Genomic DNA, 144,179 nt, shown 5'->3' with positions numbered 1-144,179 from the left:
CTAAATTGCCAGCCTATTTAGAGATTTTATGTTTTTAAAAACAAAAAATCTTTATGTTTTTCTCCATTGAAAAATATGAAAGATTTGGAAAATACTTAAAAATATGTAAGTTTTCCACTTACTAGCACTTCTAGCCAAATCACCAGTGCTTCCTTGAGTATTTGTTTCTTGTGGTGTACAAACTGTATGGAATGCTGGACATAGCAACATTTCACAAGAACACTTCATCTGAGTCATGCCTTCCTGTCATTCAGAGTGCTTGAGCTTGAACTCTGCTGAGTTCAGAAGGCAGATTGTTCTGAGTCTCAGCAATAGTGTCTGGCAGGAACTAGTCCACTACTTCTGCTCTGCCTAGGGGATACCTTGCCTAAAATGTGCTCTATAAATGCTCACTATTATGGCTATTTGAATCTCTCAGGAAATAGTTAGCAATTAGGAAGTTTTCTGTTGAGACCTTGACCAAATGCTGGAGCAAACATTTGGATATGGACTGTATGATGCTCCCTTTGGTTTAACATTCAAATAGCAACAAGCCTGCATGGAAAAGTCAAGGTAGCTGAGGTTTGGGGAAAAAAAAAAAAAAAAAAAAAAAAAAAAGGTTGTTTGTTGGGCTCTGGATCCTATTTTTTGTTTTTTAAATTCACATGACAGTTCACAGCCAAACTGATTTCAGAACTTCTCTGAGAGAACCCTGCGGAGCATCCAGCCTCTGGGATGGGAAACAATTTGTTGCACACATACCCTTATGCCCACAGCACTCTGGGTACATAGCTACTGCTTTCAGAAACAAGCAGCCAGTGCCTTCAGTTTCTGAACCAGAAAGGGTAAATTGTGTCCCACTCCTTGAATTATTGATATACAGCATGTCTGCAGGACCCGCTCCAGCCTTGTGCAGGAAATTATGAAGTGGGTCATAGGTGTGCACTAGTTTGGATGCCTCTGCAAGTTTCAGTGTCAATGAAACCATTTGCATTTCCTCTGCTTTTTCCAGGATCTGCATGAGTACTGGTGAATTTTAGGGATTAGCTAATCATTCAGTAGGGACTAGCTAGTTTAGCAAGATAAACTAATAAAACTAGAAGTGCAATATTTGATTACAGGATGTAATGAAGGCATCAATTATAAGGACTGGTGAGATACATTTTTTATGTCTTCAAGATAGGCTTAATACTAGAAAACATTATTTTTTTTCAAAATAAATTTGTTAATCTACTGTTAGTGTTCATCAGGCTACATGAAAGCCAATGAAGATGATCGCATTCTGCAGTCTGACTTTCAAAATCTATGAATTTCTGAACTGACTTTTGTAGCAAGTGCTTCTCTCACTCTATTAAACTAGTTCTAATTATTTATATGTGTTGGTGAACAGTAGTTGGTTATGCGTGAGCCCATGCATCTATCTCCTGTTGTGTCCCACCTGATGCTGAAATCTCTCTTTCCAGAACTTTCAGAGTTGATATTGAGGACAGACAGAAGGAAAATCATGGGTTGCTTTTACTACAGCTGCCTAGCTTGGATTTCTGTGCCAAAAGTCCTGTAGGACAGAAGCTCTTTTTACTGAAGGAAAGCACGTGGTATTAATGAGATGTGCAGTAATGCATTTTTGATTCCAAAGCTATCCCAGAGGGAGGTGCTTCAAGGATTAATGGAAAGCAAAACACTAGTTATCTTGTTAAAATTTCATTTACTGTCCATCTTATCAGGGCTTACAAAAATGAAAGTTATTTATGTTTTCAGGATGTGTAATATTTCATTCTCTGGAGTGGCTGTTCCTTCAAAAATTGCCTGATGATTTAAAACACAAAGACTAAATACAAGAAGGAAAAATCTTAATTTTATGGTAGTGACTTCTTCCTCAAGGCTTGGGTAGTGCTGAGAAAAGGCAAGAGGAATTTTTCCTTTAGTTGAAAGGAAAGTACTAGTTAGTTAATTTTGTTCAACCCTGCATTTCCTGAGCACTCCAGGATTGTTCTCAAAGTTAGACAGGTTAGCCTGGAGAATAAAAGAAGTACACAACTGTCTTGCCTCTCGTTTCCCCCGTTGTTTTCATGAGCAATCTCATACCCCCTGTGATATCAGCTAAAAGAACATCTCAAAGCATGTCCTATAGCCTTAACAGGTCAGCAGAGAACTGTTTTCCACTGAAATTTACTTTTGGCCTTAGGTTTTGGTTTAGCGGAAAAATGGATATAAGATGACTTATTTTGGTAATCAAAGTTTTGGTACAAAACTTTTCATCTTGATTCCTTTGGAAGTGTACTACTGCTAGCTGAGCAATGCAGGATGCTCTAAATATTCACTAGTTTTCTTTAAACTATTTCCAAAGGAGAGATCTGTCAAAAATCAACATTTTCATGCAGATGGAAACAGGATTTTTTCTTATGAGAAGATACAAAAGCCCAAGGGCATTCTTCGTAACAGGAAAATTATTTGCAGTTGGTCAGACAAGCTGTCTGACTCAGGTAATCTACAGTTCATCAGGTCATGTGGTTGAAACTGAAGTCCAAGACGAGACACTCTGTTCAGTTAAAATAAATTATAATGTTGTTGTTTTTGGGGTTTTTTTGTGCATGTGCATGGGCCAGCATGTGTGTTTTTCCATGAGAGAATCTGGGATTATTTGCTCTATGTGTGCTAAGGTGTCTGCAAAACCTTTGGACAGCAGCAAACCAAACTGAAGAACAAAGCAGACATTTCATTCATCAATTTACTTTAAGGGGGGAAAAGAAAGGACAAACTATTTCAGGAAAGAAGACACAGATGTTCTACATTAAAAACCAGGAGAACTGGGAGAAATACTCCTATAGCAGATGACTAGTATCAAAATACATGAGATAGTGGTGTCCAAATAACTGCTGGTGAACAAAGTCACCAAATACCTCTCCTGAAGGAGGATGAGAGATGTGTTTAGCATTCTCACTGGCAATCACCAGTGACTGTCCAAGTGTTTTCCCGTCAGCAGGGCTGGGAAAGGAAAGACTTGCCTTGTCATTGCTTGAGTCTGGAGGTAATAGGAGAAATTTTCAGCAATTGTTTATACTGTAGGTGTAAACCCCATATCCCCAGTGGAAACCCAAGCCATGCAGTGTTAAGCTGTGTGTCAGCACACGGTGCTAGATGATCCCTGTCCTGAGATTTTATTTCTAAATGAGATCTAAAAACAAAGGCAGGGAAAGATGTTTGTCCCAGTTGCTGCCCTGTGACTAAGCCTCTTGGTCTCTCACAAATTAATCAGTGCCCTCACCTACTTTTGCAGGTGTTGAGACAAAGGAAAGTGTAAACCCAGTCTAATTTGGGTAGGAAACTATTCTGTAAGACTGTTGTGAAGCAATCGGCAGAGCTGACTTCACCAAAAACAAGTGACATGGCATTCCTTCAGCAGTACCCCACATCAAGCCACAGGCTGGGCCACTGGGTTTTGCTGCTGCCCTGGTAGCAAACTGCCCCGCAGTGCAGTGGAGGAGGGCAGGAAAAGGACCAGTCCTTAAGCTTCATTGGCGCTGGTCTTTTTCTCATCTTTCTCCCCAGCCAGGCAATTTCTCTGAACAAAAAGGGATGTTGCTGCTTACAAAAAGGTCCAGCAAATCTCTAGTTAATGCCTACATGTGCTTCTGATTATCTCTTCCTCCTCCTCCCCCCTCCACTGAAAACTGTGGTTTGTATGCAGCTCAGAGAAAGCAGTCAGAGGAAGTACAGGGCTGTTTTAGGGAGCTGCTGATTTTCTGCAGTTGGTCCTGACTGTAGCAAAGAAACAATTCTTGTACATATACAGCTTGTATATAACTTTACTGGGCATTTCTTCCTGGACAGGAAACTGGAAGCACAAGAAGAAAAAAAAAATATGGTCACAGCAAAAATGGCATATCTTTAATAATCTCCTCTCACTGCTTGGTCCCAGAGCCATGAGAGTTTAAACCCTCCCTGCAGACCACTGCCACGGGCACCACTAGGGAGCTCAGCCCTGAGTTTGATCACTCACCCTCTTCTCACTCACTTGAAGAACAGGAATTTTGCTTCACCACAGCATCAGGACACACTGCTTTCATCATATGTTCAAAAATTCTTTGATAACTCCAGAAATTTCTTTTATTTTCCCATGTGAAAGGCTTGTGAAGTGTGCACCAGACTTTAGTGGAATAATCAGCAGAGCCAAGTTCTTCACCAAACACAAGTGACCTGGCCTGCTCTCCACTATATGTTTGTAGGAGTCACTGCTAGCAGGGAAGAACCACAAGACACCAAAGTCCTGACTTACAAAAAGCTACGTTTGAAGATCTGGCAGGTACTCATGCATAGGTTTTATCCTTGCTCATTAGGAAAAGGTTTCTTCTCCCCAGGAAAGGAAAAATTACCTTTATGAAGGAGACAAGATTTGCCAAGAAAGCAAGATTGACAGGGAATTATCCTATGCTTAAAACAAGCATCTTGAGAGCTAGAACAGAAGTCAGAAGATTGGTGGTGGTGTGTTTGTGTGCCCTGCATAATAAATTGCAAAACTGACAAAAACTGGGCTTAAGGTCACGAATGTCAAAACATAATTTCCAGTCCTCCCTTCCTACTTCATTTCCCTGTCTTCAGGAAAATAAGTAGCTGATTGTTATGTTACAAGACAAGAGTCCAGCAAACATCCCTCACAGGCAGTTGTATCTCATCAAATGGAATTGCTTGGATATAGTCTCCAACTGTTGCAGCACATGTCCTTCCAGTTGGATGGAAGCTTCCCCTGTTATTTGCATTATAATAACATTTTATAATATATTTTTGAAATATTTGGCATAAACAGCTGACATAAGGTCCTTACTATATCATTTGCATGGCTGGGGAGAGAAAATCCTGTGGTGTTTAAAGCCTGCATATAAACAATTCAAAATACATTCCTCAGAGATCCACATACTCTTCTGATATGAATGCTGATAGCAATGGCTTCACCTGGTCTTTTGGGTGAAATTATATGGAATTATATCAGTAAGAATTTTTAATCCACCCTATTTCTTCTGTGAATAGTACCATCCACAACACCACAATCTGACTTGAAACTTCTGATGGATTTTCCTGAGAGAAAACATCTGTTGACTGAAGTTTAATTCTTCCTGCTTTTGTTTCAAAAAAAAAAACCAAAACAACAAAACAAACCAAACCAAACTCATCTAAAGTTTTTGTTGTAAAATTTAAATACTCAAATCAAAAATTGTATTGGTTTACACTGAAAATAAGGTTTGTCAGGGCCTTCATTCTGCTCTTTCTTATGAGAGCAGGGGAGAAAATAATTTTATGGTTTCTTCAAAAGTAACAACTTTTTAAAAACTCTGTTCAGAACTGTACATTAACTTGTCTCTGATACTCTCAGAAAATACCCATCTGCAAGTAATATGTTCCCTGGTGGAACTTTTGGCCTGTCTAGAGGGAGGGAGGGAGGGAGGGAGGAAGGGGATGGTGGGAAGGGGAGCAAAAGGAGAGCAGACATACCCTCCTCCAGTGCTTGCTCCTGTTCGCAGTCCCAGTGCTCAGTGCCCAGGCCTGCCTTGCTCCAGACAGCCCCATAAAGGGCTGCCACAGCACGTCCCCATCTGCTGCCCATTACCACGCAAAACACGCCAGCCTTGTGTCGGCAGGGGCCAGCACCCTGGAGCTTCTCCTGCTCAGCAAAAATACTGAGCAATCTCCAGAACTGGATGGCATCCAGCCCCCAGGAGGGCTTGGAGGAGTATCCTCTTACAAGATTCTATAGGTCCGATGATGTATCCTTGAGAACAGCACTGTAAAACTTGGTGGTTTCTAATAGGGGGTCATTGCCCACTGGAAGCCTTATGGCACTATCAAATAAACAAACATTATCAAAATGGCATTATTAATCAATATTAGAGGAATGAAGATAAAGGTGAGCTTGTCCACACACCTGAAGTCTACCTGCACCATGGCAACGCATTTTAAGGACCCCATGTGCACCATGTGTCAGTCATTTACTGTGGGATGGAATCCAATCCCACTTGGCAGCAGGAAAAGGAGAAGGAGAAGGAGAAGGAGAAGGAGAAGGAGAAGGAGAAGGAGAAGGAGAAGGAGAAGGAGAAGGAGAAGGAGAAGGAGAAGGAGAAGGAGAAGGAGAAGGAGAAGGAGAAGGAGAAGGAGAAGGAGAAGGAGAAGGAGAAGGAGAAGGAGAAGGAGAAGGAGAAGGAGAAGGAGAAGGAGAAGGAGAAGGAGAAGGAGAAAGAAAAAAGGGAATGGAAACTGAAAAGGAAAAAAGGGAAAGGAAGAGGGAAATGGAAATGGAAACGGAAACAGAAGCAGAAAGGAGAAAAGGAAAAGGAGAAACGGAAAGGGAAAAGGAAAAGGAAAAGCAGTATTTCTGGCTTTGGAAAATTTATCTATTTTTACCTATTTTGAACCAAGTTATCAGGGATATGAAATATTAATATGGGTTAAAAAGTCTTAGAGTCTTGCTTAAACTGCTATATTTACTTGATGGGGTCTGGCAGAATGAGAAAATACATAGTGACAGCTGATTCTGTTATCAGGTGAGAAACTGGAGCATGACTGTCAATAGTCTCAACCCTTTTAACTTACAACACAGTCTCTCTTGTACACTGACCCACCTGTGCTTCTAAGTTCTGGTTTTGTAGCTGATGAATTGTAAGCAATGGCTGGCTTTCTGTGAAGTATCTGGAGATTGCACTGAGCCAGATACAGGCACATTACACCCAAACTTCACTCCTTGAATTCCTGATTCCCCATGGTGACTGCAGTAGCATTTGTCAGTAGAATGATTCTGATGCTCCATAAAGCCAGAAGAAAATTAATACTAGGGAGGCAGGGTTACAAAAACAAATTAACTTTCAAATTCCGATAAATGGAAGAAACCAGATAATTAGGAAAGACAGACTGATGTATTTAGTCTGACAACAACATAAGTAGCCAGAGCATCCTCTCAACCATTAAATGCTGCCTTCATTTCCATTTCTGCTACAATTCTCTTTTTTCATCAATTAGTGCTCTAGTTTTGATAGCATTAACTGTTGGTAGAGATCTGTCAAATATAAATACAAATGCCACTTATCATCCTAATTATTATATTTACAATACAACGGTTTATATGCCATAAAGCAAGATGGGAACACCTCAAATGTAAATTTCCAATAGCTTTTTAGCCCATAGAAAAATTAGAAGAATTTGACACGATTAACTATATTCTATAGCTAACTATATGAGCTATATAACAGCAGAGAAATTCCAAATAAGATTCAAAACCTTGAGAGCTATAAAGGAATGCCCAGTTGACACAGAACCACATTTTGTCTGGCATGATCTCCAGCAAGTCATGTTGACCTGATTTAAATATTGGTACTTCTGGTCACGTCCAACTTGTCTCAAGTTTTAACCTTCTGCTGTTATCAGGTGCAGAATCTCAGTTTGAGGCAATGTGAAATAAGTAGCTCATAAACACTGGGACTAATTGCCAGTTCCCTCCCTTTCAGGTGATTTCCACTTTGCACATTTTGACTTTATGCCTAAATACTATCAGAAATACTGTGCAGCTCATTCTGAATGGAATACTAACATCCACATGAAAGACAAGTAGTGTGCATAACCTGTCTTCAGGGAAGCCTAAATTTAAGCATAAGCCTTATGACTACTCCAGGTAGGAAAGAATCTTTGAAAAATAAAACATGGCCTCTGCTTAGTTTTTGCACAAGCATGGATACTCCAAACCACCATTCACTGATGATTCCCCTCCATCTGAGGGGCCAGTATGAGAGGGCAAACTGAGTTGTTCCTTTTGCCTTCAAGAAGGAACGAGTGTAGCTCTTTTGCTTCCACAGGCTGCCTCTTTCCACCAAACCAGCTGAAATGGAGGGCTACCTTCTGTTAAATTCTGATGAGAATGGATGTCAGGCTTTAAAGCTGCTGGGGGACATCTAAGTTATCTAACTGTTCCCATCATGCCCAGAGAGAATGTGATCATGTGCATGGAAACAAGCAAACAAATAAGATAAGCATTTCTGATGCCTTTCAATTGTGCCAGGGTTGAAATGTTATACTGAACTGACTTTACCTCTGCCCATGAGACCTGTACAGTATGGAAACAGTATTGTTGCTTCCCCTTTTTGCACAAAAAATAAGTACACACAGAGGAACATTTCTTATTATACTTAAGAGTACAACACTTGGCTCTTGTTCCCCCTTATTCATGCTTAACATTGTAGTTTTAGGCAGCAATATGAGAAGACAATTTAACAAAGGTTCCTCAAGCATTCAGATTTTAAAACAAATTCTCTTGACTTTCTCCAGCTCCCTATTGTATTAGTAAATATTTTAAGTTCAGATTTGGCACAGGACTTGGGGACAAGCCTGAGACAAAGAGTATATTTACTTCCTAGTATCTCCAATGCTTTTAAAACTAAACATGTTCACCATTAAGTACAGGCATGAATCTTCCACAAGTGAGTGGTGTAAAACTTGTTCCAAATCCTTGTGGAGTCTACAAAAAGGGTTACATTAATATTCTTGGTTTCAAAACAGACCTGTAAAGAGAGAGCCTTGCTGCTTCAGTGTGGAAATTTAACAGAAAGAAACTTCAAACTGCATAGAAAAAAAACCAAAAAAAACAGAATCTCTGAGGTTCTCTGAAAACCTGGGTTTGTAGTGAGGATAGGACTGTCTTAAAGCACTTTTCTACTTGACTGTGCTTCTACTTAGCTTCTTAAAGCACTTTTCTACTTGACTTCACAGTCCTCAAGACGTAAAGCCAGAACAAGGTCCATAATTTCTGGAAATTCAGTCTTTATAGTCCACAAGTCAAGAAATGGATTGCACTTTCCTATAGAGATAATCCACTAGAGTGCAGGCTTTATCCACAACTAAAAGAAAATAAATAGTCAGGTTCTATTCATGCTCCTGTGTTGCATGTAAAACAGCCAGTGATTACCAAATGACTCCACAGCAGAGAGAAGAGCATGGAGGTGCAGTGCACTTCTATTTCCAGGAAGATGCTGCTGCTGGCAGGTCCTTTGGCTGCATGCCAAACCACAGATCAGCATCCCTCTCCCACAGTGTCCTCTCTGATTTTAGGGTATTGTTGCAAGTTTTGCGAGGGGTCCTCCTCTGAGTCCAGCTCATTCCTAATTCCTCTATTTTTGTCTCTGTGGCTACAGGTCATGTTAGATATGGGTGTTGGAAGATTGTGTTTCTAGTAAAGTTTATAAATACTTTATGTCCATAAGGATTTTTGAGAAATGCAGCTTTACCAGAACTCTTTGTTTTATGAAAGTACTTCAAATTCAGGAAAGCATTCCTTTTTCCCATTTTAGAAAAGACATTGTAACCTTTCATTTCTCTTTTTTTTTTTTTTTTTTTTTTTAAGAAAAACCTGCTTTTCATCTTTGTTCTACTTTTTGCTTTTTCTCAGAAAGTGAGAAAAAAGCATTGAAAACCTAAAAGGAAAGGGATAGGAGTAAACAAAGAAAACAGGAAGGGAGTCCTCTCTCACTTTCCTCTCCCCTATGTTTTTTTTTGTGACCTGTGTTCTCTCATGGAAAAAGACGCACAGCCTCCAACATTTTTATAATTTAAGTCAGCTTCAAAGAAGAGAAAGCAGGGCCCTTCACATCTCCCTGCTCAGATGCGCAGAAGTGGGCTGCAAAATTGTGTAGCCCCCTGCCAGCCTACTCCAAATCTCCTGGAGCAGTGGCCTGGGAGTGTCAACACCCCCTGTGTCTCATTTACCTCCCAGGCTTGCCAGGATGTCAGTTCCCCAAACTGGTCATAGTTTCCTCAGCCACAGCTCTCTTGCTGCCCCATATCCTTCCTCACCCAGGCAGAATAAGGCCCCTGAACTAAACCCACCAGGTTTTATGTAATGCCATCAGACTCATATGTAGGGTAGTTTGCTGCCCTTGAGAAAAGTATGAGCAGCTTCAGATTGTGTGCCCACAAGCAGAATTTAATTTACAGCTCTTCTGGACACTCTTGTCTGGCAATTAGTAGCCATAGAAAGAAGACAATATTCTGTGAAGCAAAATACCATGTTTCACCTACAAGAGCTTCCTGCCATGGTAAATTTCAAGGTGATCAGAGAATCTGGTTTAATAGAAGTTCCCAAGCTCAAGGCAACGAAATTTCATTTTTCAAATAACAGTGAAAAAAGTACAGCCAACAGTGGGTGAAGTATTTGAACAGGTCACCATGACATGGCAAAGCTACCTCTATGCTTATGAAAGCAGTGGAAAATGAACTTTCATCACTGCCGGTTTATGAGGCTGTCATTAAAAGGTAATTGCAAAGTAATTTCATCTGGTTGTGTACATGTTTAACCCTAGCAGGCAACCAAGTACCACACAGTCACTTGCTCACTAGGGCCAGCTACCACTGAGGGGATGGGGAGCAGAATCAGAAAAAGGTCAAAACCTGTGGATTGAGATAAGAACAGTTTAATTATTGAAATAAAATAAAATAAAAGTAAAAATTTTAATGAAAAGGGCCACTCTGGTGAAGAAAAGGTTAACTTTCAAGAGAGAAACGTGGCTGCAGATACAGGGCTAATAAAATACTTGCAGTTAGCTTTTCCTATCATTAACTTCTCAACTTTTTTTTTTTTCTGCAGCCCTTTTAGTGGGTGCAGCTGGTACCACTCACACACCATCCCGCTGATTCCTGTGATTTTGAAGCTCAGTGGATGGTAGCATTTAGATGTGGAGCTGGCCCGATTTGTGGGTGTGGAGCTGGCAGCAAGCTGTGAAGTGCTACCATTTGGCAGTCATCTTGTGGAAACCCCGTTATTAACAAGCATGAGTGCACATCTATTGTGTTAGGAACATTCCTCAGAGCCTTTTGCTAATTTCACACCTTGATTCTTTGTTATAAGGAAGGTGCTTTCATATTTTGTAAAGTGTAGACTCTGGTGGTGCCACTGCTCATTTCAGTCCTGGTAGATAGATTTGGGAAAGGGTCATTACTTTCAGTTGGGACAAAGTTAATTCCCACCATTAATAGTCATCAACCACATCTGCTGATTTTATTTCTCAGTTTTTTTCTAGATTTCCATCATCTGGTTTTCAAGTTCATAACGTGTTTACGAACAGTTATGTTTGACTGTCAGTTATTCTTTTTTGTTTATATTTTGTTTTATTCTTTCACACAATTACTGGACTGCCACAATTTGGGCTTCATTCAAGTCTTCTTGTTTTGCAACTTCACAGAAGACGGAGACAAAAGGTTCTTCTGCTGACTAGAAGAAAATGCAATGAAAATGAATTTTGCCAAAATTTCACTATTTTTCTTGTTGTCTCTGAATTTTAAATTTCTTTGTACAAACAGTGGGACTTTGAGATGTCTTAGGGCTGCTCCAAATAACCATGCAACAGGTTTGGACCTCAGGTACCCATAGTGATAGGAAAAGACTATACTGAAAATTGTCTTTGAACAAGTCTAACTGCATTTAGTTAGACTGGCATAGCAAACCTGCAAAAGCAAAGTATCTTAAAATCTACCTCAGTCTCAAAGCCCAATGAGACTGAGGTTTTTGCCTGCTGTTTCTAGAGAAGTTCCCATTGTTACAATATGCATAAAGATATTTATTTGTATATCTTTATTCTACATTAGGTCATTGGGGAAAATATTTTAAAAGAATGGGCTATGAAGACTGTACATTACTGGTTATTGGTTTGGGGTTTTCTTTTTAATGGAATCTGCATTTCTGCTAAAGTCAATCTGGCTAACAGCCATTTAAAACAGGTATTTTTACTGCATCCTGTAATAAGAATTCCATATAATATCCAGTATAGAGTTTTAAAATTTGGACTCCTGGAGCTATTTTCTGTACTTCTGTTATGCAGCTTTTTACTGGGGTTTCAGAAAAGCCAGCAGCTTCATGTTTACTGCAAACACAAAGTGGATTGATGGCTCCCCAGTCTATCCTAGCTGAGTGTAGGCGAAGGAGCAGAGGAAGCACTGCTATGAGGGAGGCAACCAAGAGACTCGTCCTGGGCTGTGCATGCAGATGCGATTGCAACACGAGTCTGGGCTGGAACACAGAGCCTGCATGTTCTTCCTCACTGCCTGCCCCACCACATGTGCTGAGGGGTCTGATGGTGACAAGTACCAGCCCAGTCCAGCAGCCCAGGTTAGAGCCCCCTGCAAATGCAAACCTGCTGCAGATGCATTTACCCTCTGCAAATGCACACCTGTGCTGGGCTGGGCTACAACAGCAGGAACTGACCTCCAGAGAAAAGAACAAAATTGCATGTTGTCAGGAGGCTGATGGAGAGAGCTGGAGAAAGAGGGAGAGAGCAGAACAGGAAAACAGCTGGCTGCCTTTTTTTATTTTACTTTTTTTTTTTCAAATGGGCGACATTCTATGCTTCTTCCAGCAATGTAAGAGGTGGTGCTGAGGTGCTGAAAGGGAAGAGGGAAGCAAAAATAGGAAGGTGAAATGGACACTCGATAAAGGAAATTCGGACCAAGGAGAGGAAACCTGGAGCTGTTACAAAGCAAACCTTCCCTTAACTATGGGGATCTGGCCTGTGGGTCTAAACAGGCCATGTAATTTTCTGTAGCTCATACCCTCTAATTTAGCCACTAGGTGTATTTGTACAGAAATGCAGAACTAAAAGCAATTCAGAGCATGTCAGGAAGTGGAGTGTGTGTTTCTTGGGACTCTGTCTGGTTGAAGTCCACTTAAATACCTATTTGGGAATATAGGTTTGGCAAACAGTGTAGCCAGAAAAAGGAAAAAAAAAATATTTTTACTTCAGAACTCGTCAGTCATTAGTGAGCTGTGCTGGAAGCATTAATGAACTGCCGTTTCAGAAGTTTGTTTGGAAGCTGTCACCACAATATAGCAACAGCACTATTTGAAAACCAGGGAAAAGGGAAAAAGCCACTTTTCAACTTAAGAATAGTCAGAGGACTATTGAAAAATACCTGGAGGTACAAAATATTTGTTGCAGGATTTGCATTCATCTGTCAGGATTTTTTTTCTTACAGGGAGTTACTTTTTCCTTCTATCCTTCTATTAATGGGAGGGTTTTTTTCCTTCTATCAAGCAATAATTGATAGACGTCCTCATCAGTCCTATTATTTATGGTGAGACAGCACATAGAGACCAGTGATGCTAACAGTATGATTATCCTTCACTTCCTTTTGCAATCAGGAAAGAAACCACTGCAGCATGTATTGCAGTGAGAGCCTGACACTGATTCTGTGGGGCCTGGCAGCAGTTTGAAGCAGCAAGTTGCTGCTGCAGGTAGGGATTATACGTGTAAAGCCAGTGCCCTTGAGTGTGCTAGATCCTGCAACCTCGAGCGTGCAATGCTGAGTGAAGTACACAGTAAAAATCATGTTTAAGAGACAAAAATGGAAGTAAGAAATAAGATACCACAAATGGGAACCAACAGGAAAAGACTGCAAAACAGCAAGATCACATCAGTTAGGATAAAATGCTATGCTTTTGGCACCAATGACCTCACTCTCTTTAGGTCCTCCTGTACTACCTCTCTCAGTGCCATTTCCTGAAAAGGTCAAACTTCTTTACCTAAGTCACTTTATTCTCACAATATTTCACCCACAGATGTTGCTGGTGCTGTCTACATGGAAATGAGCGCCCTGAGCCTTAAACTAAGGTCACCCACACTCACCATCACAAGTGTGAAATATCAAGCACTGTCAAAGTGCTAAATGCATTTGATTGGAGCCCACATCTGGTTTAAGGAGATTGCACCTGGATCAGCTACAAGCTTTGAATTGGCTTATTACTGGGGGTACCGTTTGTGCAGGACTGCTGGAGAGGTTTTTTTCATGTATCTATACACACAGGCATGGGATTTTAAATTTATAATAGATGCAGGGGTTTGGTTTGTTGTGGTTAGAACTATTCGGTAGTAATTTTTAATTTTTCTGGTGCAAACTGGATAATCATAAATGCTGTGGCTTGTAATGCTTTTTATAGAATTTAAATACAAAACTCATTGAGGGGGATATATGTTGAGCATATCTGATTAGGCAGAAATGGATATATAATAGATATTTTCTAATATAGTTCATATATTGGTCCAAAGTTAACTGTTACCAATTTGTCAATGGTTTATAGGGTGTAGTTTTTAACACACACAAAGTAATACATTAGTCTGTAGTTAATAAATAACTGATATAGTTACAGTATCTGTTATTGACACAAGAATATTTGCAAATATTAAAACAACGTATATATGCCTGCAAAAGCTTTCATTTCCTTAATGTCTGGACTAAATGTAATCATGAGTTACCTAATGGCCTGGAATGGTGTCCTTTATACACCCAAACACATAAGCTTATGAATAGGATAGGTGAAGGGAAAAGTGGTGTGGTTTACTGAGGAATCCATTTCTGGCTGTTGTGTTTACTTGTAAAAAATTCCCAACATGCTGAAAGGCAATTATCTGTCATTGGGTATGTGCTGAAAATCTGTGGCATGGCAACAAAGACCATAATTCATATTTAAGAGGATGAGGTCACGGCTGTGGTCACTTCCCTGGGCTTTTGATCAGGTCTGTGGATGGAGTGGAAATTGCTGCAATGTGATGGATGATCCTGGGCTCTCACAGTAGGGACAAACCTGGAAAACATTACCATCAGGGAGGTTGGGGGTCTGAGTATGGTCATTAAAATGTAAAATTTTAAGTACTTTCATGCCATCAGTAAGAGCCTAATAGCAAAAAATTTGACATGGTTAGCTTTGCTTCTGCCTCTGTGGATGTGGAGACACAAATAGTTTATGCCCTACTGAAGGCATAATCAACAAGAATGCATTCAAGCAAACAGAAGCAGCAAATTACTCCTTTGGTTTTCATCTCCATTCTTATCTACAAGCCACCAGAAGAGCTGTTTGCTGAAGAGGTTCTAATGACAGGATGATACTGTCATGATAACAAGCACATACCCCAGCTTAAACACGTGCACTTGGGAAAAGAGTGCCGCTGTATTTCCCACACATGGAATACAGTGTAGGAGAAACAAACGGTCTTCCTTCAAATTGCCTGCACATCAGATTATCTGGGTAGGTATGGCTACCCTGCAAGACTTTCTGGTTGTCATATTGGTCTGAGACAGAATTCTCAAGGACAACTGATCCCACTGTCTTGTTTGCTTTCCTGAGATTAGGGGATTTCATTTTCTGTTATGAAACCAAGGTCCCTAAAACACCATGAGTTTTCTAAATTCAGGTGCCATCCTTGGTACTGGGAACGTTCAGGTTTCTCTCCATTCTGGATGAATTTCCCCTCTGTGTAATCATTTCAGGATGACATGAAATATTCACCGAGAATTTAGTCCATGCCAACATGCAGCTAAGGTGTTTAACCCATCTTTCAATATGTTTAATGTTCACCTACACCTCTATCCAAAATCTGGAGCTCTGTTCCCATGCACTGGCTTCCCTGAAACTTGTGTCACTCAGCTGGCCCCTTTTCCTTCCATGTTTCACATCCCATGGGAGACTTCACAGTCAGCATGCAGAACAGCTGCTTATTGCAATTGTTCAAGGCAAACATGTTCCTTCTCTATGAACAATTCTTCAGTGAAACACCTGCAGCATGGACAAGAGCATCCTGGTACTCAGTTCAGCCCTCACAGTGCTCTGTTTGTTAAAGGCCATTTAAAATAACAAGGCTACAGCTAAGGCTTGCCTGAGGGTAGCTGCAAAGGCCAGTACTCTACACATCCTGCTCTAGAATCTGCTCTTCCTAACAAGCCCACAAAGAACTTCGAACTGTTGGCACCTTCCCCATGTCTCCTGGGGTTGAAAGAGGACTTGATTTACATTGAGTTTCAAACTAAGCAGATTGACATCAAAGCAACGGAAATCAGGCCCCAGTAAGTGGTTTATAAATGCAGCCTAAGTGTTTTGAATCAAAACAGTTCTTTCAGTGAATTTGGAGGGGTACGTCTGTTGTCCTTATCATTGTTAGTTTCTGTCTTGAAAATACTGAAAGGTCACTCACATGAAATCCACTCGGGGGATCATTAGAAAAAAAATTTCCATCCCTGAATAAAACCCTTACTGTAGGTTTTTCCTGTTCTTTTTTCACATGGTATTGCTTGGAGAGGATAGTAATCTAAACAAGAAAGGTATGTATGGATTGTCTCAGAGAAATCTCCTGTGGATTGTATTGTACAAAATTAAGGAACAGAACCTCAGCTCCTGCGTGCTTTTCTCATCCCAGATGAAGAAGACAAGGCTTTGCTCTGCAGTCTTTGCAAACAGCCTTGAGACTGCTTCATACCCCTGAACAAAGAGCTTATGCAGAGGCACCCAGTGAGGACCAGATGTCTGACTCATAAAGTACTTGACTGAAATGACAGCAATATATAAGTTTGCTGGATGTTTGTTTTAGGAAATGTGCTATCTCTATGTGTATATCTCTAAGCTGTCAATGACAACATTTCCTTTCAAAGCTGAAAGAACAGTATGTTTTTGTAGCGCTGGTACAACTATTGGCTGCACCAAATGGCATAAAACAAATAAAATGTTGTAAGGAGGAGGAAGGAAAATCCAACAGCTTTTGACATAAACCTTTTGCGTAACTGGGCATCTTGAGCTTCATGGAGTACGTGTGTATAAACACAGCACAGAAGAAGATAAACAAGGCTTCAATAAATATTTTGTATTACAATTGACCCAAACAACAGAATTATTTAAAACCCAGTCTTCATCCAGATTTGCCTTTTACAAATGGATTTGGGATATCTGATAAGCTGAACTAGAAACAGCAGAGTTGTTACCTGGGAGCTGATGCACTGAGGTATCCAAAAGAATATGTGTGCCTCAGAGCAACCTTGCCTTCTGTCTCCATCTGCCTGAAATGGCTGAGTAGGCACAGTGATGTCACTCTGCTGATGTGCCCAGCAGGGGAAGGAAAAAAATCCCAAAGGAAGAGCTTAGACTTTGATAAACTGAGTTAAAGAATGAAGTCCAAAAACACAGAGGTGCTTCTGTCTCTTTCTGCCATTGAAATCCTTCAGAGATGGATACCAAGACTGGCCTGATGGATATGAGAGTAAATGCAAAAGTCTGTGCTTGCACCAGAGCCACTGCCTGATGAACATGTGCCATGGGGTGCTTTCTGCAGGAAGACTGAATCTCCAGATGCCTGAATCTCCATTTCACAGAAACATGTGGAATAGCAATATTCCTTATTAACAGTCTTCCCCAGAATGAAGGCAGGTTTTCCCACATGCTATGGCAGTATGGGAAGACTTACACTGATGGCCACTATTTTCATCACAAGCAGAAGGACAAGATCTGCTCATCCCCACATTAAAGAATGAAACAGGAGAGATTTTTTTCACTTTACCAAACAAGCCTACGTAGAGGTTCACAGCAGGAAATCATTCTGATACAGAATGAAATTTCCTATGTATCTCTTCTCAAAACATTTTAGATTTGGTAAATTATTCTTTCAGTTTCAGCTTATCTTTTCAAAATGTAAAATTCAGTCACCTGAACTTGGTTTAGAAGAGAACCTCCAAACAATAATAATAATTAAAAAAATCAGTCATGACTGAAACTCTTCTTTGACCAATGTTGGCATTAAAATGTTACATTTTTTAACAGCCATAAAGCAATGTCATATACCCTTTTTGCTGTGGCTAAGAACAGTCAGTGAACTGTAGCTCACTGATGAAGTAAATGAAACTGTATAAATATCGGGTAAATTACTCTTCACAATGAGCCATCTGTCTAAGCAAAAACTTGTGTTATAGTCCAGACAATACTGAGAACTTTCTAGCATTGACCTTAGAGAAGACATACTGCATAGCCCAAATCCAAACATGACCAAGCTAAGTGCAAGCAAACCAGGGGTGCTTTCCTTTCATTAGAATTTCTCCCTGACCTCTGGATGACAAGGGCATAGGAAAAGGAAGCAATTTTTCTTCTGTCCTTGGGGAAAGAACATTCGAAAGAGATTTCCTGCGACTGGTCTACATCATCCCTCTGGTGCCTGATGTGAAACTCTGGAAGATCACCTTTTTTTAGCATCCATTACAAGCATTTATTCACATTTTCTCCATGAAGGCCCCTGTGTGAAATTCACAAAAGCTTGAGGTGGGTACTGCAGATATCTGGATGGGATCAATGAAAATATTTTAGCACTTTAGAAAAAAGAAGTGTCTTAGTGGAACAATTGTTCCAAAGTCAATCCTTCTGATCTCCTTACATTTTAAGCCATTCCGCATTTTTTCTCGCCAAAGGCTGTAAAAGTCAATTAATAAAGTTCAATGTTATATCCTTCTTTAAGTGTTTTGTTGAAAGTTTGAGAAGGCCCTTTTTAATCTTATGAAAAGTTAAAAAATATATTTAGCACCTCAATTTTTGTCATTTTAAGTTACCACATGCATTATAGAAGTAAAGTAACACTTCTTGTGTACTTTTGAGTTGTGGCCTGTTTAATCACGGTAAGGCTATATCCCAAACTCTTTGTTCTTGGAGTCACAGGTTCCCAGGGAGCCCTTGACTATGACCAACAAGACAGAAATCAGTGCTGGACCTCTCCAGATTTCCCTCTCTGGTGATATCCACCTAAGGGTAATTTATGATTCTGCATTTCCTGCCAGAAGGCCTTCCTGATGTGCAGCTTATTGCACATTAGAGTTTTCCTTTTGTTCCACGTGGATGAAAGGATGCCTCAGCATACTCTATGCTCTTTCCTGTTGTGCAAGTTCCTGCACTGTAAGGAAGCACCCACCAAGAGTATCATGGTTTACCTAAGTGTTTTACATGCTAACATAAGCAATATTATCTTGCACAGAGCTCCAGCTGCATGAAAAGCGAGGTACTGAGTGAGAGAAATGAAGGTGCAAGAATGGGAAAGCAATGGATTCCTAGACTAATTGACCAAAAATACACTGCTAAGCTCTTTCAGATATAGGCCTCTAAGATGTTACAATATTATGAGACCAACCTTGCAGTCATATTTCTCAGAGAAACAGACATGTATTACATTTAGGGTGATGTCAGGTGTTATCAGGGTAGACCAGATCAACATTAGGGTTTCAAGGAGGCAAAGAACCAGCAGGTAATGTTCACAGGCATCATCATTTTTTTTTTCCTTTGTGCAAAGTGGGAATGGTAAGATCATAGTTTCAGAGGCTTCAGAGATACAATATTAAGAATAAAACTAGTTGTAGCTCAGGTGAGGGATCTGGACTGGAAATCCCAACCCTGGTTGGGATACAGGGGAAGGAAGGACCTGGAAGCAGACTGGAATAAATTAACATTTTGAACTTCATATTGTAACAAGTTTCTGGAGCTACTTTTAGGAGTCAGAGAGAAGAGGAAAAACTAGAGGTATAGTTAAATTGGGGAATTCAGGATGGATTAACTGTGCTGTGCTGAGACCTGCCATCAGCCTGAGTCCATACTTTCTGGGTCAAAAAATTGGTGGTGTTATAGTACAATGACCAAGCATCTTAATGTGATTTAGGCAGATAGAACCAAGTGGTCACCTCTGATGAACACGTTCTGGACAAGTTTCCAAAGGGACCTGCAAAGAAATAGACATCAGTTACAGGGATGCTTTTAGGTCTTCCATTTTTAGTGTCGGTAATCTATGTCTGGGGGATTGTAATTAGAATTTAGACTGCATAAAATGGATTTACTGGGGAGAGAGATGTGTTTAGAACAATCAACAATTTTTTTTTCTTTCATGTTTATAATGGGATTGGTGTCAAAGAGACATTAAAAAGTTGAAGCAAGTGGGCATTTAAAATTGCCAGATAACCTTATTTAGAGCTACTGGTAACCACTTGGCCCCAAAATTATTTTTAATTCTGGATTTCATGTGTATGACTTGGACAAGTGTCAGGTGTCAGGGGTTGGCTTAGGTAGATAATTGGAAGAAATTTAAAGTAGGTCACTAGATATGTGGGAAGTTAGTATCATCATTATACCCAAGATATTTTGCTCTGAGGTTCATACATATCTCTGACATAAGGTTCACATTTAGAGTATTCCTAGTGTTAGCAATTAGCAATGTTGTGGTATTTAAAGGAAGAAGCCATCGAGGAAGTGTTGAGTTCTGCTTTAATGTCACTGAACTAGAATTTCACTCGCTAAAAGCCCTCAACACAGGATGATGCTGAGGTTTGGGTTTCACAGAGATCACCAGACCAAATGTAAAACTGTTGCTAAAACAAGAGCTGTGATTAAGGTTGAAGTTCAGGGTGGGAGAAAGAACATGGAAAGAAAAGAAAAGTCTAAGAATAGTACAGTAGCCTAAGTTACAACTAAGTTCTGTGGCTTGCTGCATATTTTTATCTCTTGGGTTTGTGGTGTGGGTGAGGCTTTGTCCTAGATTATTGGTGATACCCTGTTAGGAAACACAAGACAGTGAAAGACTACAAAAAAAATGAAATCAGAAAACACAAAGAGTCAAGATCAAGCAGCTCATGGACAGTGTTTGAACCTTGGCCAATATTTTCTTCTTGCTGCATTCTCCTACTCCGAAACCTAACCCTGGGCACCCACCACCCTCCCATTAGTCCCATGGCTCTTCCCAGTTCTTTCTTGGCGTTAGTGGCCCAGGCAGGGAGGATCCTACCTCTGCTAAGGAGCACACCTAAGGCAGATTGGAAGGGGAATATATTTAATATTTTAATATTCCTCAAATATTTATGGATTTAAAGTAGTAAGGGGACAAGCTCTTGCATTGTTCCTCAGTTCTGCCAAATTACGTGTTCTCTGCTTCTGACTGCAGTTTAACACTTTACTTTGATTTTTAATCCTAGCTGTAAATTAACTAGCCCATCATTAATTCAATATGCAAAAACACTGGAAGACAAGTGCTGAAGAAGCTTTTATGTTAATTAAATAGCCTTCAGGTGTGATGCTGATGACATGTGGGACTTCTGTTTATCACAGTCTTAAACCAAAACATAACTCTCACAATACACCTAGATACAGCTTTACTCTCAAGATAGCTGAGAATCAGAAGCCTAAAATATGACGAAGATCCTTTCGGACATCAATCCTCAAATTCTCATTGCAGACCATTTACCATCCTTTCATTACCAGAGACTTTGAATAAGCAGTCCAACATTCCAAAAATCAGAGTTAAATTAACATAAACAAAAGATGTCACATATGCCATATGTAAAAAGGATTTAAAACAAATGCTGGGGGAAAATAACCCAATGTGCACCCCATTTTTTGCTTATCAGAAATGTACTTGAAAGTGAATTCTGGTTAGACAACCATGCTTTGCCAATGAATGACAAGTTTAAAACTGAGATCCATGTTGTGATCAAGCATAGATTTTCTTCTTTAACATCTTCATGCCTTATAGAAATATTAGCCCTTATCTGGGTCTCAAAGCAAAGGAAGACAGGAAATTTAAACTATTGCATGCTCTCTTGTTGGAAAAAGCCCCCAGGATATATTAATATATCTTTTGCATTATAATGACTTCAGAAAGACAAAACACCAGTCTACGTTTTTTGTAATTTTTTCCACAGTCTAACAACATCTAGAAAATCTAAGTTTAAAAATTAATACATTGCTATTATTTCATGATGAAATAGTGTTAAATATTTGTGTGTTTGCAGCTATCATGCAAACAATGTTTTCCTTAGAAGGCAGGTGGTGTACTGTACAGGTAAAAATATTTGAGGATTTCTAGCAGGTAGGATGTATTTCCCAGCCTACATTCAGACATGAACCTGGGGGCTTGGAAAAATTAAACACATACCAAAGTCCATGTATGTGCAAGATCTCAAATTCATCTGTTTTATCCTGCACTAACTAGAACTCCAATTTCTCATGGACTGAGCCCTAACTCTAACATGAAGGTTAGCATCCATAGCACTGAGACAACCCCTAAGCTTCAGGGTGGATACGTAAGAAACAGGATGGGTGAAATGCCATTACTGTTTCTGTAAACTTTGAAAAAGCCTTCTAACTCCTCAAGGGGGGAAAAAGCAATTGAAATCCTCCAGGGGGAAAAAAACAACTCAAAAAGCCAAGCCTGTAAGATGCATGTCAAGAAGATGTGCAGGAGATGAGAGGAAAGTTGTGTTCCTTGTGTTCCTTGCTCTCATATCTGTCCAACAAAACCAGTGAGTCCTCCGCTGGGCCTCATGTGACAAGAAGCTTTCATCCTCCCTCGGCGGGGGAGTCCCTCACTGTTGGCTGCCAGCATGAGTGATGCATGCTGTGAGCAGGCATTCTCTGCATCCCCGTAACAAAGCGCATTCCCGGCTGGATTACTCATACTCCACTGGCTTCTGTTTTTCTTCATGTGCACTCATTTGCAAGCCATTAAACAAGAGACACAAAGCTGTCTGTAAAATTGGTCACGTGCCACGTTGCCCTGTCAAGCCACTGGGTTTGCCAAAACCAGGATTTTCCAGCCATCACAATGGGTTTTTTAAAGCTCCATCCATGACAAAATCAACAACAAAAATAACAACAACAATAACAACAACAACAACAAAAATGGAGGGAAAGGGAGGTAATGAAAAAAAATCCAACCCATCCCCCCATTCCAAAAACCTGTGGTGCTAAGAAGTAAAGATGAAGTTATTATCCTGTGACACTTTCTCGATATACTGAAGTACTGTTTTTCATGGTGTTTTTCACCATGACATTTAATTTCCAACACAAGCTGATGTTTCTTCCTATGTTTAATTCTTTTCTAGCTAAAATGCATTTGGAAAGACAATTCTATCCTTTACAGAATATTGGTTTTGTGCAGCAAAAACATCTTCTGGGCTGAATGTGAAGTGAGCCCTGGGATTAGAGGGTAGATAACCATTTACCCAAACCATATGTTAAACTGGCCACCACTGACATTCACCCAGGACTTTGGACTCTGGACATAGAGCACCTCTTCCTTTCCATGAACTGCACATCCTTTCTGAGCTCAGGGATCTGTCTGGCTTTTGGAAAAATCATGTCAGGTTCAGTGGGATAAGAAGGGCTCTGGAATGATGAATTCCCTGAGGCAGGAGAACCTTAAAGGGAAGTGAGGGAATGAAAGCTTGCAAAGATGACATTGTTGGAATATTTTTGTTAAAAAGCAAAATATTTTTGCCCCTGATAACAGGAGATTTAGCCTGATAAGTGGGAAAATCCAGGCAATCTAGCTGTGAACATTGCTGGCAAAGTAGAAAGTGCCTCATATAGGGCAAAAGGGGAGAATGAGACAAGTCAGAGGTTTGTCTGAGCTGCACCTGGGAGATTTTACTTTGGGGTGGAGGAACACCCTCAAAAGGGAAACAGCACTGCCATCCCTATGTACAGATTTAGATGTCACTAGAATTTGTGGGGTAACAAATATGTGTAACCCAATAAAAAAGCTTGAAAAAACAAAACTTTTGCTGTCACCTTAGAGTTGCTGTCATCTTGTGACAAGAGACTGTGAGACTAGTAATATGGTGGGAGCATTGGGTCTGGGCAACAGGACCAGTGCTGTTTTTCTCACCCAAGGTAAGGTAAGAGCAGTCAGTAGAAGTCTCAGCCTGCTTTGCTCTACAGCCTTTTCCCTTTTCTGCCCATCTGTTGTCTCTGCTGCAGCACAAATGAAACAGGAATACCAGACAGAAACCAGGGAGGTCACAAGTGATTTATCCTTCCTTTCTGTGGTGCTGCACTCTAGCTGCTGGGACCATTGTGGGAGCCTGCTGACAAGGTCTCCATTGTGAGCACGGCCTGGAGAGCCAGAGCTGGCTGCTTCATATGAACCGGGCCAGATCACAACCACAGGCAGAATTCATCTGAAATTTGAGATGTTTTGATAATTTTGATGACAGATTCAGTTGTAGGAAAAATTCAGGTCTTGCTTGGTTCCCAAGCCTGCATATGAAACCCTATATGGGCATTATCCAGTAAAGGGACAAAACAGAACTATCAATTTAGTTTTGCTCCTCCCAGAGAAGCATGGGTCAGTGTTCCTCCCAGTGAGGTGAAGCTGCCCCTGAGCAGGCATCTTGGCCTGAGCAGCAGAGGAATAGTAGTCTGTTGTGAGTGCCATTTCAATGGTTTTGGCCTTCCTCTACCTGTGAGATACATTTTTTTCTCTTATAACTAAGGGCATGAGTTCCAACTGAGAGATTTATGTAGCAGGACACAGTGTACACATTATTAACTCTGCATTTTGGACATAATAAGTTAGTTTCAGCTACTGCAGTTCTGCCTCTGTTGCTTGTTGTAAAGTTACACTGGTATCAACTTCAGTCAGTGTTCTTAGCAGTATCTCTAACATTCCTGTATTATGTGATGGGTGGGGCTGGATGCATAATACAAGATATTTCATTTTCTCACAGACTATTACTTCATAGCTTTACTTTGCTAGGCAGAAGTGTAAGTGGAAAAGTCAGACAGAGCTGAGTCTACCCCCACTTCTAGCTCTCCCTGGACTGAAAGCAGCCCTGAAGAGAAGGAGTTGGGATTACCTAATGAAAAATTCAACATGATTCAACAATATGAGAGCCAAATGTGTCCTGGGCTGCATCCAAAGCAGCGTGGGCAGCAGGGGAGGGAGGGGATTCTGCCCCTCTGCTCTGCTCTGGTGAGACCCCACCTGGAACCCTGCATCCAGCTCTGGGGTCCCAGAACAGGAAAGTGATGGACCTGCTGGACTGAGTTCAGAGGAGAGCTGTAAAGATGATGGCTGGAGCACCTCTCCTATGAAGACAGATGGGAGCATGGGAGCTGTTCAGCCTGGAGATGTGAAAGCTTCAAATCATAGAGCACCTTCCAGTATATAAGTGGAGCCTACAAGAGAGCTAGAGAGGGACTTTTGACAAGGACATGTAGTCATAGGGTAAGGGGTAATGGCTTTAAACTGAAAGGTGGGTTTAGATTAGATATCAAGAATAAGTTCTGTACTGTGAGGGGCTTGAGGCACTGGCACAGGTTGTTCAGAGAATTTGTAGATCCCCTGAAGTGTTCAAGAACAGGTTGGATTGTGCTTTTTTCTGATCCATGTTGAGGCAAGTTGGAGCTGGATGATCTTTAATGTCCCTTCTAACCCAAACCCTTCTATAATTCTACAGTTTTGGAGGGATAAGCAAGCAGCTAGGCAGCACCACAACATACCTACAACACCTCTGCTGTAGTGCTGATTGGTCAGGCTCCTCTGGCTCTGCCAAAGACATGTGCAACCATGGGAGCATCACACACTCCTTGCTGTTGCTACTTAATTCCTGTTTTGCAATACTAAGCTTTGGATAGCCTTGGCATACACTACTGAACATGTTTAAAGACTCCTCTGGTTGGATGGACCATTCCACAGCTTTTCAAGAGAATGTTTTCATTATTTCCAGTATCTATGATACAGGTCATCTTCCCGTGCCATCAAGTAATAGACAATAACTTGTTTTCTGATGGCAGAGGAGCCTGGAAAAAATCTTTATGTATTTCTTAGAAATCTGATAACAGAATTATCTTCTAAGCATGAAAGTACATGTGACCTTAAATGCCATTGTGGAATATCTCGCAGATATTAAGCACAACTGCTAGCCCCAGTGTGCAAGTATTCAAAGGGTTCCATATGGGAAATAACCTTTCTTGAGAGTTATTGTGTAGATTACCCTGTCGTTTCTTGTGTTGTGGTACTGAAAGTCTAGATATGTAACTAAAATACAGCAACAGATTTTTGGTGAAAGAAACCTTATATGAGACTAAAACATCTCATGAACATAGCTAAAATACCTTAACAAGGCAGAAGACCTGTGTCTAAATGTCTTACTGTCATATATGTCTTTTCTTTGTTGTTGCTCAGAACAAAACCCTGACCACATGCATGTAGTCACACATATGAACACACAAATGTTTAACACTATTTCACCATGAAATAATAGCTAACATGGTATGCTTGTCCATAGGAAGATAGTCAAACCTGCTCCCAAGAAATGCTTTATATGTAGAAAATGTAAGATGTACTTTGGAGAAAATCCTGTATGTCCGGCTGTGTCTGAAATATGCACATTTCCAGGCAGATTTTGCTTTCACTGCAAACAGTAGTAAAAATTCTGCTAATAGGAACAGGAACAGTACCAGACAGTGATGTCTTAGTATTTTGAGATTTACAGTGTACAGGGTCTGAAAGAAAATAATCCTTCATTACTGCAGTGAATTTGGATATCATGGAGGCAACAAAGGCTGGAAACTACCTCTTGTACCACTTTTTGTGTTGAAACACTGATCAGATAGTCACTCGAGACAAAATTCAGTCCTTTTAGGATAAGATTAGAGAAAATGTTTTTGTCTAAAGTTTATCCTCTGGTCCCCAGAGGATTGTTCTGGGAATGGTCATGAGCTTGAGAGTCTCCCAAAACTGTTCCAGAGAAAGGTTGGTCATCACTTGGTTGGATCTGATTGCATTTGTTTGACATTGCATAAATTCTTGCGCGGCTGATAAAATGCCATGGCTCAAAATAGAAATCTGGCTGTCCAATGAGATAGCCTGTTCCTCTTAAGTTGTTTTACAGGGTAGTTCATGGTAACCACTGACAAACCCTCTGAAACCACCTCTCTGAACTGTGTACCTCTGCTCGAGACAGTGTACATTTATGAGTCTGGACCATATTTAGATTACAATTTTCTTGGTAGGATGGTTACAAAAACAGAAAAACTGTCTTTGGAGAGATTCAGCATGACTTTCCAAGCCAGGTTTTCTGAAACTGCAGAATGATGTGATGATGATGATGATGATGATGATGATGGTGATGATGATGATGATGATGATGATAATGATGATGATAATGATGTATAAAATATGCCTGTCCATTACTAAGTTTGGTGTGACCTGTGATATCCTCATAAAGGAGAGCTGGATGTGGATGTGTTAGCAGAGATCAAACACCTGAGCAGTACTGATCCATGCTCTGGGAAGGCTGTCAGGAGCCTCCCAAGGCATCTGGATCTTCCAGAGGGAAAATAATCAACATTTTGTAAAAGATTTCTCTGTTGCTCTTTAGCTGATTTACAATCTTTTGGCTTATTTACCATCTGCAAAAACAGAAACCTTTCTTTTTCCTAATTATCTTGTATTACAAATTCTCCTGCTATTTTTTTTCTCCTGTGTCACTGTCAGTTTTTATGCCTGCAGGCAATTAAAATTTGTTTATACACTTCTGGAAATGAGAAATACAGGAAAAATGAACATGTAGATGTAAAATAGCCATTACATTTTTCCATTTTTCAAATAATCTCCATGGGACTTTTTTAACTAATCCAGTTTTGAAAAAACTCTTTTCCTCTTCTGAGCCTCCCTCTCCAATTACAAATTCAAACCAGCCATTCATAACGTAGCTTACATCTGAAAGATCTTCATTTTCACATGTAAGACAAAAGAAAACTAACACTCTTCCTTCTGGCTGTTCAGTACATTCCCACATATATTAAACATGTGTGGCATGTCCCACTAGCCAGCTGTCTTTCACATAATTGTGTGTGTGCTTGGAGCCACTGCTGCTCAGTATGTGTTACCTCAGTGTGACTTCACTGATGGTTGACAGTGCAAGGTTTACAGGGAGGGATGGCACCTCTTACTAGACAAACACATCCACTACTGACCAAAAAACAGATCAGGTGACAGGCACACAAGCTTTCTCTGTAGGTCTGAAACCAAAACAGCAGATTAGAAGCTAAATGTATGGAAATCAATGTTTCCTTCCCATAACTAAAGACATTTTGTGTCTGTGGCACAGGGTAATGCCAACAAGATTATAGAACTCCTATACTCTTATTATAGAATGCCTGGGAAGGGACACAGTAAGAGAAAGGATGCATTTTTGCCTCTAGCCAATCATTTCTGAAGTGGGGAAGACTCTGTTTCCTTTTATTATTTTATTACAGTTTTGGGAAATCTATAGTAGTGTAGCATGCATTCTACCTGAGTCAGTCCAGTGGTTTCTGTGCTCTGAAACGTATTTTTTTTAGAAGAGAAGCTGAAACAACAGGAGCCAATCAGATAACGTCTCTGGATAGATCGTGTACGTAGGAAATGGGTCATTAGTCATCATTATTCAGTGATCTTTGTAGGACACTCCTTTCCCTTCTTCATTAAGGCTGCAGGTTTCGTATGGCACACTCACTGCTGCACCATCCCCAGGTCGGCATTCCTGTAGGGTAATTGGAACCAGCTGTTTACTTACAAAAACGACAGAAGAGAGAGGTCACGAAAGCTCAATTTTTGTAGCCAGAGACATCCCTTTGGAGATAAGGATGGCTTTGACAGTGATGTTTACCTTCTATTTGTCATTAAAACTACTGCATCATTTTCTTCTCCTGGACACCTACAAGGTCTAGTGGCCCTCTTTCTGTGAAGAGTGAGTGCATTTAAATTCTTTTTGGCGAACAGCAATGACTTTTTTCCCCTCCATAAAAGAAAACCAGTGTAACTGCACTGTCAGTGCAGTTAATTGATTATACATGCAAGCATTTTCAGGAGAGGTTGAAGAAGGTGTTAATAGTGAAAGAAGACACTTCAAACTAAACAGATTCAGCTGTGGGACAAATCCCTCAAATTACTTGAAGCTCAGGAAGCTGTGTCAGGAATGTGAATTTGCGTCCTCATTTTCTGCAAGATAGAGACAAACAAAAGACACAAGAAAGATTGAAAATATTACCTGGCTTCTTCTGCAGACAACTAAGAGTGCAAAGGTGCAATTGCACATAAACCTTCAAACAGGCTACAAACATCGGGTTTTTTGTGTATGTGTTAAGGAAATGGGAAGAAATAATTTTCATTTTCATCCAAAAACATGAGACATGAACCCTGCCTAGGAGATGGAACAGGGGACCTAGCAAAGCTGATGGAGTGGCTTTGAGAGGCAGTAGGAAGGAAATTGTGGTTTTATTGCTTTGCAATTCCACTGCAGTATTTTCCCTCAGTGGCTCCTTGGAACTTACAGGGGGTGTCACAAAGGATGTTTAGAATGAGTGAAGGTGCAATGGTTGGGCTGAAACGCCATATCTCAAAAAGCTGGGGAGAGACCCAGGATCTGGGACAGTGGGGAAGAAATACCTGAGAGTGGATGCAATCTGAGCTGCAGCAGCAAAACAGGAGAGGAGAGAGCTGTAGCCAACATTGTCTTGCCTGTATAGAGGAGAGCAAAATGAGCCTCAAGCAGTTCTCAAACTCTAGGTTGGATCACTGTAGGTCAAGACTAGAACCTGTAGACAGTCTCAGAGCTGGGAGTGGTGCTTGTCTACCTCTGAGGCAACAAAGTTTTGGTTAGCATCATGAAATGCATGCAGATGTCCACAGCATAAATCAGGAGGTTTCCAGAGTTGGGGTGTTGCTGGGTTCCATCCTGTCAGACACTCGGTGAAAGTGACTGGTCTCTTCAATCACTATGGTGGCCTTCTTTTTATTTTAGCAGCTTACCTTTTGTCCCTACAAGGGGACAAATCATTCCATGTTTTAATGACGAAGCACCACTAGTGTGCAGATTTCTTTAAAATTATATTATATTATATTATCAGAGTCCTTAATGTTATGATATTTGTTCAGAAATCTTAGGAAACTTCTAGACAGAGCTCATTCATGTGGAATTATAAAGTAACTGAATGCTGTTAGCAACTTCAAGAATCTCTGTCCTTGGCATTTTCAGCAAATTACAATCAGCAATTACTTCAGCCTTATGATCCTTACTCAGCTGGGATTTCTGAGATTCACCACAAATTCAGCTTTAGACAAGCAAAAAATTCCATGGGAAAGTCAAGGAACCACCAAGCTTACCTAATTGTTTTTACATCATGACAATGCAAGCAAAAATGCTTTGAAAAGAGCATGAGCTGTGTCTCCAGCGACAGGCCTGTGTTTGATCCACTTCAGGTGCTACTTCTGAACTTCGGTATTCATCCATTTTTGGTTTTGTGGCAGCTCAAATGCAGGGTATTTTTGTATCTTCTCTTCCTTTTTCCTTAAGCATTTCTTACTTAGCCAAAATTCAAAGATTGGTATCACTCTGTAAATGAATTCAGCAATGCTTTAGAACCTACTGCCTTTGTGTGTTTTGCATGTAGAGACGACAACTACACATGCCTTGGACAAAATAGTTCATACCTATGGAAAAGGCAGAAGATGATTCCAGTACAGAAGGGCAGAGGCCTGCAAATATAATCTGCCATTCAAGCAAGAAGTGAATCAGACCAAATACAACAGTTTCTAGATGGCCCAAATATCTTTGCAGTATCACCGAGGTCTGCCCATAGCTGGCCTGCAAGAGATGATGAAACCATAGGCAATGACATCGAACTGGAATAGAGGGTTTGCAAAGCACTTACCTGCCAGGAATAATTCGAAACAGTGGTCAATGTGCTGAGGGATGCTGACATGGAACTTACATGTTATTACTGAGTTAGTGGTATTTCCCAGAAAGGGAAGAGTGGGCATGAGTAGTGCCCACTGAAATCACTTAGAATATCTGTCAGGCTGAGGGATGCAGGCTGTATCAGCATATTTTCTGTGGTGCCTTATAGCATGTCTCTTTGAAGAAAACTATGGGGATAGTCTGTTGACCTAAATGGTCTATGTCAGCAGCATTTTGATATTGTGTGTGTATGTTAACGAGAGGAAAAGTCTTCAGCCTGGTCTCAGCTCTGACACATCCCACCACAGGAGATCCCTTGAGCACTTGCAAGTGCTCAACTCAGCACAAGGACAGAACAAGCATGGTAACACACACTCCTCTCTTGAGAAATACCAAGACATTTTATCTACAGCAACCTCTAACTTAAAAGCCTGTCTGATAGCACTTGAGGAAGGAAACAATGAAAGAAATAGTGTAAAATATTCAAAGGGGAAAGCACTAGACAGGAACTTCAGAAGTGGTTCAAAGCATGTTCAAAGGAAATTTCAGAAGGAAGTGAATGAAAATAACTACTCTAGCATTCTTTAGATAGTCTGCATTATTTCAGAAAAAAAACACATTGAAACTGTTTCTTTTAATTAAAAATAACAAGATCTAGGGAAAGAAAATCAAAACCAGCAACATCAGCAAAGGAAAAAAAACAAACAAAAACCAAAAACAAACAAACAAACAAAACCCAAAACAAAACAGGGAGAAGAGGTAAACCTCTGAAGCTGAAGTTAAATAAACAGCATAACCTAGGCTTTTTTTGCAATCCTGGAAGACTGAATATAAGATAATGTATTGTGTGTAATAACTGTTTAAGAGTTTCATAAAATAATGGGTTTGGAGTGAAATAAACCCATGAAGGTACTTAGCTCTGCACTTGAACTGCTGAATGCAATGAATACTTTTTCAAATTTGTGATTGTAATGGATAACTCAAAGTGTTATTGTACTTCATGTGTCTCTGAGCTACGTCATATATCAAAAATTGTTACTGACTCTTTAAGATCTGCTGGCTGGAAAGGGAACTGTGGAAGTCGGGAAATACCAGGACCTTTTTTAAGGTCAGGGTTGCTCAGGCAGAAGCTCTGTTGCCTTTATCTTTCATTGTTGTGGGTTAGCTGGGATGGTGCAAGGCACAAGCCTGTTTCTTCTCCTCCTGGGCTCCCGAGCAGGTTATTCCAGGCAGGTCTCTGAGCAGCAACCCAAGAGGCCGAGCTTCACAATCCTGAACTGTTCCCAGCAGATTCCACAGTCCCTGTCCACAGCCTGGATGGAGCTGGGGCCGCTCAGGGCCAGGCTGCTGTTCTTCAGTGCTTGGTGGGACCATTTCCCTCCATTTCCTTCCCCTGCAGCACACCAGCAGCTCAGGAACCGTGGTGTCAGCAGTGGTGGATTGAGCTGGCCAAGAGAGAGGCAGAGAGGTTGGCACTGCACATTCCATGAGTTCTTCTGCTCCTGTCTTCCAGAGGCCAGAGTCTGTCAGCAGCTTTTGTCAATGAAGAGGTTGGCAGACAACAGCCACCACTGGGGAGACTGAGGGGGCATTTCCCTGGTTTTGGACTCCAGGTTTTCTTTTTGTTTGGTCCCGGTTGTTTGTTGTTTGGGGGAAGTGGAGGTTTTTGTCATGGGAGCAGTTCAGCTGCTGTGTTGTTCATGCTCTCTCTGATCTGTCACTTCACAGAAGGCTGGCTGTGCCATATTGGGGCAGGGGCTTCTCTGCCACCTTGTTTTCTTTGTTCCTGAGCAGCCCGCAAAAACTCACCACTTTGTGCCCAGTGAGTGTTTACTGTTATTTTGTTTGTTTTTTGTTTCAGAATTTTAGTAAACTTGCTAATTTTTTTACTTATATCTTCTTGCATTCTCTCTCTCCTTATTGGTAAAAAGGGGAGTGGCTACAAATAAAAGGGATGGAGTGTCTGCCTTTTAAATTGTATTAAACCCAGACAGGCATCCACTATACCCTAAGAGCCTAGAAATATTTAACATATTTTTCATATTATTACCCACTTGAATCCCTACTATGCTTTGTGTTGTGTATGTCAGATGTTTAGACCATTGCTGCTTCCTTGTGATCAGCAGAGAGGTCACTTCCAGATCAACAGGTGAGATAGCTCCCACTTGTCCTGCTCATGTCCTTTTGGATGCAACATTTCATAAATGGATAATAGGGTCGTGGTTGTCGTCAGGGCTGGATCATGAGCCTTACAAAGCTGACAGATGCTACACCACCTACCTGGGTATGAGAGATGTGATTTTGGGCTGTGTCTTGAAGTTAGAACATCTGACAGTGTTTTTTTACAAGGGTATTGGTAAATCCAGTGTAAAGGAGAGAGGCTTTCTGCACTACCTCACATACAAAGAAGCCTTTGTAACCTGGGGTTACTTTAACTTTTCTGGTGAGCAGGGGTACCAGCTGTGGGATCAGACTCCCCTGTGCTCAGTGGTAATTTCCCACTCAAAAAAAGGCATTTTTGGCACTATGACCAAGGGAAAGTCCCAGCCTGGAAATACACGCAAGCCAAGGTGGAAATGGAACAAGTCCTTGGCAAACTATATTGCCCATCATGACAAAGACTGGGAATGAAAAAAAAACAAACCAAAAAAACAAAACCCCCCAAGAATTCAAGAGTTGCAGCAGTTTCCAAGAAGGTGTGCCTCATTACTGCAGACCAGTGCTGGATGATGAGGTTGTCAATTGCTTACCTTTTATTGAAAAGGTCACTGCCATCAGGGCATGTTACCTGTCGTGGTGTCAGCACGTCAGTCCAACACCACCGACACCACCACCATGGCCCCAAGGTTCTTTTTCCTTAATCAGTGCTAATGGTTACCCCAGTATTACCCAATTACTAATTAAATTGTGCAACAGGTCAGGAGCACACACCTCACATCCCTTAGCAGGAGCCCATGTGGATGGGTGCCCTTCCAGACATTTCTGCACTGGAAGGGAATCAGTGGCCTCAGGCAAAGGACCCTCTTAACTGAGTGGCTGCAGTCAGGAACACTAGAAATCAAGTAAAGTAGATGCCAGTTGATCTGTTCTTTTGGTCTCCCCAGATTTTTCAAGTGTCCATCCAACCTGCTGCAGCAGACATCATTCCAAGACACAAAATCCTGGACAAAAGCCTCAAGACAGCTAGATTAGAAGAAAACATCCTCAACAACTTTTAGTACTATGTAGTGACTTCCCTTCTCTTTATTTTACAGTTGCTAACGCTGCAGGAATTGCTTTACTCACATTTTTAAGTTTTTTTCACCACCGTGAGCAGTAGAAACCTTGTAAAAATGCATTTCCTGCGGCTTCATTCATGTTCATTCATTCAGTGTAGCCTCAAGCAAACAGCTTCATGAGACAGAGGACGAACTAGAGAAATACAACTATTTGCTAGAAAAAAACACAGGGAAAAAAATCTAACAATAACGTCATTATTTTTCTTTCCATTTTAAATTTGAATTTTGGAGTACATTTATTAACCACTTTTTCCCACTGCTGAATATGATTATGAAGGCTACAATGGCAGCAGCAATGCACAGCCTTGTACTACAGCTGCCTGTGAACTTCAACAATTTCATGAGCGGAGATGGGCTCAGGGCCATGTACAGTACTCTGGAAAACATGGAAAACTTACTGTTTGTGACACCAGGTAATCAGCTCAGGATCACAGCACCTCAGAGTTCTTCTGGCAAAATTGCATCAGTCTAAGTAAATCCATTTCTTACTGTGTCAAAAAAGATACAACAGCTTTGTGAGATACTTAACTTTTCCTGAGAGTTGTTCAGGTGGATTTGGACCTAAAACAAACCCTGTAAGAGATGTAGTCCCAGTGGGGATTCTTTTTTGTGATGTGATCTAGGAATTGATGAATTCTCTGAAAATATTTCTTACCAATTCTGTAGAGTTTTGACCAAAAAGCTTCGGGACTGAGATGAGACTGATGTCTTCTGATTTTTTGGTGTCCCTATTAGTTTGCATTCAGTCTGAGATAGTCAGGACGTGAATCAATGTGAAAATAAAGGACACTTTTTGAAATGTTGAATTTGGTGGTAAACTTCTCTAAAAGCTTTGGCTTACACAAAGACTGTCATGATTGTTTTATTACTCAATGCCAGGTTTGCTATTCCCATTTGCCATTTGGTCCTAATGAGAACCAGATTGCAAAAACGCCATGCAGTCTGTAGGGAGTACATACAACCTTGCATGTTTATTTAATGTTAGTTATTTCAAGACCACTTAGGATGAGGAGAAAGAAGAAGGCTTGGTTCATGCATGTGCAAATGTAAAGACATATACAAGCTGTGTTATGAGATTAAGGGCATACTTGGAATTAATTAGTTTTTGCATTGCTGTGAGAATATTATAGGCTGGTCTTGAGAAGTGCTGCTGATGTCATCTGCCATGAAAGCACAGCTGGAGCACAGCGTGAAGGCAGCAAATCCCTAAGACAGAATCACACTTTTGGTATTTCAGCCATGGCCGCATGTGGTTTTCTGGCAACTGGGCTGTCTTACAGAAAGGAAGTTTGCTTGGAAGCAGAGACATAGATCTGCCCCCACAGGTAGGAGGGATTCCTGCCCAAAGGCAGGGTGGCCCTCAGAGCCAGCGTGGCACAGCCATGCACTAGCTCCCACTACGCAGTCAAGCCTTGGCCATTAGGGTCTGTCTGCACCTGCACACTGACCTCAGCATAAAAAACGATGAGCATTTCTTGCACCTGTGTTACAGAGATGTCTGAGCAGGACAGAGGTACCAACAAAGCACATGGAACATCAGTCTGAGAGCAGCAAAAAGGTGAGGAATGATGATCCCACTTTAGTGACAGAAAGGACAGTTTCATTTTGGCTGAAATGATATCACTTCAAGTCCTGGATATTGCCTTCAACCACAGGCTAGGAATCTGAGCTCTGGTAAAATCCCCACTTGGCATGTAAATCCTAAGCCAAGAACCCTCTGTGCTAGGGTAGATCCTAACAAAGGAGTAGAGAGAACTATCTGGTTGAAATGAAGGCTAACTGTACTCTGAATTTTCATGGTTTAAAACTTGGAAAAACAAAAAAATGGCATCAGTTTTAGGTCAGGCAGAGCTCAGTATAAATCAGAATAAATTAGGCTCTACATTCATTCAGGGCAAAATTACAGCTGTAAGTGCACAGCAGTTTTCTGAAGTGTTGCCTCACATCTTGTTGATGAGCAGCATACACCTTTCCCCTAGCTCCCTTTTCTTATTACACTGCTGTATCCTGAGTCACTGTCTGAGACCCATCTTCTTAAGACTGGACTTCCTCTAACCCCAGTGCAATAAAGAAGCTTTTGCCCAGGAGTCTATTAATAATGTAGTGATCTTTTCAGAAGTAGAGGCAATTTCCTCCTGCTTCAGTCCTTTCATCTTCCAGATTTGGGCTAAGCATTCTCACTATTGTAATGTGAAATGCTGTTAAATTCATGATATTGCTGATATCTTTACTCATATTGATGGAGTTATGCTTTCTCTTTCCCTATTCGTTCATAAAAGAGCATCATCTGTATTTACAACTCAGTAAAGGTAATGCCATCTTTCAATTGAAATTTGGCTGCATTGTATATTGTTTTGCTCTTTTTCCTCTTTCTTTTCCTGCACAGCTGGAAATGAATTCCTCTCCAGTCCTTTTTGGGATGAGGTGAAGAGTGGAGAGAGAAAAAAAAAAAAACAAACTGGCAAAGACAGTGCTTGTTCTAGATAAAGTGAAATCAGCTGGAGTTAACGAGGCAGCTTTGCCTCTTCAGGGTTAAGCTGACAGTCGTGTCAATACCGGGCTCCTGGAGCACCAGCTGAAGTGCAGGGAGCATAAACTAGAAATGTTCTGCAGTTTGGTGAGAAGGGGGCTGGCTGCTGACCCAAGGTTTGGGCACAGGGTTGTGAAATGTGCGCACGCCCTCCTTGGCCTAAAATGGGGGACAGAAACCCTGGTGTTTCACACAAATTGTGGCTGATCCCTCATTTGCGTTCACTAGAGGTGGTGAAGCTGTGTCTGGATGTAGTAATGCAGTCACCTCCCTCCCTCCCTCCCTGGGAACAGGGTAAAAATTACAGCTCGCACAAAGCATTTGACACAACTGCAAATGATGAGAACATACACTTGAAGTGAAGCTGAGATGCACAAGGCTCCTCCTGAAACACAGCTTGATGCTGCAGAGAAGCTCAGAGCGTGACTCAGACCCAGCTCCTCCCCATCACCACCATGAGGGCTGCAGGACAGCTCGACAGGCAGCAGCACACTGAGTCACCAGCTCCCCTGCTTTCATGAAGCTTGCAGGGGAAGAAATTAAATGAGACCATGACTCCAATGAGGTTTTATTGGGGTTTTGCTTTTGGAAAGTATGCTGTGGGTTTCTGTTGGGCCTGAAGTTTTTCCACAAGCCATCTCAGCAGCTTCCCTGCCTAATTCTCCAGCTCTCTCATTGCACATATAGATAGCTTGAATGTGTATTCTGCTACCACCTCAGAAAATATAAAGCTTCCAATTAAGATTTTAAACTTACACGCAGCAGAAGCAAAACCAGAAAAACAGAAGTACTGGCTTAATTACCCTGAAACTATTTAGAGTAATGTTAAGTGACACCAGTTGTGAAGATTCCCGGAGGTTAACCACACACCTCCTAATTGCTTTGAAATTCTCCGCTGTTCCTGCAAGAGAGTTCACATCTGCAAGAACTGATAGAAAGAAATCTGAGGAGTCACAAAAAATGACAGGCAGGCCAACAAAATGGGGAAAACGTGTAGCTTGTTCAAGGCAGGACATGGTAATTAACAGGAAATCCCTAAGGTTCCATAAAGCCTGAAAGACACCAACTCGAACTTTCAAATGCAAAACTGCTATTTTCTTCTATTTGCCAGCACACTACATGCTTATTAGGACACAAATCCTCTTATATGTAAATAATCATAATGTTGATTAGAAGCTAAATAGGAAAATGCATTACAGCTTTTTGTTCTTTCAGCAGCTCCTTACATTGGGAAAATTTCCTTGCAGTGAATACTTGTTCTTGAGCCCCACAGTAAAAAGAAACGAAAAGCAAGATTCAAACACAGAGGCTTGGTTTTGCCCCATTTCTCCTGTTTGGGCTATTCCAAGCAGTGAAAGGAGAACTAGAAAGTCTAGAAGACTGTCCATCCTTCTTATTTAGGCATTTACAGAGGGTTCTACATTGATTTAATTGATTAGATATTGATAACAGTTATATTGAGGGGGGGGGGAAATGAGAAGGGGGAGTGGAATTGGATTACATGCAGACAAAACATACAGAAAAGAGGAAGAAAGAACCTGGAGTTACAGATACTAGACTTTAATTAGATTCACTGCAATGCAAAACCCTTTGATGGTCAAAGAGAAGTGGGGTCATCAGTAAAATCTTGAAAGAGACCGAGATTCTCACGTGAGTTGCATGTACTATGAGAACATATTGCACCATACAATACAAAATGCTTTCTTGTCCTTTGATGCAAGTTTTTTCTCCTTGTAATAGCTCCATTCATTCATATTTAAGTTTACAATGTCATTCATAATTTCATCTATATTCTGATAGTTATTTATTCCTGAACATATTTACTTGCCTTTTTTCCCAGAGCTCTCCAACAAACCACTGTCTTCCATTTTCAAGCAGAACAACATACGAACAAACCAAAAGAACCGTAACTCAGAAGAAATCTGGCAATCCCTGGTAAGCCTGTGATAGCTGTCCTCTGAATGCCAGTCTAGCAGCAAAGGATTGGTACTTGCTTCTGTGGCCCTTTAGTCCCCAGAGAAACAGATACTGCATTACTGAGTGTGAAAATGGCACAATGTGATATTTTGGGGTTGTTTTTATTCTTCAAAAGTGTTCTAGATCTATGATTCCACAACTATTTCACTTCCTGTGTCATCATCTAAATTAGCAGTTTAACACTGAAACTGTTCAGCTGTCACAAATGCATAAATAAATGGCATCACCCCTGTGTGTGTGCAAGAAGGTATTTTTTTATCACCAGCTGCACTTCCAGTTTGCTGTTACTCTGTGAGTGCCTCTGGATTCACTTCCAGTAGAGGGCAGAAACCAACATGAGGTTCACCAAGCATTAATTTTATATCCTCAGGTTTTTCCAGAAATGCTCAGCAGAAATGTGCCCAGCCCAAGATTTTGCATCCAAAGGAGATTTGAGAGAGTTCGGTGGTGTGTATGGTGCTAAATTCAGTATTCAGTGCAGCAGCAATGCTCTAATGAGAAGTTCTTCATCCAAACATCACCAGCCTTTGTATATATTGCAGTTTGAACTTGATTCCTGTCATCCAGATCGCTCTCAGCTGTACAGTTCCTTGTTTCCAGAGAAGTGAAAAGCCTTATTTACTTTTTAAGCATGTATTACAGTTAATGTATTTTCAAGTTCTTGGACATAATGCCATTATATGGTTTGTGTAGCATACTTTTCAATGCCACCTTTCAGGAGTATGGTGCTTGTAGCACCTAGATCCTAACAAGTCTGGAAACAAAGAAGGATTTACATTTCAGAAAACAAAGAAGAAGCTACATTTCAGAAAATAGTGTCTGTGCAAAGCAAGTGCTACAGGGGCACAAGCATTTTTCATGCAAACTATATTTCCAGAAAGCAAAGTTAAAATACATGTGTGAGAAATCCCATGAGACCCCTTCCCCATATATCTTTGCTTTCATCTCCTGCCTACTGATGATGACCCTGTCACCCTTGCACCAGAAAAATTAAAAAGCCCCACAGAAGGTGTTATTTCTACCTCCAAGGACTACTGATGATCTCAGAGAGGCCCAAGATCCTCACAAGGGAGAAAATTCTCTCACCCTGCTCGGTGAAAAACATTTCTTCTATAATCTGGTTAAAAAATAGGTACAAAGGGTAACACATAACTTGTATCACCTCAAAAAAAACTGAGTCTGTAAGTAAAATATATTTCTAAAAATGAACATAGTTTTCTAAATGTTTGGTTGTTATCCTTAACATTGTATATAATCTAGAGTCCCTGTGGCTCTCGGTTTTACCTTCTCTGTGATCTCAGTCTTGCAGGCTTCCTTTCACAAAAGCACTCTCTTGTTTAGGCTTGGCAAAATATGGGATGAAAAAAGAACCAATGCATTTTCTTTCCAATTTTAATTTGGTGAAATTCTTAGCTGCATCTGTTTACCTGTGGTAATGGTGGCTCATGAAAAAAATCAATAGCTGAATACTTTCAGCAGCTGAGGTAAAAAAAGGCCTTTAAACAGGAAGGAAAATTAAAAAAAAAAACAACACAACCTAAAATGTGTCTTAAATAAGAATTGAAATAACATTTTTTCTGTTCTAGAAAATAAACTGGATTTGTCAGTTAGAATGAAGAGGAAGCATCACACCCTTCAATAAAAGTTCTTATTTCTTTATATTTTACAATAGTTTTTTCTTACTTGCATGCAGCTAGTCACTGCACATCAGACCAGCAGTCATTACCCTCTCCTGTAAACAGAGAACTATGGTTCGACAATACATTTTGGAAGGAAAACTGGAAGAGAAGTTCTTCAGTTCTGTTTCTATGACTAAAAGCTTATTTCTGACAAGCTTGCTTGGCAGTGGTGTTCAAGCTGAGGACTGCCTCTTTTGAAATACTTTGCAGCTGTGGGGGCAGCTGCTGTTTGGAAAGTGAGGCAGGGAAGGCACTGCTCCCACACCACACACCCTCCATCCTTATCAATGGTTTATAGATCTCGGTGACTGCATCCCCCAATTTTGCCAGAAAAACGATAGTCAGAGGTGAATGTGCAAGAACACTTTGCCCACATCAACTCACTTGGTTTAGTCTACCTGTCTGCACAGTTGAGAGTAAGGGTTCAAGGCTGCAGCTGAAAACATCTCTGCTGATATTAAAGGCCACAGAAACCACACTGGCAGAGGAACTGATATCTAATGTGACATGAGCTGTTGATGTCTCAGATACACAAGACTTCCTTTTGTGGTGCAAAGACTCATGCTGCAGTGCAGCTCTGTGTGTGGGAAGTTGCCATGTAATAACCATAAGCAATTGCTTGGTCATACATCATTTTGCAGATGAAAGCCATTTTTGTTCTCCGGTAGTTGCAAGCAAATGAAATGGCAGGTGATCTACCAGATGATGCTAACACATTTGGAAACTTGAAATGTCTCATAGAGTCTGAGAAAACTTACCAATTTCATGCAATGGGGCAGAAGAAGGGAGTTGTATGACATTATGCGTCTCTATCTCCTCCTGTCTCAAGGTCTTCCCCTCCCTCCCTCCCTCCCTCCCTCCCTCCCTCCCTCCCTCCCTCCCTCCCTCCCTCCCTCCCTCCCTCCCGCCACTTCCTTCCTTCCTTCCTTCCTTCCTTCCTTCCTTCCTTCCTTCCTTCCTTCCTTCCTTCCTTCCTTCCTTCCTTCCTTCCTTCCTTCCTTCCTTCCTTCCTTCCTTCCTTCCTTCCTTCCTTCCTTCCTTCCTTCCTTCCTTCCTTCCTTCCTTCCTTCCTTCCTTCCTTCCTTCCTTCCTTCCTTCCTTCCTTCCCCACCTTCCTGCCTTCTTGTCTGCCTGCCTGCCTGCCTTCTCTTGTGATGACTGTTAATATATGAGGTTATATGTACCTAATACCCTGGACATAGTTTACTTCCCTGGTTCACACCATGTGCCAAGCTGGTCTGCCCAAACCCACACGAGTTCTGCCTGCTCCTCTTGCTTCTCTGCCCCTTCTGATGTATTTCACCCTTTAGGCTTTCTTCTGAGCACAGGACTGGACCCATGGCAGCCTCCCCTGAAGCAGGACTGCCTGCCTGGCTCTAGGAGCCCTCCAGCAGAGGTTATTTGCAGGAGAGCAGCCTTTGTTCCGCTGTGTAGGAGCAAGAGAGCGCCTGCCTCCTCATGCAATTAGCATGGCAGTAATGACAATTGTAAGGGTGAGCTTTTTACAGGGCTACAGTGATCCTTAGTAGGGACAGGCCTGATGATAGCAACCTCAAGATGTCTGAAATACCACAGGGATCCTCTAACGGGATACAGGAATGCCTTTATCTTCATTGACTGGCTACAACTGGAAAGACATATGATTTTAATTTTAGCTAGCTCTGCACCATTTCAGAGAGATATTTACAAGAGTATAAATAGACAGAACAGCTCTGCAGACCAGCTCATTGAAGTACCCCAGAACATAACTCCCCTGCCCCCAATGCCACAATACAGGACCTACAATTACAACAGATGGAATAGACAAAAACAAACACAAAAAGGTTTCATTCTTAACACATGTGATTTCATGTACTTTTTCCTGTCTGAGTGCATTTCTGCCTCTCCATTGAACAGCCAGTGGAATAAAAATGCTGAGCTAGGCACCCTCAAGTGTTTTTTTTAAAAAACCACATAGGCTGCCTTCACCTCTAATAATTTTGTTGAATCCTATAATGGATAATTTGTTTGTTTGTATAATTATCTTTTTTATTTTTTTTTAAGCAAGTGTTCTTGTAGGGTTAGAATGGAATTGGAACACCATGATTATACTGAAGGAGACAGCGAAAATAACATTCACGTTTCATGTGGCCAAAGAACTGACAGGCTGTCTTGAGGAAGGTGGCCCTTCTCATGCAGACCTGAAGGTTTCTGAGTACAATAATGACAGAAGCAGAAAGTAAGTCAGTAGCATTAAGAGGATTACAATTTGGAACAAATTAGACTTATTGCATTATCAGAACAACTACAGAAATGTGTCTGGAGGTCTAGAAGACTCTCCAGGGATAGTCTGTCATTGGTGTACCTCCTGGTGTCCAGAGCAGAAAGGATGCCATATGCTTTGTGAATTAGTCCTGTTAGCCAGAAAAGAGGCACAGAAGGGAAAGCATCTAAGTCTTGTGAGACATTTTTCAGTTTTTTTTTTTTATTATTTTATTTTTTTAACTGGCTGTGTTTTGTCTATGTAGCCAAAATCTACAAAAACAATAAATAGCGGTTTTAAATAACATGTTGAAAGCACTGGTCAGCTCCCCCACTGTAGGACTTTCCAGTTTTTCAGTCATGGCTGATACATCTGACTGTGTAAATATGAAATGGCTTTCTTGTTAGGAACTAAACACTCTTTAAAAAAAAACAAACAACATTTTTTAAAAAAAAATCTGACACTGGAGAAACCCAGAACTTCAGGGAGAAGACAGGGCTCAGACTGAAAGCTCACACTGGAGCTGGACACTAGGGAACTTTGCCTTTGGCTGCTGTCTTGTTGTTTGGAAAGACATTAAATTTTATTTATATTTTATATATATATATATATATTATTTTTTAAAAAATATATATATATAAATAAATCCTTAAATTTTATTATAAGGAATATCTTAAAACTCTGAGGGGCAAGAGGCCACTTGCTGGGGCAAGAGGACATTTGGTTCATACATCCTCTCAGTAGTCCAGTGTTTTGCAAAAAAACGCAAGTAAGCAAGGGATAAGAGGATGCTATTGGTCTTGAAGTGCAAAGATCTCCTTTTATATCTCCTAAACTGGAGTTGCCAGCACACTGTTCTGTCTTTCCTTATCCTTCTTTTATTCTTTGTCCCTGTGTAAAAAGAAAGAAGGGTAAAAGAACTATCTATCAACCCTTTCATGCTTTTTCAGCCAAGTGCCACCCTACTCCCAAGCTTGGCCCCTGCAGCAAAACTTAACCCGATGGTGCTGGTTGCTGCTTTCTGCTGTAGAGGTCCTGAGTCTCCATGCAGTACCTAGAGAGGACGGCATTAAGATTGTACAGGAGCATGACACTCGCCTACTTTGTGGACTTGTCTGGCAGGGCTCTTACCACTGGAGGGGCAGTTGTGCTGCTCCTGTTCATGTGGGATTGTGAGTGGAGTGACACTGCAGGCATAAAAGCACTCCAGCCCTACAGTGAGAGGTCACAGTGCTTCAGACAGGACATTTAAGTTTAAAATCTTAGGGGAAATCTAACCTTGCAGAGACTGACAGTGGTAAATAAAGAATGCCTGCAACTTGCCTAGATATGGGAAGTGTCATATCTGTCCATACAAAGCAGGGAGCAAAGCAGCAGCATACACTTTGACATGTGATATCACGTCTTAATTCTGAGTTGTAACTCAGTGGGAAGATCAATGTGGGAAGTTTGGTTATGCTTTTGTTTTGTTTGAAGGTGGAGATTGTGAATGTGCTGTCTTGTGCACACATATGTGTACATATGTGTGCATTCAGAAATGCACTTGTGTTCTCAGGAATGCTGTGACTTGTCCTGCAGAGCTGGGGAGTCCCAGGCCACTGCCAGTAAATCCGTTCAGCAGGCAGCAAGTAAGTATACATGTGATACTAGAGAATTTGCTTCCTGGAAGCACTGAGTTACTTTCACTTCACAATTAGTCAAATTTACCTTCCTGAAGTCGTACTAGAAAAGTCAACAGAGTGTCAGGGGTTTGTTAGCTTGTGTTCTCCCAAAGGATTATTTGGCAAAGCATAGCATCGAGCAGGCAGCTGCCTCCCTGAGCCCATCAGTACTAAATACCAAACAGGAAAAGATAACTGAAGTTGATTCAACAGTGTTCTATTTGACATATTGGTACTGCTTCAGTGAAGACAATGTTCTGTCTCAACAGCTAAATTGCTTTATTATCTGAACACCAGCCACTGCTAAAAAGCAAAAAAGCAAAAGACAAAGGCAGTTTAGGCTTTCACCATGCAAAACTGTCAGCTTTAGCCCTAGCACTCCCATACAGAGGAGACTCTGAAATAAAGGCACAATCATCAAGATATCCAGAGAATATCTCTGCAAGACTCAGGTAAAGGTTCCCTGGGTGCAGGGAACTGACTGCAGAACAGGGTTCCTGCAGTATTTAATGGTGGATTGACAGAGGAAAGCACTGGGTAAAGAAAAACAAAATTATGAGGAGAAGTTGCTATTGGAGGATCCTTCCTCAGTGCCTGATCACAAAGCTACAGGGCCACCAGAGTCCCTTCTGAGGGCCATCCCTGAAAGCCATTCAAAGGAATTTAATTGTCCAAGAAAGGAAGCACACAGATCTAGAAGACAGAAACAATTACTTGCACTGGCAAAAATCTCCATTGTAAGCACTGAAAGGTAACTCAGGAGTCAACACAGCAGTTGATTTCATAAGAAATTTTCACAGCAGGATTTCATAAGAGTGCAGGAGAATAAACTCACCAGATATTCAGGTGCTGAAGCAGTGGAAGCACAGAGAAGAGACCAGGAACAGCCATCACCCATGAGAACAATGCCACCAAAGTATGGCAGGTCTGGGTCAAAGCAAAGGGCCAGCAGTAAATCCCAGTGTAGTTTTGAACAAAGTACTTCCTGAAGCTATTAGGAAGGAAAATCTGCCTTAGGTCAAGCAATATGAATAAAAACATGAATAAAAAATATATTGCAGTGAAGCAGAAGCTACATAGTGAGAACTGAACTTCAGTTACATAAGAGACCTTGGATGTATTGAGCAATGTACCCATGAGGTTTCTTAGGGAGAAAATGGGAATTATTTTTCCACAGGATATGTAAATAGCAACCAACAGGCTGAGGCTTGGTGACAGAGCAACAAGAAGAGCTGCCCAACTACTCAACTGACCACAGAACAAAACTGTATTGGTGAGCATTAGCAGAATCCAAAAATTGGGGTAGACACAGACAGATTCTTCCTGGGAAAGACAAAAAAAAAGGAGGAACTTATTAAATACCGCTGCTTATGATAACACAGATCATAATTATGATCTACTAATGATTAGACAGTGGAAAACCTCCTCTCATCTGGAAAAATGTTCTTCTGATCTCAAGTTCACTGCATGCTGAGCTTCTCACCAGCAGGTACACTGAGAGCCCTGCTTCCTTTCAGAAAAAGATGCAATGGTAAATAGAATAGTCATCTTTCTTCATATTTTAAAGTTTCTAGAAATTTAATTACTAAGTTTCAATTCCTTTTGTATATAAAATTATATTTTCTGGCTATTTTTTCATTAAATGTTAGCATTCAATAACTGTAATCATTCTGTTGTGTTCCCCAATTATCTTTTCCTGTAAAGATGTTTCAAAGTAAATTCTTTAGAAATTAATCATAGAGTATTTCTGGGACAACCAAAATTAGATTTATCAGTGAAATAAGGAAGGTGTCACTGCCTAAATTATGGCTGGAATTAAGATTAATTTGCAATTTGTGAAGGTCATTTGTAGAGCAAAATTAAGTGTGCCACTGCAAAGCAGATCCACATGAAATTTACAAGAGCAGACATTAGATTTTGCAATGAAAAATTAAAGATTTTGTACCTCTGTCTCTAGAGCAAGCATGAATTTACGAAGATACCTCAGGAAGAAGTAATCATCATGCCAGTCAATAGACTTCACAGAACAAGGCCTTAGCAAACAAAAATAGGAACTCCATTTGGAAGATCTAGCATTAAGTTTCTAGAAGAAGAGAGCATGCCAAATAAATGTAGTACAAAGCTGCACCATTTTAAGAGAGAAATTGCAGAAAATGAATAAAGCTATAAAGCAAATAAAAATATTTAAGGCAGAAAAGACAAGAAGATTCAAGAAAAAGAAAGGCAAGAAAAGAAATGAAGGGAAAGGGAAAGGAAAAGGGAAAGGGAAAGGGCAGAAAAAAAAGGGGGGAAAGGGGAGGAAAGAAGCCCACAATCAGCCAGGAAGGTTTCAGAAATGTATGGAGTTAGAAGCCAAAGTGAACTCTGTACCACTGCTCCAAAAGAAAACAAAGGAAAATAAACCCTTCGTCGTTCACAGTCTGTAAGAGTTAAAAAGCTTCCAAAAAGAAAACATAACATTTAAGAAATGGAAGGTTTATCAAATGAAAACAGGAGTGTTGAAAATGGATTGCGGAAAATTTACAAATGACAAGTCTGTCAATTGTCTCTATAGTGCAGAGAGATGTGCTCTGGAACATCCCTGACAAAGCAGCTATGTTCCCACACCCTTCCTCAAAAAAATTTAGGACAGTAGATTTCTAGAGTTTCTGAGAAACTTCTCAGTCTTCTCTTCAGCAATCAGGCAAGGTTATATTCAGTGAAGCTGAAGCAAGCAGATACATTCACTGTGTTCTGCCCTAACACTCTCTACACTTGTAAAAGCCCCTCTCCCTGTGTTTTATAACCCCCTTTAAGTACTGTTAGAAGGTGCTATAAGGACTTCCTGGAGCCCTCTCATCTCCAGGCTGAACAACACTGATCCTCTGAGCCTCTCCTCATAGCAGAGACCTTCCATCTCTCCACTCACCTTGGTGTCCTCCTCTGAACTCACTGCAGCAGGTCTGTGTCCTTCCTGTGCTGGGCCCCCAGAGCTGGATGCAGGGTTCCAGGTGGGGTCTTGACACTGCTCCTGGCCGCACCAGAGCTCCAGGCTAGCTCTACAGTGCCACTCCGGCACGGGCAGTCGCCAGGAGTGGGGAACTGCAGGGGAAAAGCGATCCCACCGCAGAACCTTCAGAGCACCGCATCTTGCCGGGCTCTGCCAAATCAGGTGTCATGGGTGATGGCAAAAGGAAGGAGGAGACTCACTCGGCTCTACTTCCCAGGAACAGCTTTATTCAGGAGAGGGGATGAGCACAAGGGTTTGGTGTAGGACAAATCAGGACCGAAGAAAGCCCAAAGCACCTCTGTGCACTGGGTTTTATCTCAGGGGCGGGCACAGTCCAGGGTCCAATGGGAGCTCGCAGAGGGAGGGGTAAGGGGAGGAGGTTACAATGTCAGGGGCCAATGGGGATACAAAGAAGGTGGGAACATAACGTAACAACCAATAATGTGTCAAGGAAGGGATGATATACATGGAAGGAGCTGGAAGGAGAGGTGGGGTTTACGATGATGGATGGGGGGAGATGGGGCAGGGTAAAGGTGATTGACGGGGAACATTCAGGAAAACTGGGAGGGGCTTACATAACAGACAAATGGAACCAACCAAAGCAGTAAATGGGGGAGAACAAGGAACATACCAAACAGACGAAATACTAACAATTTTAACAGAACTGAATAAACATACTACAACAGGGTCTCACCAGAGCAGAGCAGAGGGGCAGAATCCCCTCCCTCTCCTGCTGCCCACGCTGCTTTGGATGCAACCCAGGACACATTTGGCTTTCTGGGCTGGGAGTGCTCATGCCTGGATCATGTCCAGCCTCTCACCCAGCACCCCCAGTCCTGCTCACAGGGCTGCTCTCAATGAATTCTTGTGCCAGTCTGTACTCATGTCTGGGATTACCCTGAAGACAATCCTTCAAGTAGAAGAGGTAGAAACCTCATTCTACAGGATACCATTTCAATTCGTGCAATACTTAGCTTAGAATTTATTTTTTAATTTACAACAGTGATATTTAAAGAACAATGGCAGCAATAAGGAGCAAGCAGTAAATCCACAACAGTAGACTTCTGCTTCCAACAGACAGAAATACAAATTTCATTAGGCATCACAGTGTTACATCTGCATCTGTGTATAGTGTTTGTCCAGGTACATTAAACAATCAGAATAACAATATTAAGGACATCACAGGAAGGCAGAACCTTACATTAAAATTTTGGGCTGAGAAATTTAAGTGATCTCTAGAGAAGACTACACCAAACTCCTTTTGTTGACTAGTCCTCAAAGCACATTCAAAGTAAACTTTTTCTTAGTATGATATGTTTAAATTTGTGTTTCCATTTGAGCTATATAACATGAAGAAGTTCTAAGAAAGACACAAAAGTTAAGCTGTGGCCATTTCCAGGATAGTGAATTTATCTGTGAGAATGTTTGCCGTAAGAAATCCAGGAAAGTAAAAACTCACAAAGTGGCAAAGTTCTCTTTTTAAAAACATATTTAGGACACATGGATTATTCCCATGGGTTTCTGTGGAGCACCAAATGGGCACACTATGTACCCCCCATAAAGAACTCCCTACACCATGTCTCTAGACCTTAAAGCAGTACTGCAGTCAGGTTGATGGCAATGTCTACCTCGACAAGGACAAAACCCGCTATTGTTGAAGTGTATCCTCAGTAGCAGAAAAAGCTACACAGCTTCATAATAAAAAAAATAAATAAATAAATAAAAAAAAGGCAAAATTCCTGAAAGTACTGGATCTACTGTTTTCTTCATGTTTCCTGAAGCTGTCTTCCAACTCCAAAGCAAACATGATTAAGATGGTTATGATGTGTCTGCATGCAATTTGCAGAGCAAACTGCTCTTAGTTGCCTCTCTGCCAGTCTGTGACTTCAATAGGTTACCTTACATTTATATTTAGCTAAGACATGGAAGCTCTGTTGCACCAGGATTTACATATTCTCAATAACTCTGCAAGCAATTATGTTCTTTGCCATGTGACACAGCAGGTTAAAAGCACAGGTTTTTCTTATTCCTGAAGCCCATTTTTTTCTCTCATAGCAAAAGCAAATATTTTAACTCTTTATCAGCTGAAACCGGACCTTATTATATAACTAATGCCTTTACTTAACAAAATACATTTTTTTGGTTAGTATTCCACTCTTGACATGGGAACTGTGGGTCACATCTTCAGATTAATTTTTTTCTGATACTGAGAGAAAACTTCCACCTAGGGATTAGAATGGAAGGACTGTATATCCAATTTAATGCAAAGCTCCCCTTACAGTTTGCATCTAGTATCCACTTGAGTCCAGACAAGTCCAAAGGGGGTTTGTTGCTGTAGAAGCTATTTATGTTGAAAATATTTGTGCCATACACACAGGGAAGAGAATTTGGACGGAACAGATTTTTATTTTCCAAAAACCACCACCCTTTTTTTTTGCAAAAGCATTTCATGTGACTGGAACTCTGGCTATGAGCTTTTAGGGCTAAATGGGAAGCACAGAGATAGAATATAGAATATATTAGTCATGAAGCTGCTCATTTGTGGATTGTGAGTATTTGTGAGTTTGTTCTTTTCATACCAACAGTTTTCTAAGCACTCTTTTTCTAAAAGAGTTTTCTTTTCTTAGCTAAAGGCTGCAATTCTAGGGTACCTCAGACTGGGCAAGATTTTAATACTGGATGAAGAAGACACAGGGAACTACAGGGATTTGGACTTCTAACAGAAGTAAGAAACTAAATTTACTTCATTTTACTAATTTTCAGAAACTTCCCATGCTGAAATTCTGGAATTCTCCTGCAGTTTTCTTAGTCTTTTGAGTAATTTCAAGACACAGATATGAAGATAGAGAATGGAATAATTTCCATTAGACAGGAGCAATTTGTGCCTCCAGACAAATTAGTCTTATAGAAAAGCCCAATAAAGAAGGATTTGTTTGCATCACTCCTATCCCAACTGCACAGACTAAGAGATTCTATTAGGCATCTGTATATTTAACTGCTTTTCCAAGCACAACTCAAATGTATTGAGGCTGCACATTACTCCAGACCATATACAAATCCCTGCTGAAGTCAGATGGAAACTTGCTGCATTCACATGTTTGCAATTGTTCCATATCCTCATGGAACTATGCAGCAGCAGGACATTAAATGGCATGAAAAGCATTTGTGGAACTGTGATTTGTTACACTTGTTACCTCTGACCTGTCCATAATTCATGCTGAAGGCATAGAGCTCACTCTTACTCATGACTCTTTCCTGTGGGAAGAGTCTTTGTCCTGTATTTCACTTGCATGCATGTCTCACTTTTCCAGTACATCAAATATATTTTTAACCAGATGCAAAATATTGGAATATCACAGTTCCTGAATAGCATCACATCCTTTACTGATGAATCTTTGTCTGGAGATTATCCCTTCCTTTCTTTGCTTGGAATGTGACTTTACTCTGGAACATGAAAGAAAGTCATCTCCATTCCTCCCTTCTGTGTTCTTGTTCTGGACTTAGACTCATGTCAGGATGCTTTAGTGATAAAATTATTATTTTTCATTGGCTTTTATTCTATCCAGCACCTATGAGCCACCCAAGGTAACTGAGAAGGAGCCATCTTCAATTATTTTTTCTACTTTGCTGTGCTGTAGGTGGTCTCAGGAATATGCTGTGACTCTTGGGGGTGTTGCTGTGCAGGGCTAAGAGTTGAACCTGATGATCCTTGTGGGTCCTTTCCAACTCAGCATATTCTGTGATGTTGTGATTTTGTTACTCTGTTCATTAAATTAATCAAATTAATACCACAGTGGCTGTATAACTGAGACAAAAAATATCCAGAGAGACAGACTTCTAACTTCTTTGTGCATGAAAAAGTTTGGGCTTGTTTTCATCTTCTCGGCTTTGAGAATACTGATAAAATTTTGGCTGATGCATGTGCTCCTAAGATTCTACCCATCTTAGCTGATGAAGAAGAAATGATGGCTTCTTTGCTGGAGCAAATTGACATATGTCATAAAGGACATCCAGCACTGCACTGAGTGAAAAACTTCTTGCGCTAACAACTGGCAGCTACATCCTAACCTTGCCAGTTTTTGATGAACTAAAGAAAGTATTGCTAAGGCACATGAGCAGTTTTCACATTTTCCTAGTGTCTTGGAATCCTCATTCAATTCATTGATGGTACAAAGTTTCCTTGCAAATCTGTTGTGCAGAAGCTGCTGAGGTCATGCCAGTACATCAGAAATAGCTCTGCATGCATACAATAGGCAGAGCTTTGCTCTTTGGGCTGAAGATTGAGGCAGAAAGGAACGAATGTCCTGCTTCTTCATGGGATGAGTCAGAGACATAAAGTTACCCTGTGTACACATGGTGTTCACTGCAGGGTCATAAGTGACAAAGGAGAGGGATCTTGTGGTGTTATTTGCATGAAGAACAAGCAGGAGGCTTCTTTTTATGACTTCTGTTTGCAAACTGAAGGAGATTGTAAGGATTTGTAAGGAGATTTTCCTTTAAGAATCTGAGTTCTGGAAGATACAAGGAGAGGCTGAAAAATTCAGACCATTTTCTGCTCTAAACAAGAGTTTGCTTCCACTACTGACTGATTAAATACAATGGTTAAATACAGCAACCCAGCTGTTTGGAGTTCTAAGGATTGGAAGGATTTAATTAATTTTGGGATAGTCAGTTGTACAAGTGCAACGTATAAGTGATAATTAGTTGGTAAAAAGCAGTGAAGCAAAGCAGGAGGAGTTGCCTTTCTTTCTCCCTCTGCTGACAAGCTTCCACAAAATGAAAAGACTCAAGACTGAGGAAATGTCCATTACAGAATGTGCTCACTTTTCCTTGTGATACCACGTTTGTCCCACTAAAGCCAATCAGTGGTTTGGCAGCGTGTAAGTGTTGGAAATACAAATACTTGCAATGGCAGCTCTGCCTGTTGCCTCAGCACAAGCAGAGCTTTCAGTCCTAGGTGTGACCCCACTATTACCTCAGGGTCTGCTGTCTGTATCACAAGCTGACAGAGGAAAAATATCCATCAAGCAGAACCACCTCCCACAGAAGTCCACATGTTCACCACATGTTTTCCTGCCTCACCCTTTGAAGACTCTGTTGGGAGCATCTGTAAATGTTTCCTGTCCATATTGGACGAGGCAATGAATTCTCACTTCCTTGAGTCAAACCCTGCAAACTCTGCAAGAATCTCAGCCTGCTACTGACTTAGACCTCCAGTGTTAAGCAGCACCAGCAGAAGGGCTGAGATAACCTTTCCACAAAACTATGGACCTCGTTACAAATACCAGTGTGTTAATAAGGAGTTAGCTAACTTGCACAAAAGTGATCACAAAATGAATACAAAAAGCTGACCATCACATCCTGTACACGCTCACCTGTTCTGTTAATTTCAAAATAAACTGTTCAGAAATGCCACATTGCAAAATGGATGGGGAAAAGAGTGGGATGGATGCAAAAGGACTGCATCCATGACAACTGCACATGACATGCTCTGGAGAGCCTTAAGAGCCATCATGAAGTTATGGCAGCTCACCTGTCAGTGACTTGTGGCAAAGAAATCAGGAAGTGCATTTATGACAGTGAATAAACACACTTCCACTGTTTCTGGCAGAGGAATACAGATAACACAGTCAACTAACAATAGCTGAAATTTAAGCCTTACTTGGATCTGATAATATTTTATAAACAGAAAGAGTCTATCATGTGAATAAGTGGGGGTTGTAGGACTCACTACAGTGATAGCAACTAGATGTGTGCTGCTGCCACAAGATATTCAGCCTACTATCAGGTGCATAGATAAGACGAGGACAGTAAGAAGTGACTTGCATGTGTTATTCTGACGGTTGTCTGCCTTTTAGCTTCTCCCAGAGGCCCTTGAAAGCATTCAGGAACTTAGCTCTGCACATGTACAGCCCAGTCAACTTGAGGATGCATGATGCTCCACCCCTTCAAGGAACTGCTAGATGTTGAGCACATGAAAAAGGTGTGATCACAGGTCACAGCCATGGCATAACATCTGTCATCACTTGGCCAGAAACACTGGAAATTCTAGGGTGATTATTTTGCATATATCCTTCCAAAAAACTGTCTGTGTGGAGAGCATGCACTCTAGGCAGCCATGCAAACACAGGCTGCTGAGACCTGCTGAATGAATGAGTTCAACAAGGCTGAGGGCCAAGTCCTGCTCTTGGGTCACAAGAACCCCATACTGTGCTGCAGACCGGTGGCAGAGTGGTTGGAAAGTGGCTCAGCAGAGAAGGACCTCAGGCTGCTGAGCCACCAGCAGCTGAACATGAGCCAGGGTGTGCCCAGGTGGCCAAGAAGGACAATGGCATCCTGGCCTGTATCAGCAATAGTGCGGCAACAGGAGCAGGGCAGAGACTGCCCCTCTGTATTTGGCCCTTGTTAGGTCACACCTCAAGGAGAAGGACAATGGAGCTGGGGAAGTGCTCGGAGCGCAGATCTGATGAAAAGTGGCTGAGGAAGCTCGGGCAGTTTAGCTTGGAGAAGAAGATGCTTGGAGGAGAACTTTCACCCTCTGCAACCACCTGAATGGAGCATCTAGCCAGGCGAGGGTTGGTCTCTTCTCCCAGGTAACAAGTGACAGTCCAAGAAGATATGGCTTGGAGTTGCACCATGTTTAGGATGGATATTAGGAAAATTTTTTTCACTGAAAGGGCTGGAAAGCATCAGAACAGGTTGCCCAGGAAAATGGTGAAGTCACCATCACTAGAAATGTTTAAAATAGTGTGGTAATGGCACTCGAAGACATGGTTTAGTGGTGAACATGATGGTTCCACCTTTACAGCTGGATGATTTTACAGGTGTTCTCCTACCTTAATGACTCTATGATCTAGCCCTTCTTTTATGACCACTCCTGAGAACTTGGGCACTGTGACGATGTGGCAATGAGCTGTACCTAAGGACATTTGTGCTCATTTGTGACATTTGTGTCAAAAGCGTACAGGCAGTGTTCACACTTACACAGAATTAGTATTGTCACTGCACACTGACAACTGTCCATCCATGACAAATACTAATACCAATTGAAAGGAAAAGCAGCCACATTTATAATAGGTGTTATGCTAAATCACTGTTTACTCTTTCTCAGCAGCACTTGACTTTTCCTTATGGTTTTGAATAACAGCAGGCAAGCTTCTGTAGGACCAAAAGAGTCAGTAACAAAGATTTCTTCACGCTATTTTGGAAGCTTTGAAAGCCAGTTATTTATTTCGCATATATCTACAGTAGGCTAAGTGGATGCATCTAGTCTGTACAAGACTAAGCCTATATACAATCTGTTTACAAAACTTTCCATCCATTGCTCCTTTTACTTCATGAAATGCAGCACTTGCAGAAAACCTTTCAGATTTGATACAGTTCATTACTTGTTTCCACACATCATGGTTCTTGCAATCCCATTTTGGAGCATTGTGACAATAATTTTGTGTTTTCAGTATGCTGGAGGGATTGCTTTCTCAGGCATTGCTGATGAGCTCTGCCATATTTTCTTTTAAGCTGTGGATGTCAAGTATCCTTACCATTACTGCTATGACTTTTTTGACTGCTTCTCTGTTGTTTTTCATCTTCTCAGTTGCAGCTTGTATTGCTGACATTTCTATTAAAGTGATGTAAATGAGATCTTTTCTAAGTTCCCACATTTCACTGGATGTTGTATTAAGGTGGAACTAACTCTGCTTGGAAGTACCACGTCTTTTTTTTTTTTTCCTCTGTGTTGTTCTGCCCAAATCTGAGGATGTTTTTGCACCTTTGCTTTCAATTTACCCATTTCTTCTCTTTCAAATTGTCACCTGGGAGAAGGCTCTGCATTTACCTGCTTCACTGTAGTTTCTGCTTCCATCATTAGTTCTTCACTTACTTCTTTTGCTTTGCATTTGTCTGCTTCCTCAGGCACCTCACTCCCCCACCTGGAGTTTTCTGGTGAGCTCTGCAAGAATTTTCATTGTGGTTTTTTTTCTTTCCTGAAAAGTTTTCCACATGTCTCTGTTTCTCCAGTTCTTACTCACTAGATCGATATCCAGTTGTTCCACATACAGCTTGATGTCTGCTGTATCCAGATGATGTCAATTATTCTTCCAGTGTGCCTTTTCTCCTTTCTCTCAATCCATTCCTCAGTAAAGAAGGAGCTTCTTGCTGCACTGTCTATCTTTCCAGTACATCTTCTGCCTTATATTACTGTATCTACTCTGCATTTTCCATGATCTGATTTTTCTTTGCAGGACCCTGGCTGCAGTGTTAGCTCAGCTCTCTCTACCATGCAACACTCCTTAAAATAAAATCACGTATTTCTGAACTGGCTGTTCCTCTTACTGTGACTGTAGGAACAGAAGTGCAACATGATCTTCTTCATCACTGAAATTATAATGCCTTCTGGCTGAAGGACAGGAGTTCTGTTTCTCCTTTGTGGGTCCTCCTGACAATTTCATTTGTGCTGAGTAGTGTCTTGCTTATCTGATTCTGCTCTTGAAATCAAAAGGGGAACCTCCAAATGAGGAAGGGCAAAGGGATTGGTCCTAGTGTTATATTTTTATTACTAAAGCTTTTGCTTGAATTCTGGACAATCTTCACAAACTTTAAAAAAAAATAAAAAAAGAGCAAAAACAGTCCCCCAGAACCAGAGCATAAGGAAACAGTTCCATTAGGAACTCAGCAGGAAGGTGAAAAGTTTAAACAAGTGAAAAACAGAGTAATAGATGAGCTGGAGATTGTGGTGTAGATGCATTTGTACAAAAATATTCATGAAGTATGTTGTCAAAGATATAATACCTCTAATTCAGCCATATGTAAACAGGCACGGTTTCAGATGAATTATTCACACTTCACCCACTTAAACCCTGACTTCTTCATGTGTGTCTGTACACAGAATCTGCATTTGAGAAAGAAGGGATTTTATTGGTGCATGCTTTGATACATATCAATCTTAAAAATCTTTGAGTTTATTTTTAAAGTATATTTGCATTTTCTGTAATCAGAGTGGGCAAATTTTGGACAAGTCTAGTTTCTTCATTCTGGCACTTGGGAGCTACAAATCCTGTTTTTAATTTCTAGCTCTGACAGCAATTACATGGACAGTTTTGAGCAAATTACTAAATCCCTCATTCCTTAATGGAGAATATACCTTTTCCCTGTCTCTTGCTCTCTGCTTATTTAGAGTGAAAGCTTTAGAAAGTATGGATATCTGTTCATATCTGGCACAATACAGTCCTGATCCCCTTGGGTGGAACCTCAGAGGCAGGAGAGATGCTGCTGCAGTAGAAAGAGCTTCCAGATCCACCAGCAAGGCACTAAGATGCAGTGAAGGGTAGGCAAGCAGGTGAGCAAGAAACAGGCCATGACTTCACTAGCCATGACTTGCGAGAGCTTTCATGCAACCTATGGCTCACAAACAGCACAAGGCAAGGGCTACACAGTTTAAGATTAAACAAAAGAGCAGAGATGTGTAATTCTTGGTGGGTTTGGGTTTTTGATTTTTTTCAACATAGACACAAGCCTGTTAACATTGCTATGGTTTGGTCTTGTTTGCATGTTTATAGCTCTAGCTCTCCCACTCCTACTGATAAATTATCCCTTCTACCAAGGTCAGTACTAGTTGCTCTTCAGAGCACACCCCTCAAAGACACAAGAAGGTGGTATTGTCTGTAAACAATACTGGAGGGCTTTTATTACAAGAGATATTCAGTATGTGTTATTCAGAGGTGTTTATTAGACCTAGCTTAGATGTCTCTTTCATAGACTAAACTGACTGGCATTTTGAAGCAGACACAGATAAAGGAGGTCAGTGTATTTGAAAGGAAGAGACCCAAATGAGAAGGAGGAATGTATGCCCTTTGGCATGTACATTTCTACTTCAAGCAGTTACCTCAGCCTTTGAAAGCCAGCCTACCTTTTTTCACTGAAATGTTCAAATACACAAACCATGTATTGATCAAATCTTAACATGAAATCTAAAATAAGTCATGCCTATAGGGCAAAACAAGTTTTTTACTGCTGGCAGGAGAGATTCATGGCACCACCGATGACTCCAGTTTTAGGAAAAATGGAAGAGAAATATGCTTGCTTTTAAAACATTTGTCTTAAGTGAGGTCTTCAGGTATAATCAAAACTTTTTTAAAAAAAACCACACAAGTCATTTGTTCTGCCCCCACATTCCTGTAGAATATAGATGACTGGAGTGCACCACAGTTCTTGGACTAAATGGAAATTTTGTCTGTTCTCCAGATAATGTTTGCAAAAGGAGACAATGAAACCCATGGGATGATACTGAAGACAAAAGGCATTTTTATTGTTATTATTAGTAATATTATCATTAGTATAATTATGCTAGACATTTGGTTTTTCCAGCTTCAGTTTTCTTTCTTTCTAATAATTTTTTTCTCGAAGATCTCAGAACATTACACAGGAGTCTTTTCACTCCATGTAATTCAACCAAAGGCATCTCCCTAGCACAGTTTTCTGAATGGCAACAGCACACTGGCAGTGGTGGAGTTAGAAGAGGGTTTGATAGCCAGGTTTGCATCTTTGGTGGTGCTCCTAGCACCAAGCTATCCATATGTCAAGTGCTTCACGGACCAGAGGAGGAGGAATGTTCAGAGTTAGCCTGTTTTCAGACTTGCTGCAGGGTGGCAGGGGGACTTTATGGGTCACAGCTGTGCTTATTTGATGGCTTCCTGGCTTTTTGCAGTTCTGCCACCTGTGAGCAACCAAGTCTGCCATTTGCTCAGCAGTGGGTGGAGCTTTTACAGACCGGCTCCAAACTGTGACATGAGCATTTTAAAATCCCAGAGCAGGATTTGTTTTGCTGTTGGAGATTGGCCACCGTTTGTCACAGAGGCCCCTATTTTTCTTTCCCCTGTGTTCTGTGGCCCTGCACCACACGTCCTGTGTTCTGCATCACTGAGAGTGAGGTGTGACATTTCCTCTACCAGTGTCATGGCTATGATGCCATCAAGGAGCTCCAGTTCACGTCTGTGTCATTATGGCAGTGACACCCTATTTGTCATTATGGCAGTTCACACAGAGCTGGAAGTGTGCAGCACAGACTGAAACCAGGACAATGTCTGTGTCAGTAACAGTGCATAGCAAGATGTGGTAGGCAGTAAGGATGCTCTATGCCAACGTACCTTTTACGTCATTTGAAACCCCAAGCCAGGAGCAGCATGCTTCCAACAGCTAGAGATGTATGGAGTGGTTGTGCACCAACTGCATTTTTGTTATTTGCTTTAAACTATAGTACATGTTGGTTCCACTTAAAACTGATGCTTCACTCTTCTGGAGACTGTCAAAGCTTGGTTTCTGCCTCAAAGAGTTTACAAATCCCTCCTGTTGCTTTGACCAAATTTTGCATTGATGCATTTAAATGAAATGAGACTATATACTTTTTGACTGGAGTTTTTAATTTCAGAGTTTTCAAGACTACCCACTCCATTCTGTATTCTGGGGGACTCGCTTCTTGAAACCTCTGATGCTGGCATGCTCCAGAAATCCTGGGAGCTGTTCTGGACTGCAGCAGGTGCCCAGCCCACAGATGGGTCCCAGAGCTGCACATCTCACAGAGCTCCCACTTCTCCTCCCTCCAGCCTAATCTCCACTACTCCATGTTGATGAGAGTTTCTAAGGATGGTGACTTTTTAGAAAATGGATACATTTTTTACAGGCAACCATTCACTACCTACATGAAGATAATCCTCCTCCATATAAAATTCGTATGTGGATAGAAGGGAAGCAGATTCACTGTTCTTGGAGGCAGGATGGAAACTAGAATGGGATGGTACAGACACAGAGAATTATGTTCTCATCATGTCAAGGATGCAGAAGGGAGCTTTTTGTGCTCGGCACAGGCAGCATACTTACTGTGAGAGATAATCTATTTCTTATACTCAGAGTATTTTGTACTTCCAGCAATGTAAAGCAAATGAATTTTTGGCATAACAAAGCCCAAGCTCCTGACTCAGTAGGAAGCAGAATAGGGAAGTCCTGCTGCCTTTTATTCTCAGGCTTCATCCCAGGGAGCATGGATATTTGTTCTGCTGAATGAGCAGTGTGAGGAGGTTTGCAATTTGAGGAGCAGCACTGTGCACAGTCCTCGGTTGAATGACTGACCAAAAGAGCATCTGGAAACCACCAGTCCTGAGTCACAAGGAGTGCATTGCTCCAGGCTTCCTGTGAATGTGCTAAAATACAAAGCTGTATTCCTATTTTGAGTATGAGGGATATTGTTCTGTCACACTTCTTTCAGGTACTAATGGGAGTTACAGGCCAAGCCACCTAGACATGTAGACAGTGGTGTGGGCACCTTCATATAAAAGCCACTTAAATTACATTGGCCCTTTACTGACACTGAGAACTTGATTTTGACCCCAAACATTAACTCATCATTGCCTGTATGACCTTTGTACTTTGTGGTAGTTACTGATTTCTGGAGTTCACGCAAGTTATGCATGTAGCTGCGTGAATGACTTCATGGACTTCTTCTTAGGTACTTCCTCTCCAAAAAATGTAAACTTTCACTTACTGTAGTAGGTAAAAGTTTGGCTGAATCGTACTAGGCACAAAGAATTGGTCACTGTTCAAAAAGACAAAAGAGAATGATAGGGTCCAGAACAGTTTGGCTGAGAATATATTTCTTACTGCAACAAATTCAAAAGCTATCCTAGCAAAGTTCAGGAAGGTGAAACAAGTCATGGTACTCAAAAGGCTTACTTAGCACATTGAACAGACTGTTATTTAAAATTTAGAGAATGTACACAATCCCAGTCCTCTCATAATTTTTTTTTAATAATTTTGCATCAGAATTTTTCCAGTCTCACACAATAGGTAACTTCACTTATTCAGTGCTTACAGGATCACATAAGCTCACCTTATGTGAGTTGCAAGAAGATTCAGTACCATGCAACAGTGTTCCCCCTTGCCTGGGGAGAACCCAGAGAAGTGGATTTCACTTGACTCATCCAGCTGCTCATAGTCCTCAAACACACCTTGAAGAAGAAAGATAGATTCTTTGCAGTCACATAAAGGGAATCCTTCTTTTTTTGTCATTGCAATTTTCAAAGACATGTATTTTTTACTGAGTGCCAGACAGTAAGATGCGTTGCTGGGACGATGGATCAATGACTCAAAATGGTACCTGGAGGATTTTGTCTGAAAAGGAGGATTATTCCTGCTTACTTCTGCTTATTTCTTTTTCAGGTTATGAATCTTGTCCAATAGATGCCAGTCAAATGGAAAGAGGCACAGTGATACTGCTGTTTCCAGCGATTCAAACCTTACTCCATCTGAGTCAGGAGTCATTTCCTTGACCAAGAGATTGGGTCAAATCCATGGCTTAAGCAGTTTTTCCCAATTAGAACAAGTTCAACAGACAACAGTCCAAACAGGGCAGATTTGTGAAGCCTCGATGTTATAGAGCCTAAGAAAGTGGCCACAAGTGTGTGCAATTCAGCAGTAAGGCTCCCAGTGTATAGAGACAAACAACCTTGCACCCTGACCTATTTCTTCCCGTTCAACCTCAACATTTTGCAACTTTTTTTTTTGAGAGTTTTTGCTGAGAAAGGAAAAGCCCAAATTTCAATATATCTGTGTAACTGCTAAAGACCAAATTTCTGGTTGAGCAATTTAATAATGCGTAGTTCTAACTCCACTTCCCTGTAGGGCAAATGCTTCTGCAGTTCCCATTAACCTCCACAGGGCATGTGCACCTACCTCAAAGAAAGAAAAGGTCTTTGTTTTCAGACTTCATGCACAACTTATGATCTGAAGACTGAATTTTGGCCCAGGATCTTCTGTGGACAGGTTCCAGAACAACTTGAAGAGATCAGTCTTCAGGTGGTGTATTAAAGATTTCCTATTGCATTTGATTGTTGCATCCACTTAATGATCATTCAAACGGTGCATGTTCCTCTTCATTAATTATAAAATAATTATAAAATCATTTTTAAAGTCATGTTCATAAAAATTACCATTATTCTGCTGATGTTAAACCCAAATACTCAATTACAGGTTTGTGCCCTAACTCCTATGCGGAAAAAAATTCATCTCCATTTTAATCACTCACCATTAAATTTCTGGTTGTTAATTCCATCCCAAAACTAGGGAGTACCTTCGTCTATTCTACTCTGTTGAATAGTAGTAGTGGGTAAAAACCATACAGCATGCATGGCCTGTTTCTAATTATACTCTCATGTTTCCTCCTAATGAACAAAAAATCTCCATTTGGTACATTGCCTGTTAACCTCTGTAGAGGTCAGTGCCTCATTCGTGTAATGCAGCACACCTTTTTCCCTTCCATTTAACACAGTTATTACTTTCTGGAAGGCAGGATGTTTCTTGTTCAGACTGATGCACAATCAAGCTGGTCCTTTTCATTCAATTTATTGCATACTTCTACATTTGAAGGCCCAGGGAAAAGTAATTAAGTCTGACCACGAGTGTAATACCTGCCATAGGGGTTGCCTTGGCTTTTCATGTGCAAAACTGATGACCAATAAAACGTGTTTTTCATAAAAATATATACATGCTCTTGGCTTGAAGATCTTAAGCCATGGTAGAGCAAGGACTTGAATTCAAGTATTACTAGTTGTGAACAACCTGATATCCATTACTAGTGCCAACAAAACTGTAGGTTTCAGCAACCCATATTCTTTTGCTTACCAAACAGCCTATTTCTGTCATGGTCTAAAAACCCCACCTCTGTGACAGGAAATTTCAACCAACGTACTCTATTGCCAGTAAACAAGCTGCTTAGTTTCCAGCTCTGTAATGAGAAATAATAAACAAACACATAGAGAAACTTCTCAACTTTGCACCTGACATCTCTCCTCCTCCCATTTTACTCCCTTTGTTGCATTCAGCCTCTTCTGACATGTGGGTGATGACACAGAGGACTTGGTTGTTGTTCCTTTACTTTTGTTTTTCTCACTCCTAACTTCACTGCCCCAGTACAGGGTCCTGCACAGGCTGAGTGCCCTCCTGAGCCTCCTCCCTGTCCCTTCTGGGTGACTCTTTGTTCTGTGCTGCCTGAGAGACTCCTGAAGGGAAAAATTAAAAACCAAAATCTGATGGGGCCCCAGGTTTGTTTTATGGCACTGCTCAAAAGCCAGAGCTGGAGCTATTTTTTGTTTCTCCCAATGCTGAGGAGGTCACCATCAGGGCAAGTATGTCTCCGAAGAGTTACTATGGAAATTACCATGCACTTTGAACACCTTTTTCCTACTGAAAGAAAGGAGAGCTGGGCATCTAGAAATCTTGGGAAATCACAGTCCAAGACAGACAACTTCTGGCAGCTGGTCAAAAAAGTAGATGTGCCACCAAGAAAGGCATGCTCATCTTTTAAATATATGGGGTTAGACTTACATCAGATTTAAAGTGGCATTAGCTGATGAGGTCAGGGACTCTGTCCCCTACTTTGCTGGCACTAAATACATGGCTTTGTCCTTGTTTTCCATTGTAGCCCTTACTCTGCCTGCCCGGTGAAAGAAACACAAAGGAGCAAGAAGAATTGCAAACAAATGCTGTAAATGCTACATGTGGGATTGTAAACACAAGCAGTGATTCAGTCCTAAATGGCAAAGGGAGTAGCAGGCAACCAGGCCTTCAATTATTAACTAACAACGCTGGACTGACCCCAGGGTTTTCCTCTGTGCTTGTGAGGCAGAGCAGGGGCATTTCACCGAGTGCACAGCATCAGCGTGATTGGGAAAGCAGTGCTGTGGCAGCCAGCCAGCAGAGCACTCCTAAGGGTGCAGCAGCTGGATTACACGGGCTTTGCTCCTATGGAGCTGAGAAAAGCCTTCAGGTATCTTGACCATCCTAACTTACTCTCTCTGGGTGGGGAAATGAATCCAAATCTACACATCTCTTTCCATCTGGATGCCCCAGAGTGTCCTCTCCCTTTACTCCAGAAAGACACAGAAAGGTTTCCTGCAGCTTCCTTCTGTGCCCAACACCTACAGGATGGGTGTTAGATAACCCAAACAGTGTCTGTGGAACAAGTAATGAGATGGTGTGAATATCATTCTTATAGCTGGAGATCATTCTCTGTCCTTAGTGTCCCTGAGACATGATGCTGAAGTTCAGGAGAAGCAAACCTCACAGAGCATCCCAGGAAAAAACCTGGGATGGTCTTCTTAGAGAAATGGAGTTCCTTGAAAAATGGGCTTCCAGCTATGTTTTCTGGTATCCATATCTCCTGCCTTTATGTTAAGGAGAGTTGACATGAAGATTTCCCCCTGTCACCTGACCTCTGCTTCTTTCTAGGCATGGCCCTGCCCCAAAAAGCAGTATCAGAGATAACTAATCTCTACCAACACCAGCAGGGGTTTGGAGGAATTTGGTGAAAAAGGAGGTAGAGAAGTCCCAGGGAAGAGATGAACTTGCCTCCAAGAATTTTGTAAGTAGTCTGCGTCCACACTTGTCTACTTTCATTTTTTTCCTCCTGTTCGTTCTTCATTGTTTTGGGGATTTTTTATTTATTTTTTTCTCTAAATTTATCTTTCTTTATAAGTGCAACTGAAATGGAAGTAGAATAAGAAATAGAGACCTGGTGTCACTTCTGACTCTAGGGATTGAAGTCTTTCCAGCTTCTCAAATACAGGTGTATTGCAGAAGCCCTGCTCTTACAGAAAGCCTTTGCTCACTGCTATATTCTAATATTCTAGATTTGATTATTTTTTTTCTTTTTCCCTGTCTATTAGATCTACTCAGACATGAGCATCAGAGATAAACCACAAAGGACAGAAATATGTTTGCCACCTAACTACACCAGGCCTTTTTGTGACAAAAATATCTGCAGAGCCACAGTGAAGACAGAGCCAATGTTGGAGTTGAGTATTGGAGCAGAGGGAAAGTTTACAGAGGAGTTGTGTTGACCAGAAAAATTAATCTGCCTGTGGTAACATACACAAGAAGTGGGTTCCCAGACTGTTCATTAATTAAGCTTGGAGACCGGAAAGATTATTGCAATAGGAATTATGTTTAATAAAGGAGGCATCTGCTCTGGAGGAAAAGTATATCTCCTAGTGCCTGACATTGTTCCTGTATTTGCACATATCTGGAAGGCATTTCTTCCTACATACCTACAGCTATGATTTTCTTTTGTCCTACATATCCATCACAGGATAACCCTGTTGACTATAACAGCGTGTCACCTGGAATGAATTTTCCTGTGCCTTGGAAGAATATATATTGTGCATGGATCCCGCATACATTATTTAAATGGAGGAACTAAGAAAACATCATGAAATGTATTCATCAGCTTGACTGACAGAGGTGTTGCACACCTGCAGGTCAGTGGAAAGTGAGGACAGAGGCATCTCCTCTTTTGATTTCTGAGGAATTCTGAGGTTATTGAAGGCTTTTAATGGTGCAATCAAACCATTATAAGCAAAAAGCTACAAAATCAAATTCAGAACAATGAATGCATCAGTTCATTAATGGAACAGTTCCAGCCATCTGGTATTCATATGTTCTACACTGGGGCTGCTATTGTGCAGACAAAAATGACCCAATCTTACCTTCCAGCAAGAGCTTTCATTAACTAAATATATCCATATTCTTTACTGTTCAGCTAATATTACAGGCCTTATCCTATGTTTTGGAAAGCTGGGTTTTTGGGGTTTTGCTTCAGTTTTGGTCAGTTGAAGCTTCAGTCCCACAGTATTTCCCCTTTGTGTATTTGCGTTACCCATCCCATTGTGGACATGGCACCTCTTGGAAAACTTCTAATGACTTTTGCTGATGAAGATCTAGAAGAGAGAGAAGGGGTCAATTATTATTTCAGTAGAAATAAAAACATTAAGACACTAGTAAGAAATACTGTCTCATGAAGAAAAAATTCTAATGTAGCATTGAGTTTTTCACTTGGCATTATTTACTTTCTTCAAACAATAGCTCCAGCAATTTTTCAAAGCCCACAGAATCACAGAATGGGTAAGATTGGAAAGGACCACAGCAGATCATGTGGTCCAGGATCTCTGCTCAAGCAGGGTCATCCCAGAGCACATAACATGGGATTGTGTCCAGACACTTCATGGATATCTCCAGTAAGGGAGAGTCCACAACCTCTCCAAGCAGCTTGTTCCAGTTCTCAGTCACCCACAGAGTAAAGAAGTTCTTCATCAAGTTCAGGTGGAAATTCCTGATCATCAGTTTCTGTACATTGACTCTTGTCCTATTGCCTGGCACCACTGCCACCACTAAGAGCCTGGCTCCTTCCTCTTGGCACCATCCCTTCAGATATTTGTAGACAATGAAGAGGTCCCCTCTCAGTTGTCAGTTCTTGAGGCCGAACAGGCCCAGCTCCCTCATTATTTACCCATTTTATTTTCCTCATTTGTTTTATATAAGAGAGATGTTCCAGCCCCTTTGTTGTCCTCTACTGGACTCACTCCAGGAGCTCCATGTAAGACCTGGCACTTAAACAGACCAAACTGATGTGCAAAGTTATCTAGAGTACAGAAGCATCCATGTGACGTTTTCTGAGCAATTTATTTTTTTAAGCCTATGACAGAGTATGGCATTCAATTTATTGCTGAACAAATATCATCCAGTTCAAGATGAAAGGGCACAGGCTAAATTACAGATTTTAGATGTGTCTGTTGACTAAGGATCATTGTTGGAGGAGGATTTTATTTTCATGGGACCTTGCAGTTATAGCCAAAGGGTGGAGTGCTGGAGTGATGAACCCAACAGCTGCCGCTGCACTTGCTGGAGGTAAAGCTTTCCTCATTTCCCTGTATCCTCATGAGAAGGGGGATTCCACTCATTTCATGGCAGACCAGAGCCCTGTGCTTGATGAAAAGACAAATCAGAACAAATCCCTTAGCACCCTACAAACAAATGTTTTTTCAACAACCTGGAAACAAAAGGCTCAATGAGTAGCAGTGTTCAGGCAGCATAAACGCAGAGCTTCCCTGAAACAGGGGTGGTGACCCAGCCCCAGACTCCAGTGCAGGTGTTCTGTAGAGCTGAAGGACACGTGGGAGTGTTCAATGCTGCAGCCATCCCATGGGAGATGCCCACCCAGCCTTCCCTGCTGCCTTCCCTCCATGGAACCTGCAGCCACCCCTGAGCCTGAACTCACAAAACCCTAGCTCCTCCTCACTGCCTCGCCTTCCTCACCACAATGAAGCCACCACCACCAGCCTCCTGGCCTCCCATCCAGGAGCCTCCTGGAAACCTTCAGCCCTGTGCCTGCCCCAGACAAACACCATATGCTTCACACAGCCATCTGTGCATCTCACGGCATGTGATTCGTAAGACTCTTAAAGAGTAACACAGAGGTTTATCATTCTGTATGAGCTGCTACTGGATTAGTCACTAATGTATGGAACTTCTTTGCATCTCTGGCAGTAATTACCTGAAGCATTTTGCAAACCCTAGTCCACTCATCTCAGGGCAACATGGATGTTGCAAGTGCCAGTACAAACCCAAACCTTCTTTCACAAAGAGCAATGAGCCCTGGTCACTTGGTCAGACACCACTCTTATTTCTGGCACAGGCATTGTCTAAACAGTCTGATCTGACCTAGATTTTGACATAGAGGCTATGAGAATCAACCATCTCCTTTTGTGAATATATTCCTAATCCTCACCATGCTCAGGCACTTATGCACACTCATTTTTCCTTCAATCCTGGCTTTGCAGTCCTGCTGTTAGGGCACAGGCAGAAAGCCATGGAGAGCCAAAGCTTGGCTTCCAGGAGCATTATGGTCACATTCGCTTTTCAGCAATCTGCTACACTTCAGAAGGATTAGGATATCCTCAGGTCTGGACAACAGGAGGCTGAACCAGGGAGAGTGAGTTTCCATGGAAAAAGTGGCTCTTTTGCCTTGAGAACTCAGAAGTTTTAGAGGAGTTTGTGCTCACAGAACATCAGACACTGCTGCTGCATCACAGCAGGAGCACCAAGGAGACTGCACCAAGGCAGGACTGCCACATAACAAAGATGACATAGCTTTATGGATTGGGTTGCTTTCTTTCTGTGAGATGTCTGAAGTTTCTCTGGAAAACAGCATGTTTTCTGACTGCAGGTAATGTTATTTGCTCAGATTCCTCTGCATCCTGTTCTGAACGGAGATCCCTAGCATGTGAGCACTGGGGCTTCAGACAGTATATATGTAACTGTCGTGGTTTTAAACCAGTAACTAAAAAAATTACTTATTTTTTGCTGTGAGATATGGATTAGAGCAAGAGCAAAACAGGCTTAAAACTTAAAAAGGAATAAAGAAAGTTTATTAACAAACTACAGAATAAACTTCCAGAAAACCCTTTTTATCCCCTACTACCCACCATTCCTTTGTTCACATGACAACATAGAGACAAAAAACTTTGGAACTTTGGTGTTTGAAACAGTCCCAATTCCTGCTAGAGTCTTTTCATCAGTCTTTGTAGAGAAACAGAAGTCTTTTTCTGCTAATCTATGGAGTTTTCCACAGGAAAGCTATTTCTACTATAGCTATCTATTTTTCTGATGCCAGTTACCCGGAAATCTTGTTATCAGTTCACTCCTCCCATTTCACATCACTCTGAGGTGTGTATGGGCCATGAGTCTAGGGATGTCATTTTTAAGGATGAGTTATTCAAAGGCAAAAGTCTTCTTCATCTGTCTCTGTGAGCTTCCCTGGAAACAGTTTTCTCATTGCCCCCCAAGGCTTCAAATTTTCCCTTCACTCTGTTCCAGCACCTCACTGTATCACAATTACTCCACCTTTTGCTCAAAATCCACACTTTGAACACTCCATTCCTCCCAATATACTCTGTCATGAATTAAAGGAGTTTTTTTCAAGACCTTATTGTCCATCTCCATAGCTTTAACAGAAAAATATTTCAGCTTATAAAGCATCTCCTTATTCTCTACCTTTTCTGAAGCTTCTTTTCTTTACTGTCTCTGATAGTTTATAAAGTCTCTTTACATGTTGATTACTCTCTTTTTCTCTCTCTGGATAAAACGATTAATCTGCAAGTCTCATCTGGGTAATGAAAAGGTTAAAATCTTGCCCAGGCTTTGTAGATGGTTCTGTGATCTCTGCCGGAGCAGCAGCTGGAGCTGGAGTTGTCTGCGATGGAAGATTCTTCATGGCTGCTCTGGAGAGTGTGGTACCTGTCTCAGCTCGCCGCAGGTCCAGAGCTTTTTTTCCTTTCTTTACTCGGCAGTCTCTGGTGAATTCTGTCACGGCAAAAACTGCAGCTGAGCCAGGGACCGGCCTGGCCCGGCCAGAGCCCAGGGCAATCCCCGCAGGCCCCATCTCCCGGCCGGGAGCCGCTGGGCCCAGCCCAGCCCCTGCCTGGGCCACATGGCCTGGGCAGGGAACGGGAGGCCGGAGCTCTGTTACCTTTCACAGCCAGGAAACAAAGAGAGCAAGAGAGCTCTGGCTTTACATCTTAAGGTGGTGTTTACAAGTTGACTTCACTTTTTAATGGTTAAAACTGCTGTCAATTCTTAGAAATTACTGATAATTGGTCAGGAGAAAAAGACTCCCATCAGTCACCAGCAGCTTCACTTCCATAGCTCTCAAAACTATCTTAAAGGTAAAGTCACCCCATGACAGTAACAAATCAGCAAAAAGTCAAACTCCAAATAGTGCTTTATACGTTGTGAATTGTTGGAGCCGTTCTTTGTGATGTACACATGCTTTAGCAATCTACCACAAATGGTGGGACTCCAAGAAATAAAAGCTGATCAATAAAAAGTGAAAATACTGTTCAAGGTCTCTAATTATTCCTATCTCAGATTGTGCTGAAGCATGCAATTTTTTTCCACTGGAATTAGTAGTGATCTCATTAAATGTTTAATTCAAAATATCCACTGCATTGAAAATTTCAGCACATTTCCAATCCAAAATGAAATTACCCATTGGTACCCACACCGGAGTATGCTGCATCGGGAAGTGACAGAGTGAAGAGACATCTTACATGTAAATTCCCAGATTTTTTTTTTTTTTTAATTGAAAACACCAGAGGTACTTTCCAGGCCCAGACTGAAGAGGAATTAGATGTTTAACTTTTCTGGGTTTGTATGACTAACCTTGCAGCCACTCAGCTGAAACTGTATGAATGCTGAGAATTAAATATATAAACGTCTGCATATGTTAAGCATACTTATGATTTGAATCAATTCACTAAATTGAGCAAATGGAACTTACATGGTTTGTTCTGGAAACAGAAGTTTTTCCAGACTGAAGGATGTGAAAACTACTTCCCTATCTAATGCAATTCAGTACATCTGTGTGTGATTACATAAACACGTCTCAGACCACAAAGCATCACAGCCAAGTCTCATAGCAGTTACATTCATTAAACGTCAGGCCATGTGATCTTCCCTGGACCTTCAATATTTGCCTGTTTGTAAGATTTACTGAATATTCCCTATATTTTCTATTTAGAGCAAGAGTGGCTGACTGAGAATTAATGACATTATCCTTGAACAAATGAGAAGTCAGTGTTTCAGGGCTGAGCAAGCATGCCTGAAGTCACTAACAGAAAACAAAAGAACTGAAAAAACATTGGTTCTTTAACTATATCAGTTTGCTTAAAGTGGACTCAAAAATAGTTTTCCTTAAAATGCTTGCAATCATTTTACCTTCATGTCATTCCATCTCACGTGCAGATCAGCCTTTTCCCATTATCTCAGGACTGTTATTTTCTGCTGTTTTCCTTCAGGGATCAGTAGCTAGAGTTGCTGTAGAGGATATCCTAACCAGCAGTTTTTGAGTAACCATAGGGATGCTAAGCAGTGGTGATTTCCAATTTGCAGATGTAGTAGTTCTTGGCAGCAAGCACTGTCCTACTGAAGGAGACTCCTGCATGCCTGAGGGGTGTAAGTCTCACCCACAGAGAGGTAAATCTTCTCAGACCACCTTTTGCCTGAAGCTTTGATTGCTTTCAAGTTAATCTTGGTTCTTATAGTGGTATCTGGGCAACTGGCTGAGGACAGGACCTGTTTTGTAGACATGTACAGGCAGTTTGTGTCCCAAAAAGATGAGTAGAATCTGGTTTATAATGATGCTACAGCAGATATAGTGCCACAGGGCTGGAAGAATCAATTTTACGTTCTGAAGACCTGCTGTCTAATCAGCGACTCATCTATGTCATCCCTTTTCTACCACCAGGGGAGGGGAGGACACCTGCAGTTTGAGCACACTGTTTCAAGACTGCAGTTGTCCAGCAAGGATGTGGCCCGTGCATAAGTGATAAAACTACTAAGACCTGCCACCATAATTGGTGTGTAGATGCTAAACCATCTATTAGAGCTTGTAACAGAACATGCTTTTTGGTCACCTCTTGCAAACACTTGGTAGCCTGCTTTGAACAGATAGAAGATGAAATCCCAGCACTTTCCAAAGTTAATAGCCGGCAGAATACCTAACAAAACTTTTCAGCATGTTGAAGTCTAGTTCTAAAGCAAAATTACAATGCTGAGTACAAAAACAAAGTCTGTGTGATTACAGCTTCTTCCAAAAGAGAAAGCATCTCACCAGCCATGACAGCAAGAGACATACTTTCACTGATGCCAAAAACATTGTTAATAACCATACCTGTGGTGAAGCAGATACTGCCAGTAGCTATAGTAAACAGTGTGTATCACTGTGCTGATGGCACACAAGCAAAGATCAAACTTGAGAATTTTCTGTGCTGCTTTCTGGTTCCTTGAAAAATATGAGTGCTTTAAGTGGGCTTGGTGCTTCATTATAGGATTTTGTGCTGCTGGAGGCACTGAGTTCTACATTGGCTTGTAGAACTATAGGTAACCTCTCTAGAAATCTCACTACAGGGGTTAGAAATGCTTGGCCATTTCAGCCACTGAACTCTAAGTGTTGTGCAACATACATGTTTTCACTTGATCTATGTATATGCAAAAGTGGCCTCTAGATACTCCAGCAACCCAATGAAATCAGACTATTTCACAGTAAAAAGTATGGGGGGCAGGAGGTGGGGAAGAAGTAATTTGAACCTGGTTTTGCATAATAAAATAGTTCTTCTAATCTGGAAAACTATCTGTTGTGCAACTGTGTCCCCTTCCAAGGATGACTGCTCGGTGAACCTGAAAGTTGACTGTTCCTATGGCTGGGGCTCCCAAACGGCTCTTGCCGACATTAGCAAGATGTTGGAAAGTTTCACAGGGCGAGAACTGTGGCTGCTCCCGAGTCACCTGCATACCACCGCCACGCAGCCCGAACCCACCGCCGTTTTCCGAGGTATGCTCGGCGGCGGGCAGGGTCTGTGGCGGAGCGAGCGGCCGCAAGCCGGGCACGCGTGGGGTGCGCGGGGCAGGCGGGGCGGGCACACCTGGGCCCCGCCCGGCGGAGCCGCGCGGGCGGAGCGGGGGCGGAGGGAGGGAGCCCGTCCCGTCCCGTCCCGCTCCGCTCTGCTCTGCTCTGCTCTGCTCCGCTCCGCTCTGTCCCTCCCCGTCCCACCCCTCATTCCTCCCTCCCTCCTTCTCTCCTTCTCTCCCCTCCTCCCTCCCTCCTCCCTCCCTCCCTCCCTCTGTGCGCGCCGGCGGCGGCGGCGCCGCGCTCCCTCCAGCCGCGCCCGCGCAGCCCCCGCAGGTAAGCGCAGCGCGGCGGGCCCCGGAGCAGGGCGGGGGTCCCGCCGCTCTCGCCTGAGAAAAGGTGCCCGCTTCCCATTCCCCGAGGGATCCGTGCCCGCGGCGCCCTTCGCCTCCTCTCTTTGGCTTTTTCTCTCGTGTTTCCGAACCTGGTCTGAGTCCCGCGGCGCGCAGTGGGGTGCGGGCGGCGCGCCTTGTCGGGGCCCTCTCCCGCTCCTGCGGAGTGGGCTCGAGGGGTTCGAGGCGTCGGGTCAGGCTGCTATTCCTGCTGGACTAACATCTCCGGGACTGGCCTGGAATAAGTGATGGGTACTTGTTTGATTAAGGAACACTAACAGGACTTAGGGTCTGCACTCATATTTTTCTTTTTATATATATCTCTCTTTTTTCCTTTCCTCACCCATTCCTCCTGCCCGTCCCCCCCCCCCCCCCCCCCCCCCATTCGAAAACTCTTCGGGTTTATTTATACCAAATTAAGGCAGTGGAAAAAGTCCTAGATAAAGAATCGTTGCCACCTCTGTCTTCTGACTTCCTCAGTCCATCGGACGAAGAGCCTGCTCAAGTCCGATGAGAGCAGTGTTGGTGTATCCACGGTGTTTACAAAGGTAGAGGACAGGAAGAAGATGAATGACAAGCATAGGGGTGTGATTTATTAGTGAAAGACCGTGAGTGGGGGAAACTGGAGGGAAACTAGAGGACAAAAGCTGCTAGCAAACTGAAGCGAGAAGACAGAGGTGGAACCAGAGGGACCAAGTTTCTTCCTCTAACTTCTTTTCCTACGTTCTTTTTAAATAGCTCTACAGTGGGAACCATCCCAAAAAACTGCTTCCTATGGAAATATGTGAAAAGTTTTCATTATCACAAAAATGTTGGAATGTCTAGATTTAATTTTGTTGGGGATAACTCTGTGAAACAAGCTCACACCTTCATGATTTCAGTTGTCTGTGAATGTTAGAAGCTGCCTAAATCCTCCCTTTCTTCTTTTTTATTTCTTTTCCATCCTTATTTGCTCTAGTTTTGGGCAGGCTTTCTGTGGTTTTGGTTTGGGGTTTTTTTTAATTGTTGTTGTTTGCTTGTTTGGTTGTTTTTTTTTGTTTGGTTGGGGTTTTCTGAAGTTTCAAGGCAAAATAGCTTGGGGGAGACCCTGTAGGTAACTCAAAGTGTGGGGGAATTGGAGTAGCTGCAATCTTTTTACTACTAAGAACTGCTGCAACTCTTATCTTTTCAAAGAAAGTTTTTGCATGCTAGGTCAGGTTTGGTGTGTTGTACCATTTGGTCTAAAATGAATCACTCTCAGGTCAGGGAGTCATGTTTCAATTTGGCGGCCAGGGCTGTGTGTTACTCTTGCGCGAGGATGGGCTACACAGCACTAAAATAATATTTCTGGCAATTTCAGCAGTGGACTGAAGCAATACTCTGTGTGCACAGGCGTAAGTGAAGCTCTGCCCTGCAGCTTGCTATTACTGGCTATAGGCGTGCCGCCTGTTTTTCTTTGACTGATATGTGCTCGGACTTAAAAGCAACTTGATAGGCCTGTGTTTTACTGTTGTTTTATTAAATATTAACCACACAAAATTAAATGCTGTTTTGCTCCAGAACAGATTGATACTCTCATCCTGTGCAGTTGTACATAAACGGTGGTTTTCCTTTTTTGTACGGCAAATAACCAAGGAAATGTTATTTAGGAGTACTAAGAAGCACTGCTGCATGATCAGTGTGGTGTTGTCTTTATCACTCCCCATTACAGATTGCAGTAGTTAGACCCTTGGCTGCTGTAAACCTTGTTCTGAGAACTTAGCAGTAGCTGTGCTGGTTGAAGAGAGGAAAACATTGGCTGGTGTCTGCTTTCTCTTCCTCTGCTCTTCAAAACAAATATTGAGGGTCGAAAGGTTAAACAGCTTTTGAGACGAAACACATGGAAAATGCAAAATTAAAGTAAGGCTACTCTGCGTACCCACCCAGCTTTAATATGTGAGCTCCACGTGTGAGTAACAGACCATCTTATCACTGTGAGCAAATACTTTATGGTCATGTGGTTCTCATCAGTGGCTCTAGAAGATTGTAACTAAAATACAATTCCTTCTCTGCTTAAAAATGGGAAAAAATAAAAAACTGTCTTTTACTTGGTCTTACAGTGTCACGCAGTTAAACTATTTGGGAAATCCAGGAGAGGCTGTTGAAGAAAGTCTTTTGCTCTGCTCTGTACTTGCATGGGATTCACTTTGATAACACTGTGATGTGCCCTTAATAACACCTTAATGGATAGTTAGCTGTTTCTCAGTGGCCCCTCCATGTTGAGCTTGCTTTATCTCATATTCAGAGGTTTAAATCAAAAGACAAGTAATTCTTCTGAGCAGCTTTTTTCCTTTGGGAGACCACCACCATCTTCCCTTTGAGTACTGAGCATTTTGAGCACTCTGAGGTGAGCTGCCTTCTCCAGATGGCAGAAGAGCTGGCTTGGAGCACCTCTAGGTGGTGACCTGCCAGCACTTACTGAGCACTGCTGCTGTGTATCTGGTTTGTTTTTGTTTTATCATATGGATGCAGAGGAAAATTGAGTGCAGCTCTTTTGCCTCTCATAATGGCTGAATGGGGAACTTTTCACAGGCCATCACTTATGGTCTTGGTGATGCTCAGGGATGTGTGGCAGAATTTGAGAGTGGGAACAGGTACTGTGTGGTAGTTGTCCTTTTCACTACTATTTCCCTTACAAAATTAGAATTTGCCACATAAGTGCAATTTCCTCCTTTGCAGAAAGAAAAGTGCATGTAATTTAAGGGACACTTAAATTCAGCTTAAATCCATAAATGAGATATTTGAAGAGCGACTGCTACACATAATGCCAGGGGAAAGATGCATACAACTGTTTTACTGACAGAAGGATAGAGCAATCAATATTTGATCCCTCCAGTATCTTTAGTTAGTGGGTTAGTTCTTTATATGCTGTGCATTTTAATGCTTCAGCTTTCACAATAGGCTGTATTATTTTCTCTATCACTTTAGTAGGGTGAAAAGAAAACCAACTTTTGAGAAAATAAAATGTGTCTTCTCTTTTTTCTTTTTCCATCTTCCCATGTCCTTTTCTTTAAGATTGCTTTCAATTTGGATATATCTCATTTGTTACCTTAGGAGTTTTGCTAATTTGAAGGGAGAATGCTGCTCTGCGGAAATGCTTGATCATGAGGGAGTTGAGAACTAATAGCTTGAACTGGCAGTGGTTATGTAGCATCTGATAGGTTTCTGCCTTTTCCAGGTGTCACAAGATGATACTGTAGAGATGTGGCACTCAGCAGTGCTGCATTAGGGCTGAACTTACACACTTCATGTTTTTCCCCATGTGTTTTTCTTCATCGCTAATGCAGAAGCTTAAGGCTTTATCCATGGCCCATAGATGTCAATGGCAAAATCTGTGTTGGCACTGAATGACTTTGAATCATCAGGTGTGAGGCTGTTGAGTTGCTTTGATAGAAATACAAAATAATTCCCAAGGCAGAAGAAAGTTCTCTTAAGGAAATGAGAGCTGGTGTTCTACTTACATGTCAGGGAACTTGAATTTTGGTTTTCTTCATTTATGTTTCAAGCTTAGTTTCTTTAAAACATGTAGAAGCATTGCCTATGCATTCTTGCTCTTTCATTGATGTATTGGTACACATGACAGGGAATATCTGAATGTCTGGTGCCTTGATTTGTTTTTTGTTGAAAATAGAGGAGAATTCTGAGAAGTGCCTGTCTTTGTGTACCCAGACCTCTCTTCCATTGGTGTTTCTTGACTGCCTGACACTATGTCCATCCTCCCAAACTGTTTAACAGCACACCTGGTTTGTAAAATCTTGGTAATTTTTTGGCTGAAGGTTGCACTCTAGGATCAATTTTCATTTTTTAATGACCAGTGTTTCCAGCTGTTGAAAGTACTGTTTCTATTTGTGCAACCACTGAGCACCAGAAAAGAGCCTCTATGCTGGTGCTGGTTTAGGTAATTTATGTGTGCCCCCTTCTCACATGGCAGCTCCGTGGCCATGGCATTTCTCTTACAAGCTCTTGACAAAGAACTTTGAGGTGGTTAAGGCATTGTATTTCTCTACAGAGGAACAACAGCCTTGCTTGGATTAGTGCAAAATATCCTGAATTTCCTGATACGCACAGCCTGGAATAGTTTGTTGACCATTATTTTTTTTTCATTCCTGTACCAATTTCCTCCTGGATCTGGCTCCTTCTTGACCCAGGTAACTGTAGGCAGTTAGGTTAGTACACATAAAGAGGAAGCACTGGTGCATTTACCCCAGAAGTAAAGCAGTTCTTCTTAAAAAGAAAGTGATTCTTCTTCCTTGGCTTCTGGCAGCCAAAACCAGCCACAGACTTGCGGGGCTGCTGTGGTTCAAGGAGTCTGGGTAAAGCATGCCTGCCCCTGCCAGCAGCACAGACAGAGAGGGGGAGTCACATCCCTCCTCCTCAAGCCACTCCCAGGATAAATAGCCTGGACGGGGTTCTGGCCTGGGGTGTGTGCAGTGTTTTGCTTTCCAAGTGCCTTGAAGATTTGTGCTGGTGGACTTTGTGATGGATAATGGCCTGGCTGCTGGTCCTGCTGGGGAAACAGGAGCAAAGTGTTGTGCCTTGCTGTTTCCCTCTCATACATTGCAATGTGATCTGCTGCTGAAGTGATAGTAGGTGGTGTGGATTAGTGTCACAAGAAATGCCTTCAGTTGCAAAAGTAGGGAGGCTTGATGTCTTTTAGAAGGAAACACATTTTGGGAGTAGAGATACTATACTGCTGAGAACCATATGCAGACTTTTGTGCCAACTGAATTATCTTTATTTTAGATTTCTTTAACTTGAGCAGCATTGGAACTCCTTTTTTTTTTTCTTTTCTTTCTTTTTTTTTTTTTTTATTTAGAGATCCTCTCATTTTCTTTTTAAAAATACAAATATGATAAATATAAAACCCCAATATTATCCTTCTGGTTTTTCTTCTGACTGTGACTAAGAGGAAAATACCTCTTGAACTGGATTTTTGAAACTGCTGAAAAAAATGTCTGTGAGTTTGATGGTCATATATGATAATCCTTAGTTTGGTGTAGGCCTCGTGTTGCCATATTACAGACCATTCTGGCTTTTCTGTAGGAATTTGCATGCCACAGTGACCTTTGGAGTAGGATGGATTTCACAGGCACTGGATGCAGTACATCCATTTCTTTGCCAGCTAGAAAATGTATTGCGTATTGCAGTGCTTGCAGGAGCAAGCCTGAAAGCATTGGATTGACATCAAAGGCAAGATCTTTCTGTACAGAATGCTGGAGATTGTAAGAGTGGTAAAAATCTGGCAAAAGAAATGCATACTGTTTTTCATTGCAAGCCCCTTTCCCTCCCTCCTCCCTATCTTTTTAGGGTGTGTGTGGCAGACATGAAATGATGCTGGTACAGGAGCAGAAGTCCTTACAAGTTTCGGGGTTTTTTGCCATTTGAGGATGACTGTTTTCACCTTGGGTGAAAAAATATAGCTATAGTAGTATCCATTTTTTATTAAGAAGAAGTTAGCTGCAGCAATAAATGTTGGATGAGTATTGAATGTTTACAGCATAGAGAAATTTGTATCTTCTTTGAGTAAGTGGGTGATTATTTAATAGCTGTGAGCTGAACGTGAGCTCTAGCAAAGACTTACTGGAATCCAAGCAGTCAAGAGAGATGCTGTACAGGTCTCACCTGTTTTTAAAGACTGATAAATTCTCAAGCTTTCATAGCTATGTAGCTTTCAACTGTGGCAAGTGTTGTTTCGTCTGCTGCGAAGGGGTATTGATAAAGGGTCTGTAGATGCTGGATTTCACTGTATCTTTATCTTTGATAGTGCAGTCTGGTTTTGACCTGTTATGGTTGTTAGATCTGCCAGACAATGTCCTGAAGCCTTGAGCTGATGCTGGTGAAAGAACAAGGGAACTGGGGTGGTATTGCACATCTGCAATGTGTGGAGGGCAGCATGCCTTCCCGAGCCAGGATGGGGATGTCCACAGCCAGGGTGTTTGTGCAGAAGAAAGCTCAGGTTTGTTTGCTGCTCAATTCTGAATAGTGAGGTGGAAGGGCTGAAGGAGGGGTGGAAGGCTCTGGGGGTGCCACCAGTGCAACAGTCACTGTCCCTGCAGCCCACAGCACAGGAGCCCACTGAGTGGTGAGAACCCCTACCCATCTGCTGCTTTGGATCAAGGAGAAGTAAATTGTCAGTGGCACCAGCTGCAGCTGCTGCAGTTGGATGGCTGGTGGCAGGAGGCCTCGGTGGAGAACTGCGGGTTACACCTCAAGCCAATGGCAGTGTCAGGAGAAGGTCGCCTAGCCGCTAGATGTTGCCTTGCACTGGGAGGGACTGTGGTGGTCATTATTGTGGTCGGTATTTTTTTTTTTTATTTGTGTGCCTGCATTAGGTGCTCACTGACTCTCTGGGTGGGTTCTGTTTTCTTGTAGTTACTGTATTTTTTACAATCTCTTACTGCAACAGTGGTGTCACTTCTTGGGTCTTAGAGCTTTCAACGTTTCATGGTTGTGTTACTAACCATTTTCACAGTTACTTGTAACCAAATACGAAGTAGCAAAGGGCTGCGGTGTGTATGTGCACTTGATGTTCTATCCAGACACTTCTGGGCTCTTTCATTGATGCTCCAATAGAAGTAAATTGTGCACTTTTGTGGGTAGTTGAGCTGTTGTTTCAATGCCTATTGTGACAGGTGGGTTTTCAGTGATTGTAGAGTCTGGATCAGTAGTGTTACAAGACATGTGCAGTCCTCTTATAGTGGAAAGGGTTTCATGTGGTAGTGAAGCTGTGTTGTAGGATGTAAAGGGAAAATTTGGGTACCTTGCCTAAGGCTGTGCTTATAGTAGTAAACCTTGTAGCACTTTTCTATAGTTGCATGCTAACTTTGAATATATAAAACAAATTATTGAAGTGAAAAAGCATTTGGGAAATTAGTAGGGGAATGTTAGAGAGAGAAGCATAGATTCAGACTGATAATGCTAAGCTTGTCATTCCCAAAGGAGAGTAAAGCTCTGTATGGTCTGTGTTAATACTGTGTTGTGTGTCACTGACTATTGCACTTGGAAGGTGTCTTTGCAATTGTGTGCATAGCACTGCTTAAGTGTTGTGTGTTGTATTGGCAAATTATCAGTACAGGAGGGTAAAAAGTTCCCTGTATCCATATGAGAATGTCTCCAGGCATTTCTGTCTTCAGGATGAACCAGTGAATGAGTGAGAGTAACATGTTGTCCTATATGCCACAGTAGCACCAGGATGTACCAAGGGTGGTGTTTGAGCATATGTTAACCATCCATGTAAGCATTAGATTTGGTTGAGGAGCAAAGCCTAGGCTTTCAGGGAAGAATTCATTGGGATTTTCAGCCATTTCTTTCCATGTGTCTCCCTGTTTGCTGCTACTTTCCTGCAGACACAAGCCCAGTGCATCAAAGCATTGTTGCTCCTTCATTCCTCTTGTCAAGGAAATGGAATTCACCAATTGTTATCCTGAGATGCTGCAACAGGACAAACAACTTCAGGGAAATGGATGTGTGATAGGTACCTAGTATTCAAGAAGTATCATCCTGAATGTGACTTGTACTTGAAAGACACCATTATAAATGTCTATCTAATGTATCGGTCTTCTGTCTTTCCTTTTCCTTGCTGTCCCTCCCAAAATGAGTCATACATGGAGGGCAATTCTGTGGAAATGAGCCAGGTACCTTTGAGCTGCCCTGGGCATGGTTTCTGCATAGGGCTTTGAGAGCTGTCCCAATGTGACTAGCAACACACCAGGATCATTTTGCTCCTCCTAAAGCTTTAGATGAAACTACAGAAATACACTCAGAGCAGTGTATTTCCCTCTACAGAAACCTTGCAAACAAAAGACTTTTCTGAATTAGTGTTTGCTCCCCTAGTCTTTAAGCTTCTTGTGTACAGTAGTTATAGTGTCCTATTTCAAAAGCCCATGCTAGTGGGACTGGAAACTGACTGAGACTTCAGGGTGCTACTATAATCAGAACAATTCTGATATTTAGTGAATAGACTAAAAATAGATCTCTAGAATTATTCAATTTTGCAAACAGTTGATAGGAATAGCACAGGTTAGTGCCTCCTTCTCCAAGAAGTGTTTCTGCTTCTTGCCTTGGATTGCTTAAGATTCACATGCAAAAGCATCCTAGGAGGTTCAGCCTAGAGGAAAAAATGCAGGGGGAGATGTACAACCTGATGACAATCAGATGACAGGAGGGAATTACATGATTGTAGAAAGCATAAATGTCTTAAAAATAGTATGTCTGAGCAAACGCTTATGCCATGATCCTGCATATTTCCATCCCCAAGACCTCTTCCACAAAGTTTCTTGCAATCAGTTGCCCAGATTTTTATGACAAATTTTTGTTTGAGATATTTGTTTACAACTTCTTTGGTTCTTCTTTCTAAATCTTTCTTAATATTCTATGAATACTCTGTGAGGGAATCTTTGATACCATTTTTGTGTTAAAACAGTTACTTTTTCCCTCAGAAGAGTGGCACAAAAGTGCAGGAACAGCTTTGGCAAACAAACCAAAACAAACCCTGCTCCTTTGTGCTTCATGTGAGAAAGGAGCAGGGAAAAATACTGACTTTTCTTGGAGTTTCCAAGATGAGGTGACATTTCTTGGTTGGTAGGAAACCCGAATGTGCACTCACCATGCATCTGCCTCCAGCAATTATTCCAGAAGTCATTCAGTGCTCTGTATATCCCTCTGACTGTTCCTCTTGTGGTTTGATTAACTTTCCTCCCAAGACCCTGCAAGTGTCATCTGCTTGTATAAGCTGTATCTCCACTAGAGGGGGGTGCCAGTACTGCTGTAGTGGGAAACTTTGAGGATTTGGTAAGTTATGGTGCTTTAATCTTCCTTCTCGCCTGGCAGTGGTGCACATTGTAGAATTAAGTAGAGTATTCTTGGAATAAGGCTGCTGCAAGAGTGAAGGCAGCAGCTGACCAAGTAATAGGCATTGGGTTTCTCCAAAACTCAGTTCTGCCAGCATGCCATAGTGCATTTTTGTATAGAATCATAGAATTATTTGGGTTGGAAGGGACATTAAGGATCAGCTCAGTCCCAAGCCCCTGCCACAGACAGGAACACTTTCCTCTGGACAAGGTTGTTCAAACCACTGTGCAGCATAACCTTGAACAGTTCCAGGGATTGAGGTATCCATATCTTCTCTGGACAACCTGTTACAGTGTCTCATTACTTTCACAGTAAGTAATTTATTCCTGATACTAATCAATATATTATGACCTCTTTCTGGGTCGGTTACCCCCTGTCCTATCACTACATCTTTTTTTTATATCATCATCTACATCACTACAGCTTTTTTTATAAGCTCTCTTTAGGTATGGAAAGGTGCTGTAAGGCCTTCCCAGAACCTTGACTTCTCCAGGCTGAAGAACTGCACTTTCTCAGTCTGTCTTCACAAGGAGAGGTGCTTCAGCCCTCTGCTCATTTCTGTGGCCCACTCTGCACTCACTCTTTCTTCTGTTTAGAGATACAGAGCTGGATGCAGTACTCGAGGTGGGATCTGCTGAGAGTGGAGTAGAGGGGGAGGGAGTATAAGGTTGGCTGACCTAAGAGAAAATGCTCAAAGCAGGAGACTGAAAGTCAGACCCAGCATGCCTAAGTGGGCTGTGTCAGGGATGAGAGTAGCTGTGCATGGGCCTCAAGCTTTGGTGTCATGGACACAGCTGGTGTGTGCAATTGTGGGATGCCTAAAAAGTCTGGTTTGTGGGTGGATTTCAGTGCATTCTCCTTTCGTGGCCTGGATGCCTTGAGCTTCTTAGTTTATTTGTGTGGTCACAAAAAAGTCTTCATGGTTCCCAAGTAATGTTTTATGGCTGATGCCTTTGTTACAAAACTGTCTGAAGGAGGCTTTGAAGTGCGTATGTGTTTAAAGTTTGTACCCATGCTAATGTGCACCAAGTTTCAATGGAAGAGCTGGAGGCAAACAACTAGTTAGTTTTTATTTTCTTATTTATTAAGAATAATCCATTGATATTCAGTTGTACTTTTGTCCAGTAGGATTGTTTTTTCACCTTTCTTACTCTTTAAAAGAGGTTCAAAAGGAGTTTATCCGAAAAATGGTGAGACAGACTAGACAGTGCTTGGACACTAACCTTTCTGTCATCATATGAGTCAGAAGAATATTTTATTTTGCTCTCTTTTTTTACATCAGCTTCCATTATGCCTCCTGATTTTCTGTTTTCACTTAAAATTATGGCATCTCCCAAATATTCTGATTGAAATTTTGTTGTTTCTGTTGGGCACTGTATATATTAAGGACCTAGTCAGAGAAGCTGAATAATCACTGAAGTATGGTGTGAATTTACAACAGCCTACTTAATTCATGTGACCTCTTGTATGCAGTAAGAGCCTGTCTGCTAAACACAACTCAGAGTTAATCCAAGTCAGTTCTTAAAATGAATTAGTCAAGCTGTGAGCTAATCCTCTGTATTTACCTGCTTGTTCAGATAGGCAGCAGCCTAAGTTGATTTAAACTTCCCTTGATAGTTGAAAGAAGGATCAGAGGGAAAGGTGATGAAGTCTTGTTGTTTTCTTCAGATCTCTACTTTCAGGGCGTATATCAGTAGTGCTTTCCATTTGTAAATCTTGAATTCATAGAATGATCAGCATAAGCTGCCCAAGGCCAAAAGCCAGTATTCTGCTGCAGTTCTCTACTAAGCATCCCTGACAGCTGCTGCTCCCAGGCTATTTTGGAAAGTGTGTTACTTCTTGATCATCCATAAAAATTGTTCCACAAAAAGTCCAACCAGTTGAGTTAGCATACTGTAGATGGCAGGGAGCATGATGCAGACTGTGAGGACTAGTAAGCCCTGTTGACTTCTGCCAAGAAACTAGCAATCAGCCCAAATTTTACAGCAGGGATTCACAAATTCTCAGTGTATTGTTCTGAGCACACCAGATACTTGCATGATGGAAAGAAGTAATTCCTTTCCATTCATCAACATCAGGATTTTTGTTGTCTTGAGCTACTGGGTTTGCTCCCCCTCCATTCTGACAAGATCAAAGGTAAGATCTTATTTCTGGGTCACTGCTGTCCATCAGATAAGTTTGTTTGTGGCCTTGGGAAAGAGCAGTGACATGAGAATAGGGAATTTAAATCCTGTCATTAAGATAATTCTTTCTTATTGTTAATTCTATGTTCTTTCAAGCTTCATTCAGATTAACTTTGCAAAATACATCACTGCAGAAAGTGTTAGGAGAACAGTCAGTTGAGCCAATGGAGATGTTGCATAAATATTTCTGAAGGAGCATGATTGTTACTTCTGGTTTGAGGGGTTGATAAATAGTTCCTGTGTCTGCATTTGTGGTGGCCTGAACCATGTTTAGCTATTGCCTTACAGTCTTCAATGTATTTTCAGGAGTCGGGGGAATAGCTGGCAAATTTCTATTTCAGATAAACTAAATTAAACTCCTGTTTATGTATCATTGGTCATGGTGCATGTAGATCTATACTGAGGTGGTGCCTTTGTAATTTGGGATTTGGGGGTTGGCATGCTTAATTGTGAACTTCCTTGGCTTCCGCATTTCCAGATTATTGTATTTTATGGTGGTTTATTCTGCCTGAAGATTGAACATCTGTTTTGTGGATGCAGGGTAAAAAGGAAGTATTCCTTTTAAGGCTGGCCCCCCCTCAAAGCTGCTTAGAGAATTGTGACATTTTGTTACAATCCAGATGTTTTTTTTTTTATCTAGCAAAAGGATATTGCCTGAATGTTTAAATTCAAACTTGTTTCAGAAGAGTGCCAGCCTATTACTACTTTTCTGAGTTTAAAACAAAAGGTGGAGTTTACAAATGGAGTATCTGGTGCTGATCCATGGAAGTGTTGAATTGTATCGCTTTGTTGTTTCTTCTTGAAAACAAATATGAAAATTCTTTTTGTAAGTTCTTGAGAAGATTTCCTTCTTGTAGCTTTTTCTGTTGAGGAGTGATAGTTGGAGAAAAGGATTCTGATTTCTGATATCGTGATTTATACCTTGCTGGAAGCATAATCATATAATGGCTTAGAAGGGACCTTAATGACCATCTAGTTCCTGGCCCCCTGCCCTGGGCAGGGGCACTTTCCCTAAACCAGGCTTCTCAAAGCCCCATCCAACCTGACCTCAAACACTTACAGGCATGGGGCATCCACACCTTCCCTGGGCAACCTGGGCCGGTGTCTTACCACCCTCACAGTAAAGGATTTCTTCCTAATATAAAATCTAAATCTATTTTCTTTCAGTTTGAAGCCATTCCCCCTTGTCCTGTCTCTACATGCTCTTGTCAAAAGTCCCTCTCTGTGTTTCTTGTAGGGTCCCTTCATGTGCTTGTAGGCTGCAATTAGGTCACCGTGAAGCCTCCTCTTTTCTGGGCTGAGCAATCCCAATTCCCTCAGCCTTTTCTCCTAGGAGAGGTGCTCCAACCCTCTAAACATCTTGGTGGCCTCCTCTGGAGTCAGTCTAGCAGGTTAATGTCCTTCTTGTGCTGGGACCCCAGAGCTGGATGCAGGGTTTCAGGTGAAGCAAAATCCCCCGCTCCCCTGCTGCCCACTCTGCTTTGGATGCAGCCCAGGACACATTTGGCTTTCTGGGTTGTGCGTGCTCATGGCTGAGCCATGTCCAGCCTCTCACCCCCAGCACCCGCAAGCCCTTCTCACTGGGCTGCTCTCCATCTGTTCATCCCCCAGCTTGTGTTGATACTGGGAGTGTCCTGGCCCAGATGCAGCCCCTAATGCCTGGTCTTGTTAAACCTCTTGAGATTCCTATGGGCTCACTTCTTGAGCTTATCCAGGTCCCTCTGGATGGCATCCTGACCTTCAGGTGTGTCAACAGCAGCACTGAACTTGGTGTCATCTGCAAATTTTACTGAGGGTGCATGCTATCCCTGTGGTTATGTCATTAATAAAGTTGATACAAAAGTCTTTAATCACTGTTATCTTCTTTAATGATATTGATTAGTAAACAAAATAGTAATGAGAATGTATTTGGAGCTAAATTCTGTCTGCTATCCATGCAATTCCAGTGTTCAGAATAATTTTAATGAGCAGCTCCTTGCTCTGTCACTCTCTCTCTCTCTCTCTCTCTTTTTTTAATATCAAAAGAGACAGAAGAGGGCAAAAGCATGTACCATACTTGCTTCTTTTATACACACATGTGCACACAATGCTGGCAACAGTTAATAATGTGTCTTAAATGATGAGTTATCCATGGTTACTTTGAACTTTTCTGCCTGTCAGTAGAAATAAACAATTTTAAAAGAGTTTCAGAAACTGTTTTGAGATTACGTCTTTTAGAGGTATTTGGTACTATAGAGGTCAGTATGATGAAAGAGTATATTTTGAAAATACAGTCATATGACAGCAGCTTCTTTCTGGTTGTGCTATGAGAGACCATCCATATTGTAGTGACTAGTTTATGTAAGCCTGAGCAAATTGGCATTGTTTTCTTGGAGCTGGTGTCTAGCTGTATTTTTCTTCTTTATTTTCTTGTCATCCTGGAAGTTTAAAGTAGTGACATAATGTTGAAATTAGATGATTGCATGAGTTTTTACTCTGGAGTCCTCCTAGTTCATGTTCCTTTTACTTGAAATACAAAAATTAAAAATTCACTTTCAGGGATATCTTACTGTTCCAGTACTTAACAATTAAAAAAACATTGTGGAGCTGCTGCTGCAGTTGTTTCTTGAAGATGGTGCTGTGGATAGCAGAGATGTTTTAAAACAATTTTTGCATGTCTGTATGTTTGGTGTGATTATTTTACACTGGACCTGCTCATTGTGCTGAAGAAGCTCCTAATGCATCCCAAGAGACTCGCATCTTCCTGCCAGCATCCCTTGTGTTAAGGCAGATGCTCTCTCTTTTCCCCCAGAGAGTGGGAAGAGGTTCTCCAGCCTTAATGAGTGGCAGAGGAATGATCACCTCTAAGCAATTTCAAACAAGCAAGCTCTTACAGAAGTCATTAGGAGAAGCTAGATAATGGCTCAAATAATTCTAGAGGTGCTCGATAGTAATGGGAAGGCAAACTGATATGTTGGCTTTAAAGGGCAGACTGCAGGAAAATGAGAAAACTGAGGAAGCCATGCAGAATTTTTTTAGTTTTCAGACAAAGCTCCATTTTTCAGAGAAGTAGAAAGCTTCAAGAGAAGATGAGGTATCATTCTGGGTTTAAAAAACAGCAACAAAATGCTCCCCAAGAGATGGGTGTGGAATAGATACAATATGGAAATAATCAGGAAAAGAGGTTTAGCAAGTGAGAGAATTGCACAGGATAGTGCAAGCTGACCTAGGTCAGGGAAGTATGGAAAGGATTCTGGAAAAGGACAGCTACAAAAAATAAATGGAAGTTTTGTCTGACTGCTAATGAGATTAAGTGCCTCAATCTGTAGCAGAGTAAAAGGTATCCTGTGCTTTTTTTTCCTTGTGTTTAGCAAGGAAAAGGAGTATGATTCAGTTTTGGAGAGCACAGACATGAGAGTTTCAGAAAAAAAAAAAAAGTTGAGATGTTAACAGAAAATTAGGAGTGTGTCTCTTTTTTTCTATTTTTTTCTTATTTTGGTAAATTTCTTTTCATCAGTATGGAAAGAAACCTGGTGTGCTGCTGCATCCCTCATGGCTTAGCCTGCTGCTGATGTGAGTCCAGTTTGTGTTATAAGTGACATGATTTGGGGTGAATATGCTCATGATTTCACATGTTACAGTGCCAAATCCTATGGGTTTGTCCTTTCAAAGTACGCTTTCTGTCACTTAATAAAATGTGACATTTTCTTCTCCCTCCAAAAACCCCAAAATAACAAAATACCCAAGTCCAAGACAAAAACAATTCCTTAAAGAATGAGCAACTTGTAATTTTGGGGATAATCTTAAGATCATCTGGAGGTCCTTTCTAGGGCTGAATCTCAGAGCAGGTAAAGGAGAAAGGTAGACGTGTAGTTTAATTACAGACTCTTGAATTGTCTGTCCTTTGGTGAAACCCTGTGCATGACTGTGGTCAGTCTGCTTTTGTCATCCTCAGAAGGGGTGTGAGGCAAAATACAGTGGCATGTCGAAAAGATTTCCCTGCAAGATAAAGGCTTGAGGATATTATACAATCTACAGGTTCGTTTGGTTATTTTCACTGAAAATCCGTGAAGAGAGGTTTTTGTCCTTCTAGATGTTCAAACTCCTCTTCTGCTTTTCTTTGGAGGTGTGAGCAGGGTTTCTAACATTACCCTGGTGGGATCACTGTGAAGGTATCTTTGCTGAGCCATGCTCTTGGTGACAGCAAATGATTTCTCTGAGGGAGTGAAACTGCATGATGATGCTATTTTATTGTTGTAAATAAATTCAGTGTGTGATAAATGACTAAGGTGACAGATCATCTCCCTAATCTTACAGTGGGGAAAGAAGGCAGTTTCACAGAGTACTTCCTCTGCAGAGTTCATGAAACTATTTAGCTTGGTTTAGGAGGCTCCTCCTGGGGCATCCTTGCTGAACTTGCAGGCTCTATTCTGTCATGGGAAGCCTTAGCAGCAAAATTCTAGTACTCATTATTAGGCCAGAACAGTGATCTCCCCCAGACTGGCCACAGAGCTTCTATTCAAAAGGGTTTGACTGACACAATTATTTTTTTTGTTTGAAGCACAGACTGCACTGTGAATGCATATGACTTAGATTTGAGATCCTCTGTGGAACCTAGTATTGTGGAAGGGTCCTACTGAATCGAAGGACAGATTTTGAAATTTGTACAGAATGAAATTTCTAGCCTCAGATCACTACTGAAATCTTCACCTTTTTTCCTTACCTAAGAAAGGCTAACCAGCTGTATTTTGAAAGTAGACTGAGGTAATGGAAACTGGAAGTCTCTTTTAGCCCCAGGACGTTGCAAACTTCCCTGCAGCAATTTTAAAAAGTCTAAACGTCTTTGAGGTATACAGGTGTGATTTGGTGGAAGGCAGAAGGGAAGATAGAAAACATTCGTTTCTTTTTTTTCCTTTTTTTCTGGTTAGTAATATACTTTTGGACTTCTGCATTTTAGTTTGATCTTTAAGTGAGCTCTCATGTTTGTCATGTTTATTTTGGTTTGAGGTTTTTTGTCAGATGCTTTTCAGGTACCTGGGCATCTTGAACTTAGATTGTCCAAGGTGTTGTCTCTTATTTTGTTTTGATTTACTCAAATAAAAGCTGAGTGCTCTGGCCAGCTGATGCTGCTTCAGTGAAGCAATCTGCAAGCTGACACACAGCTAAACGTGCTGCTGTCCTGCTTTTAATGCTGTTCACAGCTAAAGAGGTGGTTGCACTTAATATTAAGCTGAATGTATGCTTTGGCTGACAAAGTACAATCAGAGCAGACATCAAATCAACACAAAAGTAGATGTATTACTTACATGGACCCATAGCAGTAGTAAAATCCCTGATTCTTTGTTATTTCTTTGTAACAATGAATCACTTCCAAGACAATTGTTTAGGGCACTGTCATTCTGAAGGGGCAGCAGTGGTGTAGGCATTACCTATTTTCACATGTTCAGTGTTGGGTTTCATCTGTAGCTGGGAGAGTTTTTTGTCCTGTTTTTCTGGTTGTCAAAGTCCCTAGTGCTCATATTTCTGAAAACAAAGAAAAAAATCCTACAAAAACACACACACAAAACCCCCTAAAAACTAAAAAAATAAGCCACCAAAAAACAAAAAAAAAACCTTGAGAAAAGCCAGAAAACAGATGACATTCATGGGATAAAAGGAGGGTGGTTTTCAATGACTGGAAGAGGATAATTTTTGTGATCCGATCTGCTGGGCTGTCCATGCCATTTCACCCTGGTTCCCCTGAGATTCTGGGGGGATCTCCAGCATGCTGGAGATCAAATGGTGGGTAGTGATGGCACTTGCTGTCTAATGACAGTCTAGTAGACTGTTCCCCTGCTCTCTCTTTGTGCCTAGGCAGGAGGCTGTCTCAGTCAGCCACACTGATAACCCTCCTGTGATCCGTCCCTGTCACACGGGACATCCTGTGGATGCAGCTCTGATGGTGCTTCTGCAGGTCTGCTACAAAATCTTATGTTGCATACAGCCAAGGAGTGAGGTCAGGAAGAGAGGGTTCTGTAACAACCAGTTCTGGGGATTTAGACCAACCAACTCAACTATCCATTGTAGTTTCCAGTTGATTTATTATTGATTAGCCACTTTTGATGACAGTGAAATATTTAAAACACTACATTATTCTTGTTGCAGGTTTCCTTCCATTTTCTTCCCTCCCTTCTAAGCCTTAATGATGCTTTGTTCAGCTGGTTTCTGTGTTGTTCAATTATTGTGTCAGATAGGAAGATGATCCTTTTTAATAATTGCTCTGGATATGTTCATGCTCAAACAGTACAGTGATTCATCAGCATTCATCAACATCAACAGGAGTTTTGTGAGCAGAAGTGGACTGGATAGAAATTGATGCTGTTGAATTAACAGTCTCAGACTGTGAAAGAGAATGCTGATCTCTTAAACAATACCTGCAAGGAATTGACATTTAATGTCAAAGTGAATTAACCATTACAACTGAAAAGAAATTACTAGGTCCATAGGAGATTCCTCCACAGAGACAGGGATTTGATGGAAAAATGCTTCTAGATATAAATTGATTTCCACTTGTGGTTTGGGTAAATATGTATGCTGTATTTTGGGGATGAGGTACTACTTATGTAAGCATCTTTTATTCTCTGTAGTTTTTGCCTGTCTTCAGTACATATGTAAGACCTTTTGCTTCTATATAGCACGCTAGTCCAACAGCAGCATGAAAAATTCACCATGTGTCCTGTGAGGATCTCAGTTTCTTCTGCAGAAGTGAACAAATAAGCTCAGTTTTATTGTACCTTCAGTCTGTCTTTGATCTTGATTCATAAACCTTAAAATCTGGCCAGTTTCTTAGGGCTGGTTGTTATTTCGTTAATTTTGTAAATTTTGTCACTCTTGATAGAGGGAAAAGGCTGACTCAGGTATGTTTTACTGTGTGTTTTGGTTTTGTTTTGTTTTCATTTCAATATTTGAAAGGTAGAGATTTCCTATTGTTGTGTCTGAACCTTTTCATATGTTAGCAAATTCCATTCTGTTTTTCTAGACAGTGAACTTAGACTCAAGAAATATCTGGCTTTGCTGGCAGGGACTGTTTCCAGGGGGATTGATGGGGCAGCCAGCACAGGAAACATGGTGAGCTTGTGCCTTGTTTTTGGCACTCCCCTTCTAGACTTCCACGACCCCCCAGTAATGCTTCACAAATCCATTTTCACAGTGAATTTATTCATTCTTATGAAGAGCTCCTAAATGGGTGAGAAGCTATGGCTCTGTAGTTTTTTCAAGCAGACTGGCCAGTGAGTAGAAAGAGCAGCCAGGAAGGCTTTGGGTGTGGATGTATTTGTAGGACTGGTCTTCACTGTGACAGTGGAGGTGTTGCATGTGCTGTAAGAACAGTCATTAACTTGTGCATTTCGTTGGTAACTATAACAGTTCGATAGCAAACCACTGAGAGATTCTAAGTCAGAACTACAATTTAACAGGAAAATTGAAATAAAGGCAGAAAGCACTGGCTTAAACAGACAGAGTAAGAATTCAGTCTGACACCTTGTTGGTCAGGGTGGTGATAGCAGTCTAATTAAATGGTGGATGTAGTTCTGTTGAAGTGGTGATCCTGTAGTCTGGTCCTTCTCCAGTGGTGGCTGTCAAGCTCTTGTCCTCTGGGAATCCTGTGGTAGATACTCTGGTGTTCAGAGCCTCAGATTATATCCAGGTAGGAATGCTTGGTTCCTCCCCCTGGGTGGAGCATCTCACAATGGAATAATGTAACTTAATGAGTCATGCCGTGGTGGTGATGGCCCATTAGCAGATGCTATCCCTTGGAGGGAGTTATAAAGGATATGTCATGGATGGGATAAAGAACACTGCCCCATCTGGTTTTAACTGCTTATGAAAATGGTAATGGAATACATACTTTTGGATACATCTCACATTGTAACCTTAGACGACGGTAGTTGGTCTGAAGGTGTGCTGATCAGCTGCAGTCACCACTATTGAACGTGTGTAATCAATGCCATATATTAGATCTATTTCAGTACTTATTACCATGGTATTAGATAGTGGATGTGATGACACTCTTTATCCTGCTTTCTGGAGAGGGGTGTCAGGTAATGGAGCCTGGCTGAGACCAACCAAATTGCAGAATTTGCTGTGTAAAATATGTGTATTCAAGCAAAGTTTGACTGGGACTGTTAATTTTGTGCTAGCTTCCAGACTGTTAGTGCATCTGCTGAGGCAAAAGAAATCAGAAATTTGATGGGGAGATGGGAGTCTCATTAAATTGAAAAAAATTGCTCACTGTTGTTCAGAAGAACTTTAGGGCAAGAGTACAACATGGGCTGCACCATCTGTCTGGAAATCTCCTCTTTTATTTATTTTCTGCTTCTTTTGCCCAATACTGAATCACAGCTATTGCCTTCTTTCAGCTTTTTTAAGTACTGATCAGAGTGCAGAGGGTTATCCTCATCTGCATGCATAACGCCCCATGGAACAGAGAGAGGGCAGAGTTAGGAGGAGATTGTAAAGATTATAACCACTTCCATTGAGGAATACACTAAATGCAGGTAGCTCTACTTGCAACCTGAGTACACTGAACTACCTGCATTAATTATATTCTTCAAAACAACTTAAATTAGTTTGCCTTGTCCTTATGCTTTGCTGGTGTCCTGATTCTTGGTGAACTAAGATCAAGGGATCTCCCCAGGAAATTCAGCTTTTAGGACTAAAATGACAAGATGGAGGTTGTCAGTTTCCAGCAGATGAAATCAACAAAATAGCAGCTATATCCCCACCAGCCAGCAAGAAGGAAACACAGCCTTTCCTAGGCACTGCAGTTTTTTGGAGGATACATATTCCAGAGTACAGTCAGATTGTAAGCCCTCTCTATCAGGTGGCATGGAAGGGGAATGATTTCAAGTGGGATCCTGGACAACAACAAGCTTTTGGTGAAATTAAACAATAGATTGTTCATGCAGTAGCCCTTGGGCCAGTCAGGATGGCACAGGATATAAAAAGGAAGGGAGAATGGACCTTCCTGCAGTCTCTCATGAGAAGTACCTGGAGAGACTCAAGGACAACCCCTGGGATTCTGAAACCAGCAATACAAAGGATCCAAGGCTACGATCCTACACCCTGGCTGAAAAAGCATTTATGGCAGCTTATGGAGGGCATCAATCTGCTTCAGAAGTGATTGGCACCAATGTACAGTTCCTCCTGGCCTCCTGGCTGCCTAGCATGAGGCTGGATATTCAAAGGGAAAGTCCCTTCCACACTTCATGCCGTTGGTGCTACGTGGAGTAAGTGGGTTTTGCTTGATCATACAGAAAACTCAAATATGAAATCCAAATCACCAGAAATCACCATGGACTGGTACAAAAGCAAATGTGGGGATGACTGGAATAATGGAAAAAAGGACAATTGGCATCACAGAGGGAAACAGATCTGGACTTCTGAATTGTGGCAAGACATTTCTGCCTGGGTAGAGGAGTTGTTATAAGTTGCTGTTCAAGGACCTGAGTGCACTTGGTGGGTAATGCAGAGGGATGGGGAAACATGGTGTGTACCTCAAAAGGATTTTCTTTTTTGGGTGAGAAGAGTATGTAATGTTGATTTAAGTAATACTGGTTGCTGAATGACACTGCCACTATATGCCATAACTACCAAGGAGAATGAGTATCAATGTTCCAGATACACCAGTCATGAGCTCCTTGTAGAGCCCACAGTCATGGACTAAGTGAACACAACAGACATCTTGGAGGGATGCCCACTAACTATGGAAATGGTACCTGTGTTTGTGTGTATCTATATGTGTATGTGTGTAAAGCTGGAAGGTGTAGGATTGGAGAATGATGTAGATGGCATAGAATATGGGGTGCATAGTACTTGTTTTTTGACCAGGATGGAGTCAATTTTCTCACAGTGCCATGAAGGGTCAGAGCTGGAGCCCTGTGGGTATACCTAGGTGGTTGTTCTATGCCACAACCATTACCACAGGGGGCTGGAAGTAAGGGAATCTTGTTTCCAAGAAAGCGGCAGGGTGCTTGCAGTAGGGAAGGAAAACATGGGCACAGAGTGTCTGTGACTGGTTCATTGTCTCAGGGGCAGCATGGCACCAGGTTGATTTTTGAGCACCTTTTCATGTAAATCACCTTCTTTATGCATATTTTTGTTATTAATATTGTTGCTGTTAGTATTCTAATCTCATTGCTGTTTCCAGTAAATTGTTCTTAACCTGGGACAGCAGAAAACCACCTGTTGTGCTACCAGTCACTTCAACAAGTAGTAAAATGAAATGTTAGGCAGGACAAGTCAATGTTGTTGCTCTTCTCCGGATGGCATTAATTTTTTTTTGTGACTGGTAAGGTTGCCGTGGTGGTGTGATGCATTTATTAGTGAGCTAAATGAATTAATTACAAACAGGATTGTTTAGTGAAGGCTGCCAGAGGTGAGTGATGACAAATGAATACTTTCAGATAGCAAAAATTCAGATGTGACATCTGAAAGTGTGACATTTGTGTGAGATCTTTCTTACTTTCTCACCTTTTTACATGGTGTTCAAATGTTTTCTTTTCTTTGTTGAGTTTACAGATGGACCTCTCCATCTGGCATCAATTAGTACTTTACACTGTAAGCTGAACAGACTGGATTTTTTTATTACTTTTTCAGGATTTTTTTCTTTATGATGCTCCTTAGTAAAAATGTTTCTTTTCTCACCCTTTTGTTTGACAGACAGGATTCTAAGCATACCTTTGGTTTTGATTTAGACAGTACTTCCTAAAGTCAGCTTCAACTGTAATTTTTTTCTCACCTTCATTATCCAAAAGTGGCAACATTTCAGGATTAAGAGAAAAGATTTTAAAAGAAACTAACAGTGATGTGCTGTAAAGTAGGTGCAATGAAACTGCTGGTTTTAAGCATGTCATGAGAAGAACAGAAAAAAATGTCTTGAGATCTTATTGAAGTTACAGTTGCAACAACTCACAAGACATTGATGAGATATGTTGGTTGAGGGTTCTCAGGCTGTTTGTAGAGTTTTACTGAAAATCACTGCCAAGTTGCAGAAGCTTCCCTAATTCAGAATTCCAGGTTGATGCTGTTTCCCTCATCTATCCATAGAACAATTAGCGAATTTCAGAAAATTATTTCAACTCTCATTTTTTAAAGAAATCAGGAAGCTGGAAGGCTGTGTTTGTTCTTTCACTTTGTGAAGACTCTCTTGGAGAGATGCTATGTCTCCGTTTTTCTGCCCGCCCCATGAGTATAGGAGAAGAAATTTGGAGCAGGGAGTGGAAAGAATGAAAGTTTGCTAGTAAGAACTGAGTAGGAAAGAATAGGGGTCACTGGAAAGCTATATAAAGATGGAAAAAGTGATCCTAGAGCTTGGAAGATGATACAGCTACATGTGACGTAAGGCATGTGGGGATGTGTTGAAATGTGAAGCAGGCATTTCAAGATGATGCTTTTTAAGAAGGAGGAATAATTTCCACAGTGGAGTGCAAAAGCTGAGTTTAAATTAACAAGACCAAAAAAAAAGACATAACTGAATCAGAAAAGTATGTGGAGCACAACTTTCCTACAGCACTTATCTATTCTTTCTTGGCTTGGTAAGTGTTGCCTTTGTAAAAATGAACTTATGGCCAGGAAAGTTACTGGTATTGTCTGTGTAACTATAGTGTGGCCTCAGTTTGAAAAATACCACTGAAGTTTGGAGTAATTTTTGGTATGTTTATTGGATGCTGATTACATTTTGCATGAGTAGATTTCTGCTATGACTTGCAGAATAGGAAGTGATAGATGAAGACAGCAATGGGTGTCTCTCCAAAATCCTTTCTGTGATGACTCATTTGTGGGTTGTGTTGTATATGTCTGGTCTCACTAAGGGAAGAATCTAGCAGTAGTCTTAGTCTAGAATTTTTAAATGGGATTGATATCTTGGACTTGTACAGGAGTTTCTCCCTCCACCTTTTTTTTTGCTTGGTTGTTTGCACACAAGAGTAGAAAAAGAAAAGAACATATCTGTGGCATCTGGACTGACCTTGATAAACACAATAGCTATGGAGATAACTTCATTCTATTGAATCAGCTGATTAAATTTTACAGATCGGTATATTCATGTGCTGCAAATCTATGACTGCCTGGAAAAAAGGGTGTCATGTTTCTAAGTCATAATATGTAAGCTGTTTTTCTTAACAAAGAAGGAAAGTTCATGTGATCAGTGAACTGAGGGAATAAATGTATCCTGAATTCCAGCAAGTAATTCTATGAGTATTCTTTTGTGGGGATTTTTATTTTTTCTTTTGTTGCAGGGGGAAAAAAGTCAACACAGTTGCAATGTTCTGTAGGTGACCATATTTCCTTGCAAAAGAAAAGCAGTCTATGTGCTAGCCTTCCTGCTGATTTCAGTTTGTGTGAGTCTAGTTTGTGTTGTCAAGTGAATTTTTTTCCTGTTCTGGATCAAATTCCAGTACGGCTTTTGAAATTTCTCCTGCAAATCTATTGTGAGTGGTCATGTCAGCAAGCAGGGCTGCACAAAGATTGGTTTTTCAGCAGCCCAGGGTCTTGCTGTTGACTGCCTACCCAGTTCTCTTATTTTTCTCAACAGGTTTTCTTTCTTTCTTTCCTGTTAGGAGTAAATATCAGTATGACTAGAGTCTGAGGAAGGGCTTCTGTGTTCCTAGCAAGAGCTTGCTGTGCAGAGGACAGTGCAAGGACACCAGGGGCATTTTGAGCTACCATGGATATCCCCACCGATTTGGTGCCATCATCCATGATGTCCCAACCTGAGGTGATTGAGGTGAGTAGACCACGATGAAACTCTAGCAGGTGAACTGATTAAACATCTTTCTTATTTCCTCATTGAATCCTAGCTTTCTTTCCTCTTCGTTTTGAGTCATCTGGGGAATTTTTTTGAACTACTATATTAAAGACACTCATCATTTACTAAGAGTGTTGTACTTTGACACATGACATTGCTGTGTTATAGTAGTGTTTGTAGAATAAAATATATGGCAAAATATGATCTTTATTGACTTCATGTAGGTGATCACTGCACTACAACTTGATTTTTACTGTGTTTATTAAATACAGAATAGAGTCTGTAATGTGGATAAGTTGGAAAAATACCAAAGGAACTTTCAGGCTCAGTGTTCTTATCAGAAAAGTTTTAAGTGAAAAGCAGTAATTAATAACACATTTAGCATTACTAACACACTAATCTTGCTTTCATGCAACTACTGTGTTTGACTCATTTATAAAAGTGATTTCTTAGCTTCATGTGCTGAACACCAAGTACTTGAGTGTTCTGATAAAGTAAAAATTACAAACCGAAAAGGTGCTCATAACAGTCAAGATTTCATTTCAGAAGAGCAGTTTCAATGTCCTTTTGACTCCACAGAGACTGAAGTGCCTGTTAGAACTTAAAACGTATAAGGATGAGACTTTTACAGAAAAAGGCACCATAATTAAGATAGATATCAGAAAATTGAACATCCAATATTTATTTTGCTTATTTTTTGTTATTCTTGTTTGCTGTAGGTTCTTTGGCTCAGGAGACTATCCCTCAGCAATATGCCCTGGGAAGTGTTATATTTCAAAGATCCCTAGATTCTGTGAACTTAGGAAAAAACATGTCCGCTACTGGGTGATGATGTGAAATGAGATAAATCCAAAATCTGCTTTTGAGAAGCTTCCTAATACTACTGTTCCTCTTGTGTTTCAGATGGAGAATTAGTGTATTTTGTTGCTTTTTGAGTCTCTGTTAAGGTTCCAGAAGAATTTTGTTTCTTTACAGCACAGCAGAATACCTGGCAGGAGGTGAATGCTGCATACTTGTGCCCCAGGCTGCATAGCTACTGCCAGACTCCTCTCCCTTTTGGGGAAAGATTTCTGCAGCCCATCACCACACATTTGCACCCCTGTCTTTGTGGGTTGCCTCTTCAGAGCCCTCTTTATGTATGACTGCAGTGCGTCAACTGTGGCTGAGCACCAGCTGCCCATCAAGCTGCTCTGTCAATCCCCTCCCTTCCCAGTGGAACAGGGAAGAGATAAATAATATGGAAAACAACTTGAAGATTGAGATAAGGCAAGAAAAAAGTGAAAGTTTGTATGTGTATAAGTGAAGGGAAAAATAAAATAATCTCTGCTTCCCATCAGTGAGTGATGCTCAGCCACTTCTTAGGAAGCAGGGCTTCAGTATGTCAAGTGGCTGCTCTGAAGGCAAACACTGTAAAATAACTAATGCTTCCCATTCCTCCTCCTGCTCTCCCTCAGCTTTTGTATCTGAGCTGACATCACATGCCATGGAATTTTTCTTTGGTCAGTTTGGCTCAGCTGGCCTGGTTTCGTCCCCTCCCAGGATCTTGCTCAGCCCCCTTGATGGAGGAAGGAATGTTGGAGGGACAGCGCTGATGCTGTGCCAGCGCTGCTCAGCAATAGCCAAAACACTGGTGTGTTACCAGCACCTTTCCAGCTATCGATGCAAAGTGCAGCAAGGTGAGGGCTGTTGTGGGGAAATGAACTCCAGCTCAGCCAGACACAATATAATATCCACCCCTTATTCCATACCATTTCTGTCACGCTCGGATCCCACATAATTCATGCATCTTCTGACTGTTCCTTTGTATTTATTTCTCATTATTTGAACCCCTTCTTACCCACACATACAACTTAAACTACATCCTTAAACCATCTCTCTACGAAACATATATTTTCATTAACTAGGGTGCCCTGCTCCTTCACAGAGAGATATTATTTTCCTGTTTCATGGGCTTCCTTCATCCTTGCAGATCTCCAGTCCAAAAGGATGAGTGATTAGGACAGCAGATGTGGTATACCTGACCATTGGCCACCAACACCCATCTTGGGTTGTCACCTCCTTACATTCTCTTGCTCCTCACAAAATTCATTCTTCATCAGTTCATGTCACTCCTGCTACTTTACTTCCTGCAACATACAATTTACACCACAGTATAGTTTTCCCCCAGGATTAAATCTCCCTGAGGCACACACCATCCTTCAGCATTACCCACCAAGTACACCTAGGTCAGGTTCTTGGGCAAAGACAAATCCCACAAATGGGCTTGTCTTAGTAGGAGAAGAAACCCATACTGACTTCCCCAGCTGCTTCCCTGTGTAGTGCAGGGACCATATCTCCTCTCACAGTGTGAAGGGATTTTGTTTGGGTAGGAGCAGGGCAGTCAGCAGATCCCCCTAGTATTAACCAGCCAAATGGCCTCTGTTAAATTTGCATCCCAGAGCTTCCATGCCCCATTACCTAATCCTCTTAACAAGGTCTTCAGCAGTCCATTATTCCTCTGAGTCTTCCCAGAGGCTCATGGGTGGTAAGGGGTGTTATATATCCACTCAATGCTGTGTTTCTTTGACCAGAACCACTTCATGAGGTTATTTTGAAAATTAGTCCCATTGTCTGGTTCAGTTCCCTGTGGTGTGCCGCTACAAAATGTGTCTCTCAAGGCCTGAGATGGTGTTCCAAGCAGTGGCAATGGTTTACAGAGTATGTTTCCAGCCAGACAATTGTTGCCTCTACCATGGTGAGCATGTACCTCTTGCTTTGGTGTGTTTGTGCCAGCGGTCCAATGTAGTCAATTTGCCAACCCTCACCATATTGGAAACCCAGCCACCACCTTCTATTCCAGGGAGATTTCACTCATGTGGTTTGCTTGATAGCAGCATGTTTCATATTTGTGTGTACCTAAGGATTGTTGCTCAGAACAAATACCTTCTCAAAAGGAGACTAAGAGCAGCTGTAGTGTGAGAATGAGCAGAAGAAAAGCTATCACTTGTAAAGGACTTGATGATCAGCATGGTCACTTTTCTGTTGTATTGAATAAATGCACGTATCCTGGGTCTGCAGGGAGTTTTCACTGAATAAATTCTGGCTGGGCTTTATATCACTAGGCCAAAGACGAGAAATAAATAGATTATTCTGGTCATTGATTAGTAATCTAGAGGTCTGTATCTACACCTCAAGTTATAGAAACTGTGTTTCAATGAGATTTGACTTGGGAGCCAAAAAGAAATGCCCGCAAGAAGCAAAGACTGGTTTCTCAGTGGCAGTCTGAGATACCAGTGCCAGATACCTGAGTAGTATCTCATAATCAGGAGATTATGGTAGAAAAAAGGCCATTCTGTCATCCTCATGTTGTAAAAGTATGAAGACTAAATGCTTGCATGAATTCTCACAGATTTCAGTAAATCATTGTGGATATGATAGTTCATAAAAGTGTTCAGTCATATATAAATAGAGACATCTGTGCTTCTGAGAGTAAGGAACACCTTTTTAACAGGCAAGGACATAGTGAGATCTGTATGTCAAGAGAGAATCACTAGATTAAATATAGAAGTAAAGCACTTTTCATACTTGGACTGCACGGGCTTTTGCCTTTCATGTTTGGAATGAATTTAGGATAGTTTAAAAAACAATGTTGATTACATTTTTTTTCCCCCCAGAGGACATTATTCTGCCTTTCAATATTGAGGACATGCCACGGTGTACTGCAGAAGTAATTTAGAGGCTAGTGTTTTAAGGATGGATTTTTTTTAAAACTTGGAAGTAACCTTGAATGCCTTTTGCATGAGCTAGATGGCATCTTAGTTGCAAAAAGAAGAGTTTTGCTATTTTACTTTAAATTTTTTTTTTTTTTTTTAGTCCTTATCTTTAAACTTTCCTTTGGCATTGCCAGAATAGTTGGCTTCATTCACATTTGGTCAATTTGCACTCAAAAATAAATACTATCTATTTTGTATATCAATATACGTATATGCATGCATGTTTATACATTGTAGTAAAAAATACACCTCTGCTTATCCTTTAACTGCACCAGGCAAACAAGCTTATTTCCCCTAGGAGAGAATCTCAGAGATCTGAAAATGGCCTTTTTTTTTAAGCCATAGCTCCGTCTGACAGTTTTCTGCTTGGGCTTCAATCTTACAACTGCTCATTGTGCCACCACAATAAGTTACTGTTAATTTAGTGGCAAATTATATTTTCCCAAGATTCATCCTCTGAGTCAGGTAACAAAATGCTTAAATTTTGAGAAAGTTTTTGAAACTGGGTACCAGATGTGAAATTGCTAATACTGTCTTAAATATTTGTACGGCTAGTATGTCAACACAGGACCAGCTTCTGGTGCTTCCCTACAACCCTCTATTGAAGCAACACATTTGCCAGAGTCAAACTTGCCTCCCAACACACTAACTTATTCAAATCTCCCCTCTTTTTTCCCACCCCAATATCTTGTTGGCACAAGAAGTGGTGATTAGGAGCATGGGCATCACGTGCAAAGGTGAAGGATAAGTAAAATTTCAAGGTAGCATACCTGTCCATAGCTGTGATCTGAAATAGAAAATAGTTAGAGGCAGCATTCACAGAATGTCAAAGAAGTCAATGAAACAAAAAATTTCCCAAATATGCTTTGAGCTTTTTGCCATGGAATTTCATTGTAAGGTAAAAAACATCTCAAATTAATCACAACAAATCACAATCTAGTGATTTCTGATTAGATAAGCTGTTCTGTTCTAAGAGAGAAATAAAATGTAACAGAACTTTGTGATTTTTAATTTGGAGATATTTTGTATACATGTTATGACTTCATAGCTCAAATTTGGATAAGTAAAATGATCTCACAGAAACCTGACTAGTCTGCTAATGCATTAAACAAAGTTAAATAATTCTGTAAGAAGCAGTTAGCATCCAAGAGGGCTGTTTGAAAAAAAAAAAATCACAAGTGGTGACCCATGCTGATGAACGTATTCTCTCAAGTGATTAATATTTTCTCTCTTTGTGAATGGCATGAGATTAATTCTGCAGTAAAAGCTATGAATAAGTAATGTCTGAGCTCCAGTTACTTAATGAACCAGAGGCTTCCAACAGTGCCTCAGAAATGCTTAAAACAAAAAAACAACAAAAATTCATCATTCTCTCTTTGCTTTTACCAGCAGTGGATCCTACCAGCCAAATACAAGAAACAAATGAGTATGTTTAAATAAGTGCCTTGCAGCTGTTCCAAAGAGAAATCCAGAGCAGTTTCCATTAGAGTGCCCTTTCACGGCCAGAGCCAAAAACCACTTCTCCCACTCTGTGCCATTGAATACATCTCTATTTTCTCCTCATTTTGTTTGAATTGGAGTGGAAGTGATTTAAGCTATCATGGCCACAGAATGGTTATCCTTTTCATAATATGCTTGAGGACAGGCTGCTGTGGGCTGGTATAGCTGTTGTCATCTCTTCCCCCAACTAAACACAACACAATTTGCATTTTGGATTTGGTGCCCAAGTTTCTGCAGTCAACAAGTGTCTGGATTTTTTGTCCCACCTTGAGCTAAATAAACAAATTAGCCTTGTTACCAAAACAGGCCTCTGGTCATGGTAAAAACAGCAAACAAGAGAACAAAAGGAAATGGTGAGTCTTGAAAAAACAATTTGTGATTAGAAGTATATCCACCCAGTTGCAGACATCATAGGGGAAACTTAAAATACCAGTACACTTTTTTAAAAAATAATTTTACTAGATGAGATTACTGAAGGATCAAAATGCATCTCCATTTTGTTTAAAGTAGACCAATAGTGCCTTAAAGGCAACTGCTCAGTAATGTGTGAGCAAGTTAATTGTAGAAACCCCATTGTTTCTAAAGCTCTGAGATAAAAAATTTGTTCTACATTCTGTTTATATATTTCACAAATATTTCAATGTATTAAAGCAAAAGAAACCCAAATTGTCTAACACATATTTAATGAAAAAAAATGTATCTGCTATTGTAAACACAGAATAGTCTTCTTACTTCCATCTGTAAATCTCTGTTTCCAGTCACAAAATTAAATTTGCTATGCTAATTGACATAAGCCTTTTGCTTGTAGGCTAAACTCTCCCGGGTGTTTGCTTTGCTGGTTTGCTTGGTGAGGAGCAATGGGAGGTGTGCCCTGGAGGTGGAAGCAGCGCTAGTGGAGCCCACAGCATTTTTTCAGCATAAAATTGCAATCTTTGAGCTGCTGTGGACAATAATTAACTCCCAGCTTGGTTTACTAATTGAGTCTAAAGGATGGACGTTCTAAATCATTATGCATGAAAACTCATTTGGGATGTTGTAGGTGCAGATTTATTTTCCTCTCCAACTGCTTCCACTCTGGCTTTTGAAATGCACAGATAGGACTCTGTGTGCTGCACCTCTCTCCAAAGAGCTCCTCCTAAGGTGGGGGTGACTTTGATAAAAGTCTGTCCTGCATGCACTCATCCTCGCAGCAGCATTCAGGGACTCACAGCAGTTTGGGTGTCTGTGATGCTCAGGCTGAGGGTAAGGAAGGTGGGCAACTGGGGGTGAACTGAGCAAGACAGTGGAGCAGCCCAAACAGCATCATGGCAGAGACATTTTCTGAAGGCATAAGAGGTGGAATATTTCAGTTACTAAATGAGATGATGCAATATAATCTTCCTGTGTCTCCTACAATGCCACAAAGTGTTGAGCCTGTACCCACATTTGGCTAGTGCTTGTGAAGCTCAGCTTGTCATGAAAGCTACCCCAAAGGAAAATAAGTTTTAAGAGTTTTGCAGAAGCCCTTTCAGTACTTTGTGTGTAACACCACTATTGGGCTTAAGTACCCAATTTGGGCCCAATATGCTCTACCTGAACCACAGCCAATTACTTAATTTCTACAATAATTCCACAGATCTCCCTTTGAGAGGAGTTGGGAAGGCAGAGAAAAAAATAAATCCTTACTAATCAACATATGTAAGCCATTCTAGGAATGTAAGTGAGGATGTGATGATGTAGAACTATGCCCTGATTCAAACAGTCTTCATTTCCTCCTCTACTGGAAAACTTTCTATGAGCATTTATGTAGTCCTTGTGAGGAACACAGCTCATCTGAAAATGCTGGATCTGTGGAAAAGGAGCAACAATACAACAATGTATGAATTGCTGGCTAAGTTGTGGATGGATGAGGTCACTCTGTCCTTTTTTTTTTTTTTCAATTCTTCTAGCTTTTAATTTCTTAAATCCCCTTTTGCATGCAGAATTTTGGAAGGTCAATAACCTCCCTGGTTTTGTAGCCGATCTGTGGAGGTTATAATCATTATTAATCAATGGGATCTGTGTTACTTGTGTATTATACCTTCCAAGAGTAAAACATTTTTTCATGCTGTTGCTGTTAACTGGTTTCTTTAATACATTGAGTGCCTAGATATGTTGAGCTGCATTTCCAGGTATAAACTGTAGGATACAGAGAAATTTTCAGTTCAGTTTCTGGTAGCTGGGATTTTTGTCAGCTCTGAGACTCTGTAGCAATTCAGTCTGCTACAAAAGCATCCTAAAAATTACTGGATGCTCTAGCTGTTGCCACATGATCCTTAAGTAACTTTATGCTTTAGGATGTTTTAATAGCATTAAAGGGATCCCCTTGCAGTGAGATTAATTTCCTCCTGTCTTGCCAGCTTTGTGAAGGGCAAAATGATCTAGTGAAATGAAGTAACCTGCTGTGACAGAACCACCCTATCTTATTATAGAGGTTTATCTTTAAGTCCATTGAATGGTTACTTTGGGAGATGAAATTCTGAAGAGGAGGTGCCATTCTATGTTGGTGATAGAGTTTCTTACTTTCATTGTTCAGACAAAAAATATGTCTGTGTATAAGGCTATAATGAATCAGGACCCTTGTCTTGTGACTTCATGATTTTTTTTTTTACTTCTACTTTTATCTTTAAAGGAAAAACATCTTTTCCACTTTATTTTAAAGCTTTTCTTTCATGTTCTGCAATTTGAAAAGTAGTCTATGTTTTTCATTAGGTAACGGACAACTGTTTTTACGAATTGGATTTTTTTTTTCCTCATCTGTTACAACTTTACTTTCGTAAACCCCATGTTTAGCAGTTGTGGGTTGACAAAATATTTACATATTGATTTAATTATCCTTATTTTAAAGATAATCTTACTTTATACTCTTCTTTGGGGATTTTGAAGCTTGTAGTTCCCTGAGGTTTTTCAGCTTGACCCCTTTCTGGTATGTTGGTAAACTTAAGATATTTACCTAAGCTGAAAGCAATGGTACTGATTTCCATTCACTGCTGCACTAAATTGTAAAGATATAAGACAATTATTATGTTTTTTTAGTCTTAGTATACCACACCAGTATTGGAAAAGTTCATTGCTTTTTGCCTCTGTGTTCTGAGTTAAAAAACAGCAGGATGTGGAGGTTAATTCAGCAAAAGACAAAAAAGAGAGGAGCAGTGTTTGGAGAGTTTAGGGTTAAGATATTTTTAAGAGATTTACTGGATATGGACTTTTTTGTGGCTTACAAGTTTGAAAAGTGCTGTAAAAGTCAGACCTTAGTGTTCAGAGAATGTTCTGCTCGGTTTCTCTTGACAAGAAATAGATGTACCCATGGGAGACGGTGGTCTGCCTTCTTTTGTTTTGTGTATCAAAGAACTCTACAGACTCTGAGATTGTACAGGGGTTTGTAAACTGATCATCTTCCCCTCAGGCACCTTGTGCTAATTAATGCTTTGTTTAGGCAGGATCAATCAATGGTATTTTAAAACTTTTGATGTTTGTTTTCTACCCTAAGCATCTCTCCATACACAGCCCTCACCAGGTGTGCCATCACTGAACATGGAGCTGGCAGGATCCAGAGATCCCCTCTCACCTTCTGCTCCAGGCAGACAGTGTGTTCTCCACTCCTGTCTCTGCCCGAGGAGGGACAGGTAGTAGTGGGTTGCTCTCCCAAGGACACACAATGGTCAAGCTGCTTTGGATCCAAATCCTACCCTGTTCTTTAGGGTGTGATGCAGAGGTGGGACAGAAGCAAGCTAAATCAGGCACAAAACATAGGAAAGCTTACATGGGCTCTTCTTCCCAGTGTTCCCACTGGCACCCCTGTGGTGGGATCCCATACAACCAGAGGAAGGGAGACAACCAGGCAGATACTGCCTGAAAAGGCCAGTGCCAAGATGAATTTAATCACTAATTGCTGAAGAAGAGTGAGTTTTGTTTCTTAAGTCCTGGTGGAAAATTTCCTTGTCTGTGTGCACCATGCTGTGGTTATAACTATGTCTCATAATATTAAGAGATTTAATTCCATGTACTTGTGATTTTCTTCTTTGATTTGGGACAACTGTGTCTTGGGTCATCTTCATCTGGTGAGAGGAGACTTTGCTTTTAGCCTGCTTTTACTCCATTTTTCTTTATCTGTCTTGCTGGCTTACAACTCAATGTTTACTTCTTCCACACAGACACATCCTAGAGGTTTAGTTAACATGGGCAATTTGCAGCTTGGCTTGTTCTAAATTTCTGTTGAGATATACTGACCAGATGAGGTAAATCTCTGGGCACCACACATCTGGCTTACACAGGCAGTGAAACACACTGAGCGAAACTTCAGGAAATTAAAATATAAACTTCCCTGCCCCTTTTCCTGCAGGGGCAGGAGAGGGGATGGGGTCTGCCTTCTTGCATGTGCCTTTGTGGTATGTTAACACTTTGAGTACTGAGCGTAAAGTACATTTCTCTCCTGCTTGAGACTTTCCAGTCAGCATCAGAGCTAAATGTGATGCCTTGGGATTTTTATGTTTGTGACCTGGGAGGTCAAAACCTTCCTTTAAGACATACATTGGCATCCAAGAAAGCTGATAATCTGGAAGTCCCCTGTTTGAACTTTCGCCAGCAAACTATCTCAGCTTCTTCTCTTCTTTCCCTTTGGAGGGGTGAGGGGGTGGAGAGTGAAAAGATTGCTTTTACAGGAGATCCCAGGTTTTAGATTAGGATGCCTTAAAAACAAAATCTTTTCCAAAACTTCTCCAAAACCTTATCCAAAATCCCTTACATGAACACAGCATTTTGTTTTTCTGTCTTCAAAGTGAGCCTCATACTAACTTCTCTGAGGTTGCTCAAGTGTTGTCATGATTTTAAACTGAACAAGCCTGGCTCTGCAGTATTTTACATATTCTTGTGTGTGTACGTACATTCCACCTTAGCCTGGAATTTTGTGACTAAGTCATATTTTTTGTCTTTTTTTTTTTTTCAGATTTCAAATGAAAAGCCAGGGAAGAATATTGCACAATCAGAGAATAATTCACATTTTAAGCCCATGTACAAAACCAAAATACAAAGAAAAAAAGAAGGAAAAAGAAAGTAAAAGCATAATACCTGCCTCATTTTAAATTTCTGAATTGAAAAATATATGGTTTTCCAGGTGTAGCAGGCCTCTTTCCACAGGAGCAACAGTGGAGAAGGAATCATTACATGTGGGCAGCAGACATCTGAAAGAAAAAACAGAGTGACAAATACACAGGCAAAGAGAATTTAATATTCAAGATCACAAATATCCACTAGATCCTGCATCCAAACATTCCAACAGACACTAAAAGTCCTGTTCATTACATAATTAATGCAGATGTTGGCAAGCTTTTATAAGGGCCACTAATTCATTCATATGACTTCCTTTCTCCCTCAAGGGTTCTTATACTTGACCTGTTACTACTACAAGGTCTTTAACCACAGAATTAAAGCCAGATGTCTTGTAGCTAGGTCTCCTTTTGTTAAATGTCCCTTATAAATATTTTTTTTCTTTATATGCAACATATCCAACGTGAGAACTTTTAGAATTTCTTAAATAATTATGGCTAAAAGGCTTTAAACCCAAAAGCTGATGTATCCTAGAGGAACAATAAAAGTATTATACTCACTGTGCTGAGAAATGCTATTTACTCTAACTTTTTATTATCCTGGGCCTGTAAATGTTTCTGGTCAATGTTTAGGCTGGAGGTAAAATCTTTCTTAAAAGATCTTTTTCTGTAACATAAATTTAAATGTCATGTAGCCCATTTGGGATATAGGTGGAAGGTTTTGTATATTGCTTTATTCGAATTGGCTTAATTGCATTGACAAACATAGAAATTAAAAGAAACAGAAACAACTTTGGGTAATTCTAAGGAGATCTTTATTAGATGCTATTTTCACTTGAGTCAAGTTACAAATTCTGTTTCCCAATTCTGTACATTTTTGTTTTCAACAAGAAGGTTAGGTTAGCTGTAGCACTTCCTGCAGTGTAGCAACTGGAGCTGTCCAAAACATATGGTTTACTTTTAATAGGAAGAAATTACCATCTTTTAGTGTTGTTGATATGTTCCTTGATTGGGCTTCTTATCTGCATTGCTAAAACTGGTCTTGTATTTGTAAAAATTCAAGTTTAGTTGATAGAGTTCCAGAGCGATAAAAGCAGAGAGGCAAAGGCAGGTCTTATAGAAAGAGGCTTTTTTGGCATGTGTTTCTTGATTTGATTTTTTTTTTGTTTGTTTTAATTATTATATTACATCTTCTTTGCCTACCCATGCTAAACAAGGAACCAGGATGTTATTCAGAGGGTTTCTTTTCCTAAGGTTTGCCTTTTGGGAATTGCACCTTGAGTAATTGAATAGAACTGAGAAAGAAAACTCATTAGGCTTTTTCTTATGAGCCAGCAACTTTATCCAAAACTTCTACATTCTGGTGGAATATGGGCTTGTTTGTTGCCCCCCTAGCTGTCCTCAGCAGAGTACAAAGAAAATCAGTCATGTTCTCTGACATAACCATGACAATATTTAATGCAGGAAATAAGGTTGGATGCTTTTAACTCTAGTTGAGCCAAATATTACTATTCTTGGCTCACTCTTATTTCAAATTGGAATAAGACAGTACTGGTGAGTTATATTTAAAAGCACTCTGTATTTCAAACAATTTCTAGAAACGTGGCTGGTGCTCATAGAAATGCCATGTCATGCTTTCTTTATTGTTCATAAAAGCATTTTTTATGGACATATGTCATCCCTGGTAATTCATGGTCTCAGAGCATACTGACAATCTTTATTTAGGGTGTTCTTCCCATGTGTTAAGACTGGACAAGAAGGAATACCTATGATGGAAAATGGAATGAGTTAAAACCTGGTCAGAAATGTAATGCACATTTCTTCCCCTTTGAAGAGCTATTCTTCCACTACAGTCAAACAACAGTTTTGTGCATTGATAACGTAAATAAGGTGTCTAGCAGAGTTAATTTTTCTTAATTATGAATTGCAGTCTTTAACTGCATCTCTCAGCAGGTCTGCTTGGCTAGAAGCTCATTTTCTATGCAATTTACAACTACATCAGAAATCATGCTGGTTCCCAGAGCAGATGGAACTATTTCTGGTTGTTGCTAATCTGGTTGCCATTACTAGATTCCTCAGAGCAATTGCTTGTGAGTTGTGGAATGCCATTCGGTCTGAAAAAATAAATTTGTTCTGAAGTGTGTTCCTTTCCTGTGCCCCTCCCTGCTCTTTGTGTATGTCTCATCCATGAAGGCAATCATATGTTTTCAGTTCTGATGTCATTCTGTTTTGTTTTTTTTCTCTTTTTTTTCCCCCCCTCTTCTTTCAGTCCACAGCCGTGAGTGAACCACAGTGCTACTACAATGAAACCATTGCCTTCTTTTATAACCGAAGTGGAAAATATCTAGCCACTGAATGGAACACTGTCAGCAAGCTTGTAATGGGACTGGGGATTACCGTCTGCATCTTCATAATGCTGGCCAACCTCTTGGTTATGGTGGCTATTTATGTCAATCGCCGATTCCACTTTCCTATTTATTACTTAATGGCCAACTTAGCTGCTGCGGACTTTTTTGCAGGGCTGGCCTACTTTTACTTAATGTTCAACACAGGACCCAACACTAGAAGACTGACTGTAAGCACCTGGCTTCTCCGTCAGGGTCTCATTGACACGAGTCTGACAGCTTCTGTAGCCAATTTGTTGGCCATTGCTATTGAGCGGCACATTACAGTTTTCCGAATGCAGCTACATACGCGGATGAGCAACCGCCGAGTGGTCGTTGTAATTGTTGTTATCTGGACTATGGCCATCGTCATGGGTGCCATACCAAGTGTCGGATGGAACTGTATTTGTGATATCACTCATTGCTCCAACATGGCACCGCTCTATAGTGACTCCTACCTGGTCTTCTGGGCTATTTTCAACCTGGTCACTTTTGTGGTCATGGTGGTCCTATATGCTCACATCTTTGGGTACGTTCGCCAAAGGACTATGAGAATGTCCAGACACAGTTCTGGACCCCGCAGGAATCGGGACACCATGATGAGCCTCTTGAAGACTGTGGTCATTGTACTTGGTAAGTGCTTACTTTGCCCTGCTCTGTTTCTTGTCAGGTGATATCAGTAATGCATGGTCAGCAGAATTTGGAAGACACCAGAAGAGGTGCAGACAGTAAGAACACCCTGAGTTCACTACTGGGGCTATCAAGTTTATATATGGAAGTTGATGTAACATGTCATTCAGCCCTGTAACGTGAAACTGGTGAAAATCCAGGTGGTTTTTTTGCAACAATGAATGTTTAAAACCTTTTGTAGCAACCTATTATATGCAGTGTTTGTCCTTTTGCCTTTGAATATGCCAAATGGCTTCAAACTCAAAATAGTACAGGCAAGGCTCGGTATTACACTGAAGTACCTGTTGTATCCTTTTTGCCAGCCAGAAGGTGTTGTGTGTATTCATGAGAAATTCCAGTATATGGAGAACAGTGAGGGGCTACAGGCTATTCACAAAAAGATTGTGTGTTAAGCAGGACTGCATGTACTCAGTCCTATAGTGTTTGGTACATATCAGTATCTGACCACTTGCTAATACAGGAAAGTAGCTTGTGAGATACTGGTGTGCTGCAGCACACTGCTCAGAAGGTGCCTAAGCTTCAGAGCTTGGCATAAGGAAATATCATAACACACTTTGGATTCAGGGGGTTCTTGTCATTTTGTGACAGATTGTGATTTTACTTGAGTGCTGTCTGGGGCTCCCAGTTTACTTATGCAGAAGCACAGCCTAAATGCTGAGTACTGTTCCCTGGTGATGTTCTTTGCTGTTTGTTCTGGTTTTTGTTGGTGCAGATGATGGTGAGCTGAAGGCAACAAGGATGGTGCAGGTTTTCTCCTTGTCCCAGTATGTGTTCTCACCTATTAGGTGTTCCAGTAGTACAGTACATGGGTCTCTAGGTGTTCTAGTACCCTGTTGCATCAGATGGTTGTTCTAGTAGTCCATAAATGGAATTGTTATACAGTCCAGAAAGCCCAAAACTTAGCCCCATTTCTCTCCTTGATATTATGGTTCTCATAGGTTTATGCTGCGGCTTGCACTTTCTATCACAGAAATGGCAGAATGGTTGCACAGATTCTGTGTGAGTCAATGTGTCAACTCACTTGTTATTTAAGAATGTACATGTTGTACTCTGACCTAGTGATTTGCTTTTTAACCAGAATGTGAATTGTGCAGTTAACTAACCTGTTAAGCCTTTGATAAAATTTATTCCTCCATGTCCTACTCTTCAGGGAAAGGACTTCCATAGTTTTGCAAGAGAGACTGTAGCAGTTGTTAAAACCTCTCCTGACTTCCTGGTGGTTCAAAAATCTGTCCCTCCCCATCTCCATGATTTTCATGGCAGAATGCAAGATGAGGTTAAGCATCCAAAGAAAATTCGGGTTTTGCAGTCCTCTTTTAGGAAAGCTAGTCATAGGCCTATAGTGCAAAGAAGCAGCAATGCTTTCACTTCCTTACCACCTGTGAGGCACAATTGGAAGATAAAGATAGTTGGGAGGCATTGGTGGGTTTGGTTTGTTGTGTAAATTCTTTTTACTTAAGAAATAAAAAAAGAATAGACTGAAGTCAAGAATTAGGCTTTGGGATAACCACAGAGACTTTTGGGGAGTTAAATATTTGTAAATATGTGTTACTAGACTGCTAGGTGCACCATGAGAAATGTTCATTAGTTGCCGTCAGCTGGGGAGTACCATCCCATGTTGCAGCGGAAGGTTGTTTTGTGGTTCTAAAGAAGAAAAGCTAAGTGTCACTTTAAAGCACTTCTGGGCAACAGATATCTCAAATATCAGCAGATATCTCTCAAGCAAAGAGTGTGGTCAGCATATTGATCAGGCAGGTGTGCAAGTGCTCTATCACTGTTTACAGTATACTTGTAAGTCTGGCTTAAAGTTTTCTTAAGCAGAAGATTTAATTTCAAGGGTCTTAGTTCCTGAGGGCCTTCTTGAAAAGGTGGTGCTGCAAGTTTATCTACTGGAGCTTTTTATTTACTGGGAAGGGCTGAAAAGATGAGTGTCTTAGGCTGTATGGAGCAATTTGCTGAACATTTATCTCATGTTATCTGGCTTTTTCTACATCAGTGAACCTCAAAAACATGGAGGAAAAGAACCCCTGCCTTTCTTAATGATGCAAATCAGGGTAATAATACATTACTCAATGCTCTGGTTTCAGGCAGAAACCAACTTTTTTCAGGAAGTGAAGATGGGAAAGAAAGCAGTTTATTCTGAAGATCCCTCTCCCTCCTCTCCTACCCCACAGCTGAGTGGGGAAGGGAGCTGATTTGAGTCAGCTTACTTTACACAAGAGAAGATAATTCATTTTGGAGGAGAGGGAGGGTGCCCTGGGATTGAAAGGAAAACAGAACTGGGGCTCTGAGTAAACCTGTGAGCATTGGCAGAGAGAGGCAAACCATTCCTCATCTTAGAATCTTTGTTAAAATTCTGCTCAGCCGTAAGTAACCCCATTGTGAATTGGGCAGCAGTGAGCTGTTATTTGACTTTTAAACTTCCATAAACGGGTGTCCTGGAGTTGTCCTGCTGGCTGTACTCCCAGGCAAAGCCATGCTGCTGCTCCAAGCAGAAGAGCATCTTTTCCCCTTTCTGCATTCTCACTGTGTTTGGTGGGCAGGAGGGGGAGGGAATAACACAAGAGCTTCTTGTTTGGTAGCTGCCTAACACTGCCTGCCCTCCTCGTGCCTTGCTGCCTTGCTCCTAGAGGAGAAGAGCTGGCCCAAAGGGGTGCAGTCCTCCAGGCAGTGATGCTGTCAGCATGTGCAGGGAGGGTGCCAGCTGCCTCTGACAAGAGGGTGATTGTGTGGGGAGGGCTATGGCCGCTTGACGCACTGACTGGAGCGGTCGGGATCTGGCACACTGCGTCATCCCACAGAGCGGGTGGGATGCTGGATCCTAGGAACAAGTCAAAAGCAGAGAACAGATTTTTTTTTTTTTTTTTCATGCCCTCTTGTTTTTTTCCTTGAGTAAAATAGTTTAAACAGAAGGAAGTGATTTCATAGCTGAGCCCTTTTTTTCTTTTAACAAGGCTGCTTTTGAAATCTTTCAAAAGTAACAAGGAACATAAAGCTCTTTCTCTAAACCACGCCTTTCCTTTGCACTGGAACTAAGGAAGGACTGATCTGTGTACTGCACATAGCCATAAAATCATGTCTCACTTGGCTTGCAGCTCAGTAACACTTTGCCTTTCACCACCACCATGTGTTCCCTTTAAATGAGCAATCAGGGAACAGGCAGAAACTGAGCAGATACATCAGCTGAAACTTGGCTTCCTCTCTTCTGTTCTCCACTTTTTTCTCATGTTACATTTAAGACAAAACTAAACTGTTTTTCTGCTGGGAATCATAGTTAGACTCTGAAAGCATTTGTCCAGGCCAGTTGTAGGTTTGGCCCAAAAATGGATGACAATATCTAGCTGTTGTTTTAAGAAATATTGAAAGCACCAAATTAATGATTTCAGAGCTCAGGCCTGGATAAACTAGCTCTGGTCTGGATCCCCTTGGCCTGGAATCAATCAGTCATGAAAGGCTAGGGTCTTTCAAGTATTTTCAGGTACATCCCTGCATTTGTAGAGAAGTACTGTCTTAGAATGTTACTGTTGGAAAGTTACCCTGGATTTCTCCTGCCTAAAAGCCAATTAAATATCCATTCTAATTTGTCACCTCATGTTTTTACAGTGTGGATAACTCTGCCATATACTTCCATATGCTTCTTTGAGCATTCCTCTCCGTTTAGAATTTAGACTGAGATTGTGATACTGAGGGTTTATAACTGAATTTCAAATAAGCACAATACCGACAACGCTTCTTATTTGTATTTTACTAATCCTGATTAGCCTTCTATGCTGGGTGAGTTCTCAATATTGTTTGGCCAAAACTAGGCATGCTTTTTGAGCCAAAAACCACAGCTAGCCCCCAGGATGTAGGGAGACCAAACAATGAATTCATAATTGTTTACCCTTTATGTTCCTGGGAAGTAAAAGGACACTTAGGACTTTCCTGCCTGTAGAATCATCCACTTTGTTTGCAGGAATGTGGTTTACTCTGTAAGACTGGGAAATTAATGTGGGCACAGATAAAAAAGGTGAAGGTTCTTTTTGTATAAACTTTGAGTTTGTATAAATTTTTATTTAAAGGAGTCTCACTGTGTTTGAAGACAGTCCTTTACTTACTATAATGAAGAAATAAATGTAAGAAAAACATATAGAAGTTCAGTATAAACATCTGGAAGGGTAAAACTGCTCAGCAACAGCTTTTTTCCTGCCCGCTCTGCTGCAGTTATGAATTGCATAAGACTTATTTTTGTACTTTTGTAGCTTTTCTTTCACATCTAGATACTAAATAGGTTGGTAAACAGCAAAAAACTGTTAATGCACATGAGTGTTCACATATACTGTAGCTCCACCGCAAAGCAAATAAAGTGCATTATTGATAACTTTAACCTTTCTGAGTGGTTGTTTTGGCATGCAGTCTGCATCTTTTTCTTCTCATACAGTAAAAGCATTTGATTACCAGTACAATATAAAAAGACTGTGAAATAATGCTACAACCTGACTGACATGAATCTTGACAGAGGCATGTCTTTATTTCCATATCCCTCATGCAACATCAGGTAATTAACTGGAATGGCTTATCTTTGTTGGCCTTAAGGCTTAAACAATATGAAATATATTTCATCAGTTACCAAGGCTGTGGTCCTGGACTGAGATGAAGATGGTCATGTCTAGACAGAGCTTGGTTATGGCATCACTCAAACTTTGACAGACCTTTCCTGCTTATGGAACATTATTCCTGCAGGCCAAAGGAAGCATCAGCTCTCTTAGCACAATGCAACTTATAAGATGATCTTTTGGAGAAGCCAGGGTTTAACTCTGAGCCCAGTGACTGTAGGAAGACAACTTCACCTATTTACCTTTTTCTTGAGGAGTCCTGCTGCTGTCGAGAGTGATGAACTTTGCAGCAGCACTTTTCCTGAGATGACTGAAACTGAAGATGTTGTCTTAGCTTGGGGATGTCCTTCCACCAGGTAGCAGTGGCCTCATGGGGAAAGGAGCAGCATCCAGCCCAAGGTGGATTTTCCTTGTAATTATTACATTTTCCATAGAGAGTTGGACTGGGCAGTAACATCAGCCTGGAGTTCAGATGAGTGCAGCATTTTTCACAGCTGCTTCTCTGCAAGTGGTGCAGTGTGACGCCATAAATACTGTTAGCCTGTGCTCTGCACAGGGAGCCAGTTCAGAGTGACCAATCCTGCTGGACCCCACGTCACAGAAATGTTGCTTTTGTATTGATTTAATCCTAACAGAAAAACAGGGCAATAAATTCTGTAATCAGTGTGGGCACTACAAGTCTGAGCTTCAATGACTTTCTCTTTTAGCAAACAGGCTGCAGTTATGTGCAGTCTCAGTGGCATAAACTGTAAATTTAACCCTACAGTCAAGTAAACTGGGAAATTGTTGCTGATGACTGTAGTCTAAATAGAGAGCTCATAGAGTTTACGGGATAAAATCTTACCACCTTGTATGGAGAGCGAAGGTTTGTAATGTACGTTTTCAGAGATGCAGTGTGACATCAGTACTTTCAAGCTGTATCATCAAATATTTGCATGAAAAAGTGAAATTTTGATAAAAATTATTATTTATAGCACACTTTATCTATCCTACTGGATTTTGGATGACTTCGATTCCTGCCTCTCCTCTCCTTAGATTCAAGTCTTTCCTGCCTCTCCTGCCTCAGGACTAGTTCTGATTTCTCCTCAAAAGCTTCCTTGCAGGAAAAAAGATCCAGTTTAGGTTAGTGGTTTCCAGGCCTTGCCATTTCCACTTACTGTGTATTATGAATTATCTTTTTGGTTTCACTGTTTTTTGTTTTTTGTTTTTCCCTGTGCATCTTAATGACATTTTAGATGGACTTAAGTAACAGTGTACTTTTAGCTTGCCAGTAGATGAAGGGCAATGAAAGTCTTCATATTATTGCATATATTTGTTAGAAGGTTTAATTGCAAAATCATTCAGATTTAATAACAAGAACTTTAATTTTTAGTCAGTGATTCATAACAAGTGTAATATTTTTTTTATGTTTGTCAGTGTAAATGTCTGTATTCTCTATTTTCTTGATAAATACAGCTTGATCACTATATTAGACAGGTCTAGCACTGTTTTCTAACAGGAAGACAAATTTTCACAAAGCATTATTAAAAATCAGTTAGGTTTTCTTTTTCTAGTTAAAATAATGGAGGCATGAAAACTTGACAAGGATCTACACACAATATGTATGTAATTATGCAGTGATTGTAATGTGTTTTAAATTTAACACCCTTTGTAGGATGTTTCTTGATTGCTTGTTATACTTTATGCTGCTAGTAAAAGCAGTATTGTGTTTGCTCTGTGTCAAAATCTCAGCCACTGATCATTTTTATCATCATTTAGAGTCCTGCAAATACATTCTGATGGATCTTCTTGAATTTTTTCTAGTAGTCCCAAACTAAACCTCTTCCTGTTACTGGTTGGCTGGTGAGGATGCTGAAAGCAAAAATAATAAGGAAGCATAGCATCTGGGAATTACAGTGTGGACAGTTTGTTTGTGTGATAAACTTCATGAGTAGCTTTCTTTTCCAAAACAAGCCCATGCAAGCTCCACTTGATGTAGCAGAAATTACCAGTGCCTTCTTTCCAGGCAACTCTCTCTGAATCCTGAGTATGGCTGGATGTTTAGAAAGTCTCATTCGAAATGTTTTGCTTATTTTCTTCACTGACTGTCCCAGTTAATTTTGTTGCATCCACAGTTAAAGTTGATAAACCCCTGGTAATTGTCTTTTCTCTAAAGTATTCCAGGTATCCCTATGGCATTCCATACTTCACCCTGGGGAATCCATTTAGAAGTTTTCTCCTTCTTTCAAACCCCTTCATTTAAGAATAAGAATTATTTATTTTCATTCAGGATCCTTTGAAAATGCACTTTGAGGACCTTCCGTCATTTCCCAAGACAGGAATGTGGTTTTATTTTATTTTATTCTTGAGAGGGAAAAATGTCTCTAGTAAATACATTCCTTTAAGTATGATGAAAATGAGGCCTTGTTTAATAAAAGTCTTTTGCCTGACTTCAGTATAATTTATTACCTTTTCAGGGAAACAATAAATTTAAAGGGCAGATGAAAGCTCTCTTCATTTTTCCAGGAGTGGCCAGAAAGGGGAAACCTTAAGTACTTCTTGCACTTCACCTTTTGATTAAAAAAAATTAATAAACAAAAAAATAATACTTGTTGCTTGCATAGGTTTCGTCCTTTCTCCAAGACACTTCTAAAAATTAATTGCAATGGCAAAAGTAGATATATTTCTCAACATGCCCTGAGAATTGATTTTTATTTTCCTTTAATTTAATATTAGGATTTAGAAAGTACACCTTGACCTTGAAAAATTGAATCCAAGATTTTCACTTGAATCCAGGAAAATCCAGGTAAAATGCTGATTAAGGAGTGATACTCACTTACTGAAAATCCACACCAAATCAAAATTAATTTGCAACCTATCTTGCTCTGAGATCAAACTCCACTTAACAGCGCTACATCCACGAGTGAGTACTCATCAACCCGTGCTTCTCCTTAACAATGCAGATAAGCATGTTTTGTGGGACATTTGCTCCGAAACAGAGGCCTTGGTAAACTTTGCTGAATACCCAGGGCAGAAATTGTTACCAAGAAGAAATTTTAAAAATTAGCATGTACAGAGGGCTTACTGTAAAATGCCAGCACATGACCAAGTCCTACTAATCTCTCAGAATTTGAGAATTTTGAATTTTGAATATTTTGGAAGAGAAGATGGGAACCCATCGTTTCTTTAGAAGAGGCAACAATAGTGCTTTTACAAAATGGCTGCCCACAACATAATATTTTTTGTTCTCCAGAAAGCACATAGTTGCATGAATTTTTGAATTTGCTTCTAAATGTTTTGCTTATTTTGTTCACTGACTTTCCTGATTATATTTCTTGCCCCCTCAGCTAAACTGATACATCCTTGGCAATTCTTTAAATTTGCAGTCTGAAGGTACAGGGTAAGGTCTGTGTCCAGCCACTGGCTTCTGTTTTCACCTTTGTGATTCCATTTGTCTTTCCTGTGTTTCAGCAAACACCACTCAACTGCTAAGTCAAATTTACAGCCAGACCTCAGCTTCAGAAATTGTGTGAACAAAAATGCCAGTTGTTAAAATGCCAGCTTGTCTCATTGTAAAACTGCATTCAATGAGGCACTGAACTATTGTTTGTTTCCACCAGTGAAAAGCACTAACAACAACAGACTGTTTTGTGCAAGAAAAGCAGTGGTGCTTCTTCTGCATTGCTTCATTGCACATGAGCAGTGTGATTAAGTATTCTGGGTTTGTTTTTTTCTGGGATAATCCACAGAAACAGAAGAATAACAATTGTCAATATCAAATTATTTTTGTCTTTATAGTGTCAATGAAACTATGGCTCTTAACATCAAATCAGAGGTTTACTGCTGTCAGCAAAACTTGCTGAGACATCTGAGGTACAGTAACCAGTCAGTGCAGTGGGAAATGGTCAGCAGTGATTGATTGCTTTCAGACAGTAGCCATGCTCCCATCCTTCTAGCCTCAGCATAAAAAGAATGTTCCCCAAAAAGTCTTAGTTTCTGCATTTTTAAATAAATATATTTAGAACCTGAATGTGAAAGGAAAATACGATTTTAAGTTCTTGTGGCAGCAGAACAGCTTCCTATTTTTGCATTTCATACTCATGGGGATGCTGTCACTGAGCTCACTTATGGACTACTTTTTTCTTTTTTTTCTTTCAAATATCTTTTTGGGTTTTTTCTTCCCCCTTCCCCCCACCCCCACCCTCACCCCCAGACAGTCCAACCTAAGTTTTTCTCACACATTTGATACTTTTTCAAAGCTGGAAGCAGCAGAAGATCCCCCATCTCCTCTGTAGTTCTCATTTGGGAAAACTGTGTCATACTTTTACTTTCCTCAGAATACGAAAATGTCTGTGAAGTTGATTTTCCTGTATCCATATGGAGAAATACTGATAGTATGTCCAAGTGTGCTGCTTGTATAACATGACAGGTCCACTGCTGGACACATATCCTTCCCCATCAATGCCTAGAGAGCAGCAAGGGCTCAGAGCTTATATGAAAGGCCATGAGACTTTGGAAGCTATGACATTGTTTGTAAATCGAAGGTATTTAATTTCCATGCTCTGGTGTTGTCCATCAGTCTGCGCTATTTAGTGACATACTAAAGGAGCAAAGAGAATCGCTGTAAGTGGAAATACTTAATTTCCAAACCCACCAGCGAACAGGGATGATTGCTTTGAAGTTTGTGGATAGGGTGATCTAAAGTTTTGCAACTGGGAAAGTGAGAACTTGGTCTGTAAAACTGCCCCAGACATACCTGCCGTGGGGGTGGCCATCTGCTGCTGTTAGGAGAGTAGCCTCTTGTGTGGTGCAGAGGTTGAAGTAATTAATTCCTTGATGTTGGCATTAAAAGCCTGTGAGATTACTGTAAAGAAAAAAGGTTAAGACATGCTTGAAAGGAGTAAGAGAGTAATTCTGTTGCATTTTTTTGTGTTTGAGTAAGAGCTATCCACGTGGATCTTTCTGTTTTAATAAAGTACTTGGTATCTGATTACAAGTTGGTTAATATAACCATAGATATGCGAAAACAGTTAGGATTTTTGAAATATCTTCCTTCATGAAAGAAGTCATCTTCCAAAGAAATGGGACGGGATTTAGCTGTTAAAAGGAGGAAAAGCTGCCAAGCTCCCCTGGATTCAGTACCTTTCTTGTTCTTCTTACAGCTGTTTTGAGGGAGCCATTTCACATCTTCTGGTATTGATATAACCTCAGAAAGAACTTGTTCTGACGTATGGCACTGATAATTTTAATTTTCCCTTGTTTTATGTTGCTTTAAGGTGTTCAATTTTTACTTTTTTAAAGGAGTACAAAGAGTAATTTAGAGATTAATTTTCTAAGCAAAAGCTTGGTATATAGAGAGTAAAAAAATTATTATGTTTTTGTAGTATGGTTGCAACTTTTGTTTAAACAGACTAAAATTGGAAACTGGATAGATGTCATGTTGTGGGACACAGCTCTAAGGGTGCTGGGAGCCCAGGGATCATCACTTGTGGGCCGCTTGTTGCCTGATACTCAGCCTTGTGAACACACTTGGCCTACATTTTGTATTTACCCTCCTTCAGCAAGGAGAGAGTAATATCAAAGTACATTGTAGCTTAACTTTTTTCCTGTTGTCACACACACACAAAAAAAGAGAAGGTAAAGTGAATACATATTGGTTAATAGACTTTCATGGTCCTATGGGCCATGGGGACTGAAAATAGTCCTTCATTGAAGATGATCTGCACCTGATCCTTCCTTATTTAGCCAGAGTTCTGCACCAGATGAGTTGTGTGGATTTCTGTCTTTCCAGCAGAAAAGCTTGGCTTGGTTCACTCTGTGGGGAGGAGGGAACAATTTAAGTAAAGAAACAAAGGAGAGTACTTGTCTTGAAATAAGTAATATAGCATTCTTTAGATGAGCTTTCAGCCGATTCACCCATCAGATACCTGAGTGCTGCACTCACCATGTGTAGTCCTTTGGTAATGCAGAAGGTTTTCAGGTACACTGGCCTTGCCACAGTAAGTAGGGTAGGAGGTGTGGATAAAGCCATATGCATGCACTCCAGAAATACAAGCTTTTAAGTGCATTCCAGAGAACACAGTACTGATTGATGCTGTTTTCCATGAGATTTTCCTTTTATTTAATTTTTTTTGTTTGTTTTTTGATTCTTCACCTTCCTGCCTCTCCTTTTCCCCTATTCCTATCTCTTCACTCTCTTTATTTATAACTTTCTCTGCATTCTCTTGTCCCTGTTGGGCTGCAGAGAGGAGCAGCACCTCTGACAGCCCAGCTGCCAGGGTAATATCTGGGAGCCTGAGCTGTCAAAGGATGTTCTGGGGCCTTCACAGTAGAGACCACCCTGTCCTCGAGCACCGGTGGCCCCAGCTCACATGCCTCTGAACTGGATCGGGCTGCCAGACTGTCCTGCTTGTGGCATGGCACAGAAAAGCAGTTCCAGGCCTATTTCCAGAAAACAAAGTGTGGCCACCTTCCCGCAAACCACTGTCATAGGCATAAATATCCAGTATATAGAGATTTACTCTATAAAGTAAGAAAGAAGAACAAATTCTTTTTTCCTGAATTATTGGAACCAGGTTGTCAACTGACAGGCCCATCTGTTCCATTTCTACCCTGCCAGTTCGCGGTTTAGGCTTCTGATTGATTTATCTCTCTGATTGAAGGAGAGAAGTACCTCAGCGGGAGGAGTATTGAATACTTTGCCTGCTGGGTAGGCAGCCATTTGCTTCCCAGCTTCCCTGACTATGGTGATCCAAGAAAAGGGGGCACCAGAATGCAAAAGAGCCTGCTGTTTTTGGCCATTAGCCAGGCACAGGTCAATTTACTGTTGCTGCTGAGATTTTGGGGATCTAGGGGCTGGGTTTCTTTCCTTTTGTAGCTCCCTCTGCATCCATGAGAGCTCACAGAAGCCATCCAGGGCCGAGACACATCCTCTGGTTAAAGGTACAGGAGATACATGACTTTCCAAGTCTATAACCTCTCCTCAATGCTCTGGGAAACTCAACATTAAAAATATACTATTTTATATTTTATTTTATTTTATTTTGGTATTTTATTTTTGTAGTTGTCTTGTACTTCCAGTTCCTAAGTTTAAGACTCCATTGATCATCAGTAATTGAAAAAGTAGATTGCACAGAAATAATGGCCAGTTAAGGTTTGACCCATAAGGAAATTGCACCTGTTTGAGTATTTACCATTGGGAGGGATGTACAGCCACAGATGTAGCAATATGCTAGGATACAGTGCATACAACTGTGCTTCAAATTAAAAAATATCCTGCATTTCAAATGAGTTGAGAGAACTGGCCTTTGCAAAAGTTCTGCGTTTGTCTGTATAAACACAAGAATTTCCCCACAGTTACTGTTGAAATCTTATCAGGGACATGAACCAGATTTCAAACTTGGCCTTGACCATGAAGTATTCATAAGCTTTGTAGTTTGTGTACTTTACTTAAAAACAACTCACCTTTCTTCCCAAAGTTTGCAGAGCAGTCTCTTGCATCCACAGGCTTTGAAGAATTACCCTTGACTACTACAGTGCAGGGAATCTTGCAAAGTGTCTCTTATGGGATGTCTCCATGGCATATTGCACTGTTGAGTGCAGATTTCTCCCAAAATAACAAGAAAAATATTATAATTGCCAGAGGCTTTATTAGAAAGCCTTGACATCCTTTTCATTTGAAATTTAAGTTCATTGCCTCTTTTTGCTGCAGTTGCTTTGAAACAGAAGAGATATATGTCTAACAGATGCACTGAGCATCTTTTCACTGAGCATCTCCTCAGATGTATGTAAGAAAGCAGAAAGCACAACAAATAAAAACACCAGCCCAAGCAGAAAGATTCTGATGCTATTGTAAAGAGTTAAGTTGGATTTTTTTAATAGAAAGTAGTATTAGTACAGTGCACAGGCTCTAGTACCCTGATAGAATTGCTTAAATATCTGCATATATGCAATTTTGAAGGCAATATTTTGCAGCAGTGTATTATAGTGGACTTCTGTGTCTGCTGAAATCTGTGATAGTAAGAGATGTTTGTTACCACATCTCGAAACCATGGCTTCCACTTCTGTGACACAAACTGACTGCTTTCAAAAAAAATGAGAAAAGTCCACATATTTGGAAGATGGGTAGTGTACTTTTTTGTTGTTTAAACATCTTTTTCTCACACCTCAGAAAAATAAAACACCAAGTTCTTGGAAACACCAGGCACATTGTCAGCTTTTTAAAGACCTGTGAAAAGGGTTATTAGGCTAATATGAAGTGAAGCAACATGAGAGATATCAGTAAGAGAAATATCTGGAAGTATTTAATAATTCAGTAGCTCAGTTCATGTATGAATTGTTCTTTAATTTAGATGGAGGACTTGTGTTGGAATATTTTCACCCTTTTTCATTAAAGGGTGTGTATGCATATTGCAGTTTGTGCCCTTGGTGTGAGGGATTTCCAGGGGACCCCTTGTTGCGGTGACCACAGCTGCCTCTTTGTGGCAGTGTCTCCTGGCTCCAGGACTTGCTTAAGAGTTCAGAGCACTCAAGAGCTGATAAAGACACCTCCGTGATGCTCTCACATTAAGAGTAAGGCAAAGCTTTCTGACACATGAAGAGTAAGGAAATTCAACAGGAAAATTATCGCCCTTGTGTTCCAGCTGGCCCTCAGATATCAAAGGGGCTGGTGGTGGCTGGGCTGAGATTCTGGGTCATAGACAATTCCACAATAAGTAGCAGAAATACAGAGGCAATGAAGCACTCTTAAATCCAGACATGTTCAATAAGAACTACTCAGATTACAGGTTCAAAGGTAGAACAATACAATACACTGTAACCAAGTTGTGCCCAGTGAACCCTCACAGACAGAATGAAAAGGTTTGATGGCTTTCAGTAGCTCTCACGGCCTGGTACAAAATAGTGTCATTTCATGAGCAACAGAGATATGAGTTCTTCTTGGATTGCTTATGATTAATACTCTCTCTGTGAAGGCATCTGTGAATATTTAAAATACAAAAGATGACAAATGCAGATGACAAAAATGCATTAACTTGCAAGATGCAATATACACTCGAAGTGTGATGACGCCATAAGCTAGATTTCTGAATTCTCCTTAGTATAACACTTAGTACAGCTGAGTCTGACTCAACAGATGTTCCTGCGAGTGAGGAGATGTATATAGCCATTGACCATCCCTGGGTACATTGAGGAAGGACAGCTAGGAATAAAGATAGAGAGGCGACAAGTTGCATATGGCTTTCTGCCATGAAACAGCTCTTGGAGTTGTCCCTTTCCACCTGGCTGACACATCTCAATGCAACATTTCTCTGAGTTTTAAGTTGTAGCTATAAACTTTTACATGTGTCTGTTGCAGTGTTTTTGCAGGCATTGCTACCTCTGCCTCTCCCTTTCCCTGTGCTCATGGGCAGCACTCATATGGCCAGCCCTGTATATGGTCATACCACTGCTTTTCTCAAAGCCTCCTGATAATGTCTGCTGCAATTAGCAAACCAGCTCATTTCCTTATTTATTGATGAGTTTGCTCTTGCCTGTGCACTGCACCATCTACTGTGAACATCTGAACTTTCCACTCAAAAAAGTGTGCATTGCAGCAACATTCCAGCTCAGACTTCACGACTAGCAGCAGTTTTTTACAGTCACAACTGAGCCTTGGGAGATCTCTGCATTCAGCCCTCTCCCATCAACCCTGAATTCCTGCACAAAGTAACCTTTATGAAAAAGGGAGTTTGTTTGTCATGCAGAATAAGAAGGAAGAGATTAAGAACATCCAGGCTGTGCATCAGTTACAAGTGTCTTTTTTGTTGCTTTTTTGTTTGTTTCTTTTATGAAGGAAACACAGCCATAACTGCAGTAACAAGCTGCCATAATTGCACAAACACAGAACACATCAAAGCCACTGAACATCAAAAAGGTGGATTTCAACAGCTGCAGTTTTAATCTCAAGAGAGCTCCCCTGGCTGACAGAGAACACATGAGATCCAGCACCATCTAAGAGAGTAGCACTGTTCATAACTTACTAGATCAAAACTTTCCTGTTTGAGGAGGGTAAGAGGGGTCCAGCAATACTGCTTCTCCCCATTCTCATTCATTCATTCCCTTCCCCAGGCACACACAGCTTGAGTTTTACAAAACCCCATGGCTCAGGTACTGATGCAAGCTTCCCCAGCCATGGGTCAGGTGGGAGGAGAGCAAAGTTCACATGAAAGCCGTGTCAATGAGGGGGAAGGGTGGCTGGATTGTAACCAGGGTTATATCTCGTGCAGTGGAGCGGGGAACTCACCAACCCAGGAGACTCCTATGACATCCCAACACTGCAGGCTTCACAAAATGCTCACTCAGCCAGCTTCACACATGAGCTCCACAAAACATGGATTAAAGTCGCAGGGCGTGAAAACTGTCCTGCACAGGCCACGTTACTTGTCCCACACCTGTAGCTTAGCCACTGATGCTGCATTCTTAAAGGGATTCAAGCTGGTGAAACTTGAATGAGCCTTCTCTAATAAATGCAGTTAAAGACAAGAGGACAGACAAAAGAAAATATGTGCTGGAAATATTGTGAAATCAACAAATTTGCGGTCGGTCAGTCTATTCATAGCTATGTATTCTCATGCTTATAGATAATTAATGAGCACAATTACAATATCAGGGTTTGGATGGAAGTACAACAGCAAGAACACCAGAGCCAGTAAAATGCTTGTGGTGTCACTGGATGCCTAAGGAAACTGAATGTGCGTTATTTTGAGGGGCAAATAAGTGGGCCCATCCATTGTTGCTTGCGTCTCCTAGAACATACCAGGGACAAAGAAATCTCTGCTCTTTTTCTCCCCTCGTGGTCTTCAAACTGTTAGAGCCCAGCAGATAGAAAACTTGCAGTGGTAGTTGGTTTAGATCATTTTTTAAGGCACAGCTGTGATCAATCTCCAGGCTATAAAGTTTTAGAGAAGGAGCTGGAAGCATGAGTTTTTCTCACAGCACTGAAATGGCCCCTCTGCCTTGCATTTGTCCTTCATTTAGCTAGCCTGACTTTGGTATGGCTGCTGCTCTGAGCTCTGTAGAAAAATCAGGAGAAGCCAGCAAGTATCACCAGGAACTTCAAATGCAGTCCAGCAAAAGCTGATCTGAGTTTGCCTCAGGGCTTTTTCTTTATGCATCTTCCCTACACAGTGCTGCTGTGTTGGAGTTTACTTCAGTGTTGCTTGAATATTCCATTGTTAAAACATTTTTAAAATAAAATAAAGTAATCTCTGAGTTGTATCCTTCAGTGTCTTGCTGAGTAGCTAGGAGAGTTTTAATGTTTTCTGAAAAAGGGAAGAAGCTTTGTATCTAATTTAAAACAGCAGAGGTACTTCTTAGAAGCAATTAATTTGCTGAGTAGAAGGATTTTGCAAGCGATTTTCTTACAATGTACTAATTGCTTGTTTATCTCCTTTTTTTAAACCCAAAAATTCCTCAGTGGTGGGCCGTTTTGCCTGGAAGGTCTCATTTTATCTCATGTAGTTTCCTGTTTGCTTTAGGCACAAGACTACAAGTATCTGCTAAAAAAAACCAAAACAAAAAAAAAAACAAAAAAAACCAAAACAAAAAAAAAAACCAAAAAACAAAAAACCCCCCCCCCAAAAAAACCACAAACGCAATCCTGGAGAAGTCTTTCAGATTCGTATATCAGTATGTCTGTCCCAAAATAGTCTGACTTGAACTACTGTGAGCAATGATGAACTAAAACATCAGGATGATCCTACAGGTACTATGTTTGGGTTTTTTTTTTTGGGGGGGGGGGGGGGGGCGGGTCTGTACTGGAGAAGGAGTGCTCAGTGGAAGTGCTTTGATTAGTTAATATTGAAATAAAACAAATTTCCTGCATCCCCAGGCTCTACTTCCAGGGCATGTGCTGGTAATATTGAGCAGTGCTGGTGGGCACAGCCTTTCAGCTTGGTGTGGTACATTTTTTTTAACATGGAGCAATACAAAAGCTGGGAGCATGGATTTGAGGAGGTGTCTTTTTTTGATCCTCTCAGCCCTGTTTCACACCTTCTGCTAGTCTGTCAATTTACTGCCTCTTCAGCCCCATAGGTGACCTGCAGACATGTGCAGCTGCTGCGTGTCATACAAGTGGAAATTGTCTTTGTGGTTTGGTAGCAATATTGGCCCTTTGGTTACTCTTGCATCAGGCAACAGTAGCTGATGTTGCACTAGTTCAGTTTTCTATTTCACAATCCTTCATCCACTGTATTGTTTAAAGCAGAAGGACACAATACAATATATGGCCTAGCCATAATACGACCTTCTTCTGAGGACTGATAACTTTGCCAAAACTTCTTGTGGGTTTCTGCAGAGTGTGGAGGACTCTTGTTTTCCTTTCAGAGGCCAGCTTTCAATGCAGCTGTAGCAAACTGCAACTGTTTGTTTTTGCAATTGCTTGTGGGAGTTAGTGGAGTACAGTTTCTTTGATGGTTGATTCCCTGCTTGCATGCTGTTCCCTCCCTTGGAGCCGACCTCCCAGCCCTGCACGCAGAGCCTGTCCTCACGGAGGGGTTGGGGCAGGGCGCTCCACAGATATGTCTGGTGATGGCACAGGACCAGTCAGAGGGATTAGACAGCTATATGGGACATCAGATGAGACAGAACAAATTAGGCTTGCTTTCTGGATGCTTCATCATTGTCTGCATGAAGTCTCAGGCATTCCACGTGTGAAGCAAATGCTTTCACAAGTATTTTCTGTCTCTGGCAGCCATTGGTGTGATCAGTATTGTATGTTGTTATCTGCCACATGTGATGGCACTGTTATTAGGACTTACTTTTTAAAGTAGAGTTCTACCCTGCTGTACATAATGATGATGTGCATTTTTACCAGATCACCTTGGTCTGCATCTTAAAGAATTTCTTAAAATGTCTTTTCTGTTTTGAAAAATTCTAGATTGTTTAATTTTCCCCTGGCAAAGATTTTGTATTGGATAGCATATAAATCCCTTATTGCTTGCGGACTGAAGTCCATGGCAAGCAGAGAATGCTGAAAGGGAAGAGTTTTCAAGTTCTTGCCCTGCAGAAGCAGCACTTTCATGTCAGGTCCATGGGGAGCCCCTGTGTGAGCACAGCCATGAGTTCTGCCCTGGCAGCAGCTTCTCGTCTCTGTGTCTCTGTGAGAAACAAGTTGGCATTGCCCTTAGGCTGAAGACAGGTGACCAAAGAGAATGATTGCTGTTGCCTTTGACAGTCTCACTAGAGAGGCCAAGAGTTCAGCTGGAGCTCATGCTCCTGCCCAGCTGCAGAAAACCCAGGACAAAGCCAAGCAGCAGGTAAGGCAGGCTACCCAGAAAGCACCAATGTTAACACCTCTGCTTTCCTTGCATTGTAGATAGGGGCTGGATCTAAATGACCTTTGTCTGGCACTTCTCATGAACACCCCTGAAAGAGATGAATGTGGCTGGGAGTCAGCCCAGTTTTGTCACAGACAGTTATTTCAGATTTCTGCTGCTGTTCAGTTACTCTTTCATGGGAGGATGGGAGCAAGGGAACTGAAAGTTAAGAGACTTAGCACCTTTTTTTTTTTAACTTCATCATTGTTGTCGCTTGTTATATATAGCCAAAACCTACAGTCTTTTATAGGGACACTAGAGCAAACTGTCTGCCAGAGGTCAAAGGAGTCACATCCTCAGAAATATGCAGATTGAGTAACCTTCAAAATAGCATAATAGTGTGCTTTTTTGTGGTTTCTGAGGCTGTTTATATGTCAATCTTTAAGCCAAGTGACCAAGGATGTGGTGCTAGCACAGTCCAAGCACTATTCTTGGGTGCTTTTAGGTGCTACGCTTTTCTTAGTGGAGGTTAAATTTAGAACAGGAGAGCAGACTGCCAGAGGTAGAAAAGTGCTCCTCTAAGCCAATGGAAATACAAGGATCTGTTCTGTGTGCGAAATCAAGCTCACATCTCCAACAAATACAGTGGTTTTGGGGAACCATAGTCGAAGAGAGGAGTCACAGGAAGAAGACACATCACTTGTCCAACCCAGGAACAGTTTTAATGACTAATCCTCTAAGCAGATGAGACTGGGATGCCCTCATTTGGGTGTATGTCATGAGGGTGTAGCTACATTTTCATGGTTTTACACCAGTGTGTACTGCTGAGAGAAAGAAGTAGCTGAAGATGCACCTTTTTCCCCCCAGATAATGCATGATTTGGCAATTTGAGTCTTGATGATCTAACTTGAAAGAGAGGCTAGATTTTATTAGAGCTCTCTTCTGTGTTTGCATGAAAACTTTCAATCAATCTAGATTCTGCTATGGTAAATTAAAAACAACAACAAAAAAAATTACAGAGAAGCTGCCCCTGGAATCCATCAGCAGCAGTGAAGCATTTCCAGTCCTGTTCACTGACTTTCTCATTTGAAATATCGAAAATACTGTTGTTGCAGCAGTGAGATTATATGCAGCAAGACAGCAAGCATCCTAAAGGGGAATCCAGAGGAATCTGTGAGAGCCAAAAGGTAGCTGCATCCTTTGAACAATGTCTCATCTTTACAGTGTGGAAATGCAGAACAAAGCCTGTATTTTTCTTCCCTAGATACCACTCTCATCTGGATAATTTTTAACAGGTACACAGAGAATTAAGTGGCAAAACCTAGAATTTACCCTTTTCATAATCTGTAAGTATATACTTACCGCAATCAAAACATGGGTGATTCTTCACTCAGTGCTTCTCCTGTGCAATGTCACATGTGTCTGCAACCTTCTGTTTTAGCAGTGCCATTTGTAGGTGCCTCCCTGATAGCCTGAGTAATGTCTGAATGACCTTAACAATGCTGGGGCAGTGAGGTGTGCAGGCAATTCAGCGTAGTGTCATTCATGTGGTCTGTCCAAGGCTGCTTCTGCTTTAAGGCAGTAGTTTGATTTATTATATTCAGGTGAGGAGTAGAAAGGCTTTTCTAACTTGTCTGTGCTAACTTGTCCAAAGACAGGCAGAGTTTTCCAAGCAGATTTATCCTAGAATGGCATTCCCTTATCCATAGAAGCTTACCCTATTGCCCACTTCACTTTGGAGCTTGTGTTCCTTGTTTTCTCAGAGATGCACAGCATATCAGCATGGATTCCTGTTCTTAAAACTGTTTTGTGTGACCAATCTTAATGCAGTTCCCTCAAAGAATTTCTACCATAGCTTAACCAGATAGCTATAATCAGATAAATGTTAGTATGGCTATATAAATTAAAAGCACACCAAGTTTTCTTGCAGTTGAGGTGGAGCTGGTAACACTTGGTAACACTTTCTCTTACTCAGGGTCTGGTATTAGCATGAGAGAGTTTTATTCCTATTAAGGAAACTGACAGAGGCTAATATTTTTCTTCTAATATTATTAGTTTAATCTTATGTAAGAATCAAGGCAGTCCTTTACATATTAAATTGCATCCACCCAGGCTTCATTTGGAATCTTGTGTTGCAGCTGGGCCTTATCCAAACATAATACCAGTAACACTTAAATGTCCTTAATAGCAGAGGACAATACAATTAAACAGTCTCACGTAGCAAAGTTGTTTGATATCTGTTAAACATGCCACATGGTTTGAACGTGGCATTCTGACAATGCCTGGGAAAGTATCAGAGTACTGCAGAAGGTATATGGACTTCTGTAGGAAATGTGGGCCGAACAGGGCTTTTTCCACATGGCTGTGAATTATTTTTCTGTGATTGGAAACTGCAGCTACTAGAAAAGCAGCAAAACACCCAAGTCCCAAGCACACTAAACGTACCTCGCAGAAGCACACAGAGTCCAGTCTGCAAGCCCTGCTTGTTGGGTGCCAGCTGTCCTACTCCTTCCTCACAGGATGTCTTGCAGTGAGCCTTCATTTCTGCAGAAGCATGTTCATGTTTCAAGAGACCAGGTGACCTCCAGCTGCCCCACATCTGGGACCTGAAAGCCTCACCCATACCCTTCAGACAGAGTCCTCTTGCTAGTCAAGGAGAGTTCTGTCCCCCACCTGAACTCCCAATTCATGATGAGCAGTCAGAGCCCCTAAAGAGAATCACAGCTGAGTTTGGACTAGGGGGTGAAAACAGGTTGCCAGGTATGAGCTAAAGGTTGTTTCTTAGACTCATTAGAGCAGATTCAGAGGAGGGCCAAGATGATCAGAGGGCTGGAGCAGAGGCTGAGAGCAGTGGGCTTGTTCAGCCTGAAGAAGAAAAGGCTCTGGGAAGAACGTAAAGAAGCTCTCAGTACCAGAAAGAGACCTTCAAGAGCACTGAAGAAGGACTGTTTACAAGAGCATGGAGTGATAGAACAAGTGGGAATGGTTTTCAATGGAAAAAGAGTAGATTAAGATTAGAAATTAGGAAGAATTTTTTTATCATGAGGGTGGTGAGGCACTTGAAAGGTTGCCCAGAGAAGTTGTAGCTGTCCCATCACTTGAAGTATTCAAGGACAGGGCCCTGTGCAACCTGATGAGGTGAGTGGCATCCCTTATCATGGCAAAGGGTTAGAAATGGATGATGTTTAAGGTCCCTTCCAACCCAAGTATTTCTAGGATTCTACGATTCTTGCTTCCAGTTTTCCCCAGACATATCTTGCCTGCTTTTCTTTGTCCTGTGACCCAGGGAGACCAGTACCAAGAACCTCTTATCTGCTGGGCTTACGTGTTCATTTTCCATCCAAGCTACCAGCACTGATTTGGGACTGTTGGAGTATTTGTTTTCAAGTCAGAGCATAAAGGCTTGTCTAGAACACCCAAAAATTGAAAAAGACACCAAAATTTCCTCTGTGTGTCAGGTTTTTTGGCAGCAGAGAAACTCCACGTGGACTATGGTTTGTCTTTACACAGAGATCAGTTATCAGATGGCTTTGGCAACAGCCAAGCTTTTATTCAGACATAAGCTTCACATATCTTTATGAATTTAGAAATCAGTTGGAATGCTGACCACTGGCATTTAATGACTTCCTGTTTTTGTCTAAAATGTTTTCTATAGATAAAAGCCTTAATTTCTCCCTTTGCAGAGGGGCAGTGTACCATCTCTCTCCTGCAGCTACTGGATCAGGAGCAAATTCTATTTTTCTTGTTTTGAGGGATTCAAATGGATACAGATAAATTGCAACAGGATTAAGATTATGCTTTTATTTTTGGAATGCGTTATTCACATTCCTCTTTTCAAGTTGTTCTTTAAAACCATTACAAGTGTGTTCTAGAAGAGGACTATTCAAACACCTTAGGTCTGCAAATGTCAATTGAGAAACTGTCCTGGTCTCCTCCATTTGCATTGGAGTTCTCCTTCAGAGATGTCAGCTGTGGAATACTTGAAGACAGCTGGATCAGCTGGCCAAAAAACAGTACAGTCATTTGTAAGACTGGAAGCACCAGGCAGGGAATTGGATCAAGTGTTAACCTGGGCTAGAGTTCAGTGAGCACCCATGAAATAAGTTCTGGTGGCTTGCTACTGCTCAGTTTCATTTCTCTGCAGTTAGTCTTATTTTGTTATTGGTCATCCCCAGGCTTTTCTGTCTGTTTGGTGTTTCAAACTTCCAAAGCTTTAGATGCTACAGGGATATAAAAGTGCATGGAGACCATTTGGTATTGGAAACACCCACATCTGGTGCCAGGAAAGGCCACCTGGTGGTGTCTGGGTGGGAAGACATGCAGCAGATAGGACCTGCAGAAGGAAAGCCAGGAGTCTGAGTGTCAGTACAGCCTGCCTCCAGCACATGGCAGTAAGCACTCGGGGCAGCAAGCACAAGGTGCTGCAGAGAGCCAGCTCACAAGGATTCCCACAGCTGGGAGTTAGAGAGTCTCACAGCTTGTGAGTCTGGCTGAGGGAAAACTGCTCTTCATCACCTCTGGTCTGGACTTGCAAAGCGAAGCAGGAAAAGAGGATGAAAAGTGTTGGCCCACCCTGAGAAAAAGGAAGGTATGATCACTGTAGGCACAGCCCTACTGGCCACAGGCATTTTGTGTCTGACTATCTCCATGCTCGGAGACAGTGGTCATGCTGCTAGTGGTGCCAATGGAATTGTTGGCTAGTAGTTTTTGTCAACTCCCTGTGAAACCATGATAGGTCAGATGTTTCTTCAGCTGACCCTTTGTGTAGCAGGTACAGCTGCCAAAGTGTGTCTGGTTTTAAAAAAAGGCTTTGACTTAAAGATTTCACCAGGATATTTGTGTTCCAATGATGAAATGACAGGGCCAATGTGGAGATATGAGTGCTGGAAAAGAACAGGTAGAGGCCAGCCTGTAGCAAAGGAGTCTAGGTGCCAGCAGGAATATCATTGGTAGTCAAGATGGTGTGTCCCCTTAGAAAGAGGTTTTACTTTATTTTTTCTGAAATGAAAGAAAGGGATGAGGATTGGATGGATGAACAGACACACATGAAATACTAAATATTAAGGCCCAGAAAGAAGTGATGCTAACATACACAGAAGTTCACTCTTTGGGGTCAAGGCTTGCTGCTCCTCCCAGTCCAGCCAGAACACAGGCAGAGCCCGAAGGCTGCTTTCACATTAAGTCATTAACAAGTTTTAAACCAAACAAATGTCTGAAGATGGAAGCAAATGGGCTCCTTAGAGAAGGGATGGTTTGTTGACAAAGATAGCTATGCCTTAAACACCAAAACAATTCTGTGCACCTTCAAAGGTGAAGACAGATGCTTGGAGCAGATACATTCTGAATTCCTGCTGAGAAGAGGAAACACATTTTTGAGCAAGACATGATTTCTCTGTTCCTACACAATCCACCCATTATTTTGTACAGTCTGGCTTAACTTGCTAGCTGAAATTCCCAGAACAAGATTCAGCAAGAGGTTGGACTGTGCATGTGCAGGTAGCTGTGGAAAAAGTAGGAAATCAGAGGTCTGATGCAATACTAGCAGAACCAGCTTATTCTAAAATCCCTTTACAAACCATGGGTACAGTAGACTGAAAAATCTCACAAACCTGTCAGTTACAGAATTCACATGGAGTTAAAATATTTGATGAAGTTGAGGATAGGGTTTTATTGACAACTTGCACATTTAGAGCTGCTCAGCTCCCAGGAGACTAGTACATGGATCCCTAGGGATGGGGCATATATAGTGTTAAGAAAGACAAGCTGGTGGCTTGTGTCACCCAGCTCCTTTCATATGCTCTCTAGTTGTGTACTCTCTCTTATGTGCTCACATCCTCTTGCTTCAAATCATCTTAGAGAAGTATGTGTAAGATAGTGTTGCATGAATATGAATGTAGATTTTATTTACCTTTGTGTAGTTTCTCATTTCCTGTTTTATGCTGCTATCCCCTTTCTTTCTGGAGATATCTCCTCTTTCTTTCACACACAGCCCCACCAGATAAATGTTTGGCTTGAAGCACAAAGGTACCCATAGTGTTAAAGTCTCCCAGAGGTACATAGGAGAAGGCAGCATATTACAATTAATCAAAAACTGCAGAAGGAGTGTGTTATGAATCTCTCACTCTTTCAGAATTCATACAGCTTTTTTAAATAAAGACACCTTGAATAAACAAAGCTGTTCTGATAGCACCTTTTTGAACATGGCCATTCTTACTGGTACCCTGTAGGCAGCTCTCCCCAACCTGAGGTATTTTTCAGGGACTTTCCTTCACTGTCATCCTTCTCCTGAAATCTTTTGGAGTCTGTGGATGGAGAGGCAAGCCGTTCATATAGAAAGTTCTTCAGAATTTGCCAAATTTAGCATACAATTATTTTAAATTTATTAATCTGATCCAAATGTGGTAGTCACATTCTATTTCTTCATACAAAAATTCCATGGGTGGAAGCAAACATAGCATACCCCTATGTTAATTATTTCTAGCAGAAAATGAAAACAACAAGAACAACATTCTTTTCATCCACCAAGAACTATTAGTAGCTACATTGTAATAGTGTTGTGTCAAAATTGGGGAAAATGAGGTCAGACTAGAATTAGAAGAATCGCTCCTACACTCTGTATGTTTACAGAATGATAAATGATCTTCATAATCTTTGGCATCTATATAATTCATTCATTTTAGATTTCATGCTGTCATATTTGTGTCAGGGAAAACAATACATAGCTGTAAATAAGCACTATTGCTTGCAGTACTTATCTCTGTCCATGATTTGCACAAGATAATGCTCAGTGTGATAAGGAGGATCATTGATACAGTTTACAGATGAAGAAGCACAGTTGTGTTGCAGCTGACAAGCTTGCACCTCAGCTAGCATTGCAAGTGGCTTTCCCTGCTGAGGGTGGGATTATGCCAGGCACTTCTGCAGCCCTTTTTGGCTATGGTTTTGTTAATTAAAACAAATCATTCTCCCAGATCATTGCTTTCAGCCTGCACCAAGTGCAGAAGGACTCTTCTCCCTGTTGGTGGCTGTGATAACAGTGAGAGCAGTGATATTCAATGCCCTCTCTTCTCTCAGTCACTGCTGTCCCAGAGGAAGGGGGGTGCAGCTGCCTGTCACAAGTGCCATTCTGAGGGCAGGAGGGGATTTCAAGAGGACAGCGGGTGGACAAGAGTAGAAGGGCAACAGCAGCAGATTATAAATGTTCCTGCAGTTCAGCTGGAATTTATATTTTCTGTCTTTGTTCCTTATCCTATTCCTGTAATCTTAAAAAACTGCAAACACAGGAGATTTTTTTTTTCTTCTCCACTAAAAAGAGGCCCTTTCAATATTTTTCCTCTACACATAGACTGAGGAATTTGCAGGGTGAGTGTGACCCCATGCCAGGTATCAGAGTTAACACACAAGATGAATAGATGAGAGCACATGAAAGGGACACAGTGTGGTTAAGGCAGAGAAGAAGGGTGTCTCAGAATAGGTGTGCATTGACAAAAGCTACATCCCTCTGGAGCCTCTGAAGCACAGCAGTGTGTGACTTGGCAGAAGCAGAAGTGCTTCTTTTATTTTGCTCTTTTGAGTTGGAGGAAAACAAATGTTCACAGAATAAACACAGACATAGGCTCTCCAAGGCAAAAGACAAAAGAAAAAAAAAAAGAAAAAAAAAAAGAGTGCTGCTTAGGAAACACTTTGTCTGCTAACACAAGAAGTTTCATGAGTAGCCATCCAGTCTGGTATCCTAGTAATGAGTGATTAGTTCATTGGTGTTTATTCTTGTGTAGCTTATTTCTTCTCTGCTTCTGGTTTTTGGAGTTGTTTTCTCTTTTGTTCTTGTACTCACAGATTTTTGTGTGATTATCATGGCTGGTTTCATATGCCTACTGCCTACATGAGTTTTTACTCTCTTGCAATCAAACCTTGCTGTGAGGCCTTGTCTTGTTTACCCAAGGGTTTCCAACATCCAGCTACCATGGAAACATAATCTGCACTGATGCACCAGACAAGGGTTCAAGACAGATGTGATGTAGTCATATCATGGTCATTGGAGAGCCACCAGTGGACTTGTACCACAGCTCTGCAAGACAGACAATGTAAAAGGAGTTGGAGTTTCATTTCTCGTTGGTATGAGAGGAATCACACAGCATCAGACAGTTCAATTGGGCCATAGAAACTATTTTGTAATTCATATTTCCTGCTGTAAAACATGCTTCTCATTCTGTAGGGACCATTCAATCTTCTAAGATGTGCTATTTCTCTGGTTCCCTCAAGCTTTCCTGTCTAATGGTTAGCCATTCACCCCTCAGCCTGACGGGCATTTCATCTTCACCCAGCTCTCTGTGGTCTGGCCCTCAGGACAGACCTTGGCCATGTTCCATGGGAATATTCCTTCTGCTGCAACTGAAGAGCTCATTTAGCTTCTTGCAGTGGCCATTGCGTTTGAAGGACTGCCAGGGCTGGAGGTAATATCTCAAGGTACTCTCTGTCCAGGCAACAGTGCTCTTCAGCCACCCAAGGACATAAAGCCTGCACCTTTTTCCAAGTATGCTGGGCTCTCCTAGTGCCATAGTGGTATGACTGTGGCATATCCACAAGGGTTCAAGCCACTGAATGCAACAGATCTGCCTATGTGTCATTGTAATTTAGTTTTGACCAAGTTCGTAAAATGTTAAGATACACCTAGAAATTACCAATGCTGTACTTTTGACTGCTCTCAGTTCTGGTTCCGAGCAGAAAAACATCAATATTTTGCCGTATGCTTAAGGCTTTCCAGCACATGGCAGCAGGAAGCTTTTGGATGTCACTGTTTTATTAAATGTGGTATTTTTAGATCTTCATTCTTGGTGAAGTCAATTCACAACAAATTCCTGGGAGGGGAAGAATTTAATCTCACTTCCAGCTTACTTCAACAAATATTCTAAGTAAGAGGGGAAAAAAAAAAATTCGATCCTTGTTTTCCTTCCAGAAAAAGAATTCCATGTTTAACAGATAAAGTTTCCAGAATCTGAAGTTTTAAGAGCCTGACATTTATGTTTCCCTTTGTAGTGAGAGATGCTTCTTAGTATTTTCCAGGGTACCAACAGTTAAATAAAAATTAGCAAATCTGACACATTTTTGTGTCACCATTTACAAGCACTTAATAAGGTGCCAGAGCCATTAGCATAGGGGGCTGTTTTGCTAGGAGCAGAAGGGTGACAACTTGCACAATACTGATTTCCTTCCAGAGCTGAGTGGAAAGGCAACTTTTGTTTTTACCATTTTTCAGTGTAGCTTGAGCTGCACAGAGCAATTACTCAGTTGCTCAACCACAGTCCACTTTTTCTTGAGTGCAGCCTCAGCAAGTATGTTATCAGACCTGTCTGAGATACTGAGGAGCCCAGAGGGACAGGTGTTCAGTGCAGTGAGCTGCATGTGGATTTTTGTGGATGACTTTGGGGGTTTCTCAGGAGCAAATTCCCATCTGCTTCACCATAGAGCTTCTTGTTTCTGTTTCTAACGTATCAAAAATTATGCCAACAGAATGTTCTGTTGTTCCTCAGCAACAGATTTTTAAAAAAATAAAATAAAACTGACAATGGAAGCTTTCAATTGCAACTTTGAACAATGCTATGAGAGCTTTCCTGCTAGCTCCATTGTTTCCACATTGGACTTTTCTGCTACAGGCCTGGTGAGGATGCTGTCATTGTCTTTTGTCCTTCCCTGTAGATCCCATGACTTTTAGTGTTCCCATCTCTGATGTTGTTCTCCCAAGGCAGCCTATAGTGAAGAAAATACATGCTTAAGCTAGAACAAAGTCCACTGCTGCCTTACTAGCTATGAGGCTGAACACAACATGCACAGTTTCAATAGTGAGTGGTTGAATTAGAGTTATTGACTTGGTTTCTGTAAAAACCAGGTCAGCAGAGCTTTTCTCTGCAGGGGGCAGATTCTATCAGCATGGACAATACTACAAATAAAGAGACACCATTTTCTACTTTTACAGCAGCAGGTACAAGGAAGGGACAAAAACCTGTAGCCTTCTGCACAGGTTTCAAATACTCTTTACTAGGACTGCTGGAATCCAAAAGAGCTCCAGACAAAAGCTATGAAGTGGGTTCATGTGTTTGATACCACCTCACCGTGGGAGAGTTTCATCCCCATGCTGTCAAATTGCTGCCAGAGACCCTGACAAAGTCATTTGGTGAAAGGGCTTGATGGCTACTGGCAGCTGGCAATTCACCCCTCAGCTTCTTTCCATTGGCAAGCTTTGTTGGTCAGCAAAGCGACAGGCATTGAGTGGCACCATTAGCTGCAAGCAAATTCAGTTTAGGGATGCTTTTTGGTGTGTAAAAAGCCTGTGTGTGTGGTAACCAGTGCCTGTCACCTGGCTTACATTGCAGGCTTGCAGACCCCTTCGGAAAAATCTTCTGTTTGATCTAGGAGGGTTTGCTGTCCAAACAGAAATGTGTTTACACAGCTTACAGTTGGCACTGCCCAAACTGGAAATTGCTGGCACCTTCTTGGCAGGCGTGGCAAAAAGTCTGCATGCTGTGGGAACTGACTTAGCTGCTAGTCCTGCAAGACACCATCGCTGAAGAAAAAGAGGGAGCAGTATATAAACAAATAAATACCACAGTGGCAGGAAAACCAGTTTGAAAACAGCACTCGCTGCTGGGAAGCCCTTATTGCTGCTGCCTGTGCTAATTCTGCTCAGTGATGATAAGACATTGGTTTCCACCTCAGTAAAGCAGCCTGGGAAATCTCAGGAGCCCTGTCTTTGTTCTGACATGATTGGTGTGTAAGGGTTTCCCCAGCAGTGCTTATATTTAAAGCCTCTCTAACCCTGCAATCTTCCTTTAATTCAGTATTCCCAATAAAGTACAAGGCATTTGATTTAATTTCTGCATTGAGCTCTGAATTTTGTTCTGGGCTTTGTTCTCCTCAGAGCTTTGGAAAACAGAGAAAGAAGGGGAGAAGCATTTTAATCAGTGTAAGACTTTGGCTTTGACACTATTGAAGCCTGATGAGCCTCTGAATTTCGACTGAATAGAGCCCTAAGAAAAGATGTAGATCCGTTGAAGGACAGCATTTGAGTGGAAGAAGGATGTGTGTTTAGGACTTTCCATTACATAATGGAGCTGAAATGGTTTAACAAGACCCAGGCTTTCTTTTTCTTGAGAATTGCTGCCTGCACCACTCTTTTTCTATTACTGATGCTTCAGTCACAGCACTCACAGAAAGGTTTTCTTTGTTTTTATTAGTTTGAGAAGTAAATTGCAGTATTGTTTCTTCTGATCAAGAGATTGATTAGTCAGAGTTCTCTAACTGAAGGGAAAAAATGTTCCTCATTGTCAACTTTAAATGTAAATGTATTTGCCAAGCAGAGTTTCAGATGGTGGGGGGCTGGGGCTGGGGCTTGGGGGTGTGTCTTGCTCTTCTGATGTGCTGCCCATAACCATTTACAGATCTTTGAAAGCCATCCCTCTCATCGGGTCAGTGAAAAGAAATTGTGGGAACAATGCTCTTGAAAGAGCAAATTAACCATTGCTTCTTCTGTCTGGATGGTTCTTGTGGTGTTTTGACGAGTAATGGTGCATTAGTATGTTTGTAGACTTTGTGTTTTGTCCATTCTTTCTCTTTCTAGGTGCTTTCATAATCTGCTGGACCCCAGGATTAGTCTTGCTGCTCCTCGATGTTTGCTGTCCCCAGTGCAATGTCCTGGCCTATGAAAAATTCTTCCTGCTCCTGGCAGAGTTCAACTCTGCCATGAACCCCATTATCTACTCCTACCGGGACAAGGAAATGAGTGCGACATTCAAGCAGATCCTCTGCTGCCAGCGTAGCGAGAGCACCAACGGCCCCACCGAAGGCTCGGATCGCTCAGCATCCTCCCTCAACCACACCATCTTGGCTGGCGTCCACAGCAATGACCACTCCGTGGTGTGAAACCACAGCCAGCCCTGTGCCTGACAAAGAGCAGCAGGCAGCGCTGTGGACGGGGCAGGTGCATGGCCCTAGGGAAGGTAACCCACTCACGTTTTCTCAAACACTAATGGACTACAAGTGCATCTTTTCCAGGGGGCCTGACATACCAGTGCAAACTGCCCTGTCCTCAGGACTGGCCATGCTGCAAAGCCTTTGATTTCTCCTTTGAAAAAGGGGAATATCGTTGCTTTGCAGAGGAGGTCATCAGTAGCCCATGGAAAGCCTTGCTGACACTTTGTTGGACTTTGCTGCATCTTGGTGCCAGTCTGAATCAACTCTGATTAATTAAGCTTATACCTGCTTCACTGCATTTACATGTAGCCACTTAGTATTTTTAAAAAGGGAGTAAAGGGGATAAAAATATGCCTATCATTTAATAGACATGTAATATGTATCACCATCAGCATGCTTGTGATGAACATTTTCTGTGCAGGGAGTAAAACTGTGCTCTAGTCTTTGTATACTTAGCCACACTGTCATAACTACAGTAAAAAGAAAAGTATTTTTTTTAACACAGGCAACAGAAACATGAGGGAAACTGACTCTTCTTACCTTCATTACTGGCGTTAGAGAATGCATGTTCTGTGTGTATGCAGATTGTTTTAATCATGAAAAAAAAAAAAAAAGTTCTTTGTAAAGTCTGCCGGAAAGTAGAAAAGCATAGACTGTATTCCAGTGTTTGTTTAGATTATGAAATAAACAGTACTTTAGTCACAATGTATATAAGGTTCTTCTTTGAAGTGCAGTATGAAATTTGTAACATGTGAGGGGAACCAAGTTTTTTATGGATAAGTTCTTAAAGTAGGATACATCCCTAAGGTTCTTAAAGGGCTACAGTTAGTTTGGTAGTGTGAAAAAATTTTATTTATGGCATACTCTTGGAATGCTTTTCTTGTTCATGTCAAAAAGCATACACATTTTTAATGGGGAAAAAAAAGGTATGTTTTTATGGATTCTTTCTTATAATTGAAAGCAAAACACCTGTATTTTTGCACTGAGAAGTATTTCTAGGGTACCATTCAAATGATGGTTTCAAAAGCAGTGGGCTACTAAGAACCAAGGCACAATTTTATTTTGTAAGGTCAACACTTTACAAGGTATTCATCCATTGCAAATGACTGGACCTTATTCAGATAGTAGCCACACATGTACACTGTTATAAATACCTAAGCTAACAGGTGTTTATTTTCATATGAGACTGTTTTGAAGAGAAATGTCACTCATGTGAATATCAGTTGCCAAGAACCACTGATAGTAAACAAAACTCATTAACAGGTAAATGTGAGCAAAGGTGGGATCTTGCTGATAAAAACTTGGGACATCTTTCCAGGAAACTGTGTGTTCTCCTAACAATGTAAAATATATATCAACAGTAAATTCCTGATGCTGTTTTCATCATTGTAATTTGTCGCTATAACAAAAAAAAAAAAACAAAAAAAACCCCACCAAACAAAAAAAAAAAGTAAAAAACCTAAAAAGACAAGAAAAAAAACCCACACAAAATATAACCCCCTCAAAACAAGACAAAAAACCCAGCAATATATATCCTTCATTGTACCATCCTGGAATGTAACTTAAGGGATGGTATTCTCCCATTTGGACAGGGAAAAAATGGAGGGTAGAGGGTCAACACAGCAAAGTGCAGTGTTTTCAGCATCTCTTGCTTTGAGGAGATGCTTGGATTTTATGCTTCCAAGCAAAAAATTGCTTAGAATAGGCAGTCCCTTGCTCGGAGAGAGAAGAGAAACAAGTGAACAAAACCTGAATACAGTGAGAGTTTTGACACTGCTTTCAGTAAAACTGAAATCCACCTGAACTGTCGAGCTAGTTTTGTGTGGACACTGTGGAAGCTGGAGTAGGCAGAGAGAATAGACAACATTCACTGTCAGTTGACCAAGGTTTTGAATATACCCACTTGCTTCGAACAAAACTGGTCTTTTCTTCTGACTGTATTTGAGAGCAAGTGAATGTGCAGGTTGATTTGGTTTTATTCACAGAACTGTACTGAGAAACAGAAGAACAGGCTGCATGAACTTTTTAATTTAAAAACATCTGCTTGCTAATCCACTCATAATTTTTCCTTAGTGCCTGCTTGATACTTGAACTAGTGCAGGTAAGCAGAAGAGAGGAGAGGGTAAGACTGCCTCCAAAGACAGAGGACGTCTGACTGAAAAACAGTTTCCTTTTCTCAAGAGTTCTTGGAATTCTTTTCTTCCTTGGATCCAGCAAGAGCACTTTTTCCTGTCCCTAACATCCCCACAAAAGTAGAAAACCATAGACACTACATTCTAGGCTTTGGGTGGTTTTGGGCTGAGGGGTTGCCCTTTCCAAGTGTTCTTTTCACTGATGTTTGCTTGGTTTTATTGAATTTATCTGGATAGGGTGGGAGGGTGGTGTTGCAAAATAGCAGCAAATCAGTCACCCTAGTTTAACCTGCTGGAAGTCTGGTGGGTTTTGAGAAGCTATGAGTGAATAACCTGAAAGCAGGGGTATTTCCAAGTTTCATGGTTGTGACATTGGTCGGTCCAGAGGCCTCTTGTGAAGACAGATGCCCAATGAAGTTTTGTGTTGTCATTGTGATTGTGACAGATGGCAGTTGTTGTCCAGGTACATTGATCAACCCAACAAGGCACTCAACAATTCAAGAGGCTGAACCTCTTGAATTCCTAGCAGCAGCTAAACTTCAGTTGTCACGTATATTAATCCAGGATCATGTCTGGCAACTGGTGGATTTTCTTCTAAAAGGTGAAGTGCAATGTTTCAGATCAAATGGAATGGGAGGAACATTGCTTGTGCAATTCTTCTAGAGGAATTCACTGAGCATATGGCTGCTGTATAAAAATTTGATTAGTGCTTTGTGTTGTTGACATGTTGTTCATATATCCTTAAGAAATCTGATCTGTGAATTAAGTAGTTCTTTGCAAGCTAATGAAATTAAAGCTCCAGTGAGCAAAGAGAATAAAAACCAGAGCCTGGAATAGGATTTATTTGCTATGTTCCTTAGAATGGTTCCCAGCTATTTGTTTTCATCTCAGAATTTTTTTAAGTTTTGCTCTTCTATTCAGATTTTCCAGCCGCATTGCGCAGTTGTAGAACTCACTTCTGCTATGTGAAAACATGGTGCAAAGTACTTAGGGAAAAAGATTACCCCACTTATTTTTACTTATCTCAAATTCTTCAAAAGGTTTTAGAAGACTTCTTAAAATACCAACGATCCTCCCACAGTCATTAAAATTCTTTTGTTGCTGATTGCCTCTGGTCCAAGCAAATCCTCTTGAAGTTCAAATGTAATGGTGTTTGTGTCAGGAATTGTAGTGGTGGGGAACTGTGTATTAAAAGGAGTATCATTTGCAGATCAAGGAAAATGTGTTTTTCTACTTCATGTATTTTCAGTGGCAGTATAAATATGAAAACTAATTAAAAAGATGGCCTTTGAATTTTAATTCCCTGTTGCTGTCATATATAGAGAGGCTAGGTAACCCATTGGTCAGAAAAAGCACAACTTTTTTATAAAAGATGGAAAATATATTCTATGTATGTTTGACACATTGGTTTTCTTGTCAGCACCCTTTTTGTTCTGAGTTTTCTGGCATCCCATGGCAGCTTCAGGCAGCTCAGGCTTCTGACTGAGATACTAAAAGCTGAGCAGATAGAAGAGAGGGCAGACCAAAAAAAGGCTTTTTCAGGATTCCTAAAATTAAACATATCTCTCTGTCCCTAGTGCACCAGTAACAGAGTTTTTTTTAAGAGTTGCAACAAGATTCACCATTGTTGTTTTTTAACTCTGACAGATAGTCACAGCTGTAACAGCATTTAAACAAGCAGGCAACAAAGGCTTGGAGTGGGCCACTTGGCAAAAAGGAAAAGGCAGGCCTGCTATCTTCATGGAGCAAATTAAGCCTGGGTAACTTGCATGTCAGAGAGGAAAGGACACGTCTTATGTCCAGTGTTTTAGTTCTCCTTCCTCTGCTGAGTAACTTCTCAATATCAACATAAATTTGTCTCAGTGTGGGATTGCACTGAAATGCAACTTTCTGGGTCACTCCATGGACTATCTTTTGATCTGTACTGGTGTGGTGGGCAGGGGTTTAACCACAGCCACTCTGGGTCCCAGGAGCAGTGTGTCAGGGGAAACTCAAGTGGGCTCTGCTTCTGAAGCTGGTTTTGTAGCTTTTTCTGACATTTGTGTTGCCCCAGGAGTATGCTACCAGATACCGTGCTTAACTACTGTAAAACCATCTGGGGTTTGTGTTTGTGATGCTACTGCAACCAGATTTGTCTGCAGTGGGTATCCACAGACAAAAAACATGCAGCTGTTTCTGTGAAAGAAATAGAAGTCCACCCTGAAGATTGCTCTTCCTAGGTAGGATTAAAAAGAACACCTCCAGATGGAGAAGCTTTGATGCAAAGCCCCTAGTCTGTCTTTCTGCCTGTGTGAATCAAGGTGATGCAAAGTAGAGGGGGGAAAGCCATTTCTCTAGGGCATTGTCCCTACCCTATGTGGAGGCATGACCCCACCCCTGGTGTCCCTGTCATTGTTCTGGATACCTTCTGACTGTGAGGCTGGATGTAGCTGGCAGAGGTCAGTCTTAGCCAACTGGCTGGTTTTTTCCACTTGCTGCAGAGGTAAATACAGGCTTTTCCTTTTCTGGTCCTGTTAAGGGCTTTCCTGATATTGCAAGTGTACCTGTCATGTCCTTCCAAACCAGTTCTTGCTCTGAGGCATCAGTCTGTGCTATACCCTGATGTCTGCAAGCAGAAAATTTGCAACTGCAGTCTCATTTGTTCAGACAAATTGCTTGGGCTTTACTATTTGATTGGACAGGCCACTTCCAATAGATAGTTAGCTTAAAAGGTACTGACACCCACACCTGTCCAGCCACAGCTCCTTAGGAAAATGTGCCCTTATCTTTCCTTCCATTTTTCTCTCTTAGAAGATTTTCTAAGAAGCTGTTCATCCAGCTCCTCTTTTCTAAATCTATCAAGAAGAAAAAGAGGTTGATATTTAAAGAAAACAAACAAAACACCCAAACCAAAACAAAAAAAATTACAACAGAAACCTCATAAAACAAACTTAAACCACAAGAAAAACACAGAGCACAAGGATATTAAACTATGCTGCTGTCTTCTGCGGTACATGGAAATGCAACACACTGATAGCTGCCAGCATTTTAACAAGAGCCTCCGTGAAATGTTCCCATTTGCCTGTGATAAAATTCTGATAACCAGAAGTGTATGTGGGAGACTCAGGACTCTGTTAATTTTTCCTGTTTAAATAATGCCGTGTTTGTAATTCAAAAGTATTGGGAGAGCCAATGAGCTTTGGCAAACAATTTTGTTACTAAGTGCACTTACTGTAAATGTTTAGAGGTTGTATCTAGTACAATAAAGTATATGGCATGTGTAATATGGAGTGTGAAAGAAATACCCTTTCTCGGGAGAGCTGGTATTTTTGGATGTGGAGGGGAATTAATCAAAAACTCTATTGAGGCACAGGCTTTTCTCTTCCAGAAGATAGCATAGAGCTAAAACACAGGGACAGGTTATTTCCAGTAAACCACTTAATCCTGATTGTGATTCTTATATGCCCACCTTCCTTTCTGTGAAGTCCACATTTGCACCATTTAACCTCAGACCTCATCTTGTTGCTATAGAGAAAACATTTCCTGAACAGAAAAACAAACTTACTGCTTCTTTTCCCTCTTCCTATCTATTCCTTCCTTTCTCTCTCTGCTCTCTTCCCTGTCCTTTTACCTTTCACTCATCACCTTCCTTTCCTTTTTTTTTTTTTTGGCATGGACATGTTTCTCCTCCAATGTGTCCAATGTGTCTGCAGTTTTGATTTAATCATAGGTTAACTAAACCAAATCTGGTTAGCTTATGTATAGAAATGGAT

At 41.1% G+C, this 144,179-nt stretch overlaps 1 protein-coding gene across 1 annotated transcript; it reads left to right on the top strand.

The window, feature by feature from the left end:
- The first annotated feature begins 71,090 nt into the window (after nucleotides 1–71,090).
- Nucleotides 71,091–139,000, top strand: LPAR1 (lysophosphatidic acid receptor 1). The gene is made up of 4 exons (XM_058827450.1): nucleotides 71,091–71,200; nucleotides 94,883–95,049; nucleotides 107,655–108,402; nucleotides 137,943–139,000. The coding sequence occupies exons 2-4, from the start codon at nucleotides 94,990–94,992 to the stop codon at nucleotides 138,242–138,244; spliced, it is 1,110 nt and encodes a 369-aa protein (XP_058683433.1). The 5' UTR covers nucleotides 71,091–71,200; nucleotides 94,883–94,989; the 3' UTR covers nucleotides 138,245–139,000.
- The last annotated feature ends 5,179 nt before the right edge of the window (nucleotides 139,001–144,179 follow it).

Source organism: Poecile atricapillus, chromosome Z (genome assembly GCF_030490865.1).
Source record: "Poecile atricapillus isolate bPoeAtr1 chromosome Z, bPoeAtr1.hap1, whole genome shotgun sequence".
Taxonomy (NCBI): domain Eukaryota; kingdom Metazoa; phylum Chordata; class Aves; order Passeriformes; family Paridae; genus Poecile; species Poecile atricapillus.
The sequence above is the reverse complement of the archived record's forward strand: the minus strand, read 5'-3'. Positions and strand labels throughout refer to the sequence as shown.

Coding starts and splice junctions, on each gene's coding strand:
- LPAR1 (XM_058827450.1), top strand. CDS start 94,990: ATGGATATCCCCACCGATTTGGTGCCATCATCCATGATGTCCCAACCT. Junction 95,050..107,654: donor CCCAACCTGAGGTGATTGAG/GTGAGTAGACCA, acceptor CTCTTCTTTCAG/TCCACAGCCGTGAGTGAACC. Junction 108,403..137,942: donor GACTGTGGTCATTGTACTTG/GTAAGTGCTTAC, acceptor TTCTCTTTCTAG/GTGCTTTCATAATCTGCTGG.